Raw genomic sequence first — 144179 nt, 5'->3', positions numbered from 1 at the left:
TGAGTATCAGAATAGGGAAGAAAGGTGATTTAAGAGACAAATGTGGCATCTTTGTTGGTGTCAGGTGGGCTGGTATTTTGTAAACCACTGATCTACTGGGATTTTCATGCATAACCACCTCTAGGGTTTACAGAGAATGGTCCATAAAAGGGAAACTATCCAGTAAGCGGTAGTTCTCTGATCGAAAATGCCTTGTTGATGCCAGATGTCCAAGGAGAAAGGCCAGACTGGTTTGAGCTGATAGAAAGGCAACAATAGCTCAAGTGACCACTCATTACAACCGAGGTATGCAGAAAAGCATCTCTGAATGCACAACACATTTATAATCTGTAAATTATACTTAATAAAAATTGACCTCTAAGGAGATAAATGGAAGAAAATGAATCCATTATTTATCAATGATATGATTTTTGTTAATTTTGCAAGGTTTTAATTACAGTTTTCTTTCCATTCAAAAAATGATTTTATTTTATAATTTACCCCAAAAAACATTTTTTTAAAGATGAGAAATATTTCACCAAATACTAAATAAATGGTGTTTGAAGTTAAATATAAGAAATCCTCGCAAAAAATCTTTCCACTATAACACAAGAGAAAATATCCTTTTTTACCTTTTTCAGAGTTTACACACTAATGTCAGTGGAAGATGGATGTTACAAAGTCATGAATGAGTTATGGAAGATGCATGATGGTTTGAGTGGGATACCACATATATCCCATGGGTGAACAAGAACTAATAACTCCTCAGTTTTTATTACAGTAACAGCCAAGCTGTGACAGTTGAGGCGTGTAGAGAAACTACATTTTAGAGTCAAAATCCAGAAATAGGTGGCAGCTAAAAAGGTACATTTTCAGGAAGAGCTACAGAAGTATCTGTTAAAGATAAATAAAGTACAGTATAGATTCCTTGGTATGTAACTTATAATCTGTTAATAATAATGTCTTATAAAGTTTACATAAAAGAGTGGAATTTAGGGTTAGAGTAAAGCCTGAATTTACATAAATGTAACTATTTAAAATTGGTTTAGTTTATCAAATCTAATTTCTGTGTTTTTTTCTTTCAGTTTTAGCCTTCATACATTTTGAGCTAAATAAAAAATTGATTTATGATACAACTTACAGAAATTCCGTTTTAACCACTGTCAAAATACTTGCCATGAGATGAAATACACTTGTCCCAGTGCTTCTTCCATTCCAGTAAATATTTCCTGTACTCATCTATTATTACTGTGTCTAAAGTTTCCTACAATGTGTCTACTGGATTTCTAACACAGTAGCAAATGATCTTCCCTTTAGTCTCAATTTTAATTTTGGTAAAAAAATAAAGTCAGAAGGAGTGAGATCTGGTAAATATGGGAGATGTGAAGCAACCACTTCATTGTTTTTGGTTAACAACTCTTTGAACAATGCAGTGAGTGCAAGTTTTTTGAACAATTCCAGGAATGTGTGGGTCCACTCTTAATGTTATTTTCTTAAAATAAAATTTAAAAGAAGAACAATCTCCTGTACACTTGAAGATATCTGAAATACATTTTAAAATAACAGGATAATATGAAATCAATATGATCATGTCATTGTGAAAATATCTGAAGTACCCTTTAAGATAACTTAATGACATTTTGAAATATCTTGAAGTAACATCCAGAAAATTCTGGTATTTCTGAAATGCATTTCTAGATATCTTTAAAATGATAAAAGGTTTTGTTAAAAACATTGGAAATTCTACAGTGGGTCTTTGGAAACGTATTATTTCAGATAACATGTCACTCTATCAAGGCAAAATGGACTTGAACCACTGGAGATGCTTTATGTTAATATTTTCATTAATTGTGTTTTCAACATTTTAAATTAGTAGATGTATGCAACGCTGGAATCATCAGAAATCTTCAGGAGGAGTGATATTCATGCTTAACCATTTTTTTTTTTTGCATACAATAATTGAACTATTTGTTGACCACAGAACAGGTGAAGTAACCAAATGTTTCAAATTTATGAAAGCTCTATTTTAAATTTCTACTTTAAATGTTACAAATGTATTGCTTTGGCTGTTTTTAGTCAAACCTACCAGACCTTTCATGTGAATGATCTAAATAAACAAAATAAATAATGTAATTCAATAACCTCCAGCTTGTCACATCTTAAACTGAGTTTGAGAGATGCCAAAGCCTCAGAGGTAAACTAGAAGACTTTATTTCATACCATTACTGTAACTGTTTGCAAGTTCATTAACTTGAACATTTTTGAGATATTGACTACTCATTCACCCATGGAAAAAATGAAAATTATAGGAAGAGAAAAAGTCAATCTATAGGTGTATTACTTTTTTTGAAAAAGTCATTTATAAACTAGAACAAGAATAGTAGCCATCAACATTACACATAAATCATGACAGGAGATCTTAACACTTCTGTTGTTTTGGGTATAAAATTTAAATTTGATTTTGCCAAAACACAATAAAAGCTAATTAAATTCTGGGCTGTATTATTACTTGTTTTGTATAACTGAGCCAAATACAATGAAATTTTAAGCAATAAAATTGCAATGGATTCCTTGTTCACACACAAATAAATAATTTGAAAGTACATTAATTAATATATATGATTTCATGATAAACAGTTCAATAAAAAAATAAAGAATAAGTAATCAGGATAAGAATGACAAATAAAATCCCAGTGTTTAGGTAGTGTTTGACATCCCATTTATATAAACACAACCTTTTGTGAGCTTCTGTATAATTTGGATCACTCTGCATGTCCAGTACATAAACATCGATGTTAAATGGTTATCGGGTATAGCAAAGATCACTACTTACCTCAACATCCTCAATCCACACTGACAAAATTAAAGTGCTTTTTGCATGATCTCCAGTTAAACTCAAGAAAGTCAGCTCTGGTTACTAGATCACAGTCATTGCAAACGTTTCATTATTCACCGTAACCAACCTTTGAATCACTTTTTTAATTAACAGATTAGTTATTTAAATAGTGTTAGTAGGCCTATTAAGTTTGATCAGTGATTAACTGAAGGTTTTGTTAGTTACCACCTATTCATTAGATTACTGTTGATATTGTAATGATATTTCTTCATAAACAGGTACGACAGGCTTAATATTAAATTTCCAGAGCTGAGACATGAACCAGCTGTATACAGCAGATCTCATCTGACTTGATTACAATTTCGTATCAAAATCAGAGCTCTGTTTTGACATGTAAAACCTTTAATTAAAACAGTACAGTTTACCTTTCATTGTTCCTTGCCACATATTGAACTCTTTTTTTTTTCTTTTAGGCTACGTTCATGTATTATTATTATTATTTGTTTTCTATCTACTTTTACAGACAATATTATTTTACAAACATTTTTTTCTGGTTTTAACAGTATTTCCTGTAATAGAGCACTTCAGAAATTGTTGACTTAAAATGACCTACATTTAAACTAAATAACAACCAGTTTAAAGTCAGGTCTTTGATGAGAGCTACACTTATCAATATTTTGCAACACATTAAAACTTTAACAATAAGACTGAGTCATTTCATCAAATAAGTAATTTCATAATGTTTGTGAAATATTCAAAATAAAGGCATTGTGGTTAATAACATTACCGTATATTAAGAGCAGTGTCTTAAATGAGCTATTCTACTGAAAACACACACCAAGATAGCATACAGTATTTCCTTAGGTAAAATAATAAGATATTGTGCTGTGTATTATCTATAAATCATTCACAAGGTGATGAGCTGGGTTAAGAGAGTTTATTTCCACTTTTCTTAAAACCTTTTTGACATGATATATTAAAATAAAATTTAATTTAATTTTATCACTAGTTTACAGACCTCATATAGCACTCTCCAGATCCTAATCTTCATACTGTTCCACTTTAACTGTAAATTTTGATCAACTGCTCTTGATGTGTGATATTAAAACAGAAACTTGTACTTTATTTGTCTCTGGTTAAGTCTGTTTAAGGCAAATGCAAATTAGGTTTAGATTTGCCTATTAACATGTCTTTAAGATGTGTATAAAGTGAAACAAAGACAGTGTAAAAACTCCATATGCTGTACAGTGATCAAACTAGGATCAAATACTGCTCACCTGGGGCCTCATGTATAAACGGTGTGTACGCACAAAAATATTGCACACTTTGAGATGTATAAAAACTAGACTTGGCATAAAGCCATGCACATTTTCACGGCAGCCTCACCCCTTGCATATGCAAGTTTCTGCTTGGTTTTGCAATCTGGTGGCTCCCAGTGTCAAAGCAGTACTACTGTTTCTGTGTGGTTTCCCTTTTTTCAGATTCACATCAACGATGCAGAATTTATCAAATATATCAAAATTAATTGCATATCATTTACAAATTTAAGGCACTTGATTGTAATCATTCTGTAACAATATAATGGTGCACGCAATGATAAAACAATTCCAAATACCACAGCTGCTTTAGTGTTGTTACTCTCAGTGCATCACTCAAGAGTATTTTAACCTATTTTATCTGTGTGTGTACAGCAGCTCTGGAGAACATTTATAGAACATGCTGCCTCGGGAAAGCATCTGCATAAATTCCACTCAGCCATGCACACAGTCTATTTGTCTTCTCCCTTCCGGCAAACACTTCATAGCTTTTCCTGCATGGACCTCGAGGCTCAGAAACAGTTTCATCCCAAGAGCTACAAAAGCACTCGATCAGTCCATCAAGTGCAACCTGGTAGAACTGTTTGTACTTATAATTAAAGTTACCTTACTGTAAACTTGCATTACAACTGTAATATTGCACAACCTGAGCCACCTTATGAACCACTTGGACCATCTCCACTATATGTACGTATATATTGTACTTGTGCTTTCATACTATATATTTTTCATTGTTTTTTATCATATTATTATTAGTGTTATTATATAATTTTATAGGAAAATAAGTTTATGAAGGATTTGCAAATTGAATCTCATTGTACCATACAATGACAATAAAGCAGTTTGGTTCAGTTAAATAGAAGAGAGCATGTACTGTATTTACACGTGATGATGACTGGCTTCTAAGTTGATTTAGGTTTCCCAGAGCTATCCTCTTGGTGCTGTGTGCTGTTAGAATACTAGGATGTATACTTAATGTCACTTTTATGATGAAATGCATTAATGTATGTTTATTACATTTTACAGATAAACTGTTAACTTAATTTAAATAATATGCACTGTTAATAATTAAACATGTGGGGGCACAGTTACACAGTGGTAACGACGAGCTGCCACCTTGTCCAGGGATTGTTCCTGCCTCGTGCTGTATGCTTGCTGGGACTGGTGCGACCCTAGATTGATAGATGGATCGAATAATGATTCACACACATAGAATACGAGCATTTATGAGAAACTCTAGTAAATTAAACATTGATTTTCAGATGAAGTTTGTGATATTTTACTTTAATGACAAAATAAACTACGAGATTAAACTGGAAATTTCAAGATTCAATTCAACATTTCAAACTTTTTTTTCTGGACAGTGTGTCTGTTATTTTTTTCTTTTCTCTGTGCTCTGGCATACACTTCCATATGATACTCATACGGTGGGCTATGAGTTTTTATTTCTTTTACTTCTTTTATGTTTTGGGTACTGTGTGACTTTTTGAACTTGAACTTTTGAGTGTCATTCCATAAAGTTCCTTTTGTTGCTCATACCGCTGCCTAAGACACCAAAAAGTAGGTTTTTTTTGCCTCCATTTCACTGAGTAGGACCTCCCATTTGCTTTTGGTGAAATTATTCTTCTTTTTATGTGCTTTTGTTATTGTCTTATAAAAAACACTCAACTGGAAGGGCTATGTATATTGATATACATATTCAAATATGCAAAATTCATGGAGAAGTCAGGGTGGGGTGGCAGACGCGTGCACTTCTGTTACATTTCATGCTGACCGGGATTTACGGAGTGGAAGTGCATGGAAGTTGGCTTAAGCACAGTTTTGTGCATCTCAATTTTTTGGGCTTATACACATTTCCACTTTTGTCCATATGCCATGTATTAGTGTGACTTCTATGCACAACATTATACATGAGGCCCTAGAGCTTTACTACAGTGGTGTTTAATAGTTATGGCTCCATGCTACTCTAAGAAAGAATTAAGTACAAAGAATAATTGGTATTAGCAATATTGCCTCAACATGCTGGGTTCAAATCACATGCCCATCACAGCCGTTGTGGAGAATGGCATGCAAAAGAAAAATAGAAAAACCCAAACACATGTGTGCTACACAGCTTATTTGGGTGTGTACATAGGATTTGGGTTTCAGATCTACAAAATTTCCTTACCTGTGCAAACCTATTGTGGTACGCGGCTAGGGGTCAGACCTGGCCGGGACGCCTGGAAGGACGAGGTGGTGGCGTGTTCATCCTCCGGGCCACGAGGGGGCAACCGACCTGGACTAGAAGAGACCGTTGGGGCCTCTGGTCACCGCCAGGGGGTGCCCCGAGCCTCATGGAGCCCGGGACTATTTTAATGCTGCCACACCAATGGAGGATGATCCTTCCAGGGTCACCCGGAGTGTTTCTGGGTGCTCTCCTGACTCTTCCGCCACACCAGGAAGTGACGTCAGTCAGAGCACCTGGAACTCATCCGGGTGAGGATAAATGGGGCCGCCTCCCTCCTATCAATGAGCTGGAGTCGGGAGCAGGAGCAGGACGAAGCTCCTGGAGAGAGAGTAGAGGTGGCCCAGGGACAAGGCGAGAGAAGGCCCAGGAGAAGGGAGACTGGGGCTAAAGCACTGTGAGTTGTGCGGGACTGTGAATTGAATAGACTTGTGTTGTGTGGACAACAATAAAAAGAAATCTTTTGACAAAGATGTGGTCTCAGTCTGGTGGTGTCCGGGCAAGTCTCACATTATATACAGTAGTTGTGTATGTGTGTACGGTATCATTAATGTTTATTCACATACTGGCCCAGACACAGTTGTGAAAAACCTCCTGAAGATGAAAGTCCAAATAAATATAACTAGAGATTCTTTGGAAGTATGTATTTCCAGGCGAGAGGTTTTAAAATATTCATTCATGTTGGTAACAAAAGTTTAGCCAAGACATTATTGCAATATTCAGGATTGCTATAAAGGAAAATGAATTACACAAAGATTTCAAAGTCAGAGTCGACAGACATCAACATCAAACTATTTTTAAAAGTAATATGTTAAAAATTTAGATATACAACCAAATATGCTGTTTAAGTTTTAAATTTACAAATGAAAGTACTTGATATGATTGCTTGGAGTATGTATATCAATTGAAGCTTTTTGTATTTTTTTAAATGTAAAATTCCATCTTACTGCATTTTTCCTCATCATTTAAAGCATCATTTCCCACATTTATGAAGAATTATGTCCTAAACATAATGAAAGAAAGCATTACCCACATTAAAAGGTTGAATAAATTTACATATAATGCCCTTTGTCTGCTGTGTCTTCAGTTTCATCTGCAAGGCTACATACTGTATGACTATGAATCCATTTTTGTGCTAATGTAAAAAAATGTATTCTTTGTTAGAAATATAACAATCAAATTAATTTTTATTGTAAACTAAAAATAAAATGTTATTTGTTTAACGCCGTAATATAGTAGAACCAATTATATAATAGTATCTGCATGAATTATCAAAATGTTTATGGAGTTTAAAAAATATATTTAAATAAATAAATAAATATGGAGGATAAAAACTTAGTAAAATCTTAATGTCCTCATAAATATGACGAAGTACTGCATTCAGCAAACAGATGTAAGCATGATGAACATTTACTATCAAAAATGAATTAAATTAATAACTTGTGTACCAAAATTGTACAGCCAGGAAATGTCCAGTGCTCTACAAAGTAAACTCCACTTGTAGACAGACAAATGATGAAATGTTGTTTAATTAATCAGGCAATATGAGACTACTGATTGAACTATTGACCAGGTTAAATAGGAATGATGACTGTAGCTTCAAGTCAAAATGCATATAATGGTCAAGTGAAATTACTGTCCAGACAGATTACACTACTGGCTATTATGTATGGCTCAGAATAAATGAATATATTTTATTTGATTAATAAGCTATTAGACATTTACAAGAAACTATTCTATTGAGTTTTTACAAACTAGTTTTATTCATTTTACATACTGTAAAATTTAACACATAAAAGTTGTAAAAGATTACAAGATTTTTACCTTTAGATTAAATTTACAGAAATATTTATTTCAGAAAATAAAAATAAGTTTAGGAACATATTTTTCAGTCTGTATTTAGAAATCTGAGGGGACCTCTAAATGTCAAATCTTTAAAAAAATACTTTCCAAGACCATCTACAACTTTGTGTCGCACATCACAAATTACTTTGCAAGCTGGTGCTAAGGCATCCTACATTGCCTCTCAGATAATAGACTCGGGCAGAGTTACACTCATGATATTAGAATGTAATTTGAGAAGAGAAATGCCTATGACAGCATCAAGGCCAGGGCAAGCAGTGCAGTATTTAATATACATTGCTGCTCGCAGTCTCAGCTGTCAAGCCACATAGCAAATTGAAGCCTAGAATGAATAGCAAACTCAAGCAGAGAATGATGCATGATTGCAATGAGTTTTTTTCGTAAGTTTATTTTAGTATATTAAACAAATTAAGACTATCTAATCTGCACTTTCATTTTTATTATACTGTATAATCACGTGTTCTAAATGGGTGAACTATAACATAGCTCCACCCCTGATGTTTAGGACTGTGCTTCTGTATTAATACCTAATGACTAGCCTCACCAACAAAATTATTGTGAGTTCTCCAGACAGATTCAGAGATGGATGTTAATGTTCAATAAATTTAATGAAGATGTAATATGGTGAGGTTTGTCTTGCAGCGTAAACTGACTAGAGGCTCAATCTGGCTTTCATGATTGGTATAGCCAAAATCAAAGTATATTTTAAAACAATTTCTACCTGTCTCTCCCACCTTTTTACTAATCTTTAGACTAGATAATGAGAAGATATTCATATGGGTACATATGAGCTAATGTTGTTCTACAACACCAGTTTTATTACTGTTATAAAGGAATGGATTTAAAAAAAAATATTACGTAAGGAAAAAAGATCATGAAGTATTTTTAAGCATTTTTTCTACACCTCATTCATATTTTTAACAAATGAAAAAATTGTGTCTAGTCTGTGTTGAAGCATACTTGCTTTGTTGTATTAATTTATACATCAGGGCTTCATTACAGAAAAAGAAATGAGATAATCCTGGATCTCAGAATGAATTCCGACTTGCTATAGTGCATCTTCCCACCAGTGGAGTAGCCAGTTCTTCTAAAACTAGTTTTAGAACTAGTTTGATCTAGATTAATGCATGTTCATTACAAAATTTGCAAGCACTTATGAGTTGTGGACTGAACTGCCAATCACCCATGGACTACAAGTCTAAAAAACAGATGGAATGACTTTCATGCCAGCAGAGCAAAAGAGGCCGGTGGAAATGCATGAAGATTATTAGCATATCTTCAGAAAGGGGAGCAATACAGCAGCAGCTGCCAAGTAAAGGAAGATGATGTGGAGGAATATCACAGAAAGAGTCAATGCATAAAAGTGTTAATTAGTGAAATTTGTTTAAACTTTGTGTAGAAAATTGTTTCTGCAATATCAGTGTTAGTAAAAAAGACTAAGACCCATGACATTAAGTGTTCAGCATACATAGAGTTGTTCTAGTCAGTACTGTGAGAGATGTTGAACATTGTCCTGTCTGCACTGAGCCCAGAATTGTCCAGTAATTACATGCCAAAAGAAAGCAAAGGTTAATTACTTTCATGTATAAATTTGCAACAGAAAATTAATTTACTTTCATGTATAAATCTGCAACAGAAAATCCATAGTACCCACACTTTGAATAGTTACCCTGTTCAATCATGAATGCTGGCCTTAATATTTGTACTAATTATTTGTTTGGCATCTCATATTATTTTAAGAATGGATAAGAGGATACATTGATACTTGTACTGAGTATTTGATATACTTGCACTTTATTTGTAAAGCCATCACCAAAATGAGCTACAATACAATGTTGAAGTAATATTGTTCCCTTATACCATTACAAACTCCAAATCAAAACTGCATTACCAAGCATGTTATGTATAGGTATCCACTGAAGAGGGGAGCCTTCAGAGGCATTTTTTGAAAAGTGAGAGACTCCACTGAAGGGCTGAAGGTGGGCAGAATGTTCTATCAGCAAGGCTTATTATCAGTTATTATTACTCAAATATGTCACAGTTGTTTAAATTTGATTACCCTACCTGTGACTCTGTGGAATTCCTTTTTGTTGGTAGTTATTTATTTCTGTCTTGGGAAGACAGCCGGTCTGTGTGTGTGTGTGTCTGTGTGTTTATATGTGTGCAGACACTGCTTCAAAGTTAGGCATATTTTTTGTGATCGCTTTTCTGATATGTGTGGAATCTCCAGTGTTGTGATAAAAACACAGGAAATGTGCATAATTTGCATTGATGTCAGCTAGAAGCCATAATATGTGACAATGAATATATTTTGTTTTAGATGGTTGCTTAGATATATTAAAGCCTGAGACATAAAATGGTAACATTCATACAGAAAAACTTCTGGGCATGCCAGAATGCCTGACTGTTGTCTGATTATGTTTCTCTGGGCATCATTTTGTGAAGAACCTGTATTTTTTGTTGATTGTTAATACAGGAATGGGCATGACATTTTTAACATTTTATTGGATATTTCTCCTTCTTAAATAGTGCAGCTGAAATCAGGACATTCACTAACTTTGACCTTAAGAATGGATGCTCTTCTACTTAATTATTTCGACCTCAAAGCATTAATCCTTCATGTTAAACCTTCTATTTGCAGATTAGTTTCAGAGCAGGTTGCTTCAGTAACTGAGCTGGATTTTGGCAATCTTTCTTTCTGGAACAGACTAATCCTGAGCCTTTTCCAAATTAGCAGGATTAGCAAATTATCCGCATCTTTCCGCATAATTCTGGCTTAATCTGTTCCAGAAATGCAGGTTTGACTAAATCCTGGTTTCTGATATGGAATTAGCCTGATTTTCATGAACCCTAACTTGCTTTAACTGGATTTCCCACCAATCCTGCTTTCCTGGAACAGACCCTGGGTCTAACTGATCATAAATAACTGTGAATGTTCCTATAATTAACCAATTATTTTAACAGGTGAACACAGTCAACCTCAGTCCTGAACTGTAAATGAGAACATTCTTTAATATTGAACAACTGAGTGATGATGTTGTTAAAAATAATTGGTTATGACACAAGTGAAAACCAAAATCTGTCTAGATAAATATTGAAAATGCTCATATTACATATAAGGAATTTTAAAAATAAAATTTTAAAGTGTTTAAAATAATGCTAATCTGCATGGCTTTTAACAATTTCAAATAAATCCATTCATTTTCATAGACATCTTAATGAAATTATTTCGGAAAGAATAATTACATCTTCCTTCTCTAAGCATAATGTTCAGTTGCTCTATTTATGTCATTTTTAAAAGTTTAGTTAAAGGCTAAAAAATAGGCTTACTGGTGATTTATTAACTGTTGACAATAAAAAATTATTTTGCTGTTGTGTGTTCTGTTAAGGATTTTAAAATTATTATAATTGCATTTTTTATTTGTAGAATTTCTATAGAGAAATATGAATTTCTTACTACCTTGTTCTTGATATTCATTATCAATTTTAAATATCACTCCAAAGAATATGGAGAAATATGGAGAATATGGAGAAATGATATTAGATATCTTAAATAAAACAAACTTTGGGGGACACAAGATTTTACATGACTCAGGAAAATATAACATTTTGTCCTTGGTGTTTCATTTCTAAATGGTACATATTAAAAATCATCAGACACAGTAACGCGTGTATGAAACCCCTGTTGAACTGACTGCATTGGGTAAGGCATGGATGGTCATTTATCTATACACACGAAAAGTATGTCAATAATATGTAAAAAATAGGATATTTGTTGAAATTTAACTATTGCATAGTTAAGGAAAACAATGCTAGTTACAGTATTTGTTAGACAAGATAGAATTTTAATTAAGATCAATGCCAAGCTTGGCTAATGTTTAACACCACATGCAACCTAATCAGGCAGCCATTTTGTTCTATGCATTTTTTTATGTACCTCCTAACCAACATAACCATGAATGATACTTAAATTGTATAAATACATTTAAAAAATCTTAACTAAAGCGAAAATCAAAGCATTATAGCAATTGTGACACACACACATAAAACCATATGAATAAAAAATAAAAGACTGGACTGGCCAAATGTTCCATTCTAGCTTTATAAAGAAAACTAGAGGGGTGGGAATTCTCATACACAGAACAGTTCCATTTGTAGCATCAGATGTAGTGTCGGACCCTGAAGGGAGATATGTGATGGTCATGGGCAACTTATGTAACAGTAAAATGATTTTGATAATTGTTTATGCACCCAATGTTGATGATAAGGAATTCATGCAAAATCTATTTGCATCCATTCCCAATGTGAACACTCATAAAATTATAATGGCTGGGGACTAATTGTGTTTTAAATCCACTCTTAGATAGGACTCCTGTGACAGGGGGGACGGCATCTAATACTGCAAAGATAATTACACAGTTTTTGAATGATCATAACTTGTCAGACCCCTGGAGGTTTCTTAACCCAAACTCAAGAACATATTCGTTCTACTCACCAGTGCATTATAGCTACTCAAGAATTGATTATTTTTTTATAGATAATAATTTCCTGCCTACAATTAAATCATGCAAATATGACACAATTGTTATCTCTGACCATGCCCCTCTAGTCTTGGAGCTAAAATCATTAAGCCCCTGACACTCACCTCGTAGATGGCGTCTTAACCCTCTTTTATTGGAAGACGAGAACTGCACAGAATTTATATCCAAACAAATCAGCTTCTTCCTAGAGACAAACACGTCCACAGAGATTTCTGCAGGAACACTCTGGGAAACTCTAAAGGCCTTCTTAAGAGGACAAATTATTTCATATCTTTCCCACAGAAATAAATTAGAAACCAAGAAAGTGTCAGAGCTAAGAAATGAAATTACTAGAATAGATGAAGAACAAGCCAGGCGTCCAAGTGAAGCTCTTCACAGGAAAAGGCAGGCCCTACATACAGAACTTAACATCTTAACAACTAAAGAAACTGAACAACTTATTTATAAGTCTAGACAGCATTACTATGAACACGGAGAAAAAGCTAATAAGCTTTTAGCTCAACAAATTCATAAACAAGAAGTTCACAATGCAATACCAGTAATCACCAACAAGAATGGAGAAGAAATCATCGACCATAATAAAATAATGCACACATTTAGAGATTACTATAAGTCTTTATATTCCACTGAGCCCAAAGAAGACAACACACAATCTAATGCATTTCTGGATAATTCACAAATACCACAAATAAATGCTTTAAGTGCTGAGGAACTAGATAAACCTCTAACGCTAACAGAATTACTAGACACTATAAAGTCACTACAAAGCGGGAAATCATCAGGCCCTGATGGTTACCCCGTAGAGTTTTATAAGAAATTCTCCACTCAGCTAGCTCCACTCTTATTGGCAACATTTACAGAAGCTAGAGACAACCAAATACTACCTCAAACATTTCGACAAGCATTAATCACCGTCTTTCCTAAACAAAATAAGGACTTGTTACAATGTGCATCATATAGACCAATTTCACTCCTGAATAATGATGTTAAGATACTCTCAAAAATCCTAGCTAGAAGGATGGAGAAAGTGCTGCCCTCGGTAATATCACAAGATCAAACTGGATTTATTAAAGGCCGACAACTATCTTCAAATCTCCGACGCTTGTTTAATGTTATATATTCACCAGCAAAATCAAACACCCCAGAGATATTACTATCATTAGACGCAGAAAAGGCATTTGACATGATCGAATGGAATTACCTTTTCACTGCATTGGAGAAATTTGGGTTTGGCCCGAATATTTGTGCTTGGATCAAACTACTGTATACCAATCCAGAAGCTTCAGTTTGTATTAATAACATTTGCTCAGACTACTTTAAACTAGAACGTGGTACCAGACAAGGATGTCCCTTGTCGCCACTGTTGTTTGCAATCGCTATTGAACCACTGGCGGTTCACTGCCGAAATTCTTATCAGATAAAGGGGATTGTCAGAGAAGGACTGGAACAGAAAATTTCTCTATATGCAGATGATATCATCTTATATATATCAGACCCAGAAAACACTGTCCCCGCTGTTTTAACAGCACTAACAGAATTTCAAAAGATATCTGGTCTTAGAATTAATCTGAATAAAAGTATACTCTTTCCAGTGAATTCACAAGCATATAATATTAGATTAGACACCCTACTTTTTACCATAGCAGATCAGTTTAAATACCTAGGGGTAAATATCACAAGTAAACATAAAGCTCTTTATCAACAAAATTTTAGCGTCACTTGCATAGATGGTCAACCCTTCATCTCACTCTAGCCGGAAGAATTAACATTGTTAAGATGAATATCCTTCCTAAACTTCTCTTTTTATTTCAAAACATTTCAATATATATCAATAAATCGTTTTTTAAACAGTTAGATTCAATAATAACCTCATTCATTTGGAACTCAAAACACCCACGTATCCGAAGAGCGACCCTACAAAGACCTCAGGCAGAAGGTGGCATGGCTTTACCTAATTTTCAGTTTTATTACTGGGCAGCAAACATACAAGCCATAAAAACCTGGATACAAATAAATGCACATACACAGGCTTGGTCCACAATAGAAGTAAAATCCTGTAGTACTTCTTTATATTCCCTGCTCTGCTCTCCAATAAATGAAAGTTATCACAAATATACTAATAACCCAATTGTGCTTTACTCACTCAGAATATGGAACCAAATTAGGAAGCATTTTAAGATGGAAAATCTTTTATCAGTGGCACCTCTGCAAGAGAACCACCTCTTTCAACCTTCGCAAGTATATCCAGTTTTTAATACCTGGAAAAGTTTTGGGATTAAAATGCTCAGAGATCTTTATATAGACAACATATTTACATCTTTTGAACAATTACGTTCAAAATTTAACCTCCCAGCTACACATTTCTTTTACTATCTTCAAATTAGAAATTTTGTTAAACAGAAATTGCCCGATTTCCCCCACCTTGCACCCTCCACAATGCTGGAAAAAATACTGCTCAATTTCGAGGAAACAAACACTATTTCCGCAATATATAAAATCTTATTAGAGTCCCTCCCTTTCAAAGATCCAAGAGGATATTGGGAAGAAGATCTCTTAATCAATATATCAGAAAAGGAGTGGAAGGTAGCAAAGCAGAGAATTCACTCGAGTTCTATATGCGCAAAGCATAGAATTATTCAACTAAAAATTATATATCGAGCTCATCTGTCTCGCTTAAAACTGTCCAAAATGTTTCCAGGCCAGGATCCAACCTGCGAGCGCAGCAACCAAGCTCCTGCCTCACTGGGTCACATGTTTTGGGCCTGCACCAAACTAACATCATTTTGGACAAAAATTTTTAAGTGCCTCTCAGACAGCCTTGGTATCACAATCCCTCCTAACCCACTAACAGCTGTGTTTGGTGTCCTTCCAGATGGACTTGAATTGGAGAAGGACAAGCAAACAGTGATTGCATTCACTACACTTTTGGCACGCAGACTTATTTTGTTAAATTGGAAGAATCCTAATTCTTCTCTTATAAGTCAGTGGGAAACCGATGTTTTATATTATTTGAAATTGGAAAAAATCAAATTTTCAGTTAGAGGATCTGTACAACATTTTTTCAAAACATGGCAGGATTTAATCAATATTATTTTAGAATAAGAGAAATAACTATTATTGCATTTAACTCCCTTCTCCATCTCTTATTTACATAGATATTTACTTCTGCCTTTCTTTTGTTTAATGTTGCCTTATTAAAAAGCCTAAAGCAATTTTCCTTTAGCTAAGCTCTCCTTCTCAGGGGTGGGGTTTGATTAGTCTTCAAATTTGTTGGGTTATAAATTGATCTGTTTGTATGGAATGATTACAATGAAAATTAATAAAATAAAAATATTAAAAAAATAAATAAATAAATAAATGTCTAGTAAATTAAAAATGAAGAAAAATATAGTGCAGTATACTGTAACATTTAAGGACACATGGTAAAAAAAAGACCTTCAATAGAGTTCCCTGGACCGCAATGGTGAAGTTAATCTTGTACTGAAGGTAACTCACAGACATACTGGGGTGTAATGGAGAAGGGTGTAAGGCATTCTTTTTGATAGACAGCCACTTAAACAACACAATTCTCTCTTGTTCTACTTCCAGGAATGCAGGCTGCTCTTCAGAAAAGAGAATGAATAAATTGTTACGTTTGTTGGCTTTTCCTGTTAACATGCTTCTGCCCCGGCATATCTCTGTGTGAAAGAGCACATTTACATTACAACCACAAAGTGATACGACCAATTTAGTAATGTTCCTTCGATACTAAAGGACCCGAACCTACACAAAAATATAGTTGACTCTGGATCTTTTTGTTAAAAGCTTCTGAGTTTATAGACTGTGCTGTTCTCGACTGAGGTCAGAGGTGGTTGAGTGGAAGCCCTTTCATGTTTTTTATGTTGTGAGATTCTTAAGCTATAGGTTGTTTCATTCTCCGGGTTTGCCTTTCTTTTGCATTGTAATGAGGAAGAATATTTTTCCCACCACCAAAGTTATTTGGACCCTTTCATAGTGAAGCATAAAACTGAATATGTGCTTCGGAAATCCATATAATTTGTTGGCTCACATCTTGAACATCTTGGAGCAGATATCGTTGTGTAGTCTTCCCATCTCTCCGTTCACCTGGGCAGCAGTGAAGGACCATTTGTAAGGAGAACCTCAATATCTCTGGGAGTGTGTACAAAGGGTGAAACAAAGTGGGAGGTTGAGGTGCCCACAGCAATGGACTTCTTCCAACCCCTTGGATAATGTGAGGAATTGCCTCTCAATGTAGTAATTTAAAAGTACTTAGCTCCATTTTTGTTTGTTTGCATGCAGCGTCCTTATAATAAAAGTATTTAATAAATAATAAAAATAAAACTTTTGTTACTTACAGTTTTTTTTCTCAGGTGCCCAAGTGGAGAGGCTGTGGGTGTCGGGTTAAGAGTAGACGGGGTGGTGAATGTTTCCATGCGAAGGGCCCTAAGGTGGGGGCACATGCCTGCCGCCCATAATGTTGCATCCAGGCATTCATCTCATGAGGCAGCGGTGTTTGCAGGCTGCAGCGCTGTGGAGAAACAGACAGGCGCATGGCTGGAATTGGTTCTGGGCATAAGAGAAGGCTGTGGTGTGGAGTGTTGACAACGTAGGCATGCATGGTGCAGTTGGCACAGATAACATTTAGTCTAGGCACATGACTAGGTAGCGCAAGGGGTGTTAGATCTGGGTCAGGTGATGGTTGACCTGGTATAAAAGCCCGTCTTTACACCAGGAACAAAAGAGTTCAGTTCAGACCAGGAGAATGTGAATATGTGAGCTGCAGGGTGATGTATCGACATGGAATAGACTGGTATTCTGATTTGCCAGGACAAGTCAGCTTTACCCCCGAGTTTTTGGAAAGGGGGAGAAAGCAGGCTAAATATTTTACTGAAGAGCTTGTTATAAAGGGGGTTGATCCTTGTTTTTTTTTTTTTATTTTGATTTTGGAACATTTTTTTTGGTGTGTGCCATGTGTTGAATGAGGTTTTTGGAACATTCTTTTATTGTTTGTTTTTCGTCTTAATTCATCATTTCAGTGTCTGTGTGCATTTTTTTTATAACTTCTTTATTTTTTTTCCTGCAATAAATACACCTTTTTAGTTGTTACATCAGCTTTGTCTGCCTCCTTTAATGTCCCACCGACTCTTGGTCCTGATACTTCAGTCCCCAAGTTCCTGCTAAAGCCTAAGTTAGGGACTCTGAGATATGACAGACAGCAATAGTCATAACCAAGGATGTTATATATAACCAAGGCAAGCGTTACCAGTTCAAAAGTACATGGTACGTGTTTATTTAAACATTAGCAACAGTGTTCAGCAAGAACAGTGCTTTAAATCTTCATCAAAAAAATAGTGCACTGCTTGTTGCTCTTGCACACACCCACACTCATGAAGTCTAAGCTACACATTTACAGACAAAAATCTTGAAACTGCTCCAGTTTGTTAATAATGCCACACAACCCAGATACAGTTCATCACAAGGCATCACTGGGTCTGTAGTGTGGTTTGGTTGATTAAGATATGCTGTAGAACTAAATAGAAGATAGAGGCAAGCTGCTACTGCTTTCAATGACTGCTTATAGTCAGTCATTTTTCTGTATGACTTCATACATTACATACATAAATCAGTTGCCACATGTTTATATATATTTTATACTGTAAGCATTTCGACTCTCCTTGATCATCTTCATGAGCTATTTGGACACATTATCATTTGTTGTAATAGATCCCTTTTTGATATTTTGAAAACCTGTGATCCATGGTTTATTATGACAAAAACACTTTGCTCACTTAGTGGATATGGAGTTAATTAACACAGATGTTTATTTAATCTTTTAAATGGAGACAACAATGCAGCCTTAAAACATAATTTCATGGCCACATTAGCTTCTAGTGTACAATGTACCAATCTTCTTCCAAATCTGATTAATCCATGTAGCATTTTTTTACTTTCTAAGGCAGTAAAACTTACAGAATAATATATCAGACCTTGACAAAATATCCTTAAGTCTGATTATTTTGTTGACGTAAGTTTTATAATTGCAACTGTGAAAACATTTGTTAGTGCAAACATGAAACTTAAGCCTATTGTAAAAGAAGTGAATAAGTAAAGAATTAAATACATATGTTTGTGACATGGACTTGACTATATTGGCTGATGTACACTGTTGGTTTAAGAAGTATTTACTTCCTAAGCCTTGTGAATAGGACTAACTAATCTCCAGTATTCTGTTACTCAGAAACTATTATTTGACCCTTTGATTCTGTGTTGCCATCAATATTGTAGATAGATAGATAGATAGATAGATAGATAGATAGATAGATAGATAGATAGATAGATAGATAGATAGATAGATAGATAGATAGATAGATAGATACTTTATTAATCCCAAGGGGAAATTCACATACTCCAGCAGCAGCATAGTGATGCAAAAAACAATATTAAATTAAAGAGTGATAAAAATGCAGGTAAAAACAGACAATAGCTTTGAATAATGTTAATGTTTATCCCCCTTCGGTGGAATTGAAGAGTCGCATAGTTTGGGGGAAGAAAAATCTCCTCAGTCTGTCAGTGGAGCAGGAAAGTGACAGCAGTCTGTCGCTGAAGCTGCTCCTCTGTCTGGAGATGATACTGTTTAGTGGATTCATCATAATTGATATGAGCCTGCTTAGTGCCCGTCGCTCCACGACAGATGCCAAACTGTCCAGCTCCATGCCTACAATAGAGCCTGTCTTCCTCACCAGTTTGTCCAGGCGTGAGGCATCCTTCTTCTTAATGTTGCCTCCCCAGCACACCACTGCATAGAATAGGGTGCTCGCCACAACCGTCTGATAGAACATCTGCAACATCTTATTGCAGATGTTGAAGGACGCCAATCTTCTAAGGAAGTATAGCCGGCTCTGTCCTCTCTTGCACAGAGAATCAGTATTGGCAGTCCAGTCCAATTTATCATCCAGCTGCACCCCCAGGTATTTATAGGTCTGCACCCTCTGCACACAGTCACCTCTGACGATCTCGGGGTCCATGAGGGGTTTGGGCCTCCTAAAATCCACCACCAGCTCCTTGGTTTTGCTGGTGTTCAGGTGTAGGTGGTTTGAGTCACACCATTTAACAAAGTCCTTGATGAGGTTCCTATACTTCTCCTTCTGCCCACTCCTGATGAAGCCCATGATAGCAGTGTCATCAGCGAACTTTTGCATGTAGCAGGACTCCGAGTTGTATTGGAAGTCCGATGTATATAGGCCGAACAGGACCGGAGAAAGTACAGTCCCCTGCGGCACTCCTGTATTGCTGACCACAATGTCAGACCTGCAGTTCCCGAGACGCACATACTGAGGTCTGTTTGTAAGATAGTCCACGATCCATGCCACTAGGTATGAATCTACTCCCATTGTAATACATTGTAGTATTTACATTATCATGTTTGCACAGGTATTCAACAAAAGATGTATGTTGTTATTTTTATTTTTGTCGTATGTGACTGTAGGTGTGTGTGTTTAGATGGACCTCATGCAAATGAAGCCAGGTACCTCTGCAAACCTTGTTGCATTCTGGCCAACAGTATCATACTAAAGACAATCAGATGAGTTGCTTTACCAGTCATATTTTTATTTCAGTATTACATTTTTCTTTTTTAATTCTGGAGTTTCTATACAAACTTAATAGCATAAAATAATTTGCTCCTAAAATCTTCTGTTCTTCTGCTCTACAGAAGAACTGCCACATTCGGTAGAATTCTATATAGTTCTCCTTACAATATGCTCACCTGAAGCAAAGCTGATAGGCTTGACCTGTCCTGGGTAAATATCTGAAAGACAGAAACCCTAGTTGAGAAATTACCTTTTACTTTAGGGACAAGGGTGAGTGTGTGCGTGTGTCTGTGTGTGTGTGTGTGTGTGTGTGTGTGTGTGTGTGTGTGTGTGTGTGTGTGTGTTGGGGGGGGGGGGCGCTTATAAAGACTTATGGCTCTGCGGCAACACCAGTGCAGTATCATTTGACCCAGTAAAGGGATCCTGTGGGAGTAAAACCGCCACCCCCTCCATCACACCCAGAATTGGATTTAGCAGGTGTGAGAATGTTATGGTATATTATGTGACAGACACCAAAGCTAGCTATCATGTGACAGCTGTTTGTTGATATGATTGCTAGGTGATAGACCACTTTTACTTAATGTTTGAATGTACCAGATAAAAGAAGGAACATGAAAAAAGTCAGCGTGACTTGAGCCATCTCTTTCATGGTGTATGTTCTCCTGATTGATTTAGAAATACTGAACCTGGGATTGTTCCTTAAGTTTTATTTTTGGATTACTAAAAGGAATATCAGAGGAATAAAGTAAGGTTGGTAGATACATTAAAACAGAAACAGTTTAAACTGTTTGACTAATTGGTGCTAGGCCTCGATTTGTATAGTGGTGCAAGGAGGGGCGGGCTGAAGGCTTAATACTGAGCAGAAGAAGCAAAGGTCTGCAGAAAGAGAAACAAAATAGACAGCAGATGTGGAAGCAGTTTATAGTATTTGCGAGCTGAGCAAGTGAAATGGATGAACCAACCTCCTACCCGATAACAAGGAATAAAAGGCTATTAAAGAAGCAACATTAAACTTGTTATTTGTTTCCCTTGGTATTTTTTATTTCCCCTTGTTATCTCTAATTTGTATGTGTGTGTGGAATTGTGTAAAGTAAATTAACCTGTTTTCAAATATCTTGCTTCCTTGGCATTATTTGAAGAGTGGAGAGAAGCCAGTAGACACACTGATTTGAAAAAGAGTATGATGGGAGGCTACTGCCACTTCTTTCCTTCTCCTAAAAAGAAAAATGCAGTTGTACCTATATAGCAACTTAGGTGTCAGCATCTCTTTCTAAAATAGTTTAAATCAGTGTATTGTCCCTTAATTAAAAAGAAGGCGAATTAAACCTTTTGTATCGACTCATACTCTGGTTATTTTATTTTATGCATTTTATATGAACTGGCCATGGTACCTGTCAAAGACAGGTGACAGAATAATTAAAGAGTATTTGCTATCTCTTGGTCTATGTGTACATTCAATGTCTTTCCTCTGTATTCATGCAAGCCTCTCTTCACCAGTGCTTCCTTTTATTGAGTGTAAAGACTGCTTCTCAAACTCTGTCATTATTTTCAAGGCCTTTCTCTCTACCTGTGCGGTTTTATACTTTCGGTTTTTGAAGGCGACTCTCTTAGCGTGTGCCTTTACTCCTCCTTGTGTGTCTCACAATTGCACTTACTCTTTCTTTGCATCACCAAAGCTAAACTGATCAGTCACTCCAAGGCCAGTTGCCCTGAGGGACTATATACACAGACCCTAGTGTTTTATTATATAGTAAGTTCTTTACTTTGAATATTTTGAAAATTTGAAATATTAGGAAACTAGGGTGGTATAGGGGAGCATTTGCTTGATTTGTTGCCTCATAACTTTAGTTTGATTTACAGCGTACTCTCTGCAATGTTCAAGTCCGAAATGTTCTCCTAAGGGAGTTGGGATTACGGCAGGTATGGTTATAGGAAATGTACCAATGAGCAATAAGAACTTGGAATAGAGAATGTGAGAATAGAAGAAATTATTTACGCAGGAGTTGGAGTTAGTTATTGAATTATAAAGTGGGACCTAGTAGTCACTTTCTGCACAGAATTTGCACATTCTCCATGTGTTCATGGAGGTTTTCTAAGGACACTTAACTTTTCTAACACATTTGAAAAACATGTTGTCTAGGATAATTGATGAATCAGCACTGATTTCTGTCCTGCATTCAATAATGCAAGGCAGACTCCATTATCTGATGTCGTTCCAAACATAAATGACGAGATTGCTCAAATATTAAGAAACATAAAAGGTCAGAAGCACATATTGCCATTAAAATACTGATATAATTCTTTTAATACTTTATTTCCCAATTTATATTTCTGTATGTTGGTACATCATTTTTTTAGCTTGACATGGTTTCCTATACGCAATTCAAGACATTTCAATTAGCTCCTAGTACTAGCCATTGTTACAGGCTAAAAACCAGAAACTGCAGTTTCCTTTCACCAACACTTTTTGCCGATGTTCAGGGACATAATTTTACTGCATACAGTACAGCAGTGACACACAAGATCAATAAGACACAGCAAATAACAACTCACTGCCTCTTTATTACAAATGCAGAAGCAGTTATTTTATTCCTTTTTTCAGTTTTGCCTATTTTGCTACTTTCATTCTCACTCTTTTTAGCATTGTGTTACCTTATCAGATTAAAATGTTCATATGAATAAGCGGCTTTTTATAAATTTAGAATGGGAAGTTTACATTATTTACCTTGCAAGCTATTTTTAAAGCAGTTAAGCAGCTTGAAATAATATAGTTTATATCTCTAACTTAAAGAAAATGATCTCTGCATCATACTATTAATTCCATCAGTCATTTAAATTCCATATGCCAGATATATGTATTATTAAAGTTTCAGATTTGATGATGGCAGGTCTTTTTATTTTCTAAATTCTTTTAAATTATTCTTAGTTATTTATTTTTCAATGAAGTGGTACAGCCATTAGCACTACTGTCTCACATCTCCATAACTGTGGGCTTAAATCTCACCTATACAATTAATATGGTTATTGTGTGACCTCAAAATACTTCCCCCTAGTAAAAATTCTGCATGCCCACTCTAGCTGAGCAACCTAGCAGAAACCACTGGAGGGGAGCAGAAACTCATTATTTGTTAACATACCCCAGGTGATGTTTCCCATTTGTTTTTGGTTTTTTTTGGATACACAATGAGTATCAAAGTTAACTTTCAAATGCCTGTGGTTGCACACCTCTGTTCTTTATAATTAGCATGGTGATCCAGAAAGACCTCCGTTATTTACTCACACAAATACTTACTAGCAGTTTCTTTTTTCCTGTTGTTATATGCCCTGGACAGTTCTGCTTATTACAGGGTAGAATTTCCAAAGATACACCAGCAGAAGGATTTGGGAGTGACACAGTGATCAACCAGTTAAAAGTTCAACCTGGAAAAACAATGACTACACCCATGACACCACCCTTTTTACTAAAGAGTTTGCAGAGAGGTTTCAATTCATAGATCATGTGCAGAGTGTGCAGAGTTCTGTGAGACTAAAATATGGCACACATCTGTCCTTTTTAATAGCCGCCATCTTTTAGCGGTACCATTAACAGAGTCCTATTAAAGCATTATTCTGCCTTATACTAGAGGGATATTACATCTATTTTTAGAGGAACTAGAAAACAAAATGTAAATGAAAGCTGAACCTTATTCAGAAACCAAAAAAATCCATTCTAACTTTTGGCAGAACACAAATCCAAACCCCAAAATCGTCACCAAAATAACTATTGTTTTGACATAATCAGAATTCATAATGAAGTACAAGCCAATCTAACAGAGTTTTTGTGTTTTTGTGCCCATCATGGGTAACTCAGAAATCCAGACACAAAAATGGGACGCCATATCAACCAGCCCAAGAAATGACAGCATACATAAAGAAAACAAACAGTGAAGAGAGACATGAAAAAATATTAATGTCTAGTTAAAAAAATATGAAAAGTATTTAAAGAGCAGATATGATTTCTGCATGTTTCGAAACCCAGATAAGAAGGCAAAATGAATAAAAAACAAGCTATAATCTCACAGAAAAAAAGTATTAAAGATCTTGACTATAACAAGGCCCATCCCACTGGCATGTTCCTTGTGTTTGTTGTTTGTATTGTATTGTTTAATGTTTCTATTACTGTGTCAGGTTGGGAGAACAAAAATTTGACAATGATAATAGAAATAGTTTTAAGATTCTGGATTCGAGCAACCCAGAAATGTTCTCTTTCAATGTGGTTGTCAACAAAAGTCAACATAAAGGGTAGAAAGCTAAACATTGAGAAAAAGTTGCCTGCACTGGGTTATTAAAGACCATTAGATAAAATGAGATGTTTCCACATACAGCACAACATCAAATATCAAATATAAAAAGTTTGTTTTATGAAAAAATACAGACTACAGCCATGATACAAAATATCAGAAGGAAATTGTTTAAAAATGTTCTTTCCACCTTATGTACTCTTTCTTCCTTACTCAAATTTGGCTGCAGTATAAATTACAGAACAGTTAACTGAATCCTCCTATGGTATATCGAGATCCATTAGCTTCCTGTTTATACATTAGAATATTCTCTCTTCAGCTCTTGCCACCATCATTTGCAACATCCTTCACACAAGTAATGCAAAATGTAATAATAATAATTATAATAATAAATTGTAATTATATAGTATCTTTCCCATGTTCAAGGTGCTTATAATAATTATTTACATTTATATAGTACTTTTCTCACTTTTCAAAGCTCTCTCCATGAAGTAAAGAACTCGGACACAAACCCATGATCTCCTTACTGCAAGACAGCAGTGCTACCACAGCGCCACCAACTATAACATCTAAAAAAATAAACTAGTAAATTTAAGTGACTTTATTTTAAAACAAAATGAAACAGCTTGTTAGACTTGCAAAATTCATGTCATGTCACAAGTGCTGTATATACAGTGTTTTTATTTTAAAGAGTAAGAGTAAGAAGATGGAATTTAGCACACCACTTACTAAGTCTCATTTTCTTTAGCACCAACCCTATAAATTGTCTGTAGTTGAATGAATGAGTGTTAAATGAGGTATCATAGAAATTGCTTTCTTTTAAACAGTAGATTACTCAGTATGTCGAACATTCTTAATAAGGTAGAATAGGAATAGTACTAAAATGTTCCATTAACCTGCAAACAAATTTTTACAGTTGCTTAACTGAATGATCAGGATCTAGGATTATTACTATACTTCAGTCCTACTTCATTTATTTGGTTGCAAAAGACTGAGTGGCAATATTCAGAGAACAAGCATGGTTTAACCATTAATGCCATTAGCGATAAGCAGTGAAGATATTTTACAATACTGCAGAAAAGAAGTGATACAAATATTAGAAAATCTACACTTTAGTGAAATAGAAATAGTTTTTTCAACATTAATATTTCTATTTGTAGTATTTAGAAAAATTAGTACCGGAAACAGTTTAGTTTAGGAAATGCAAGAAAGCATCTATTACTCATTTATTATTATGTAACCAGACCTTAACAAACACTTCTTTGGATCTTCATAACACTTAGGAAGTATCAGTCAAGTTTATTCATCTCTGTAATGTGACCTACTAACAAAATTTCACTTTGGAATCGTCTGAGGTGGCTTAACTGAGACACATTTCTCTTGATATTACATATTTAGTATAAGACCAGTGAATCCTTCATATTAACAAATCATTTTACCATCATGTCTATAAGCCACACTGCACAGAGACAAATAACTGATTTACTTATGTTTAATAAGTGTTATGAAGACCAAAAGAAGCCTTTGCTAAGATCTTATAACATAAGAGTAAATGAGTAATAGATACATTTTTGCAGTACCTAAACTAAAGCTTTACCACTGCATCATAAGACCAAAGTCATGAGTGAAAATGCCAGTGTAGGGTTTTCCCTGGGCACTGCAGTTTTCCTTGTAAATTGGCTTGATGTGGGCATATGTGTGAGTGAATCAATGAACATTTGCATAATTCAGTCTTGATTCCTGCCTTGCTCTGCATGCTGCTATGATAACCATAGATTGAATTAGACAGGCTTTGACAATGTATAAATGGATGCAATATACTATATCCATGATTTATTGTGCTCTTCACCATAAGTTATTTATCCTTGCTGAAAATCCAAGATGTTGAAATCAAAGATCAATAAATATTATTTGGTGCAACAGATGTGATATGCACCATAACTGACAAAGGAGCACAGCAAACTGGGAGAGACTAAACATGAATGTCCCTGGACTGAGAAGAATCAATTGATATGGTATTGGTATTTCATTAATAAGCATGAACTTCAGCACAAAATTGTTGGGCTACAACACAATTTTAGTTATTTTTTAGAAAATCTTGCACACATTTGTTGTCTAGCTTCCTTTAAAGTATTAAAAAATTAATATATAAATCCCCAGTGTCCTTCACAGCATTACTGACTGGATTAAACACATACATTTTCTACCAGTTCGTTTATTTGTGTTTTAGTATCATTAAATTGGCTACCCATGTATGTAGAATTGATTTAAAAAATTTGATTTTAAATTGCTACTAATGATATATAAATCCATAAATATTTTTGCTCTTTCCTGTATGTTGGACTGCCTGTCCTGCTACACTCCAGGTTGTAACCTTGAATCTTCTAATAATGGTATGCCTATTATTGTTGTGAAGTGTTGTGGCAGCCATTTGCTGATATGCACCAAAAATCTTGAATACACTACCAATAGAGATAGTTTGGAACATTTTAAAAAACTAGTAAAAACCCACTTTTTAAATTTGTGCTAACTTACCTATATTATAGTTGATACTACAGATTTGGCATATTCTCCAGGGATTTGCAATCTTTATCATATCTTCTTTTCTCTGCTTTCTTTTCTGTTTCTCCTGTCCACCTGATCGAAGCACTGTGTAGCTACCTGTGATGCTCAAATGAAGGTGCCCCAGCTCTTCTAGAGACCCACTGTATGAAATCCTGTGAGACAACGCCAGGAAACAATAGGGAATGAGTTAAGTACATTTACTGTATATTAGGCAGAATGGCCAGTGGGAGCTGGGTGGTCTTTTGACCTTGGAACCCTTGCAGATTTTTGTTTTTTTCTCCAGCGTTTCTGACCTCTCAGTCATCTGACCTTATCATTGTACTCATCTGTTGAGACGTACAATATGATATTCTATATAAGGTTGCTACTTTTTTACAAATTATATATGTGTAAGCAGCAATTCACTTCTGACCACGTGGCTCACGTTGGCACCCTGCCTGGGATTGGTTCCTGCCTTGTGCCCTGTGTTGGCTGGGATTGGCTCCAGCAGACCCCCGTGACCCTGTGTTCGGATTCAGCGGGTTGGAAAATGGATGGATGGATGGATATGTATATTATGTGAGCTTGTATGGATTTATTTTTTGCTTATTCATTATTATTCTTACCTTAACTTAATTCATTTTTCTTATCTTGTAACTGTCTCCTTGACCTCTGGTAAAGCAATTTGAGCTCCATTCTTTGCATGGATACATGTTGTTGTTGAGGTTTGTACTTCACTAACAGTGGATGGAGAAAAGCATAAATCACAATTTAATGTTTTCAAAAAAAAATGTAGAAATACATCCAATAATTTCACTCACCAATAGATGAAAGGAAACTCCATTTCAGTAGAATAAGGCCTATACTCCTTATTCTTAAAAGTAAAAGGGCACTGATTACAACTTTTTATTTATTTTTTAAAACAATTGTAAATAACATTCTAGTCCATATAATTATCTTCCAGATTACAAGATGGATGTGCCCCTATGATGTCACCTTTGCAATCACTGGGCTTGCAGACACTGAGAGCTGCAAATCTATGTTTTCTTAGAAGTTCTTCAGCTTTCCTCTCTGGGTGTGTGATACCATACTAGTCATTTTGGCTACTTAAAACATATCTGAAAATACAGAAAGATTGTCACCTTTTCTTGGCTTATTCATAGAGCCAGACCCATCTTTGAGATTTTTTTCCAAGGTATTATTCTAATTTAGCTCTGTTGAATGTGCATTTTACTTTATTATTTACATCCTGAATTGTTCCTGATTCTTTTCATTACTTTTACCTTTTCATTAAACTTTTACCTGTTTGTTTTGTGCTAAGTAGCAGATAGCTGTGTAAGCAGCAATTCACTTCTGACCACGTGGCTCACAGTGGTTTGCTTTGCTCATGTAAGGAGAGTGTGCAAGTCATTGCAGTCTCTACAATAATGATGCCACATTAACTTAATTTTTCAGTCCATTGTTAGGGTTTTCTAGGGATTATATGCCATTTGTTGTTTTCTTTGTTGAGTCTACCCATCTTTATGTCTCTGCTAAACAAATAGGTAATCCAGCAGCAGGGTTTGTGACCACAGCTACTTTATTTTTAATGTTTCCATGCCTGCTGAATTTCAACATAGTTTGAAAAATGTTCATATTATTAGTCTCATTCATAATTGCTATTATTCTTTGTGTAGAACATCTATAAAAAGGACTGTAAAATGGATTCTGCACAGTTATCATGTTAAGAAAGATAATAAAGGGAAACTTTGAACTTTGCTCAGCCACGTATAGTGGGTGGTCACTATTTCAAAGTGTAGTGTCAGATATGTGAAATATGCTGAAGTTTTTAAGAGATGTCTTTGAACAAATTTCTTTTCTTAGTTATTTATCGAGATTTACATATTTACATATACATATACTGAAATTCAAAGTGGAAGTACAGTTTACAACAATAAAATGATTTAATTCCCATGTGACTGTTCTTAAAACATGTTTAAAATAAATAAAGTTACAGCAAACCATACCTGGTTATTAATAATATTAATTCGAAAGCTGAATTGAACCCCCTCCCCATACCTGTCTCTCTCACCTTTGATCAAACATACAAACTTTTAAGACATTTTAAACTAAATTTTGTTTCTTCATTTGTTCAAAATCAGCAAAACCTTGCACTGCAAAGTTAATAACACTGCTTACTCTGCATCCCAGCAGCTATTTCTGAGTAGATGCCATGTTCTTTGCTAGTGATACTTTTCTTTTTTAAGACAGTCTGAAGTAGTTAATCATCATTTCTTTTCTAGCAATACAATTCACCGTTTTAATGATTGAGCAAAATTAATGTGCCACAGGCAAATTACCACTCAAATAACTGGTGTTAATTCCAAGCTTGTTTTTCAATAAAGTAATCTCTGGACCAGTTGTATCATCATGAGAGGCATTGAGATGCACCGTGCGTATTAATGCATTAGCACATTCTTGTCAGACACTGCAGGATTGCTTTCTGGAGGCAGAGGTGACTGCGTCACAATGACTAAAGCAGTTCTTGCTAGGCTAGTTTTCTATATTTTAAAGACACCTTAGAATTCCTGTCTCAAACAAGAGCAGTATTGAATTAGCATAAGATCTTCAATGCCATAACTTAATAAAATACTCAGCTGTCTGATCAATAAACATATGTTTTTCTAGTAAATATAATTTCCCCAAAATTATAATTCTTTTCAGAAATCTGCAATGTACAGTTTATTAGTCATTGAGTATGCAGTAAATATTAGTAACATACCTTGAATCATGTTGCTGCTTTCAATGACAAAACAAAACAAAAAGGAAACTGATAAAACCAAAGACATCAGCTAAACAATTCAGGATCACTGCAGTGTCTGAAATGAATAGCAGGCCAACCTAAACCCTGGGATTACATCTCAGTGGGAATGTTCTGAGATATAAATTTTGAATTAGACAAGACGAAACCCTAGCAGTCAAGAATACAGCTTTAAACAATCTTATTGCTAAATATAATTGTATTTTTTATCTAAGCCCATGGCTTAAATGTTTCACTTTTAATAATTAGATACTGAGATTTGAGATTTTCTGCCATATGTATTATGGTATACTTTGGATTTTAAAGAGAAGTCTTACATAATACATGAGCCAAGAAACATTTTGATATCAAGAGCTAAAAAAATTATGTAAGAAAGATTTATTTTGAAAAGTCACATCATTGTAAATTCTGTCACAGGAGGGTGGGGGTCAGACCCAGCTGGGATGCCTGAAAGGACCGGGAGGTGGTCTATACATCCCCTGGGCCACAAGGGAGCAACCGCCCTGGATGTTGAGGGGACCACAGGGAAGGAGCAAGGAGGCTCAAGCCCACTGGGGCCCGTGGCCACTGCCAGGTGGTGCCCTGAGTGTCGTGGAGCCCGGGAGATCAACACTTCCATCACACCTGGGAGGGTGGAGGAAGGACCTTCCAGGGATGCCCAGAGTGCTTCCGGGTGCAAGGGCAGCACTTCTGCCACACCAGGAAGTGCTTCTGAAAGAGTGTCATCAGGCACCTGGAGCACATCCGGGTGGAAATAAAAGGGGCCGCCTCACTCCAATTAGGGAGCTAGAGTCGGGAGTGGGAGCCGGATAAGGCTCCCATGAGGACAGAAAAGGCGGCCCACGGACATTTGAGAGAAAGGCTCGTGTTAAGGGTGATTGGTGCAAGAGCACTGTTTGTTGGGCGGACTTTATTCAAAATAAACGTGTGTTTTATAAAGTGTTGGTGTCTGTCTGATGGTGTTCGGACCCGCGTTCACAATTCTTACTTGCCAGTATACGTGGTGATATCCATCCATCCATTATCCATACATCCATTATCCAACCCGATATATCCTAACTACAGGGTCACGGGGGTCTGCTGGAGCCAATCCCAGCCAACACAGGGCGCAAGGTAGGAAACAAACCCCGGGCAGGGCGCCAGCCCACCGCAGATGTGGTGATATGGTGTGAGTTAAATAAAGCTTACATATAAATATCGTGTTGTCCTACACAACTAAAGTTGTAGACTGGTGTTCAATTCTTACTGTATAATGATAATAAAATAATAATACATTTTATTTATATAGCACCTTTTCCATACTCAAGGGAGATATTGTATGTTCACAACTTCACAGGCACAATTCTTAGGTCCAAATTCAAGTTTATTGAACAAATACTAGATTTCCTTCTAGTAGTGTCATAAGCACAAAATAATTCTTTCTCTCTCCATTTTTTCTCCTCCACACTTTCCAGGCAAGCTTTGTATGTCCTTCACACACGACTCCAACTGACCTGGATGAGGTTGATCACCTTCTTTTATCTTGGACCTGGGAGTACTTTTGGTACTGGGGCATAGCCCATTGGAATTTCTTTGAGGTCAAAACTAAATCCCACAAAGCAGGGATTACTAATCCCAGCAGCTCCCCCGACAGACCCCACAGAATGCAACAGGGCTGCCCCACGGGAGTATAGGACCCATCATGCCCTGTGGGCGTCCCTGTGGAAATCTTAGCCCAGGGAAGCTGTCATCTAGCATATTGGGGTAGCCATTGGTCTAATTAGATCATCTCCCCTGTCCCTCAATTACACTGGCCTCCTGGGCAGGAATTAATTTTGCTCCATCCCTGCCAGGACACCAGCATATTTATTCAGAGGTTGCCACCTCCTGCCAAAGGCAGGGAATAACCTGCCTTTCTTCTTGGCCATTCAGTATGACAGCATCCCAGCCAGGTGATGAATCATTCACTATCCCAGTTGCGATGCCAGCCAATGCCTGCTGTCTATCACAATATAAATGACTGACTTAGTTAGGGATGAGTCACCCATAGTATGAGCTGGAACTCCATCATTCAAATGAGCCATTTCAAAAGCAGATGTGTGCTTGGAGGGTGTCTTCATGGCTCTCAGGATTCATGTAATTCTCCTCCAGAGAGACTAGAGGAGTTGTCACTTACATTCTCTTTCCTTTCACCTATAGACCTAATGGTCCAAGACAAAAAGAGCTATGAAGTAATTGTCTTATCAGGTCTGAAAGTCCTACCTCCTCTTCTCTGGGGCATATAACAGAACCAATGAACCCTGAAGTCTGTGCTCATTCAAGAATCTACATCTAGTGGGATCACTACATACCTCTAGAAGCGACTTTATTTCTTCATTGAAAAAGACCATTTTATTCTGTTATTTGACTAACTGTACTAATTTAGCTTGTTTAAATTTCTTTTTCAATAATTAGGCTTGCCTATCTAAATAGGGTTTTACCAGGCTGGTACACCCAAACCTTTAATTTGTCTCTGTGTGTTATCTATCTATCTATAAACACACAAACATATATAGCATTTTTTTAGTTCACCCAAAATATATATTCTACAACACTAGGTTTATTGGTAACATTAAAATTCCTTGGTAACTGTCGGTTGTGTTTGTAATTTTCCTAAAACACTCTGAAATCCCACCTAATGAAACAGGTACCTCAATTATTAAATCAAGGTAATTCAAGCATGATTACTGATTCAATTTTGAAAAAGTATTGTATTTACATAAAAGATGACCAAGTTTTCTCCAAGTTTGAGAAGCTGGAGACCTTAGATGGACTGAATCTGTATACTGAATGTTTAGCAATAGCTGTCAGTACTTAGTGTAGACATATTGAAATCTATTGCAGCTAGACTCGGAGGCTTATTATTCAAAGGAAATTCAACTTCTCTTTATCACTACCCCAACTTCAAAATTATTCCCTAAAGAAAAAAAATAAACCAAGAAAGATGATGTGATCACAAAATAAAAAAAGGATGTTTGTCTAAACTCACCTTTCACAGTGGCACTATGGAGAAAATAATGGGATATTGTTTTATATTATACAGTTTTTTTTAAATAATTTCCCAAAAGGGTGTTTTATTGTCAGAAATAAACAATTCAAGAAAAGTGAAGGCACAAGGAGAGTTTTTTTGTGCCAATAACACTGGAAGCTACATAAATTAAATTAAATTAAAAAGCCAGGTGATTGTAGTTAAAAAAGTCAATTTGCTAAATAAACACTACAAAACACCCAGGAGGCACAGTATTTTTTTTAATCTTTTTTTAGCAAAGCCACAAAAACCATTGAATTGCTATTGTCACTTGAAAGAAAGAAAGAAAAAAAGAAAGAGAACAAACAGGCCTTCAAAGATTCTGCCAAGGATTTTGCAGACAGCAATATTAGCACTGGTGGATGTTGACATGGACAATGAGAAACAAAAGAAAAAGGATAAAGGCTGTGGGGACAAAACACATCAGATATGGATGAACAGAGAAAAATATCGAATACAAAGCTGTTGGCCAACATGTGGAATGATGAAAACTGTAAGGTTCACCAAGTCTCATCATCTGTGGTTAATAATAAAGCGAGCAAACTTTGGGTGTACAGTTTGTAGTCAGGTAGGCCTCCCATGATTTCAAGAAAGTAATGGGCATAGACAGTGAAAAAGTGTTTGATGGGGACCCTGAATTCTTCTACCTCTGATGTTAAAACAACAGTGGTGTTTAAGGAAAGCGACTGAGAAACATTCTTAGACCAAGGCGCACACAGCTGCATGTAGCAATTTTGTGAAGGCTAAGGAGATCTGTTTAGAGTCTATTCAATTCTAAATGAGATACAAACAGGCTAAATAGAACAGAACAGCATATGTGTGTTGAGCAGGAAATCGATTGTCAGTAGTTAAAATATGAATATTCCAATACCACAACACATCACTTATGAAATGAAGAAAAAATCATTTATAATGATAGATACAGGAATTATTTGTCCAGAAATTATATTTTTTATATGTTACATACCCCATTTTGTAGTGAAAGACAAGAATACTTTTTATCTCATGTTTTTATGCAGAATGGAGATTTTCTTATACATTAGGCTTTAATGGAGTTTAATGCTGAACAACTTCTTCTTCTTCTTCTTTGGTCTGCTCCCGTTAGGGGTTGCCACAGCGGATCATCTTTTTTCATATCGTCCTGTCTTTTGCATCTTGCTCTGTTACACCCACCACCTACATGTCCTCTCTCACACCATAAACCTTCTCTTAGGCCTTCCTCTTTTCCTTTTTTCCTGGCAGCTCTATCCTTAGCATCCTATTCCAATATACCCAGGATCTCTCCTCTGCACATGTCCAAACCAATGTAATCTCGCTTCTCTGACTTTGTCTCCCAACCATCCAACTTGAGCTGACCCTCTAATGTACTCATTTCTAATCCTGTCTATCCTGTCAGAACTGAGTGACCAGTGCAAAAGGACAAAATGAATGCAAAGGTCAAAGCCAGAAAGAAAATAACAATCTTATCACTACGGCCTACTTGAATAAGGAGCTAACAACACTTGAGGTTCACACAGAAGTTTCATCCAATGAGGGATGGATAACACATAATGGGATTATTGCCATATTTATAATGTCATTTCCATAATATCACCCAAGTGATGATTGCAGTCATATGACCTGAAAACAACATTGTGTTAAGTAATTTAAGACAGAGTTAATTTTAAATTTGAAAACATAACTCTAAATATAAAATAAATATCAGAAAATGAATCCTCATTAACTCCAAACAGCAAAATGCATAAAATACATGCATAAAAATGCTTATTACTATAGTCCTGACCACATTTATTTTTGTTAGAGAAGAAGAAGCAATATTTCTGTTCTGAGGGTTCAATGATAACATGAAAAACTGATTTCTTTTCAGAACTAATGTACTGATAAAAAAGAAAAAAACAAAGAATGTTACCTTTTAAGGCAACAGCATATGGTTCACAAAAGCTCAGTCCTAGTGCAAACACAGAGGAAAGAGAAAGCTAATTAAAAGTGTTCAATAAAATATCTGCCCCTTTAAACCATGCGAGGTGACCTTTAATATTTGCTAAGATAATATGATTAAGGTATTGTCTCATTGTAAATTACAGTGATTATTGCAGAAAAAAAAGCTACTGTGCTAATGTCAACTGGATGTACAGAATATCCAAAGTAACATCTGAGAATGGAATACAAGAAGATACATGTTGTCAGTATGAACATCAATTGTTATGTTTCAGCCAGGGTTACATCTCTATTTCAGGTCTGTTTTCTGTTTTAATACATTTCTTGTTGTCTTTTAAATATTATTCTGTAACTATTACAGTTATTGTTTTTGTTTTCTTTTTTATGACTAAACATTTTTTTATTGTTAATTAACATGTTAATGAATTATTTTGCAATTTTGTGTTCTATTAGTATTATATGTATAATTTTTCTTTCTTTTCTACTCTTCCCCCTAAATGTGGACGCTAAATGGGGTGGGACCACTTAATGATGCATCTGGGGTACAGCCCTAGTATAATAAAATGAGAAGCTGTACTTTCACTGCTGCTTCAGCACTGGGAGTGATTTCTGACATTTTGGTTTGTACATTTATTCTTTATTTGATTTCCTGGTGTCACACACTTGTGTTTAGGAGACAGCTAAAGGGCTTAAATACATGTGATTCCATGCCAGACCAGGGGAGTGGTGAAGTGCACTAATTTTCCCTCTCGATCTTTTGCAGACCATTCTAGGGAAATCCCGCCTGGTTCTGGGGCAGCCACTGACGTCAATTCTGGTTCCGGTATTAATGACATCACTCCCGTACTGGCCTTTAAAGCTGCCATCTTGCTTCATGGAAATCAGTTCTGTTTTGGACTCTGTTGAATGAGCATGTCTCTGCTATTCGATCAGTTTTGTAGTAGTAAAAATGTAGTAGTCCTCGTCAACGGCCAACGCACCATTCAGCCCATGCCACAAGGACCCCACTTTGTGATAGAAAATGACTTATTATATCGGATCAGTGAGCACGAGGGGGGGTGCGGAAGTTGTTGCTGATCCCACGAACTTTCCGGCGGCAAGTTTGTGAATTAGCACATGCCCATCTCCTAGGAGGCCACTTGGGCACCGAAAAAACTTTAGAGCGTATTAAGCTCCGCTTCTATTGGCCGGGAATTAACGAGGAGGTTCGCCGTTTCTGTATTTCGTGCCCGGAATGTCAGCTGCGGCAAATTCCTAGGAGGGACCGTGCTCCTCTTGTTCCCCTTCCCTTAGTTGATGTTCCCTTTGAAAGGATAGGGGTCGACATAGTAGGACCCCTGGAACCCTCGGCCCAAGGTCATAAATATATATTAGTCCTCGTAGATTATGCGGCCCGATGTCCAGAAGCTGTTCCGTTGTGCTTAGCTAATTCTAAAGCCATCGCATGGGAACTAATGGGAGTCTTTGGCCGAGTTGGGGTCCCTAAAGAAGTCCTTACGGACCAAGGGACGCCGTTTACCTTGGAGACGTGCAAGGAAACGGCCAAGTTACTGAAAATAAAGCACTTGAGAACCGCGGTGTATCATCCTCAAACCGATGGTATAGTAGAGAGATTTAATCAGACTCTCAAACAGATGCTTCGCAAGGTGGTCAGCGGGGATGGGAGGAATTGGGATCAACTCCTCCCCCTTGTGCTCTTTGCCTACCGGGAAGTCCCTCAAGCCTCAACGGGGTTCTCACCCTTTGAATTATTATATGGACGACAGCCCCGGGGCATATTGGACATTTTAAAAGAAGGTTAGGAAGGAGAGGCTCTTCCCTCGACTAATATTTTGGAATATATCGCGCAGTTATGCGATAGATTTGAGAAAATTCGGCCCATATTAAAAAGTCACATGAAAGAGGCGCAAGCAGCACAGGCCCACTATTATGACCGTGGCATGACACTTCGGGAGTTCCAGCCGGGGGATCGAGTCATGGTATTGGTTCCCACCTCCCACTCTAAACTACTTGCCCACTGGCAAGGGCCATACGAAGTTAAAGAGAGAAAGAGACTTGTCGACTATTTGGTGAAACAACCCAATCGTCGACCGAGTGAGCGAATATATCACGTGAATCTGCTGAAACCGTGGAAGGAAAGGGACCCTGATCCCACCTCCGGCCAGCCCCGCTCCTTCTTTGCTCAAAGTAACACCCTTAACTTCGGGTCTAATTTGAATTACCGACAGAGGCGAGAGCTAGAAGCAGTTATCTCGTCCGTCCCAGAGGTGGTGGACGAAATCCCAGGAAGGACCTCTCTGGTTGCCCATGATATTGTGACTGAACCCGGGGTCATAGTCCGAGGACGACCCTATCGACTCCCCGAAGCAAAGAAAGCGGAAGTGGTACTGGAAATCAAGCACATGCTGGACCTAGGAGTAATAGAGGAGAGTCATAGTCCCTGGTCCAGCCCAATTGTCTTTGTTCCTAAGCCTGACGGGAGTTGGAGGTTTTGCAATGACTTCCGTCGGCTTAATCAGGTCTCACAATTTGATGCTTATCCAATGCCTCAAGTGGACGACCTCCTTGAAAGGCTTGGACAGGCACAGGCCACACTTGACATGACCAAAGGGTACTGGCAGGTTCCTTTAACGGACTTCAGTAAAGGGTAAAACAGCGTTTAGCACCCCTAGTGGGCACTGGCAGTATCGTGTTCTTCCATTCGGGTTACATGGGGCTCCTGCAACTTTCCAGCGTCTGGTGGACAAAGTGCTCCGTCCCCATAACACGTATAGTACTGCCTACCTGGATGACGTCGTCATCTATTCCAGCACCTGGAAGGAACACCTACAGCACGTCGGACCGGTATTGCGGACGCTGGGTGAAGCCGGTCTTCGAATCAATCCAAAGAAATGTATCTTTGGATTGGAGGAAGCCAAGTATTTGGGCTACCTGGTGGGTCATGGTACGGTGAAGCCGCAGTGCTCTAAAATAGAAGCCATTTTGACATGGCCCCGTCCGCGGACCAAGCGGCAGGTCCAGGCATTTCTCAGATTGGCGGGGTACTACCGCCGGTTTGTACCACGTTTTTTGGAGAGAGCCGTGCCCTTGACTAATTTAACAAAGAAGAGGGCTCCTAACACTGTGGTATGGACTGATATGACTGAGGCAGCCTTCAGTGACTTCGGCACCCATTTTAAAGGCGCCTGACTTTTCGCAGCCTTTTATCCTCCAGACGGACGCTTCGGACACAGGCCTAGGGGCAGTGCTGAGCCAAAGTGTCGATGGTGCTGAACACCCCGTCATGTTCCTGAGCCGGAAACTGTTGGATCGGGAAACCAGATATGCGGCAGTGGAGAGGGAGGCTCTTGCGATTAAGTGGGCGATTACACAGTTGAGGTACTACCTCTTGGGTCGGGAGTTTACACTAGTCACGGACCATGCACCTTTACGGTGGATGGCCCTGCACAAGGAGTCTAACCCACGAGTCACGAGGTGGTTCCTCGATCTGCAACATTATAAGTTTTCGCTCATTCATCGGAAGGGTTCTCTACACACCAATGTCGATGCTCTCTCCCGCGTTCACGACCTCTTGGTGCAGAAAGCCCCGGGCTAAGGGGGGGGGGGCCCTGGCCCTGTCACACATGTGTGTTTAGGAGACAGCTAAAGGGCTTAAATACATGTGATTCCACGCCAGACCAGGGGGTGGCGAAGTGCACTAATTTTCCCTCTCGATCTTTTGCAGACCATTCTAGGGAAATCCCACCCGGCTCTGGGGCAGCCACTGACGTCACTTCTGGTTCCAGTATTAATGACATCACTTCCGCTACTGGCCTTTAAAGCTGCCAACTTGCTTCATGGAAATCAGTTCTGTTTTGGACTCTGTTGAATGAGCATGTCTCTGCTATTCGATCAGTTTTGCAGCCGTAAACAATTATATGGGTGGCTGCCCCAAACCTTCTCGATGTCTTTTGGTCGTTTTTCTGACACTGGTTCTGACGTCTGGTATCATTAAAGGCACTTCTTCAGGTTTTGTGATTTTGGTTTTGTTAATTTTTTCACCCTATTTTTGCCCATTTTCCGATTTTGCCTTTTTGTGCTAATTTTTTCAATTCTTTAATTTTGTTTTTAAATATAACTTCACTTTGATTGTTTTGGAACCACAGAGATTTTCTCACTCCCTTATTCTGGACATTGTTTAACCTTTGATATTTAGGGAGCATTAGCCCAATTTTTGTGCCTGTGCAGGCTTGAGTTTAATTTTAGACCACATGGGATGAGGCTTATCCCATGGGCTCAGACCCAGCAAGTGGGCAGGTCTGGCATTTTGTTGTTTTCTGCAACAGCCAATAAACAGCATATGACTGTATGTTGGTTTCTTCCAGATTATCAGCTGGTTAACTGACTTGAACATTTCATTATTTCTCATGTCCCATTCTCTTCATATAAGCTTTTTCTTTTGTCTTACATTAAGAAGATGCTTGGAAAACAAAAAAATAAAACATAAAAAAATGGATTAAAATATTAAGAAGAACAGTAACAGTAAGGCAGGAGTACTTTTCACAAAGACATTTCCTGTGTTGTAGCTGATTGTCTCATTATGAAATGTTATGTCCTTTATCGTAAAACTGCATTGTTGGGAATTTTTATGGGATGAATCTTTGTTTTGTTTTTTTTTTAGAGGATTTTATAGACTTTTTTAGAAAACATATGAGTAGTTAAAAAAGTATATTGCACAGTGAAAAAATATTTCCACAACATATATGTAAAAAAGACAAATAAATGTAGCTGAACATCTTTGGCTGCATTTGGTTGACTTTTTCGGCACTTGCTCTTTAGGGATCATTTTGCACCAGCACTATATTCATGAGGTTAGAAGAAAATAGTTGCTACAATTAAAAGTGTTCACTAGAGAAGGAATTAAAATTCTATACCTTAGAGATTTCACAAAGATAAATGGCACTCTGTAACCTCACACTACATGCAATTCTGACTGATCACACAGGAGGCGAGGAAAGTTCTGGTAGGATCCAAAATTTGAAGTGCAGGAGTGAAATGTGTTACGTATTGCTAGAGGTGTAAAATATAATCTCATTCAGTGTGGTTTAGTTGGAAAAAATGCCGAAATCCAAACACTTAGGTAAGGACCAGCTTGTCTTTGTCTTAGGTGCGTCTATAAGAGATTCCCAAGTAGAACCCGGGTATCATCAATTGAAATATGATTCAGCTCTGTGCATTGTTCATTAGCAGTCTTTCTTTTCAGTTCTTTTTCTTCTATTCTAAGAACTTTGTGAAAATTGCCTTTTAAAAGATCCACTTAGCTTTAACTGTATACTGTATTGCAGCAATTGGCCTCAACATGCTATGTGTTGCTTTAATTGTAATTGAACTCTCCAATTTTCAGTGCTCTGTATATTTTGCTTTGTTTTCTCTATCCCTGCTGTGCAAAATAAGCACAATGAACCAAAAAGGCTCATTGCATCTTCAACATACTATGACAGTAACAGACTTAATCAATGCAAAGCTAAGTTTGTTAGGCCACAAAGGATTTTGTATTACTGTTTTCATAATATTTTTTGGATATTGTATTATCTTCTCTGTCTTTTGTTAACTGCTCTACATAAAATTCTGTCTAATCTGTTGGTTTCAAAATAAATAAAGTTGAAAACATAAACTGCTTATTCTTCTTTGGGGTAACAAGATATGCATATAATATTGGATAAAATAAAGTGAAATATTGTTTTATCTTCAAAAATAGTACTGTACACATTGACATAATATTACTCTGTTCAAATGATTTAAATGTTATCATATAAAAGGGAAAATATGTACATATTAATTATCTATTATCTTTATACTAGCCATGTGCGCCCAACTACGTTGCGCGTGTTAAAGTTGTCTGTGAAGGGCTCCCTGTTTAAGCGCGGCTGCCAGTCGTGAACTGGGCCCTTTGTCGCACAGCATTATGATTTTTTATAAGGGAAACAAAATTACAAAACAAAACCCTTTGGACATTGATTCGATAGGAACGGCCTACTCGGAATCACTGTCCGATTAGTAATTATGTGGTGGTGTAGGAGCATTTCTGCTTCTCTCCGTTCACAGTCCGTCTCGTTTTCACGACGCTGTTGTTTCCTCTCACGATCTCTTCTCAACCTTTCTCCAATCTCGCAGGTTGCTTTGTGGCAATCCAAAGAGTAAGGCAATATACACGGAGCAATGGTTATAAAAGGGGGACACATAGGGATCACTTCACTGACATGTGAGCAAGCCAGGGTACAACTGTGAGACGTGCAGCACTCGCCGGCTACAACGTAACAATAATAATTTCTGGAACGTGCTGTTACGTTGTCATTCATTTTACCCACTGTCTTTCATACATATGTTACGTAGGCACGTACCTTTTATCTTTGGCAATCTCATTCTCTAACCAGGCCTCAGGAGCTAACCAGCGTAACACTGTCCTCCACCTCTTTCGTTATTCTGGCACATTGTTGACATCCGTGAGTAACAACAACGTACTAAACTGGAAGGTGGTCTACGCATGTGTGGAATTCGTGGACAAACAAAGATCAAGATCCAAATGAAGATTATATATAAAGATTAGGTAATTTAAAGCATAACAATTTGTTTAGTTTGAATGTCTGTGTTTTGAGGTGTGACTGGAGTACTACAGTCTTCAGTAGTATAAACCTGGAGGAGATTCTTAATGCAATACCTATGTTTTAGCTGTCTCTCTACTGCCATCTAGTGCTTCTTCTTCTAATTCATTCGTGGACAAACAAAGATCAAGATCCAAATGAAGATTATATATATAGATTCCATGACTGCAGGTATTGATGAATTTTACAAATACAAAAAACTGGCTAAATTGTGCAATAGTGTTTAATTTTGGATGTAAATATTCCTTTCAGATAAGTAACTGAAAAAGAGAAATGCAAACTATTCAGGGTATGAAATGTCAGCTTTAGCCTATGTATTAAAAATACAGTTACCCTTTGATTTTTCTAAATATACTAGACTTTGAGTCTAAGGACTATGTATTATTTGCCTGTTGAGAAGAGATAGGTGTCATATCAAATCCTAATATGATGACATTAGGAGCTTAATTTAGGGTAGAGGGTCCTGCGCTTTGTTCAGTTATTCGTAATAAATTATTATCAGTTAATTTAGCTGCCATACCTGATGATCTTAGCCATTTTAAAATCTCCTGAGCAGCACCTTACCATCACTATCACTTTTAGCTGATTGACATCATCACAGATTTTAACACAATGCTATGCTGGCTGAAGACCTTCATAATTTACCATCATAGTTATATTATACACCATAAACATATTGTTGTTTTTAGAATGTACAGTGGAAGCTATGTGGCTAGAGGACATGGTTATAGAATATATTTGAGAGGAAAGGCTGGTATTTTAAGTTCCTTGATTGATTTCTATAATTTTGAAGAAATTTTTCAAAGACCTGATTGAAAGTATAGTTGTTGAAATAAGAGTATACTGATTTTATAATTTATTAGTTTGTTGGCTCTACATGATGGAGGACTAGCAGAACTCTACCATTCACTGAGAAGACTGCAGAGAAAATTACCTAATATTGAAAGACTTCTTCAAAATTGTCATTTTCATTAAAATGATTTCATTCCTGAAGATACATTTCTTTTATGCTCTTCTAGAAGTACCTTTTCATGTTGCATTTCCTGTAAAATATACAGCTTAATTTATATAATCTGTAATAATATTTATTTTTTCAGAAATATTTTGCTTCCTAGAACCCATGGGAAGACACATGCATTGGAAAACTGTTTTAGAAACTTGATATACACTGGGCAAATTAAAAATTAGATTTAGTCAAAATGGCTACATAATTCAATCATTTGCAAACTCAGTTTGAGTCCCACTATATCCATTTCATACTTGAAATTAGTAGCATTAATTCAGTTAGAGGGTGAATAGGTAATGGTAACATGTTATATCTAGTAACTGAAACATCAGGTCTTCAGCACCAGGTCAAATACAAATTAGACCAAGAACAGGTAGTTGTTCAGGAGACTTGGCACTCAGTAGCACATTTGTTCATAAAATATTGCATTTTTTTTTAAATGAAAAAGTAGCTGAAAGGTTTGTGTGTTTTTCTGACCTACTTTCACAGTGGTTTCCAAACAATTCCTTTTGCTTGTACAGGTTTTGCCTTGTGTTTTAAGCTTGTTATCCTATAGTACATGTTTGTTTTCTCATGTGGAACTGACTGGGGTTTAAACAACATTTTTATATTAGTTTTGTTCCTTTTTTGAATCCATTATTTATGCTAATATTGCTGGTCATTTAGTTTCTATCTGTGTATCTTCTTTTATGTTCTGTGTGTTTTGTGGGTGGTCCTTCAAGAGGCGGGGCCAACTGCCCATCACCCTCAGCTCTATAAAGCCTGAGGAAACACAGAGTCTCATGTTGTGTATTCTGAATGTGCTCATAGTGGTGAATTCTACTGTGATTTACTGGATTTTTGACCTAGTGCTATATTTTTTTGATTTCTCTTTTAAATTTCTATTGGGACTTTGTTTAGTTTGGCTTACTTATTTCGAAGGAGTTGCCTTCTGTTTTTTTGTGCTCTTCAGAGCTTCTGGCTGGATAGAGCCTTTTTTGAATAACAAATACTTTTTCACCTTAATAAAAGGAGAAGTGTCTGTGTGTCTGTCTGTGTTTCAGTCTGGTTGCTATGTCTCTGTCATTCCAAAAGATGGCACCTCACAATCATTTTTAATAATAAAATGCATTGTATTTGTCATTCCTATAGATGGTGCTTCGCAAATGTTAACACTTGTTTTAAGAATCCAAAACCAAATGTCATATAACAGAGACATATGCGTTGCTCTACAAACGTTAACACTTAAGCTTACATTGATTACTTAGATTTCAATCTGTCTTAGATGGATAGCAAAGTTAACTATTTATAAAGATAGTACATTGCCATTTGTATTTTTTAATGGTATTTCTTTATCTAATGGGCGTTTTGAACAATTATTGAGACAATCATGCTCGAGTCTTGTTTTTGGTTTGCTGTTTATCACCATTGTGTTTTTGTTTTCCTTCCACTCACTAGGAGCAAGCCAAATAGGCAGGTGCTTGCAGTGATCACACAGGTCAGGTGAGTAAAGAAAATTCTTGCAAGTTTGCCTTGGGACTATTTAGGTTCATTTTAGGTTAGCAGCAGCGAATCTTATTATACCTGCTGTTCTTTGAATCATATCCCTTTTGGGAGTGAATCCTAAACAATTCAAAGGCACTGATTATTTTTTGTTTGTTTTTTGTCTCTTGTATTGTGAAAATAGCCAGTATGTTGAGATTATAATTGGACTTAGAACTAAAATCATGTTCTCTACCCACTATATCTACAGGGTGGTCCAGATCTAATTATTCAATTATTGCTTTGCATTGCATTAAAAGTTGCAAGTTAGATATGGACCACCCTATATATTAGTAACTACAATAAAATAGTACAATACATATAAAACCTGTCTCTAAACATTAACTACAGTCTAATATTCTACTTTCTAAGCATTCATCACCTGTGGAAACAAAGCTATTTTGGCTACATACATAATTCCAAATTTATTTAGTGAAACTTAAGCTTATTAACACTGGCACCATTCCTCTAGCTGATCCAGTGCCATATGATTTCATCTTCTTCCATAAATAATAAAATATTATCCAAGAGAGCAATCTTGGAATGATTTCTATGATAAACTGCAAATCACTTCAAAAATGTTAGTAATTGTACATTTTTAGAGGTACATTAATTAAATATTAAAATGTAATCAAACATTTTGTAACACTAATTTACAGACCTATTGGGCCACAGTCTTAATTCATGGCTGATTTTAGCAAACACATTTAGCTATAAACTATGATAAAGCAATCTTGATGAGTGCTTTTTAAAATTCACTAAATGTGGAAACCTACATTTTTAGAAACAGTTTCTGTTCTTAATAAACTGTGCAGGATTTTTGCTTAATTGTAAAACATCAAAACAAACTTTCACAATCACAATTTACATCAAATCATAACTCATGGTTTTGATCATAAGAACATAATCCTCAGTACTCTAATACACTCTCAGATCACCTCCTAATTAGTTTGTTTTGACCCTGTCCTCACCATGGTTTAACATTACACAAGTTCTTAATTAAAAAGCTAAAAACTGGAGAAACAGGTAAACCTCACTTCTAAATTGATAAAATAAAAAAGAAGTTTGCGAGGAAAATGCTTTAGCTGTAAATCTTTCCTCAGGTACTAAACTAAAAACAATTGATTGGAGGGGAAGGAATGAGGGAACATAGAGATTAACGAAATAAAAGATCAAAATAGGCGTAAAACCAGCCAGTAGAAAAGATGAAGAGTTTGAAATGTTTGTCAAACCTATAAATTACCCTTTATTAGGCCTCTCTAAACACAGTTCAAAGTTAATAGCTGAAATTAGAAGCAAATCAAAGAAATCTGAACTGCCATGTAAAATCCCTTCCAGCATTTGTAACTGATTTGTTTATTTCAGCTAGCTAACTTGGAATAGTAGAAATGATACTGTGCCTTTCTTGTTTGTCTCTGTGGTTGATGAACAAAACAAAGCAGAAAGCAACACATATTATTTGTCTTCACAGATGACCAACTCCTATCTTTGGTGGCTGCGGTCCTTGTTGACTTTTATTTATAGTCTCCTGGCCCTTAGTCACCCAGGAGCTGGCACATTCTATTTGTCTCTTCAGCTGGCTTGTTCATGTAGGTGTCAGCTTCCTTCTGTGTCCTTTCTATTTCTCCTTGTAGGTAAAAATCATTGAATGTTTCTATGTGCTTTTCTGTATGTGCAATATGTGTAGTTAGTTGATTTACCTCACTTTTTTAAATTTCTTTTATGTACTGAAAGATGTCCTGTTTATGATGCAAAATTTGATCTTTTCACAAAATGTATTAATATGGATAAGGGATCGGAGCTGTAGAGATTTATGAGCAATCTGAAGGGAACAGAATCAGTTAGTTAGAAACCTACAAAAACTTCATCATTACATGTGAATTATTCACTCTATCAATATTACCTCTAAACTCTGTCTAGCTCTCCCGATTTGATCTTTCTTAGGCAACACTATCCAGTCCACCAGAGAACTTCTAAAGGAGGTTCTTCAGTTATAGAAACCAACTCACATAATTACCTAACGGATGTTACAGCTACAGTAAAATCACAATTTGTTTACAATAGAACCCTGATTATCCGGGGTAATGTGGACCAATGCTACCTTGGACAACTGAAATCCTACATTAAATAGATGGCTATGAAACCAAACAAATAAAACTTCTGAATTGTTTTTGCACTCACCTGTTTCCATTGCTTTTCTGGTTTTATCCACACTCACCAGCACTCTTTTTGAAACCCATTTTTCAATTGACTTTGCTGTGCGAGTATTTTCTTCCTGAATGTTTTATTCCCTTTAGGAAGACTATCATTTTGTGTATGTACATTTTTGTCTTTATTTTTCATTTTTGAGACTGGCAACATTCACTATAAGTAATATTCACTACTTTGATTGGGACATTTTTTGTGCACCTGTAAATAAACCCACTTTTTTTTATTTAATTAAACCATACGCCCTGTCTTGGCCTCTAAGATCGTCTGACCAGTTGTTACTGGTGATACCTCAGACAAGGATAAAGCATAGGAGCGATCGTGCATTTGCTGTGGCTGCTCCACAGCTGTGGAACAACCTGCCGCTACAGATTAGATCTGCATTTGAGAATTTTTAAAACCAGGGTGAAAACACACCTTTTCTCCCTGGCTTTTAATTCAAATTAAAAGGGTTGTTGGTTTGTATTTTATGCATTGGCTAGTCACTGTATTTCATACAAGATGATAGTAATTAAGGAATGTTACTTTAATATGTTTTATGTTATTTACTTATTATTATTATTATTAATAAATAATTGTACAGCACTTTGGTTAACACTTCGATGTTTTTCATATAAGTGCTTTATAAATAAACTTGACTTGTCTAAAATTGATCCTAACCCTTCTTTCATTCCCCTGCTGTGCTGATCATTCAATTGCATGTGCCTTTTATTTGGCTGATCCTCCTGTCATCAGCACTGTTCAGCCCGCCTTTCCACCCTTACCACTTCTACATTCAGAACAACACCATATTTTAACTCTGCCCTCACCATTTCCTTAAAAATGCCTTGTGACACAAAGTCCCACACACATCATCAACACCTAGGTCACTAGCTATATTTTTTAACTGTTTCACTCCAGTCCAACCATTTCATACCTACCAGTTTTACTTGTAAGGACACCACTTCCCTTTTTCGTTCATTGTGATTTTCAGGATGTAGACTTAATGAACTACAGAGATGTATAAACACAAAAATCCTAATTGAACAACATTGTAGGGCATGTGTACATGGTAAACACTGGCAATACACTAACAATAGCCGAGTGCAGCTGGGGAGAGGTGAGTTGCGCCCACATTCCCACAGTCATCTGCTCCACAACTGCTTAATCAGCACAGTTGGAGTTAAAAGTATAGTATTTACATGCTTGATATGAAATTCATGGCAAAGCTATTATGAAATTACAAGAAGAGTAGTGTATTACACTAACAGCTTCTCCGCGGATAATACGTAACATCGGTAAATACAGATAAATACTTTGAATGGATAAATGTAGGGAAATAATTTATTGTAAAATAAAGGGAAGTGGTAAGGCCACTACAGTTCTGTTTTCACCCATATAGCAGTGTAAAAGTGGGTCAAGTGAGTCAATAACCAAATAAATATTCCAAAAATGTACCAGTTACTTAAGTGACATAATTTTCACAGCTAGAATAGGTAACTAGTTACAATTGTCCTCCTTCTTGACAAAGGATCACCCAAAACAATACAGCCAACCCTGATCTCTGATACAAAAGACAATGAAAGTCAGATTTTACAGCTGGACAGTGACTGTTTTGTGTGTTTGTTATCATTTCTCATTTTTTTAGGTGTTCTCTCATATTTTTTATGGACCTACGATGATCCCTACATTGTGATTATGTTAGCCAGGTATTTTTTTAAAACAAAATGAGTCAGAAAATCTGAGGACATAAGTATCAAAAACACAACAAGTTAAAGACATTATATATGAAAAAGAGTCTCTAATTAAAGTGAAATAGCTTAGCACAAATATGACTTTCCTTTGAGTTCTATGTACCCTCTTAAATAATCACAACACTTTGATAATGTCAACGTCAGATCAAGTGCTACATGACAGGAGTCAATGCTAACAACATGTGGTAATGTCCAAATCAACACATAATACATAATAAAATCATAATAACAACGAAAATCATGCAACAACCAATAAAACGTATAAATAAATTTTCCCAAATGCACATTCATGGCAGTGACATCACAAGGGGTGAGGTCTGGCATTATGATGAGATCAGATTGTGAGCCCTTCAGATCTTTTTATAGAAGTCAGACTTTGTCATTCTAACTTCCAATTACTTAATTATTTGAAACAATTTTTTCCATTCGCACTTTTACAGATTTGTATATTTTCATTTTCTGCTTTCTTTACTTGTTACGACTGCAACCATTCAATTTTACTGTTCAGCACTGTGGTGTATTATCACTCATTTCGGTCCTGGCTAAGCAGGCGAGTGTCTATGCTAATGGCATTGGAGTCACACACGAACCAATCAATTCTGAGCACTAAGTAGTACTGCTGTTAGCTTCCAGTTTTCCAGGCTAATGAAAGGGTTTGCTAGAATTTTGTTTCTCCATTTTGTTTGTCTCTGCCACTACCAAACACCAGTCTATCGTGTGTCACGTTTTTATTTCTCGTATGTAGTAGTGGGTCATGCCACTGCACAATTAGTATAGGCCATAATTGAGACTGACTGAGTTCAATGAAGGATAATTCTGGTCAAAAATAAATAAATAAATAACACATTCCTCCGGGCACTCCGGTTTCCTCCCACAGTCCAAAGACATGCAGGTTAGGTGGATTGGCGGTCTAAATTGGCCCTAGTGTGTGCATGGTGTGGGGGTGTGTTTGTGTGTGTCCTGCGGTGGGTTGGCACCCTGCCCGGGATTGGTTCCTGCCTTGTGCCCTGTGTTGGCTGGGATTGGCTCCGGCAGACCCCCGTGACCCTGTGTTCGGATTCAGCGGGTTGGAAAATGGATGGATGGATAAATAACACATTGAAATTTGATGGTCCCCATGGGATCCTTTGTTTTTTTTTTTTGGTACTGCTGTTAATGTTAATGCAGCAGTTTTTGGCTGGGGTGGTGGATTGAGCATTGAGCATGGGTTTTTAGTTTATTGCAATACCTGTTCGAATGGCTTATGTTCCCCTTTTGTATTGAAATAAAAATTTGATAAAAAAACACAATGATATCTGAGCATAAACAATTGTGTCACAAAATAAATGATTTAGGTTACTTATTTCTTGGTGTATTTATTTAAATTTTTTTCTTCATTTTTTATTTCAGTGAAACTGCATACAACATGAAATGAAAACTGACATTTTCACCCATCATAGTTGAGGGGGTGGGCTCTAGCAACTACTGTGTTTTGATTAGTGAATTTTCTACAGAGTGCATGTAAGTCTTTGGCTATCAAGTGCTACATTTATAGGCAGACAATTTAGATGAAGACTGGGCTTCTTGAATTAATGTTGCTGCTTCATGCAGTAATTCACACCAACTGTTTTGGACAGGGTGGCACGGTGGCACAGTGTTAGTGCTGCTGCCGCGCAGTAAGGAGACCTGGGTTCACTTCCCAGATCCTCCCTGCATGGAGTTTGCATGTTCTCCCCGTGTCTGCATGGGTTTCCTCCCACAGTCCAAAGACATGCAAGTTAGGTGCATTGGCGATTCTTAATTGTCCCTAGTGTGTGCTTGGTGTGTGTATGCCCTGATATGGGCTGGCACCCTGCCCGGGGTTTGTTCCTGCCTTGCGCCCTGTGCTGGCTGTGATTGGCCCCAGCAGACCCCCGTGGTGGGATATAGCAGGTTGGACAATGACTGACTGACTGACTGTTTTGGTCACTAATACACACCACAGATGTGTGCAGACACAACTTTCAGCATGTTCTTTGTTTGCCTTGTAAATCCTCTAGGCATGTGCAAAGCTGCAAAAGAGTGAGTCCTCTCTACTGGTGATTCACCAATCAAAACGCAGTACTTCCTAGAGCCATCCTCGCAGATTTGATGGGTGAAAACAATCATTTTCATTTCAAGGTGCATTTCATGTTGCATGTCCTGTCACTGAAATAAAGAAATGAAAAATTTAATAAATACAAAAAGAAAAAGTCAACAAAAAGCATGAATATCGTAATATAATTAATTATTAATGCTCTCATATCATATTTATCTATTGTCACATTTAAAAATACATTTATTTACTTGTGTATTTGTTATTAATATTGTACAAAATACTCCTCCATAGATGTCAACAGTTAAAAATAATTGGAGTTTGCGTTTTTTAATTTTTTGGGATGTATCCATTAGCATAATGAATGCTACACCGAAACAGGCAAGAAGGTTTTTCTGACTACACATTCTGAAGACTGTAAATTGTACTTTGTAGCCAAATGGCTAACATGTTGGGACAATAAATCACATTGTTCCCAGTTTGATCTTTACCACTGATGACTTGTGACCTACAGCAAAGTGATTTCAGTGCAGTCCTCCATTATTACATATATGTAAATAATTAAACAAATTGCCGTGTTAATTTGTAAAGTAGGTCACTTTGGATTAAGGTGTCAGCTAAATGAATTGAAAGCAAATGGCCTGTGCTTTAAATGCTTTTTTATAGACAGAATGGTAAAAATGGATTTGCCAATTTAAAATGTAGATATCTATTTAATTCATATGACATGCTTATTAATTACATTAATATTGGCTATAAAAAAGCAACCTGTTCTTTCTGTGACTTCTGTTTATCTCTCCTTTTTTGTGTATACTTTTTCTTTCATCTTCATACTTAACTCAGCTATACAGTGGCTTTGTTAAGTGGCTTCAAATATGGTAAATCTGTTTACCTAGTTTACTTTTCTCATTCAGGGTCATAGGGAAGGTTTCGGCACAAGGAAGACAGGACATACCACTGTCCAGCCAAAGTTGATTCTAGTACTGCATCTGATAATGCCAATATGCTGTAAACTCTGCCAACCCTGCATTCGAAAAAGACAGTTTAGAAAATGAATTTAAAAAATTATTTTATTTATTCAATTATGCACAGACTGCTTCATTTTAAATTATACATATACATATACAACATCAAATGTGAGGGAAAAGCCTGCCTGGGTTTGAGAGGAGCAAAGCCAACTAGTAATCTTCTGCCTGTACCTCCAGCAAGGAAAATCTTGACCAATCCAATGTAATATAAATGCATCAAGTGCCACCTCCCCATCCACTTCTTCTGGTCCTTCTGCCACTAAATAATGAACATTAGCAACACCACTTGAACCACCGAGCAAGCCAGAGTTACATGTGTCAGGATGTGCCTGTATATTTATAACAGTCATATTAAACATGGTAGCCTGTGGTACCCTGATGTCTTCTTTGTTTTTAGTATTCAAGGTTTACATACGCAATCTTGTCATACAGTAGGATTTAACTGAGTCATACAGCCAAGGATGACAATAGACTGCTTTTGTATTACGGTCTTTTTAACAGAGCTAATTTCTGCCTTTTCTATCAGGGTGCTGTATTTGCTCTGTATTATTAATGCTATGCTGTAATAGAGTTAAATCCAAAAGCAGACATAAAACATTGTCATCTGACAGAGTTTTACGATAAAATGGTTTATTTTGTCATTTGCTGGTTTCAAAATGAATTAATGCTTTTCCTTGAAGTTTGACTGAAATATTAGTCTTTCAAAAAGGGTGTGTAGGTAAGATTTTGAAATGCTGTCAGTAGAAAACTGCTGACATGTTAGTCTCTTAGTTTTATAGTGCTTATTTTATTACGACAGTGTACATTTTTGCTGTATCAAAATTTGAAAAAGATGTGCTGCTTGGACATGTATCAAGACTTTCGATGAAGCCTCTGTAATATCTACTGTACTACCCCTATTGAAAAATAACATTAACATAAAGAGTAAGAAAAAAATACCACCAGAAAATACTATGATGTAAATTCTTTATTTTATACAGTTCAAAATACAGGGCCTATAAAAGTGTGCATACAATTTTTGTTTGATGAAAAATTGAAAATGCAAGTACAGACAATAAACATTTGAGCAACACTACACTGGAAAACAGACAGTTAAAATGAGAAACGTTCAAGCTAACAGCATATCTGAGTTTAACATTTTACAACAAGGACTGTTCTCTTTTGGTTTTGTTGTCTGTGTGTAGTATAGTGGTTTGTGTTGTGAATTTCACTGTTTTTTTACATTAACGTTTTAGCCACCTTCACTGCAACTAATAATGTAACTAGGGATCAGCTATTTTAGATGGCAGTGCCATTTGTGTATCATCCTACTGTAGCTTTGGAATAAACTCAAAAACACTGTCATTGTTTGTGTTTGAGTTTCTTTTGGTTAGGGGAAACTCATTCTTGATCAGTTTGGATACTGACCTCTGTGCACTTTCTAACCTAACACAGTTTCTCCCTCAGATTTTATTTTTGAAATTTTCTTGATATTTTCCATCTCAAAAGCAGCCTTTTATTCTGGCCACAACAGAAGATAAGATCTTGAGTGATCTAGAGATGAAAAGGGTTTTCTCTGAAATTGAACAACTCCTAGATGAACAAAAAGAACATACTTTTTTCCCAGTTTATTTTATGAATAGTGCTTTTTCAATGAGTTCTGGAGCAGGATGCTATAAAAAGATCTAAGGTAAATTTACAAATTACTAAACATAGAGTCTGCGGTGGGTTGGCACCCTGCCCGGGATTGGTTCCTGCCTTGTGCCCTGTGTTGGCTGGGATTGGCTCCAGCAGACCCCCGTGACCCTGTGTTCGGATTCAGCGGGTTGGAAAATGGATGGATGGATGGATAAACATAGAGTTGGTGCACATAAAAGACACAGATTTTTTAAATATACAGGAAAACAATGTAGCTTGAAACTGATTAAAATAGAGTAAATGGAAACCAACAATCCATCCATCCATCCATCCATCCATTGTCTCCCGCTTATCCGAGGTCGGGTCGCGGGGGCAGCAGCTTGAGCAGAGATGCCCAGACTTCCCTCTCCCCGGCCACTTCTTCTAGCTCTTCCGGGAGAATCCCAAGGCGTTCCCAGGCCAGTCGAGAGACATAGTCCCTCCAACGTGTCCTGGGTCTTCCCTGGGGCCTCCTCCCGGTTGGACGTGCCCGGAACACCTCACCAGGGAGGCGTCCAGGAGGCATCCTGATCAGATGCCCAAGCCACCTCATCTGACTCCTCTCGATGCGGAGGAGCAGCGGCTCTACTCTGAGCCCCTCCCGGATGACTGAGCTTCTCACCCTATCTTTAAGGGAAAGCCCAGACACCCTGCGGAGGAAACTCATTTCAGCCGCTTGTATTCGCGATCTCGTTCTTTCGGTCACTACCCATAGTTCATGACCATAGGTGAGGGTAGGAACATAGATTGACTGGTAAATTGAGAGCTTCGCCTTGCGGCTCAGCTCCTTTTTCACCACGACAGACCGATGCAGCGCCCGCATTACTGCGGATGCCGCACCGATCCGCCTGTCGATCTCACGCTCCATTCTTCCCTCACTCGTGAACAAGATCCCGAGATACTTGAACTCCTCCACTTGAGGCAGGATCTCGCTACCAACCCTGAGAGGGCACTCCACCCTTTTCCGGCTGAGGACCATGGTCTCGGATTTGGAGGTGCTGATTCTCATCCCAGCCGCTTCACACTCAGCTGCGAACCGATCCAGAGAGAGCTGAAGATCACGGCCTGATGAAGCAAACAGGACAACATCATCTGCAAAAAGCAGTGACCCAATCCTGAGCCCACCAAACCGGACCCCCTCAACGCCCTGGCTGCGCCTAGAAATTCTGTCCATAAAAGTTATGAACAGAATCGGTGACAAAGGGCAGCCCTGGCGGAGTCCAACTCTCACTGGAAACGGGTTCGACTTACTGCCGGCAATGCGGACCAAGCTCTGGCACCGATCGTACAGGGACCGAACAGCCCTTATCAGGGGGGCCGGTACCCCATACTCTCGGAGTACCCCCCACAGGATTCCCCGAGGGACACGGTCGAATGCCTTTTCCAAGTCCACAAAACACATGTAGACTGGTTGGGCAAACTCCCATGCACCCTCCAGGACCCTGCTAAGGGTATAGAGCTGGTCCACTGTTCCGCGACCAGGACGAAAACCACACTGTTCCTCCTGAATCCGAGGCTCGACTATCCGACGGACCCTCCTCTCCAGGACCCCTGAATAGACTTTTCCAGGGAGGCTGAGGAGTGTGATCCCTCTGTAGTTGGAACACACCCTCCGATCCCCCTTCTTAAAGAGGGGGATCACCACCCCGGTCTGCCAATCCAGAGGCACTGTCCCTGATGTCCATGCGATGTTGCAGAGGCGTGTCAACCAAGACAGTCCTACAACATCCAGAGCCTTGAGGAACTCCGGGCGTATCTCATCCACCCCCGGGGCCCTGCCACCAAGGAGTTTTTTGACCACCTCGGTGACCTCAGTCCCAGAGATGGGGGAGCCCACCTCTGAGTCCCCAGGCTCTGCTTCCTCATTGGAAGGCATGTTAATGGGATTGAGGAGGTCTTCGAAGTACTCCCCCCACCGACCCACAACGTCCCGAGTCGAGGTCAGCAGCGCACCATCCCCACCATATACAGTGTTGACACTGCACTGCTTCCCCTTCCTGAGACGCCGGATGGTGGACCAGAATCTCCTCGAAGCCGTCCGAAAGTCGTTCTCCATGGCCTCCCCAAACTCCTCCCACGCCCGAGTTTTTGCCTCAGCAACCACCAAAGCCGCATTCCGCTTGGCCTGCCGGTACCTATCAGCTGCCTCCAGGGTCCCACAGGACAAAAGGGTCCTGTAGGACTCCTTCTTCAGCTTGACGGCATCCTTCACCACCGGTGTCCACCAACGGGTTCGGGGATTGCCGCCACGACAGGCACCGACCACCTTACGGCCACAGCTCCGGTCAGCCGCCTCAACAATAGAGGCACGGAACATGGCCCATTCGGACTCAATGTCCCCCACCTCCCTCGGGACATGGTCGAAGTTCTGCCGGAGGTGGGAGTTGAAGCTACTTCTGACAGGGGGCTCTGCCAGACGTTCCCAGCAGACCCTCACAACACGTTTGGGCCTACCACGCCTGACCGGCATCCTCCCCCACCATCGAAGCCAACTCACCACCAGGTGGTGATCAGTTGACAGCTCCGCCCCTCTCTTCACCCGAGTGTCCAAGGCATGTGGCCGCAAGTCCGACGATACGACCACAAAGTCGATCATTGAACTGAGGCCTAGGGTGTCCTGGTGCCAAGTGCACATATGAACACCCCTATGCTTGAACATGGTGTTCGTTATGGACAATCCGTGACGAGCACAGAAGTCCAATAACAAAACACCGCTCGGGTTCAGATCGGGGGGGCCATTCCTCCCAATCACGCCCTTCCAGGTCTCACTGTCATTGCCCACGTGAGCATTGAAGTCTCCCAGCAGAACGAGGGAGTCCCCAGAAGGTATGCCCTCTAGCACCCCCTCCAGGGACTCCAAAAAGGGTGGGTACTCCGAACTGCTGTTCGGTGCATACGCACAAACAACAGTTAGGACCCGTCCCCCCACCAGAAGGCGAAGGGAGGCTACCCTCTCGTCCACCGGGGTAAACCCCAATGTACAGGCTCTAAGTCGGGGGGCAATAAGTATACCCACACCCGCTCGGCGCCTCTCACCGGGGGCAACTCCAGAGTGGTACAGAGTCCAGCCCCTCTCAAGGAGATTGGTTCCAGAGTCCAAGCTGTGCGTCGAGGTGAGTCCGACTATATCTAGCCGGAACCTCTCAACTTCGCGCACTAGCTCAGGCTCCTTCCCCTTCAGAGAGGTGACATTCCACGTCCCAAGAGCCAGCTTCTGTAGCCGAGGATCGGACCGCCAAGGTCCCCGCCTTCGGCCACCACCCAACTCACACTGCACCCGACCTCCTTGGCCCCTCCCATAGGTGGTGAGCCCATGGGAAGGGGGACCCACGTTGCCTCTTCGGGCTGTGCCCGGCCGAGCCCCATGGGTGCAGGCCCGGCCACCAGGCGCTCGCCATCGAGCCCCACCTCCAGGCCTGGCTCCAGAGTGGGGCCCCGGTGACCCGCGTCCGGGCAAGGGAAAACGGCGTCCAAAGTTTTCATTCATCATAGAAGTGGACAATGGAGGTGAGGAAAACAAAAACTCCAGTCAGCAGCATCCCTGAAGAAAATAAACCTCTAGGGGAGTCCATGGTCAACTGTAAGAGAGAAAGTCAAAAACAAAGTTAGACACAGTCCCTGTCCTAGAGAACTTGGTCAATTCGCTGCATACCCCTTCCTGGGCATTCTAAAGTAGATGAGATCAGCCTCATTCCAAAAAATGGTAATGGAATTTAATAAAGTTCAACATAAAATAGATAATTTATCTACCAGTGGTCACAGGAGTTTCTCAGGAGTGTGTAGCATTTCCCCACTAGAATGTTTTTCAAGGTATCCACCAAAATGTAGAAGCTGTATTAATCAGAGTCAGTTAATCTTTGATCAACAGCCTTGTAGTTATAACACAGACTGTTACTACAACTTGGATGGGGTAATAAGTCCTTTGGGAATTTTATACTGTTCATTAAAGTACATTCTGGGTTGGGAAGAATCCACTTCAGTGACCCTGTCTTTTTCACAATGGTCATAATGATAAACTGAATGGTGAACTGGCTAGCTATGAACTGGATGATTCCTTTTATGAAGTAATATTGTTATATCTTAAATTAGGTTAATTTCAGTTGTACTTTTTGGAATTTGATAAAATGAGTTAACTAAACAAAGGTAAACAAAAGGCATAAGGAAACTTCAAATCTTTTGGTCATCTCAAAGATAAATGACAAAACATTATAACCCTGAAAGATTCTTAAATGTAATCCAGAAGAAAAAGAGGATCTCATGTAGGAAATTGTGGCAGCCTATCAATGGACATTATCTTATCCTTCTTCTCTTACCTTCAATCCATCCAATTTTACAAATAATGTTTTAACTTGGGAACACAATCCCATTATTCCTGTATATCACAGGGGGGCCAAATATTTTTTTTGAAGGTAGATTCTCAATATTTTCGGAGGCTGTCTGAAAAGAGGTAAAAATATATGTTTTAGCATGAAATACTTCATACTCTTCATCAGTTCTTCCCAATCAAGGCATTGGCTAATCAGAAAGAATATGTTATTATCTTGAAGAGTATCTTTGTTGCTTTGTGGAACAAAATCAAACTAATTTGGTGAAATACTTACCTTTGGTAGGCTCCTATAGGGATCTCAAGACTACAGACTCAACAAGTTATTCCTCATTTGAGCTTGTGTGTGATCATAAACGTTTTTTTGTTTCATTTTCAGTTATTTCACCAGTTCCCAGCGTAACTCTAGAGCTTTTATAATAAATGGCAAGTCTTACAAAGGAACTTGTTAAAGGTGGTAACCAATGGAAAATGTCTTTCTGAAAAGAGAAGGTAAATTCCCACCTCATTTTAAAATGGGGCAGATGGTATGGCTTGCGACATAAGATACCTACCTGAGGTTTATGTCTTGAATCATTAGGAAAGCAGGTCCTTTGTCATACATCTTGACTCTTTCTGTACATTTTAAAATCTAATGTTCAATGCTTCTCTGCTTAAGTTAGTCCAATCTTTACCACTGTCTAAACAGGTTCCACCTCCACCACCACCACTGATTAGTGTGGATTGAGTTGTGGGATTTAAAATACAGATGATCATTGATTGCAGACAATGAGGTATAAGATTTAATTATCTTGTTCATTGGAAGTGTTATGGTTTGGAAGAAAGGTACCAGGCTCTAAAATTTGTGCTACACTTTTATGAGCATATCATAATTCTTATCTTACTGTTAAGGTGATGTGCTCATTGCTTACTCCTTAGCAGGGAAATTCTGTTGTGAATTTAATTATTTTTGTCATTTTATGTTTTTCACATATCATTTTTTGTTACTTTTTATTTTTAAAATCATTTATTTTTATTGCTTTTTCCACCATTTATATTAGTAGTTTTTGCTGTTCGTGGTGTTTTCTTGGGGCTGAGGCTATAATGTGTACCCATTTCTATGCAGGTTGCTATCATGAGTAAAAACAAGATCATGAATATCTGCATTATTTTAGCCGTTTACATGTTCAACCAATTTGCATTTCACACAAACACTAGGCCTTTTTCTTTTAGTTCTCAGTGTAAAATCAAGTGGATTCTTGTTACTTCTAATTGTATATTTAACAGGCATCTTTAGCCAAGTAGATTTATGAAAACTGGAATGCATACAGTAAAAGTGAGTGACTGGTAAAGCAATGTTGTCAGGGAAAATTAAGAACTCAATCATAAGTAAAATACAAGAGTTTTAGTCTTACTGTCAGTGCCATAATGAATAGTAAAACATTAACAGCCAACTGGTGAGAGCTGATAGGGTCTTACAATTGTGTAGATATTCAAAGGAGAACCAACATGTAGAACATTTAAGCAGTTCTGAAATTCCATTTGAAGAGATTTATCTTCAAGGTATTTTTGAAGGCTAGATCGATATGGATGGCAAGTGTTAATTGCTTCACACAAAATGGGGAAATGAAGTTGAAAACTGCACACATTTTTAGTTAGGATTAGGAAGATCAGTTACTGCTAGTAGGTAGGCCAAGGAATAACTTAGATTTCTTAGACAGACATAGAAACCACAGACCAGAAGCAGTGAGGAACAAAGTTATGTATGGATCTGTATGGTAGATCAGGAAAAGAGTTTTGAATTTTATCCTAGCTGCAGTGGAGATCTAGTGGAGAATACTAAGTAGAGAAGTATTTTAGTTGCAATGACTGAAACAATGGACTGTTTGAGCAGTAGCATTCTGGTAAAGAGGTCTGATAACAGTTGTTAATGGCTGAGTTGTTCTTGCACAGGTACACATTTTTATTGTATTCACAGGTCAACACAAACCAGATGTTTTTATTTGCTTTTAATTGAAATCCTTATTAAAAATAATAATACATGTTGTTTGTGTAGCACCTTTCCCATGCTCAAGTCCTGTTGGCTATGATATGCGCTACATGAAATAAACATTTCATATTGAATTCAGAGTACTAAGGGATGTTTAGACATTCTTTTAAGTTAAAGACTTCTGAGTTTTATTTAAATAACTGTAAATTAATTTGTCTCCTAATTCTTCTGTTTTGTTATAGCCTCTATTTTTCTTTTTCCTGATTACAAATACACTTTGCATTTTGTTAGATGTTTAATTTTTATATTTTAAGGTGTTGTTTAATAGGTTATATAATTAAAATGGTTTTGATGGGGTTCAGCACTAGGGAGGATTTTACATGTCAGTTCGAACTTGTTATGAACACTAGTTCTTTTAGTGTCCAATATTTGTGTTTCTACTGCAATTGCATCTCCTAATTTTACTTTAAAGGAGGTGAAACCTGATTATTTCAACAGGTTTTGCTTTCTCCTATGCCTTTTTCAGCACCACTGTTTTACTTAGATTACTATTTCTTACTTTGTCAGCTTCCTTCCACCCCTTTCATCCATCCTCTGTTTCCAACAATAGGATTAATGCTGGTTTGATGGAGTTTGAGAAGTAGCAATTCTCAATACACCCGTGACATCAATCTATGAAAAACAGTAGCAGGTTAGCGCATCATAACATACTTATGCCAACGTGTACTCTATGTCACCATATGTATCAGAGTGCTTTCTGATTTAGTTTGCTTAACAGAGAGCAAAGCACCATTCTACCTCTGAATTGCACTTGATCATTTAGTACCTGTCTACCTACTTTAGATAGCAATGTCTGCATTTGTAATGCTGTCACTAATTGAGCTATCAGTTACTGTATGTGGTGATGAAACACAAGTGTTGCTAATAAAGTATCTACTTAGTGCATGATAAATATAGAGCAACAGCCTGGAAATGGATGCATCATTTATGCTAAAATATGTTACAAAATTGTGATTTCCTAGCTAAATAAAATGATTTATTCCAAATTTATCACAATACTTTGATAAAAAAAAATCTGTTATGATTCACTTTAAAGTTTTGTTTCTCTTTAAATACATTTTTATACGGACTTCTGCAGATGATTAATAGAGGTTTTTAACTATATAGATTTCAGTACTGGTATTAAAAACTCTTTCTGATGGATATTTGATGTAGTTAACAATAATTTACGTTTTATTTAGATGCTGTCTTCTTTTTCCATGGGGGCTGCCATTTTTTGTACTGTTGTCAAGATGTGTTGGGACATGGTTTGGTGGTCATGTCACCATTTCAATGGTATAACGGCCATAATGTAAATACCTGCATCATTCTAGATATTTGGATAACCCTAAGAACCTTGTTGCTTTGCTAGTTTAATACAACTCTCAGTTTTTGATATTTTGTTCTGAATAATGACTTTGTTTTTGCCTTTCATTTTGTTTTGGTTGCCCAAGTAAAAGAATTCTCACTATTCTCTGCTGGTTCTGCCTTTTCCTTTGGCCTTGTTGCAGAACAGCAACACCTGTAATATAGATATACTATTAATACAGCATTCTCAATTGATCTGAGTTTATTAAACTTTCTAAATTTTACTAATATTAATATTTTGTAGATGCATAAAATCTGCAATAATAGCTGTCCACATTTCATAAAAATGAATCAAAATGTCTACTCCATCTTAAGCGGATTAGTGTAGTGTCTAAACTTTAAATTGCAATCAGTATTCATTTTAATGTACTTATAGTATTTTATTTCCATGTCAAATTTCAACATACTTTTTATAGTTCAGCATGATGCTTTGGCAGTTTGTGTAACAAAGATGAAAAAAAACATTTTACAGAAAATGATTTATTAAAGCAGCAGTTATGAATTCTTCTATGATTTGGAAATTAAGAATAATATAGCTGATTTGTATATACTGCAGTACTGTCCAAGGTAGATTACTTTTTTTACACATCAATTAAAAAAATCAATTTTTAACCATAAAAATCAAAACTATATATATAGTAACTAAGCTCTATAGCACTTAACCTTCTTCTTATTATTGGCAAAACACAATATGAAAATGCAGTATGAGCAAAGAGACCGCATTCAAAAAGTAAGTCAATCAATCTACTGTAAGTCTCATTACTGTATGTCATGCACTGTATTACTGTGAACATTAAAGAAATAAATGGAAAGTTTTGTCTTAAAGAATTTGCATACTCTAAGCATAGGTGGATTTGATTTCCATGAGTTTCTGTTATTCCTTGTTATTCCTTGAACTTAAATGTTCTTCCAAGACCGTTATTTACCTTTAACCTATCAGATTTAAGTTAGCCCAAGGATCAACAGAAACCCAGAAGAATCAGATCCACCACAAAAGGTAGTAATAAATAATGTTCAAAAACTACCAAAAACCTAAGACTTGAAATTCTAGCATTCAGGTAAGTATGTACAGGAGATATTCTTAAATGTTCAGGTAATGGATCTTTTCTGAAGTCTCATCAAGCTCAACAGGAACGCAGTGCATTCTGGGGAAGATGTAGCACAAGGCAGTCTTTTTTTTATACTTTTCATTTATTTAGCATTGAATCTCAGACAATTAATGTTGAACTGTTTGATGACAATCTCTGAAAAATTTTCCTCTGCTGTGAGCAGCTACAAAAAATAATGTCAACATTCTCTGTTATTGGTGTGTGTTTGATCATTTTTGGGCAAGAAGGGGGGGGAGGGGGCTGATTCTATCGAAAAAAGAAATTTTTCAGAAGAGACCCCCCCATTTATCTCAGATGCTTTTAAAAACTGCCAAAGAGTTTTTTATCTCTCTCTTGCTGTATCTTTGATTTTGCTTGAGAACACATAATCTGCAAGAAAATAATCCACCTGGGAACAGAATGGTAATCACCATCTTACTGCTACTAGCTGGACTGAATAGAGAGTAGTTAAGACATCCAGGTTATAAGATTCTTTTCAACACTAAATATTTGCTGTTAATGATTTTAATACAAGTAAATATAATTTTCAAGTAAAAGCTTAAAAATCGATGTCTTTTTCTGATTGCTACTAGTGAGCAGAGAAGTGGTTAAACTGGGCTGAAGTAAAATTCAGAATAGTAAAGACAGTCGCAGTCAGCCAGCAGAAAATCACAGAGGTACCTAGGGTTGAATAGGTGGGGTAAAATACAGATAGTGATACACATAAGAGGTTGTAGGTAACAGGTGCATAGCTAGTTTTGACATTTCTTCCTGCCGCCAATTAAGAAAAGAATGTAAAAGGTTTTGTACCTTTTGTGTTAGGTGATCAAACAGCACACATTTATTTTATTTAGACCTCATACTTTGATCTTTTCTAATTAACTTGATTTTATTTATGTTATTAATTGTACAATCGAACATTTATCATTTAACTACACACCGGTTATGTTTGGAGGAAGAAAATACAGATTTTCATATGGTCTTTTAAAACTTATACACAGAGTCATCAGAGTATTAAATGAATCAAATGATCTTCTTGATTAACTGATGCGGTTAAAATTTATCTGTGAAGAAAAATATACAAGATATTAGCCTTCATACAGGAAGAGACGTATTGGTAAAGTTCTCACTGTGATTAAATAAATGTTAAAAGAGTCCTTACATGCATGTGGTTATCAGCTTTGAACCCAGCTGCCTTTTTCTTTTCCTCCCCCTGAGATTTACAGTTTACTGCATGATAGGATGTCCCTCACTAGATTAGTGCTCAATGGAGCAGTGCTTAACAACCCAAGGGGATGTTCATTACATCTTAACTTATCTCACTGCTCCAGTGGTATAATTGACCACAAGGTGTTTCAGTATTATGATACACTCTTCCATTTCTAATTTGTGACGGGTTTCACTAAAGAGACATCTGATAAGCTTTAACTAATAAATGTCAAGTCAGATGAACCAAATTGTGTCAATGTGACACTGACTATTCAGTTCATAGCAGTGGCTTGTCAAGTTCCTGCCAAACCTGTTTGCTGTACACTATGCAGCCTGCTTGATTACAAAATAGTTACTGCCAAAAGGTGGAAAAAGCAGTATTGTAGTGAATCTGATAGATGTAAACAAGTAGAACATGCACAGCATTATAAACTCTTTTAATAAAAGAACAACAGAATTGAACACTCGATAGTGAATTAGTGTAAAACAAATTTCTTTTCATAGCAAAATTAAGGCCCTGACCAATAACATTAAAATGAAAACTGAAAATGTCTCATCTGACCAAAACTATTTAATTAATAAACATCTCAGGCAAGGTCGGCACCGTGGCACAGTGGGTAGCACTGCTGCCTCGTGGTTAAGAGACCTGGGTTCACTTTCCGGGTCCTCCCTGCGTAGAGTTTGCATGTTCTCCCTGTGCCTGCGTGAGTTTCCTCCGGGTACTCCGATTTCCTCCCACAGTCCAAAGACATGCAGGTTAGGTGCATTGGCGATTCTAAATTGTCCCTAGTGTGTGCTTGGTGTGTGTGTGTGTGTGCCCTGTGGTGGGCTGGCGCCCTGCCCGGGGTTTGTTTCCTGTCTTGCGCCCTGTGTTGGTTGGGATTGGCTCCAGCAGACCCCCATGACCCTGTAGTTAGGGTATAGCAGGTTGGATAATGGATGGATAGACATCTCAGGCACTTTAGCATTTTCTTATAATAATACAGTGTTTAAATAATGTATGACATCTGATAACGTGATTATTACCAGAACACCTTGTAATTCTAGTGATGAGACAATCACAATAATTACATACCAAAAAAGCAAAATTCATTGATGTTACACTAGTCCTATATTGAGAAACATAGAAGGAATGGATAAAAAAGGGACAACACAAAGAACAAAAATGGTAAATGAAGAAAATATTCTACCTTTTTCTGAATGCCAAAATAGTTGCCAATCTCAATTTGTCTGATGGGGTGCCTCATTTACTATAATACCTCATTATTACAAAAAAACTCTCATTCTTCTCTTTTTCACAACCCTGCCCTCACTTTCTGGCACCAGGGAATCTACCCCAGCTCACCTCCTGACTCTAGACTCAATTAAACTCCCCAGAAATCACTTCTACATCCCAAAATAGAATGTAATGCCACAGTGCATAAATGGCAAAAACACAGAGGAATGAGATGCAGAGTGTAAATCATAAGCCAAAAAAATCAAGAAGGGGTCACAAAATTAAAAAGTACATAGCAACAACCATCATAAAGCTAACTAACAACTGAAAATCAAATAAACAGGTATTACTCCTAACTTTTTGAAGTGATTTGAAATGCAGACAAAACAAAAATGTTTTTTTAAATGAATCAGAAACATTGGAGATAGCGTGCCATCATCCTTAACGGCAGTGGTTCAATGACATCACAAATCGTAATGTCCATAATCCATGAGGTAGTAATGGAACATTGTCATTAAAAATAATATGGACCATTACAAAACACACAAAATGGTTGCTCCCCCTATTTGAAAACAATAATAAAATGTAATAAAAATATTATATTAGTTACTCTTAATAATTTTAGTGGAGACTGTGGGGACTGAATTGCCAGGAGTGCAGATTCATTAAATTGGTCACCAACATTGCTAAACCCTGTGCAGTGCCAAAGATGAAAAACATAAGGCCTGCCTCCAGAATATAACAGTGCCGAAAGTAACATAGGATTCAGAGTGAGGCACAACAAATACCTTGGAGGGAGTGAGTCTAGATATTGCTGGATTCAGTTAATAACTGAAGGTAGACAGAGAATAGGCAAATCCAGACCAGAAAATGAGCAACAGCTCAATGGTAGAATTACAGACATTTTCACATTGATCCAGTGAGCTAAAAAAATGAGTGTTGCATGTTTAAAGTTGGCCCTCCTACTGTTCCATAGATCAACTTAGAAATGAGAAGTCTGACTTCTGACCATAAGTTAGAAGAGGTGGAGTTGCACCATGGAATTCAAAAACTCAGCATGAAGGGCAACATTAATTTTAACAATGACCATTCATAATAGAGAAAATGATTAGATGAGAGTTGAAGAAGAAACAATGACTCTGATATATGTAATTTTATGAATTTTCGTAAATGGGCCTGTAGGCAAAAATTATTAATTGTCTGTAGAGAGGTTTGGTCCAGGTGTTTGTGTTTCCAGATGGGTTTTACAAAGTCCTGAAAAGGTCTTCAATACAAAGTATTTAAGGAATAATGATACCTAGGTAAAGCAGGATATCATCTGCCTAGAAAGTGATACCATGACAGGTATTGTGACTAAATGGGGGTGTCAACAGTTGACATATACAGATTACTACCACCAACAGTTCAAGGGATTGATGTGTAGGATGAAATGGATCAGAGTGACATTATGCACATTAGGGGAGCTTATATGTGAAAGCGATATGGTAGAAGATGATGGTGGGAAAACACCAATAGGGTAGATACATATGGAGACAGGAGGGAAACAGAGTGCCAAGGACAGTATTAGAAATGGAGTGGAGGTAAACAAAGAGGCAGACTGGGAGGACTTGGTTGGAGAAGGATAAGCACTGTGATGACTTTGGATAAAGTAAAATCCAGATAGAAATAATAATAAAAAGAAACTCTAATTTGTTAGCCTGTTCACAGAAGAAAATATTCTTAAATCTTTCAAGGCAGGTGTTGATACAAGTCAATATCAAGAGGTAGAAGACAAAATACTAAGTTAACCTTAATTGGCTAAAGCTTTCCCATGCAGAAGTGTGTTTGTGTCATGAAAAGTCAGAAATACAAAGTGGTGTAGCTTTTGTTTGTAAATTGCATATCTATATATGGTGTGATTCATCTACTTAAGATATAAATATCCAAAGTGATAGCATTCACTATAGTTATTTGTATATTTCATATTACCCAATGAATATTTCATTGCTTAGCAAACATTTGGGCATTACCTGTACCCTTGATTACCATGGAATTTTTTGCACACAGCTCTGAATGACATCTGCTTAAGTTTGGTTCTTGACATCAAGAGCTTAACTTTGACAGCTGGATGCAACTTGACAGTTGGCTTGAAAGAGCTTGACTCACTACACTGAGTACCTCATTATGATTACGACTACCTGGTCATGTCCATTCTTCAAATCCTTAACTACCAGGTGTGATCGAAAAAGAAAGTCACAAATACAAAATAAAGATTTGGGGACCATCCCCGTATATTGTCGTGCAGACAATATTGAAAAATGCAGTGATTCAAAGTCCTGAAAGTACAATGAACAACATTACTGAAACAAAATGGTGGTTTTATAGAACAAAAAACAGGTGACAGGAAATGGTTGGCAAAATGGTGATGTGGCAACAGGAACCGGAAGTGACGTTATTTTGAGGAGCCGGAAGTGAGGTGGTTTGTAGGTGCCGGAAGTGACGTCATCAATATTGGCTGGAAGTGACGTCATTGCGGCCATTTTGAAAACCCGGAAGTTGCGGGATTAATTCTCTTCTTGTTTCCTGTTGGCAAAAGAGAGTTCAGAAAAGTACCACGTGACATCCCTTTATCTCGCGATGTTTTACTCACCTTTAGGCTCTTTGACTGCCTCCTAATCGTACATGTGTGACATGACCCCCCCCTCAGCCCAGACCCCTCGGGTCGGGCGACCTGCACCGCGAGGTCGTGGACACGAGAGAGAGCATCTGCGTTGGCTTGCAAGGAACCCCTACGATAAATAACACTAAAACGATAAGGTTGTAAATCCAAAAACCACCTAGTGATGCGCGGGTTAGACTCACGATGAAGAGACATCCACTGCAAAGCGGCATGATCCGTCACCAGAGTAAACTCGCGTCCCAGTAGGTAGTATCGTAGAGACGTGATAGCCCACTTGATCGCCAAGGCTTCTCGCTCCACCGCAGCATACTTGGTCTCTCGTTCCAACAATTTCCGGCTGAGGTACATAACGGGGTGTTCAGCACCGTCGACACATTGGCTCAGCACGGCACCCAATCCTGTGGCCGATGCGTCGGTCTGGAGAATAAAAGGAATAGAAAAATCAGGAGATTTCAACACCGGTGCTGACGTAAGGGCCAATTTCAGGTCACTGAATGCTTTGTCCACCGCATCATCCCATACCACTTTTAAAGGCGCTCGTTTCTTCGTTAAATTCGATAAGGTCGCAGCAATTTCAGAGAAGTGCGGTACAAAATGGTGATAGTAACCCGCCAGCCCTAAAAATGCTTGAACCTGCCTCTTATTCATCGGACGGGGCCAATTCAAGATGGCATCAAGTTTATTACATTGTGGTTTAACAGTGCCCCCACCCACCACGTAGCCTAAATATTTGGCTTCCTTCAATCCGAAGAAACATTTCTTCGGGTTAATACGAAGCCCGGCTGATGCTAGTGTGGAGAGGACTGCTTTAACCTGCAATACATGATCCTTCCATGTGCCGGAATAAATGACAATGTCATCCAAGTAGGCGGCACTGTAGGAATTATGGGGCCGAAGCAGTGTATCCACCAGACGTTGAAAAGTAGCTGGTGCCCCGTGCAAACCAAAAGGAAGCACCTTATATTGCCAATGTCCACTGGGCGTACTAAAAGCGTTTTTTTCTTTAGCGGAGTCCATTAAGGGAACTTGCCAATACCCTTTAGTTATGTCAAGAGTAGTTAGGAATCGAGCGTTCCCTAACCGATCAAGTAAATCATCCACTCGCGGCATGGGATACGCATCGAATTTAGAGACCTGATTTAGTCGTTGGAAGTCGTTGCAAAACCTCCATGAGCCATCAGGTTTAGAAACTAGGACAATTGGACTAGACCAAGGGCTATAACTGTCTTCAATAACCCCTAGTTCCAGCATTTGTCTAATTTCCAGCTCTACTTCCGCTTTCTTTGCCTCCGGGAGCCTATAAGGTCTCTCTCTGACAATCACTCCCGGGTCCATAATGATGTCATGAACAATCAACGCAGTACGTCCGGGTGTCTCGTCCACAACTTTAGGGACAGACAAGATAGCCCGTTCGAGGTCTTGTCGTTGTTCAGATGTCAAATCAGGACCAAAATTCAGATGTGCACATGACATGAAAAGAGAACTAGGTTGTCCGGAGGAGGGATCAACGTCCCTGTCCTTCCACGGTTTCAGTAGATTTATATGATACACTGTTTCACTCGGTCAACGATTAGGTTGTTTAACCAAATAATCGACGAGTCCTTTTCGTTCCTTTATTTCATAAGGACCTTGCCAGTGTGCCAACAATTTTGAATGGGAGGTTGGGATGAGCACCATTACATGATTACCCGGGACAAACTCCCGAATGGTGGTGTTTCTATTATAATAACGAGACTGCGCTGCTTGTGCTTTTTCTAAATTGTCTTTTAGAATAGGTCTAATTTTCTCAAGTCTATCGCGTAATTGCGCGATATATTCGAGAATATTTGAAGTAGGGAGGACCTTCTCTTCCCATCCTCCTTTTAACATATCCAAAAGCCCTCGGGGTTGTCTTCCATACAATAACTCAAAAGGAGAGAAACCTGTAGAGGTCTGTGGGACTTCCCGGTATGCAAACAAAACGAGGGGAAGCAACTGATCCCAGTTTCTTCCATCCTCGCTAACTACCTTACGTAACATCTGTTTTAATGTTTGATTAAAACGTTCCACCAACCCGTTAGTTTGGGGATGATAGATTGACGTTTTCAGATGTTTTATACGGAGTAATTTAGCAATTTCCCTGAATGTCTCAGAAGTGAAAGGAGTCCCTTGGTCTGTTAAAACCTCTTTGGGGATCCCAACACGAGCGAATATCCCTACTAACTTCCGTGCGATGGTTTTTGTATTAGCTGAGCGCAAAGGAACAGCTTCTGGAAAGCGAGTGGCATAATCAACTAATACTAAAATATATTTAAATCCTTTTAACGAGGGTTCTAATGGTCCTACGAGGTCTATTCCGACTCTTTCAAATGGGATATCAATAAGGGGAAGGGGAACGAGAGGAGCTTGAGTCCGTCTGGGAATCTGGCGAAGTTGACATTCCGGACAGGAAGCACAAAATCGCCTGACCTCCTCATTAATTCCCGGCCAATAAAATCGGAGCATTATCCTCTCTAAAGTTTTATCGAAGCCCAAATGGGCTCCCAGAAGGTGAGCATGTGCTAATTCACACACTTTTCGCCGAAAAGTGCGTGGGATTAACAATGTTGCTCGCACTTCACCCCCGTGTTCTGCCACTCGGTATAACAAATCATTTTTAACAACAAAGAACGGCGTGGGTGGCATGGGATTCAGAGTTGTATAACCCTCGGTGGACACTGTAGCATTCCTAGAAAACTTTAAGGAATCATTGTTCCACTGTTCTCTTTTAAAGGATGAGGGTGTTAGAAGGAATTGGGACGTTAACGCTTGTATTGGGTCTTGCGCGACCTCCATGGGAGGGGCTACTGCCTCCACGTCCTCCACGTTAACTTTATTAGCTCCCGTAGAGGACGATGGGACATCGATTTCTTCGCACTGGGTGCTAGTATCCGCCCATGCTACTGAGGGACATGATGTGGAGGCAGTCGGATCAGTTTGTTCCATCATTAAGCCTAAATATTTGTTTGGTACAGTTACATTTGTACCGCTAATAATTTCATTCCAGTCCCTACCAAGTATAACTAGAAACGGAGGATCCGGTAACACAGCCATGGCCATACATGTTAGATTTCCATTTACTGTCACAATACATCTGGCTGTTTTATAATACCGGATATCTCCGTGAATACATTTTAGACTGGTTTTTATTTTAGTCCACTGTTGCGGTAAAACGAAACGGGTAGCAACAATAGAAATGTTACTCCCGGAATCAAACATTGCCCTTACCTTTCTGCCATTTATAATAACTGCACCTGTATAGGGGAGAGACAAAGGGTTACTCACGGTGGCACATTACCTTTCCCCCCTTACCAACGAACAATCCATCGGTTCAAAGGAGCAGCTAGGAGACAGATGTCCAACCTCCCCACACTTGAAACAGCGGGGAAGATTGGCTGGTCTGTCTCTTCTACGGACGGCAGGTTCGGGAGCTTGTCGGGGGGGCTCAGGAGCTGCCCCACGTGCCTGTTGGGTTCGGCGAGAGAACCGTTCTGATCGTCCCGATTTGCAAGCCGCCCAATGACGCTCCGCGATTTTTATAAGAGAGTCCATGTCCTCGTAAGTGTGTTTCCGGACTTGCTGGGCTATGTGTTCGGAGAGGGCATGAACAAAGGTCTCACACGCTAGAATTTCGGCCATCTTATGAGAGTCATTGACGTCGGGCCGTAGCCAACAACAGACCTTTCCCCAGGCTTCAAAGCCCTGGGTTCTCAGTGGCCTCTCAGGGTCAAATCGCCACTCCCTCCACTCTCTTGCCTGCTGCTCTGGAGATACGCCGTAGCATTTAAAGACCTCTATTTTGAGAGCGTCATAATCAGCAGCCTGTTCCTCAGTTAAATCATAATAGGCCCTCTGCGCCGTTCCTTTCAGGTAGGGAGCCAGTTGGTATGCCCACTCCGACCTCGGCAATGCGTTCCGCTTAGCGGTACGCTCGAAGATCAAAAAATACGTTTCGATGTCATCAGATTCAGTAAGAGTAGTCAAAGCAATGGGTGGTGACCGAGCGACCTTCGTCCGTATCCTAGCTGCCGAACGAGCCTCCGATTCTGCCAACTGAGTCCTGGTCTCCCCCATCTGAATTTTCAGGGTCTGTAAATCTCCCATGATCGTGGAGAGAACGGTATTCAGGTCTTGTTCTTCTGACATCTTGAACAATTAATCCTGCCGACTACGCCAATTGTGATCGAAAAAGAAAGTCACAAATACAAAATAAAGATTTGGGGACCGTCCCCGTATATTGTCGTGCAGACAATATTGAAAAATGCAGTGATTCAAAGTCCTGAAAGTACAATGAATAACCTTACTGAAACAAAATGGTAGTTTTATAGAACAAAAAACAGGTGACAGGCAATGGTTGGCAAAATGGTGATGTGGCAACAGGAACCGGAAGTGACGTTATTTTGAGGAGCCGGAAGTGAGGTGGTTTGCGGGTGCCGGAAGTGACGTCATCAATATTGGCCGGAAGTGACGTCATCGCGGCCATTTTGAAAACCCAGAAGTTGCGGGATTAATTCTCTTCTTGTTTCCTGTTGGCAAAAGAGAGTTCAGGTAAGTACCACGTGACATCCCTTTACCTCGCGATGTTTTACTCACCTTTAGGCTCCTAATAGTACATGTGTGACACAGGACAAATGTTAAAAGAAGTAACAAGATATCTAAAAGATGGATTTTAAAGAAAATTCACAAGCATCTTTTCTCTATGACATATTAACATCTTTACTGGTGTACCTTGTTTTTAAGACTGTTAATCTTCAAATAACAAACTAACTTTTACTAGTTATGGAAAGTGCTTGAAATGCCATGATTTGGGCCAAACTATACTTGCTAATATTAAAAAAAGAAACATCATGTTTAAAAACAACTAATGCAAGTGTGCTATAGATGAATTATAACTAAATTAATTTACCAGTGTTTAACAAATACCTGTAATCATCAACTAAAAAAGATAAAGAAAACAAAAACAGGTTTCTTAAACCTTTTTTCTCTTGTATTCTGACCTATGCAGCTTTCGTAAGCATTAAAGTTCAATTTCTTCTTCAAAATTAGTGCAACACTTTGAGTAAAATGACAGTTTATTATCTCAATGATCACATTACATTTGTTGTACTAGGAAATTATTTACCTAACATATGTCTTCAATCCCAGTCTTGATTTTTGGAAAACAACTGACCTCTACTTGAGCATTTATCCAATCTCCCATAAGAAAGTGGCAGATTCCATTTCTGTTCATACATTGAATGATCTTGTATTCTATCTTATTGACAATTGTTGCTTGATAAATTATACTTTTGTTAGTTTGTGTATTATCGTAGCATTTCCCTCTACTTACCCTTTACCTGTTTACTTCAAGGTTAAGTGTACTCGTCAAGTTCGTTACTGGTTTGGTCTACTGTTGCAGTTTAAGATTAACACACACATACATACAGTAGCTATATGCATACACACAGAAACTCAACAGTGCCTCATGAATGACACACACATAGTTGGTTAACCTCTAGCACTTTAAACCACACAAGTGCCTTAGGAATAACACAGCTTGTCATTCTCTCAGCACTTCGAGAGACTTACTTATTATTGGCATGAACAACATATGATGTTTTAATGATATCTCAGACCTAAATATTACTTTTGGTTTACAAGAATACATTTAAACATACAAAGGCTCAGCACTCTTGACTATAGGCCATCTATCAGCCAAGAATGCCTTACTTTACATACTGTTCCCTACAATGGGGTGTAGCTCTCACCCACAGCCTTAATAAACCTCGCAGCACAGAGGTAATGGCAAATCTCAGCAGCACCAGGTACTCAAAGAAATCTACCTTATTACTTCAATTAATCTAGACCAGGGGTCTCCAACACGTTGCTCGCGAGCTACTGGTAGCTTGCAACCCCTTTCCAAGTAGCTCGCCAAAGGGTTAATGAATCCTACATAAATCTGAAAACTTGATTAGTCAAATTAGGGGTGGGCGATCTTTCCAAAAAAACATATCACGATCCTTTAACACAAAATCACGATCTACAATCTGAATTGCAATGTATCTTTTCAATGTGGCATACTCTTAAAAGAGTATCTGGACTCATCAAGACCTAAGTAACACTTTATTTTAAATATCAAATAAAGTTGAATTCAATTGTTCTCTCGTTCGCTAGCTAAGCGGAGTTAAGGAACATGCCCCGAAGCTGGCGAGTGAGTGAGGAAGACCCCTCCCTTCAGCCCGTTGCGTGGATCTCAAATTTGCGCAAATAAATCTGTACCGCAAGCGAACTATGATACATAGCCAAATGAGAGAAGTCGCAAAATCAACTGGAATGTTCAATTACACGGATCTAAATCCATTAAGTAGTTCTCTTGTAAAAAGCGGACAGACATACAGACAGACAGACATTGGATTTTATATATTATATATTAGTAAACCTTCAAAATAATGTGCAGTTAAAGTCTCAACAGCATTCTCAGCATTTCTGGAGCTTAGTAGAGCCAGATAACTATTAGAATCTTCACCAAGCAGCTCTGAAAATGTCTGCTTTGTTTTGGGTCTACATACCTCTGTGAATCTGCCTTTTCTGACATGAATGTCATGAAATCAAACTTCAGAACAAGACTGACAGATGAACATTTCAATGACTCCATAAGAGTGAACCTAAGTGGCTACACTCCACCATACACCTCTCTTGTTGACTCTATGCAGTGCCTGTCATCTGACTAACTTCAAAATGCAACTGGACTTGTGAAGTGAAACAGTGACATGTAACAAAATGACAAATGAATAAGTAATATCTGTGTATTTGTAATTGCATTGTTTTGTTTTGACAGCATTCATGTTTTAATTCAATATTGTGAGATACACTAGAAAATGCATACAGACATACAAAATGCACTTGCAGGTGAATTAAATATTTTTTGTGATGTTCTAATGCAAAATGTGAGTTGTGGACACAAACATTTTATAAATGTTCAGGCAAAACAAGCTTATTGAGTTTGTTTGGGTTGAAATCAGCTTTGAGAATAAACGTGAGTATCTCTCGGCCATTTTCATTTTGTAAAAGTAGCTCTCAGAAGATTAAATGTTGGAGACCTCTGCTCTAGACATTAAGACAAAGCATATGAAGTTAAAAGAAGCATGGTATTTATTACAGGAATAATAATAATACCAGTAGAACAAAGAATAATAGAAAATAGGACTGATAGTAAAGTCTGGATATATATAGTCTTTAGAAAAAGCTTACGAAAAGTTAAAGATGACAAGGATGAATGTCGCATGCGGCTTGTGATCTAGCACTCGTAGTTATTCATTAGATGCTTTTCTGACTATCAGATGGAAACGGCTTCACGTTGAAGTCACTCTGTTCTCTTCTGATGTCTTCTTCCCTTCTTCCTCCCTCCTTCCTTACTATATCGCTCCTCAGACGAGGCATATTTATTCTAAAATTCTACCGGGGGGGTTTTGCAAGATGTGATTGTTAGATATTCTGATTGGCTGGCTGTCAATCTGATGAATGAATTCACTGTCCGTTTTCCCAAACAATAAAACTTTTTTGATGTTGCCTGAGGTGTCGCTATGTCTTCCTTTGCCAGGCTGTAAAATAATTAGATGTCCATCCTTTCTCAGGTTATGAAGTAATTGATAGCCTGAGCCACCAACATGTCTTCCTTTCTTTGTTGGAACAGCTGTTTTAAAAGTGAGATATAACTGAGAAGAAGACATGCTTTTATTTGTCCTGAATGCAGTTCATCTGTTGTCTTGTCTTGAACAAAATATAATGGAAATATAAACCAAAATGTACAGATTTTGTACCCCACAACAGTTTGTAATGAAGCCTTGTGATGTGCTATATAAGGGGCATGATTTTCAAGTACCGTACAATCCCCATTTAAGTAAAACATTATTAGTTTAACTTTTTGTGCTATAATTCCAGATACTTAAATAAAAAAAAATATATAACTATTACATAAATATATTTCTCATTTTTTTCACTATATTTTATATATAATAAAAGCAGGATTTGAAACAAACGACATTATTACTATTAATTAAAGTAGGATTTATTAAATGTAATTAACCTATTTTGTCTTACCAGGGATCAGTCTTCATCCCATACAGGAACAACTTCATAATAGAAAGGGGAAGGTAATGAGGTGCCCATTTAAACAACTACCATTTAAATGAGTTAGAAATGGTTTGAGCTTTCAGGATTATAGTATAACATGTTTTGATGTATCCACTTGTGGAGACGGTCTTGTGCAGTGCAGTGGGGGCTGAGTGAGATAGAGACCTCAGCTGACATCCTGAAGATGTGCAATGCATTGCATTGCTTACAGCCTGCCCCTGCTGAAACAGCTAGTGCAGTTCTCCTTTAACTTACGCTTTAGGGAAGCAGCTGCTGAGGGCCCTTGTAATCTAGATGTTGCAAGTTGGGCATGTTGTTAGGTTGCCTCCACATTACCTCCCATGGGGGATGTACCAGGCATGGAATACTGAAAGAAGACCTCAGGCAGACCAAGACAAACTGGAGGAATTATGTCTTACTGTCTCCCTGTCTTGACTGGCCTTAGGGTATCTATGAATTCTTCAGGCTGAGCTGGAAAAAACTGCTCAGAATAGAATGGCACCTTGACATATTGCTTCAGCAGGATAAGCAGAGTAAAACTAAAGTAAATATTTAAATTATAAAGTATATTTGTTAAGATTTCTAGTGTGTATCAATATAATCTTAAATTGCTCATTTTCCTTAGATTACAGTACATAGGTATGCATGTTAGAGAATGAGCTTCACAATCTGTGAGACATATTTTTGACTTAATGTTTCCCTCTTTATACTGATGAAGTAATTCTGAAGGGCGAACAACACTTCTGTGAAAAAACTATAACATTTTTGCACAGTATACATAAACCTTTTGTGTTCTTCATAATGGAAAAATCATAATTTTTTCAAGCTTTTATTATACACTGTAGTATCATTTATAATAAACATGATTGAAAAGCGCTTTATAGGGCACTTCCTTTAAGACTTCATTATAAGAATTATTAAGCCATTACTACACACAATTTCCTAAATCCACTTCTGGATGCTTTATTGTAACATTTTAATAAGTCATTTTCCTAAACTGGTAGTTTAAAATTTCTCAGTTTAAAAAATTTTCCAGTAGTTCAGTGGAACCAGAAATATTATACAGTAATGTTACAATGGCAAGTTAAGGCTTTAGCAGTAAATCTAGATAAAGCCAAGGAGTTCCATACATGCTTGAAAGGTACCAAAGAACTAAAATAATATTAGAATTTCTTGGTAACTGCTTCTGAATTAGACGTAGATTACTGAACCATAGCTGATTTGATAAGACTGGAAAAAACACCAGAATTGTTAAACTTTTTAGAAATAGTTATTTAAATTTTTAGGTGGTGGAGGTAATGGAAATTTTCGTTTTATAGATGCACAGGCCAAATATATCTGTTTTCATACATTTTCAAAGAAAAATGTAATGTTATAATCAGATTTCAAGTGGCTTTCCAAGTGTCATAGCTTTTCAGCTAGACTTAGGCAGTTTTATTTTGGAACCATGAGCTTATATTTTCATGGTCCCCAAGATGACCGTGGGACTAATTGAGCTGGTTTGTGGTTATACAAGAAAACAGCGGCACATGCTGGCATTGTTACAATTTTGGTAATAACAGAAAGGAAGACCATGAGCCCCAAAAATAACGACAATAGTTCAAATGATTTATTGACTAATTACTCAATGCAACATCTGTCAATGGTGGTCAATAGTACATAATTAAACAAACAGGCCAAGAAAAGAAAATACAGTAAAGGCCAAACAATACAAAGCCAAGAATTCCAAACCATCCATCCATCCATTTTCCAACCTGCTGAATCCGAACACAGGGTCACGGGGGTCTGCTGGAGCCAATCCCAGCCAACACAGGGCACAAGGCAGGAACCAATCCCGGGCAGGGTGCCAACCCACCACAGAATTCCAAACCAACCTTTCTAATAAAGTCCAAATTTTTGGTTAAGTGAGAAAGGGTGAGCTACTGACAAAGAGATCAAACTCAATGCCCAAGTGGTTAGCCTAGGGCCTGCAAAACTCATAAAAAGGGGTTCAGGATGGAGCCTTGTTGATTGTCTACCTGCGTAACTGGGAGACTCCATTTCCCTTGATCTCAGCATCAGCAGGGAAAGACAAGAAGCAAAGAAAAACAAGAGGAAGATAATTACAAAACAAGGAACAAAGAAGACAATCAATGAAAACTAATCAGACAGAGAAAAATGAACCCAAATAATCTATTCACGAAAATAACGAAAAAGTGAACAGAAAAACTAATAGAGCCCCAGCCAAATCATGACAGACATGACAGAATACAATCAAAGGTAATTGGCAAACAAGGTGCAAAAATAATAATAATTCTTTGCATTTATGTAGTGTTTTTCTCACTACTCAAAGCACTTTACATAATGAATGGGGAGCCACTTCAGCCACTATTAATGTGCAGCATCTACCTGGATGATGTAACGGCAACCATTATTGCGCCAGTACGCTCAGCACACATTAGCTGTTAGGTGGAGAAGGGGTAAGAGATAGTTAACCAGTAAGAGACAGGGGATGATTAGGTGGCCAGAATAACTAGGCGTGGTGGGCAATTTATCTAGGACATCAGGATACACCCTACTCTTTCTGAAGGATGCCAGGGATCTTTTATGATTACAAAGAGTCAGGACCTCAATTTTACGTCTCATCTAAAGGATGGCACCATTTTTTTTTACAGTGTCCCTGTCACTACACTGGGGCATAGTGTCTAGCATTCAGACTGCAGGGAAATTTCTCCCTGCTGGCCTCACCAAAACCTCTTCCAGCAACAACCAACCCAAGCTTTTCCTGGTTGTTCTCCCCTCCAACTACTTGCCAGGCCCAAATATGCTTAGCTTCAGGTGTATTACCTATTCTGAAGGCATGTGGTGCTGGTTAATTAAATAGAACATATCATTATTAAATTTCTTTGTCCATTTATTGAACTTACTTAATACAATTTATTATTTTTTGGGAAGGTCAAGCCAAACCTGAGTAACAGGACCCAATAAAAGTAACCTACACTTACTGGGTCATACTAGATCAATGTATAGTCATCAATTAACTTAATGGGCAAATCACTGGAATAGTCGAGGAAAATGCAGACTATTGAGACAAAACACTGGGAGAATATGCAGGGCCTTTTGACAGAGTGACCAGGCTGAAATGTAATCCCAGTCTCTTGGAGCTGGGCTAATAGTTAATCCTCAAATACTTAATTAAATTTGTAATGCATGCTGTTTGTTGACAAACTAGATTGTGGCTAGCATATGTTTAATTTCCACTATCTATATTTTATATTATAATGTAAAATTATTTTAATATTCTCATAAGTGTTGCATTGTGAAGGAAATGTACATATTCTCTGAAAAATAGTTATTTTAATCATTCCTGTGACTAGCAAGATATTTAAGTGCAGGGTTGACTTAAAACATAAGACTTTGAAAGCATAGGACAGCATGACAGTCACAAGCTCTCATCCATTTTAGTGAAGACAGGAAAATCTGTACTTTCTTTGTGTTCTGAGTGCTGGACTTCACCTGACTGAGGGTGGGCTGTGTTTGTAAAGGTCAAAATAGCAATCTGGAGAAGTAGGTAGGAGCTGAAAAGCAAAGCTCAAACATCCCAACAGGGAGTGGTTTTTGCTTCACAGCTTTGCCCAAATTTGATCTTAAAAGTTAATCCAATTAAAAATATCGGTATTTACCCACTAAATACTCTTATTAGATACAAAATATTAAATGACATTTAATTTACTTTATCTGTTTTGTCCTTCCCATCCTATTTGTAGCTGAAACATTCTAGCCTGGTTATTACAGTATATAAAAATGTCCTTCGACAAGCTACTGTCTCTCCTGTTTATGTTTTACTGTTTTCTTTCTCCAAATTTTTTTCTCTTCTCGTTCAGCCTAAAATCCTACATATTGTTTCAGATTGCAACTACTTTAGGGCAAAATGCATGTATAGAAATCCAGTTAAGTAAATATAGATAAAGAATATAAAAAAGTCAAGCCTACAGGCTTTCTGAAAGCACAAATCACACTGAGTTATTGATAACCATTTATTCTCCTGGCTTGCTAAAGGGACAATGCCAAGGAAACAAATGTCCCTTGTTAGAAAGTGTAAAGTCACAGTGATCATCTCCTACCCTAATTCTAACTACTCTTCTTATTTTTGTATTCAGTATAATTTTTTGGAGAATTTTTACAAGACTGGTATGACTGATAGTGTATCTCAGAACGTACATGTATGCAAACAAAAGAACAAGAAAACTTTACTCATGTAAATAAGAAGTAACCATTTCACACAGGAGTTCTATTAGCAGCATACAATAACCCCCACTCCTCCATCCTGTTTGTTTGGACACGTAATGTGAATGAAAATAACAAAACATGACTGTGGTGAATGTTATAATTGGTTGTTTTATTAATCTGCTTTTGCATGATTGTTTGTATTGTGTTTATTTTAATGCTTTTTTGTACAGCACTTTGGCACAACCTCTGTTGTTTTAAATGTGCTTTTTATAAATAAAATAATTTAATCTAATCTAATCTAATCTAATCTGTTTATTGCGATTGAATAAAGGATTGTCAATTGTCTTAAGGAAAGCAGTGTAGAATAAAAATCACACCCCTTCTAAAATAAGCCTTTTTACTTTCCTTCCTTATTTGCAAAAAAGATACAAAACTTTTTTTTTCACTGACGGGAATATACATAAAAGACAGTGATAAAACTACCTATAAATTGTTAATTATTTAAGTTATAAAATTTTTCGGAAGATGATATAAAAAAATAGGCATGTGACTTAGAAACTCCCACTACATTTAGCTCTTTTTAATAATTACACAGAGCAGCCTGTTTCAAAAAGGTGTCATTCACAAGAGTTTCTTAAAAAAATTATTAAAATGATTAAATAATAATCCACCAATGCATTTTCTGAAATTTTCAGGCTACTGTATGCTAGCAGCAATAAGTCTAAATTGGACAGGATAAAATGAAGTCAATCAGAGGGCACGCTGACACAAAACCTCTACACGTGAGGTATATTATTTACTGCAGTAAAAACCAGAGTACCAAAAGCAAAAGTGACATGAATGAGAAGAACATGCAAACTACGCAGGGGCAGCAACACAGCAAGGAACTGAACTGGGTTTAGAGTATTGTGTGAGGGAAGCTCTACCCACTGCAGCACCAGGCCTCCTTTCTAAATAAACATTTTTGCTTAAAAATATATAGTCACTTAGGTAAATTTTTTCTTCTGAAAATTCTACAAATTAGTACTCATCAGTTATATTAAGTGTGTTTTGACAATGGATGAATATCTCTGACTAATAAACTGAAAATGTGATATTATGCAGTATATTTCATAAAATGGAACTTGCATTGATATTTTTTTTAATTGTTAAATTGTTTTTAAATTGTTTTAATGGTTGGCCAATCAGAATATATTCCTCATTTTCAAAATATGTAATCTAATATAATTTATAATCAAATGTTGCAATATAATCAGCAATAACCTGACAATAATTTAAAATAAAATAGAATAACTTGCTGATTTTACAGATGTTATTAAGTATTGTTTTGAATGACATTAAGGTGTGTGTGGAAAATATATTTAAAAGAGAATTGTATTTACCTGTTTGTTCTGCAATGCATTGTAAAATACTGTATTTCTCTTCTGAAAATTAATAAAGGTATACTGTAAAAGAATAGAAGTTTTGCGATTTCTCCATTATACAAGAAAAGCTGGCAGTCACAGGAAATTATTTGTGCAAGAATATGTCATATTGATTTGTGCAAAGAAAGTTCTTCTGGATGATGAGAGACTTTGGATGTGCATTATGCTGCATTTCAGAGAAGGATATTGCCACTTTAAGGTAAAAATCAATTTTTTTTCAGCTCCCTCCACTTTCTCTTTCTCTTTTCAATGTGATATGTTTTACAAGGAATCAGTGCAACACTGCTGTCTATTACTCTGCAGTCAACAAACACTTACCATACATAGTCGGGGTCCTTGTGCTGCTGAATTTGTAGCACGCAGGCACCACAGTAAGACAGGACACCTCTTTATTTGGACCTGCTAAAAATAGTCTGAGTCTCTGCTTATCAGTGGTGGTGGAGAGCTTGGGGGCTCACTTTCAGGACCTTGCAGGTCTGTGTAGTCAATGGGCAGAGACGGGAATTTCAACTCCAGGGCACTGACAACTCTACGATCTACAGTTGACAGGCTATTTTTTGCCATGGTTGACTAAATAAGGTAAGGGGATCAGCATGGGGGTGGGGATGGGATGTGCGAAGGATTTCTATCAGGGGATTGCATGCTTTAGATGTTTCCAGTGGTATATAAGCAAGAGAACCGTAGCCCTGCTTTTTTCATTACTGTTTAAAGTTTTACAATTGAAAAAAAATAACAATAATAAAACCTGTAGACACATACCCCTACTGCACGGAGAACATTTTTTTTTTCCTGGTTGATTCTTTTACTTTTGATTGACCTTTATCTTGATCTATCCTCTAAGAAAAGTGGGTGGACAATAACACAAGGTAGAGAAAAGCTGTTTGTATGGGGGTCACAGAACAAAGATTCACCAAAGCAGAGGAAATCCTTCTTCAAGGTGTGTGGAGCTGCCCAAGTAAAAGAAAGCGTGCACTTATCTCAGCACAGTCCTTCAAAACAATATATCTTTTTTTTCCGCATGTTACTTATGTGCTGTTTAATCTTCTTTCTTTAATGATTTCAGTATTTAAAATCCACCAGCAAAGATGCTTGCCTCAATTTTTCCCTTTTTTATTTCCCTGGTGTGGACTAATAATTCCATTTTTAAAGGTTGTAGGGGCCTTTCCATTTTTATGCCTCTTTTTCCCTCCTGCATAAGAGATTGGCTATAGGAGATGCCTTCCGGCTGCTGCATGAAGCGCATTACTACCTTGTGATGCCGTGACCCTCCTCTTTGCATCCCTAACTCTCAAAAGCTGATTCAGCTTTCAGCTGGTGCTCTGGTGACTGTATTATTGCTGCAACTGGATTCTCTCTTAACTGGTATGTCTTTCAATCTCTCTCTCTCTCTCTCTCTCTCTCTCTCTCTTCCTCTCTCTCTCTCTCTCCTTTTCTCCTTCTCTCTTATTTTTCTATCTCCGGAGCTAGTCATGCTTAATTTTGACACTTTACAAGGAGGGGAAGAAGGAGGGGATTGGAAACCAGGTGCCCTGCCTTTGAAACTTGCAGAAAGGAAAGGCAGCCGGGCTGTTTGGTAGGCTGTACCGCACTGTTCTATACTGTTGTGTGTGTGTGTGTGTGTGTGTGTGTGTGTGTGTGTGTGTGTGTGTGTGAGTGAGTGGCGTATATGAAGCATTTTTTTCTGTTTCTGTGTACTTTGCCATGTAATTATAATAGGATTTTCTTTATGTCTAATTTCAGAATGGAGTTGCATGTGTGTGCTTGAGGTTTTTGTTCTTCTCTGACACACACTCTGCATTTTAAAAAAGAAAAAAAAAAAACTGCAGAGCTAGCAGTCCAGAGGAATGATCTACATTGAAATGTTAGACCTTTGACATGCGATCACTTTGCAAGGTTAAAAAGCCTTTTAATGTCCAGTGCTGCTGCTTCTCTCTGGTTAATGGCAGCTGACTAAATAATGAGGCAAAAAAATATATAAATAAAACACATCTAGCAGTAAGCCTTTGTAGAAATTGATAGCCAGGCTGAATAGAGTTATAAAGTTTTGAAGTAACAATGCGCTCAGCTTTTTACAGCTTGCGATGATACTGAATTTTAAAGTTTAAAGGGTTTTCTTCCTTGTATTACTTTATATGCAATTTTTTTTGCTATATTATCAATTTTGCCATAAACTGATATGCCTAAAATTATAAAAGTTATACAGTGTACCAAGATTTATCCAATCACTGGTAATTTTACACAATGTACTAACTTAATGTGGTATGTGAAAAGTATATGCATATAGCACATGTTAGTTGTTTTCTGTAAAATGTTTGCTTTTAGAATTTATTTCTCTGGCAAACAGGAAGGATAATTTTAATGCAAGGCAAGCCTCAAAGAATTACTCAGCTGGTGCAAGTGGAGTAATGTGTAAGATGTAACTCGTGTTTTATATTATGAAAGTTTGAATACCACAGGCATGACCTACCTATAGAGTTACAATATGAATACATTAGATACTAAGTAGAAAAGAATGCCTTCTGAAGGTTTGTGGGAGGAATGGGCAAGGAGACAGAATGAGAGGGCTGGGGGCTGGCTGTTCAGAACATATGCTGTCCTTTGTCACCTTAATTCCCCAGCAGACAAGTTCGCTAAGATTAGCTTAGGCAGTCTCCCTATTTTCTCCTGAGCCCAGCAAGGCCCCCTCCCTCCAATATTACAGATGTCAAGTGCATGATTTATTTAGATTTTTATGTTGATATTTCAGCTGCACTGGAAGACTATGCATTATGGGTGAATAGCGCACAAATTATAGCAGTGTTTAGTGATTTTTTTTCAGCTGGTCTGTTTAGAAGTGTGTATAGACTTGAGAATCAGATGCTCTTTAAATCTTAAAATGCTTAAATCACAAGTCTAAGTAAGTAGTGGAGCAGAGAGTATTTAATTGCTTTAAAGCTTTGTTGGTACTGAGAAGGTACACCCATTAGGTGAAAGAATTATGCCAAAATGACTGTGATGAACATCAGAAGAAGAGCTTTCTGCTAGAGAAAGAAGTATATTCACTTAAGTGCTTCAAGTACTTGTATTTAATACATTATTATTTGTGTTTGGTTTTCATTTTAGCATTCAATCCTTCAGAAATTTAGGCAAATTACAGAATTCTGCTAAAGTAAAACATAGTAAAAATGCTTTCAAATAATAGTGTATTATAACTGATAAATTATTAGTTTTGGCTGAAATCCAAAAAGAAGGTCACCCTGAACAGGATTCTCCAGTTGTTGAGCTCCTATGTTATGTATTTTAATGCTATCCCTTGAAACTGCACTTGAACAAGAATAAATGCTTTGGATGTCTATCTCGATAATGTTCCTTATAATTTATATTTCTTCAATTAAAAATGTAAGAATTTATACGCATATGTTAAAATGGGGTAGGTATATCTTAATCTTAACTGAAAAAAGGGCAATTCACAAATTAAAAAAAACACAACTAAATCTCTAATAAAACTATTTTAAATAGAGATTGTTAACTTCTAAATAGGATACATTTACCTTTCATTTAAATGTGTCTACTTCTTTCAAGTTTAGTAAGTAAGGTTTAAGATAATTAATTTAACACATGAAAGAAGGTATAATTCATTAATGCCAACAGCCACCATCCTGTATTTGCCTGTAAATTGGTATTGATCATTTAACTGAGGTGGGGGGGGGGGCTAGACATGCAGCAGTCAAGCTATAACATACTGTAGGTGAGAGGAAAAGTGAAGCGTACCATTACAGCAGTGCTGAATGAGCATTTAGTGCCCTTAGTGACCTAGTGTTGTGCCTGATGCCTAAATCCTACCCATAATAGCGTCCTATTCAGTACAATCATCATTTTCTGCAATGCCACCCAAACCACATTGTTATAAGAGCTTTAAAGCTCACAGACAGAATGGAAAGAGAAGAGCTGTAGACACAGAAAGACAGAGTGAGAGAGTGAGAGAGAGTGAGGGGGGGAGAGAGAGAAAGCGAAGGGGCTGGGGGGGAGAAAAGGGAAAGGGAGAAATCCAAGAAAGAAACAGGGATTGTGAATGAGAAAGTGACAGAAGCTGTAGCAAGGCGAATGCAGGGGCAGGAGGAGAAGATCCAGGTGGAAATGAATTATCATGATGCTCACACAATGGGCCTGATCCATTCATCAGTAGGCATTTCCAAATTGCTCAAGGAACCCAAGAAGTCGACTGATGTTATAGAATCTGCTGTGGACTACATTTAACTGCAATTTTGAGACAAGGAGAAATGGGCTTAATATTTTTTGTTTCTTTTTTGGAAGAGCTGAGGGTTTTCAGAGTCTGGACTTATTTAAACAGGTAGGCGCAACTCTTGTACACCATGACTACTCTTTGAGTGGTTTCCTTATCAAAATCTTATTTTGTGGAACATTTTTACTTATATTGTGTAGATTCTGTGTGACATTTAAATTCAAAAAAGGAAAATGTGCAAAACATTTTTTAGAAACTGCAGAATTGGGGTATCTTAAGGACCGTAAATTCTGTAACACCTAATTTGGATTAATCTGAGTTGAGCTGTCTGGAAAAAAGACTTTTACGGTACCTTAAACAATGGTGAAAATAAATAGCCAGTGCAGTTTTGTAATTGTTATAATGTGAACATTAGATTGTTCCATCTGATTTAAGTACATCTCCAATAATTATGCGAGTATTGGATTAAATTTAAAACCTCAATAATTAAGCAAAGAGTCAGAAGTAATTGCTGGAATGCTAAATATAGATTAATCAATGAGGTACTGTATAAAGGGAGGGGGGTTTGGGGGGATAAGGTAAATTGCTGGCTTTGACTGATCTGTAACACTCTAGTGGCTGAAAGTCTGAATCAGCACTTATTTTTCACTATGATTATATGCGCATATTGAAACTACCTGCTTGGGAGACATACTTCTTTATATGCCCATATTAACATGGCCATCTATGGAATGTAAAGAAGTGTGTATTTCTGGTTGGTAATCTTCACCACAGACAGAGGGGCCATGCTTTACAAGTAGCTTTTTTGCAGGCTTAGCTGTCTCTACTAAAGTACTTAGTAGCTTGTATGCAAGATACAATTATGGGCTCTCATAGTTCTAATACCTTATCCAGAAATTGTCATTGATGTCTTAACGTATGCAGTGCCAACTCACCTAAAAGTTTTATGAGAGTTCTCTTTCAACGTTTTAATAACAAAATGGCAGTATTTTCTTGTGAATACTATGTCAGCAGATGTTCTTGACATCCACATGTATGCTTGGTTCACCTGACAGCTCACAATCTGCATACCTCTGCTTGTGTCACTGGTACCCTAATTGTGTCCAATTATATCGATTTTATGATGCAATCCCTTCAGCATGGTTATGACCAAACATAAAACAAAAGTCTGCTAGAATCTTTGATACCACAACCAGAAGGAAAATTTATGTCATGTCCCTGTGTTCTGTGGAATACTAGTACACAGAGTCTAGTAGATGACACAATCTGATTATGCAAACTTTCCTGTAATCACAGTGAAAAATAATTAGTGAACTATATCAGCCTTGTGGTAAATCTTTGGTAATAACTTGGCTTACCACAATCATGATTTGATAGTCTGCTGCAGTAGACTGATTGAGGGACACATCCTAAGCATTCTATTATCTTTGTAATATTTCTGTATATTTCAAAAATGTCCACTAAATGTGAACATGATAGACATGGTAGATATTGTATGTTTTCTTTTTCTAACAGTATTTCTGTATTACATAATTCCTTCATACAGATATACTTACTGTAACAGTAAGTTGACTGCATCACTGTATGTGTGGTCGACACTGAAAACAATTTTTAAAAAATTACTAAAATAAACTAGGTTAATAGCTTTACTGCTTGTCTTTGAATAATAACATTTTCTTTTAGTATAAAATGTTTATTAAGAGGCTCAAAATATTGACCAACAATGTAAATGTAAAGACCCCTGTTTCTTTGTGCAAAGAAATTATATTTTATAGTTATTTTGACACAGATATGTCTTTTGTGGGTATTTTATTTACTTCTCCTGTGCACAGCCAAACATTAAGCAATATGTATATTTTAAAACCAATATCTACAGAGTAGTCTGATTCTTCTACTTTACTTCTAAAAGTGGGCCTGTCAGTGTGACTGGGGAGCCAATTGATGTTCTTGTTCTAGTGTGTGTATTGTTCTGTCACTTTGCCTGTGTCAGCAGGTGGAAGTGCTCATCAGAACATTAAATATTCAATAATGCTGACTGCGGCATTGGCTTTGAAAGCCAATGCCACAAGACAAAAATCTCGGTGGGTCTATTTTGTGTCTACCATGGTGTGGCTAACTAGTATATAAAGCATAAAAGTGAGGGGCCTCTCTTTCCTCCACTTAGAATGACATGACAGTTTATATCAATTGATTCTTGGTGGTATTCCATCAGGTGGTCAAAACTTTCAGATCAGATGATGCTCATAAAATGTAAAAGTTACTAGTGCAGCACCATTAGTTTATTGAATAATATTTCCAATGTGCATCAGAGTTTTTGTTATTCTTATCAAAGGTATTTTGCAAGTTAATAGATATTCCAACAATACAGTCTTTGCAGATTCAGAGAAAACCCCATTTAATGGTTAGCAAAATGTATCTGAGGAAGTGCACATGACTTAATATGGAATATGCAGTTCCTAGAAAACTATACAGCACATCTGCATCCAAAGCACTTCACATAAACCCACAGATTTACACTTAACCACACAGTGCAGCAGAAGCAGGATTCAAAATTACTCTTTGGGATTCACAGCTCTTTAGTTACTAGATTTACCTGTATGTATATCTGCATATAGTAAAATGTGTACTGATGAATTAAAACATTGTTTGAAAATAATTTTACAGATTCTGTAGATTAATACATATTAGTGTTAACTACACATAGCCAGAAATGACACAGTGGATAAGTATTATTATTCCGATACTGTCTGATTTTGATTTACAATACAGCAACATTCACAGTATACAATCAAGAAAATGCAACCACAGTTTAACCTAATGGTGACATTGGAAAGTCTCAAAAGGGCTGCTATAAAAAAGCCCTCAAATCAGTATCTCCTTCTTTACATCTAATGTATAGTTGCAAGAAAAAGATTCACATTTTCTGTGGGTGTGAAGCAGCAGATAATATCAAAAAGGATGATAGATTATTTCTTTTATGGAATTTTTTTTCATGCTTTTTATTGACAAAATTGTTTGATCAAATTAGATACATTTTAATAAAACATTAGCAATAATTTTCCAACATTTGTTTTCTAATTTCCATGTATTTAACCTTAAATAGTTGCCAATATGCTGTATCATTAATAAGCTCACTGGAAACTAAATACTATAAATTTAAAATAACCAATTTTGAAAGAAGTATTTTTAACCAAAAATTTAAAAATTGTTGTTTTATCTTTTCCAGGATTTAAAAAAAAAATTTAGTATAAATCTAAATATCCAATGCACTTAAAGCACTGACAAAACTGTTATTTGCTGTTCAATACGAGCATATATTTAAAGAGCTTTATTTTCTTTTTATGGTACTCTTTTCAAAAGCATTAAAATTGAATGCATATTGGCAGCTGAATAATATAACTAAATTGTTGCACTAGAAAAACTTTCAGTCATAGATTAAACAGAAATTCCATAACCGCAGATGCCGACATAAACATGTTAAGGAGAATTGATGTTAGTCTAAAATGTTTTCTCTGCAGGGTGAGCTCCTGCCTTTATCTAAATTAGATACATTTTAAATGGAAAATGGATGAGAAAAATGTTCTCATCGTTTACTTTTTATTAATAGGCTGGTTTACCTGAAATACGGTATCTGTAATTGCAGTACTTGCTATAACAGTAAATGTAGTTTTTGTAAAGCATCTGAATATTAAGTTTTGTTTGGGTATTTCAAGTATATATTAATTATGTAAAATATTCAATTTTTGAAGAATACACTTCTGGTTAGATAATGATTTTGTCTATATCCTTATTTTAATGAATTAATCTTTTCTCTATATGGTAAGTTTTTCTTTACATTTTAAACAAAGGAAATAATAGCCCTTTATTACTACAGCAACTTGATGTACTTCTGTTACTTGTTATAATAGTAAGATATATCAGTTAGATTTCTTTTTTGTAGAATTCTGAATGTAGTGAGAAGTCAAGCAAAATGACACCTTTTATTGGCAAACTAGAAAGATTACAAGCTTTCAAGGCAACTCAGTAATCAGAATTCTGAAAAATTTCAGCCAGTGCTACTGAGATAAAATAATACTGAAAAAACAGGACATTCCCTGATTTAGACATTTTTGCACTTTTAAATGCACAATTAATCCCAGTGTACATTTTAATGTTATTGAAGAGTAATTTAAACTGATATGAATAAACAGTGCTACTCAAGAAATCAAAATGCATCCTACTTAAGGCCTTTAACAGTTAGATATTATCACCAAACACTAACCAGGCACAGCCTTTTAAAGTATACGTACTGTAGTTTATAGAGCACATGTCATACAATCAGACAAAAACACAGCTGGTATATTGATATCCTTTTCCAGTTTTTTCAAAAATGGTAAATGATTGTTGTAACTTATCCCAGCAGTTCATATCTGAATGTACTGAACAACATCTGTTTGGTTAGTGGTACATCTTTGCAGCAGAAATCAAAATGATACAGACAGTTCTGAACATTACCATGATTAATTACAGATATGATTTAAAATAAACACTATGGGGTTTTCCAGATTACTTACTAACACAAAACAAGTAATAAAATAATCTATAAAATATAATCCATTAGCTACAGCTTTATACATTTACTACAATGTTATCGTTGAAGAAACTACACTGATGCAGTCACCTCCATTTAAAATATATTAGTATAGTCTTTTACTGTAAAAATATAGCAAGAAACATACCAATGTTTCATTTTAACACTGTCCTGCGTGGTGCTTATACTTTGAAGTTTGAGGCACAATTCAGAATAAAGTGAGCACCTCCAGTAGAACCTCCTAATTCCCTAGATATTGTACTAACTTAATATGCGTATCACATGTAGTGCCATTACTTTGACCTATAATTTTAAAGTACTGAATTCATTTTAGATAAAAGTATAGTATTTTGAAGTTTATGTCAGACATTATAACTGTATAAACCTTAATTATGCATGCATTATAAAAATAGCAAAAAAGTCCATCATTGTCAAGTTAGTTGCAATTGTTTATTACTTAACATAAAATAACAGTCTTAAAATCACTTCATCCAATTTATTTTTTGTACTTATTCCATGAAATATGATCACAAAAGAAATGTGAAGGGAAAATGCACTAAAAGCAGGTGTTTCTCAGATTTTTAAAAAGAAACTCGAAAATAAATATGAAGTAAGGTAAGGGAGGAGGACTGGCTAGGTGGAGATGGTAGTCAACTGCTTTCGCTTATCAAAAATTATTTAAAGAATATATGGTAATAGTACACTAGTTATTGGTCTGATTCTGCAGAAGTGTTAACTTTTTTTTATAAACTACAGGCCATTTTATTATATTTTTTATTAATGTTACTTTAAAAGGCTATGGAGAAACATGTTCAAAATTGCATTTATTTGCTAACATAAGTTCACAGAATTTCTACGATATTATTTGATTGTTGCAGATTTGCATTCATTTGTTGGGTAAAAGCTAACAAATCCTACTGTAAAAATTGTGCTGAGGTTTCAAACAAAAGCATTTTTCTTTCTGTCAATTAAGGCATGTATATTTGTCTGTATTACGGTTTTATTCATTATTGAGTAGTTGACTTTCTGACAAATATCTTTTTTTATTTATTTTTATTTTTTTTAACTTTAAACCCTGAAACTAACTCATTATTATAATTTTCACATATCCCCATTCAATTGATGGGATTGGAACATGCTTGTCTTTTAGTTCAACAACAACTTAAACCCTTCTGATTAAATTACATTTTTAGCCACAAAGTATATTCAGTGAAGTTGCCAAAGTGTAACATTTAATTCAGGCTGTTCAAGGTAGGAGCACCTAACACTGTATCTAAGTAACTGGGGCGTGAAGCATGGGATCTCAGGCTCCAGTTCCATGACTGGTTCATTGTTTGACTGACCCTAATCAAGAGACCTCAGTCATTTTTGCTTCTATTACAACACAACAGAAATATCCCCATTGTTCTTCTGTTCATGTAATATGCTCAAAGGTAATATTTACAGCATGGACAGTAGTTTGCATACCTTAAAATACACCAAGTGTTGTACTTATGAAACTATTGCTTAAAAAGGCAAATTGAAAACAGCAATGCTGAAGTCAATATACCCCTATGACCCTCTTATGTTAACTGACTATTAAAAGTAAGGGAAAAAACTGACCATGCAAAATTAATTTGCTTGCACTGCAGTAATTGATAAGTTTTTCTTCCACGTATCTTCAAGTGCCGCAATGTTACAAAACAGATTCATTAGTCAATCGTTATTTTAGTCTAACATTACTTTAGTCTTATTTAGGGCATTAGGAAGTAATTCAATAAAAGCAATCCAGTTTTAAAATCCAATATGTTCATTTGGGACTTACTGCAGTGGGAACTTTTGCTAACTGAGAGAAGTAAAGAAAAAAATAAGACATCTGTGTAAATTTACTAAGAAGGAGTTATTTTCACAGTTACAACAATTTTCTAGATGAATCAGCATTATAAAACATACTATCTCCAAAAATTATGTCCACATTTTTATTGCTTTGATGTCAGATTGCACAGGAATATGATTAATATTTTTAAGTGACTACCTTTTTATTTAACCAAATCATGTAATATCAGAGTTTGACTCTTCTTGATTTGAACTCATTAAAAATAAATCTAGGCCCAAACACATTTGTTTATTAAAAATGACTTGGATAACTTGCTTTAAACTACTCAACAGGCATTCTGGCTGCTGTTTAGTTGCATGCTCATGTGAGATTAATATGAGATCTCCATTTTACGTTTAATAAAGTGGATTGCTGAATCATTAGAACTTTTAGGTCATTCCTTAATTTTGTATGTAGATTAAAAAGTAAGTTAAATGTCATTCCTCTTGCAGTCAAACATTTAAAAGAATTACGTTGAATAGTGGCATTATGTTACTATATGCTTCTAAACTAGAAATATTTGTCACAGCTAGCTAAAAACTTTCTGACAAGTTTAGTGCTATGAAGGGAACATTGTATCAATGTTTTTTTTTGATATTTTTTGCTAATTGAAAATTATTTGTAAAACAGAATCAGGATTCTAGTAAAGCTTGATCTATTACAGTAGCTTTTTAATGTTCATTCTTGCTTGTGTTTCACCAGCTTATATACCAGCTGTATTATATTTTGCCTCTGTCATCTCATTGCCTAGGTGCTGTGCCCTAATGGCTGTGTGAGTAAAGCAATATCCTTTCATATACCCTCTTATGTGAAACCTATAAATTTATGCTACGTCTATTCTTTTCATGACCCAGCAGGCTAGTAAATTTTAGTGTCTAAAAAAAGTGATGGGAGTGGCTAATTTTCTGCTCTCATCAGGAACTGTGAAGCGTTTTATTGCACGAGTATTTAAAAGCACAGTCCTGCCCAAGTAAGTGCATTAAGGAAAGGGCGCATCAGCAATCTCATTTGAAGCTGTCGTCCAAATAAGAAAAATGTTGTCTTGAAGAGTAAACCTCTATTAAGCATGATTAGATTGACCCATAGGACAGATATTTTAGCTATTGTGGTACTGCTAGTCAATGAAAAGTCGCAATTCTGCTTTGGCTGCGAAATATTTGCAATTTTTCTTTTAAACGCTTTGTATTAACTGGATTAAAATGCTGGTGCAATAGAAATCTGTATAGATTAAAACAATAGAAAAGAGCTAAATATTTTCAACAGTAAGGTATCTTCTGCTATGATTTGTTGCAGAATTTCAGCAAAAGTGCCTAAAAAGCAAAAATACATTATGGTGGTGTTACAGAAAGCTTTGCTTTGTCGCTGTTTTAGCATAAATTGAAAGTGTGTTACCTGAATCAGCCAATCAAAAGGGGAAGGGTGCTGACTCAGGATCGAGACTATGCACGTCTGATTGCAGGAAAAAAAAAAAAATCTTTGTACTGCACTGCAGTATTTTTCCCCTGAGCTGACACTGGTCAAAGCTGGGGCAGAGGTGAGCCAGTAGTGTGCGCCCCCAAAAAAAACATTTTTACACTTTTTTGTTTGCCATCCTCCTCAATTTCAGTCACTTTAACATGGAGAATTAAATATGTGCTGACCTACAGAGAAAGACATTATTAAAGTTAAAGTTGGATCAAGGTTCAATGCTTCATTTTGCCTAGCCAGAATAACCACATTACTGTCATAGATACAATATATAATGATGAATACTGTAAAAGTGAAAATAGCTTGTCAAAAGCAGCATGAAAAATAAAGATACAATCACTGTTACCTAAAACTGTACAGATCACCTTAGATGTTAAGTTGTGTCGACCTACTATTCCAGCTGTCTCTTGATATTTTAATAATTGCAATTTTGTTCTGGTTTTCTAACACCAGAACATATTTTCTTGGTCCAGTTTTGTCCTTTTAACAATTAACAAACTCTTGAAGCTTCATATGGTAATAATTTTAGTTCTGCAATGCACCTAATTTAGGCGCCATTCCAAGCCCTATATGGTTTGAAACATGCTTGTCATTGTCTCCACAATTTATATAATAGTCATGTGCTGCATTGTATTTTTCCAGTTTGTATGAGGTGATTTTTTTTTTTGCTGATTTTCTTACTGTAATATATGGCAAATAGTGCATGAAAAGCTAACCACCATGTGTACTGGTCAATAAGAAAAGATTTATATTCAAGGAGAGTGCATCTGATTGATTTAATTGGAAAATATTAAGTTTCGTTAGAAATCATTTTATTGGTTTCGGTAATATTTGTTCTCAGTTGACTATTAAGACTAATGCCTGGCCCGGACTGCAACATCACAGCACTAACTAAAAGCTCTCAAAGATCTGGGTGGACCGAGCTAAAGTTAGGTCACTATACTGATGCAGCCCAGAGCTGATCATCAGACGCGCAAGTGCAAGTACGGAATCACACCCGATCTTGACTTGATGCGATCACCAACTATATTCCAATTGTAGCAAAAGAAAAGCAAAATTTGCAATGATGAAATCATCATGTACACCAGATCCAAAAGTCAGGTCATGTATTTTAACTTTGTTTTGTTGAGTAACCTTTGTGAAAGGACAAAGTCATTGCTTCTAATTAATATGCTTTAATTTAGAAGATTCTGAACAGCATTGTGAGATGTCAGGTGTGTAAGGAACTCACATACAGTGATCAGTCAGTTCCCATATCGTACTTCCCAACCCAACACCCAATTAAAGTAATTCCTGTCTTATCCAGCAATGACCAGGCAGTGGAAAAAAAGGAAGGTCACTTCAGAAGGAGCATACCTGCACTCCGTGATTTGTAAGGTACAACTTTGCGCTTAACACGGCACCCATGGCCTTAGGATATGGCTTACCTCTTGCAAGTCCACAAATGAATTATAATTATACAAATAATGTGTTTCAATTGTTTGTCTCATATTTAGTCCTGAATTTCAAAATGACGGACACTTGTGATATTTGATCTGGTGAAATAATTTTTTTTTGTGATAAGCAGTAACTATCCTTCCAAAAGAGTTTACTATTTAGTTCTAGCATTTTATTTTAGTACACTGTGACCATGTTGAAAAGTCATATTTTTTATTTAGTGATAAGCAACCATAATACAAGCAGTATTTCTATTGCTGCATATTGTTCAAGGACACTTTTAAAAATAACAGTGCCTGAGTGGTTCTTCAGAGCAGTGTCATAGGGGAACCATATTTGGTTCCCAAAAGACCCATCCACATGAAGAGTCCAGAAAGAATATTTATTTATTTAGATCCATAACAGGCTCCATACAGTAAATAACCATGAATAGATGGTGACATATTTGTGAAATATCAAAAGGTCCTGATTTTAAAAGACTGCATACAATGACAAGCCCAGGATTTCTTTATCTGTTAGTGTCCTGCTAGGCAGCCTAAAGATTTCAGATTTTTTTCTACATATTATGAAGTTTTTCAAAGCACAAAGAATCTACTTCACTTGCAGAGAAACCTCCTCAAAATGAAATGGTGTTCTGTCAAGCAATAGTTCTCCAAGGAACCCAGTTAAGAACTATAAAATGTTATTAAAGAACCATTATTTTTAAGAGTGGAGGGCTAAAAATGAAAGCTCAGAAATGTACATTAATTGCATTGCTCCATGGCACCTATGTAAGATAATCCATTTTACTCAGAATTTGGCTGCAAAGTCAAGAATGAAGTGCCCAAGCTTTACATGTTGCATACTACACCAAAAAGTGTTGCAGTTTTTATTATTTTTGTGCAATATTATTATTTTTTAAAATCTTCCTTCATTGTTGTTTAGAACTCAGAATTTGAAAATGCTTTTTAATGTTTACACTTACCAGCATGGGCGGCAAAGTGGCACAGTGGTAGTGCTGCTGCCTCGCAGTAAGGAGACCTGGGTTTGCTTCCCGGGTCCTCCCTGCATGGAGTTTGCATGTTCTCCCCGTGTCTGCGTGGGTTTCCTCCCACAGTCCAAAACATGCAGGTTAGGTGCATTGGTGATCCTAAATTGTCCCTGGTGTGTGGGGGTGTGTGCCCTGCGGTTGGCTGGCGTCCTTCCCGGGATTTGTCCCTGCCTTGCACCTTGTGTTGGCTGGGATTGGCTCCAGCAGACCTCCGTGACCCTGTGTTAGGATATAGCGGGTTAGAAAATGACTGACTTGCCAGTATGCATTTAGTTTAGGTTACATGTGTGGCTCTTGTGTGTGAACACACAAAGCCTCCTCTTATTCTAAATTTTAAATGGCAGAAACCTAACCAGCCCATTTTGAGGTAGCTAAAGACCAGATCCCGTTACCCTGTGTTAGGACATAGCAGGTTGGATCATGACTGACTGACTGACTAAAGACCAGAACAGCAAATGTAGAACTGGTGTTGATGAGATACATGTTTCTATCCTTCTAGTAGTAAAAGAAGTTTGACATTGTGTTCTTAAAATGTTTGTTTAGAAAATTATTTAAAAGAAAAGAAAGGATTGATAACAAAACCCAGAAGGATTACTTTTATTGAAGTCAATAACCTTTCAATAAAATAGAACATTATTCAGAATAAGTTGCCATATTATTATAGATAATAAAAGTCATCATTGTTTTTATCTATTGCATATGCAATATCAACTGGTATCACTTATTGTAATAAACCTAGTTTTTAATTAGATATTGTATATGGCAGAAAGTTATTTAATAAATGTTGCTATTTTATTTATTTGGAATGAAATTGTAAATGTAATGTGATAAAAATAAAACATTGCTATTTGCAGTTTTCAAAAGTATAAGATATTTTACAGTACATAAAAAGAATGTAAGGTTTTTAAACAGTCCCTATTTAGCTGACCCAGAGAACACGATTTACAGTTTCTCCATAGTTTGAAGGATAGCTGTGGCCATGTACAGTATTGTTCACTACTGTGCCCAAATAAAGCAAATGACTACATAGTGTCCCACTGACTAAAAAAGCAAATGGTAATAAATTGTTTCTAGGGAGATGAGAAGGGCAGAGATGTCGATTAAGACTCAGGTCTGAGTTTTCCTTAGAACAGCTGCCATTTATAGCTGTCATTCTCAGCTGCTGTTGTGGCTGAAAATTACATTTAAAAATGTTAGCTATTATGACCCATGGTTAAGTCTGCGTATCCTTTAACCTTAATAAAGTGGAATATAACGAGCTGTCCACAATGTGGTAGAAGTAAATTAAGCAGATTTACAATGGAAGGACCTGTGAAATCTCTCTAATCTTAGCCTGGTACTTCATGAGATTTTTTTTTTTTCACATATAGGTTTTGTTTTTTCATATAGATGTCCGGACTATTTCTTTATTAATTTTTGCTATTCTCTTATACCTTATTATACTATTGCATTGAAGGCAGGAAACAACCCTTAACAGAACCAATCACATTATAGGGTCATTCATACACATACCCACACTCACACTCATGCAGGACCAATTTGAAATTTTCATCAACCTAACGCCACATCATTGGAGATATAAGGAAAAAAACATCTAAACACTAGGAGAACATGCAAACTCTGCATAGAGAATGACCAGGCACATGGTCGGAATCTAGGATTCTGGATCTATGAGGCAGCAGTGCTACCCACTGAGCCACACTATATTACTGCAACAAAAATGGTAGAAGTATACATCAAATAATTTGCAAAACTGAGTGTGAAACAATGCAAAAAGTACAGTTTATATCTGAAAGTAGTTACCGTATAAAGTTGCAGATAAGTTCTCCCACGGATAAGTTGGGACTTGATTTTACCGTATAGTTTCCAGTATTTTCTAATGTTGGTTGTATAAGTCGAATGCAGAAAACTCACGCTATTGGTCCAAGAAATTATGATATGCTAACACCCACCTGAGAGAGTAACCATGGAGCACACTGCATTTTTTTTTCTATGTATTGTGCCTACATGACCACACAGTAATACCCAAATTATTCCGAAGCAACATTTGCACTGATTTGTGTATTTTGTATCTCACACCCTCATACACCTTTATTGTAAAAGCATCCTCTTATCTACAATGGAGTGTTCGATCAGAAGAAAATATGAAGCTGGCTTTAAATTAAACGTTGTTGAAGGAGCGAAAGTAATTGGTAACTGCACTGCTGCAAAAAAATTCGATGTGTCTGAGAAACTGATGTGAGATTGGAGGAGGCAAGAAGATGTAAAAAAAAATAATTAAGTGTTGCATTTCTGAACAGGCATATAAGTCGGGGTCTGATTTTATGATCCATATTTTGGGTTTCAAGACCCGACTTATACATGAGTATATACGGTATTCATCCTAAGATACACCAAGACTTCTCAAGAAGCTTTGTATTTTATTTGATGTTGACAACACTACTGTAGAGATTTATTAATTGAACTTTAAAAGTATATTATTTTCAAACTTTTTGCATTAACAGCAATTACTTTTCCCTCAGGAATGTGCCAACAAGATCCTTCAATAAGAAAATTCTCAAAAGTTAGCAGCAAATTTTTTTTTTCCACTTCTAAACTACTGTACATGCTGTTATTTTAGAATGCTTAGTAACTGCACTTTGATGCAAATGAAACTTAATTTCTCAATATTTGGATTTCTAATAATGAAAGTTGGATGGAAAACACAGAATGGATAACTGGCTAACCTGTGGGAAATGTTTAAGTAATTTAAAGTAAGTAAGTAAAATGTTTCTTGATTAAACCTGTAAAATTTGAAGCTGAATATGTAACATAACTAGAAAATCATAAAATTAAAATAAGCAATGAGCTGAATATGTGCTGTAGTTAGAGAGTTATAATATTGACATGTGCAAACATTTAAGGCAAATACAACACCTATTACTTAGCAAAAATGAGTGTGTAAAAGTGTATTTTTACTCTAGTTGCTGTTAGAGTAGAGATTATTGAATACAATGACGAAATACACAGAGTGGCCACTTTATTACGGAGTGTGAGGAGAAAAATGGCATGACAGGGTAAAGTGTTGGGGTTGGGGTCTAAATGACAGCTCTATTTAATAGTGACAACTCCACTTGTAAAGAAAAAAAAATAGTAAAAATGAAACGTTTACTGATTTTTTTAATGATCTTAAACTTAACATCTATGTGGCTAGTGTGGCCCTGACAATCACAGTCTGTTGAAAGAACACTGACTTCCAGTTACATTGTTTCCTTCATAGCAGAGTGACAGGAATTGCTGATATTTCCATGGAGAAGTTGAAGGGACATCACTGATGTTTAGATTGGTCCTACTCTACTCTTAGGCTAGAAGAGAATGTGAAGTTAGCAGCTGTGTCTCACCCTCATTTGTCCCCACAGTTTATGTTGTGAGTTGAGCCGTCCACCCGGTCCTGCAGCACACGTGTAGCTGAGAATGACAGTTTGAATGTGTTTATTACTTCTTTGCCCTCAGGGCATCTAGAATTTGTCAGGACTTATCAGGTTGTCAAAGGTTCTTTCAGTACAAGGATACTGTACCAAGTCAATACAAGGGTATCCAATCATTGTTCTAAATTGATTAGTAGTGTTGTTTACTTTGACCAACTCACCTCCTCTTGTCACACAGATACCTGATTAAATTGAGAACAGGCTGTCTTATTAAGATGAATTAACTCTTATGCTCCTGAACCCATTGAAGAACTTGTGGCATAAAACATTTTTCTGCTGAAAAAGCCCCTGCCATAGATAAGTGCACTGGCATGAACAGATGTCCCTGATGAGCAATGATGTTCAGATATCCTGCATAACTGTTTTGGCTAAATAACTACCTCATTCCACTTATGGCACTCTAGTTTGTTGCGTTCTAATTTCCCTTTCCTACCACTGTAGCATTTAACTGATATTTATTTCAGTGTAGACTCTTGGGTGTTCTGCAGAAGTTGTGTTAACCTTCCATCAGTTACAAGAACGCTGTTTGTGTGAATGTTTTTTTGGAGAAGAACCATTCTCAGTAAGCCTGTGACACTTTCATATATGAAACAAAGGTTGGGTAGTTTAGTGTTCTTGATCTCTTCAAGCCACTGTATTTGCCAATCACTTACCTGCCATGTTCAAAGTCACTTAATCACTTGGTTTTGCTCATTCTTACTGTGAGTTGCAGTTTTAATCTGCTGGTACCTGCATATCTGCTTTAGATATTAATGTCACTCATTTGGTAATGTCAGAGACTGGCTAAACCACATTCCTAGTTTCGTCAAGACTCTACAAAGAGACTGATCTGCAAAGCCCTGACATCCTTCCTCGATTAGCTCACAGTAGGTGACCTAGCCCAGCCTCCTGCACTCCTCTGTCAACTCCTGGTACTTGTTACGCTTCCGCTCTTGAGTTTCTTCCATGCATTCTTCCCAGGGTACTGTGAGTTCCACCATGATCACCTGTTTGATAGAACTGGCAAAGATGACCATGTCTGCACACAGTGTTGTTGAGGTGATGTACTCTGGAAAGCACAGCTGCTTGCCCAGATTAACTCTCAGCTGCCAATCAGCTGCTTAGGCAAAGAGGCTTATCAGTCTTGGCTCTGGGGTGTATTTCTCTCCGGCCTTAACAAATGACTTTCAGTAATAAAACAGACTTAAAAGTAAATAATCACTTTGCCTATTTTAGCTTTAGCACAAATGTGTCACTGCGTAGGAATTGTTACTGCATGTTCACACCTCTTTTGCTGTATAGTTTAGCCATGCTTAATGTCAAGTAGGGACTGTACAAATAAAAAAATCTTTTTGATAGATCAGGCAAGAAAAACTGATGTGAACTTATGAGTAGGGAAATTCAAATAGTGTTCAAAAACATACCATGTGACATTCAACCTCTTTATGAATGATAGTAATAATCTATACAACAGTACTTTTTTTATTATTATTTTTGCACTGAACATCTAATAAATGTGTTTGAAGAAGATATTGGACAAGTAGACATAAACAATAGGCTACGCATTGTCAAGTTTTATTACATAAGAACTGTAATCATTTCATATACCTTAAACAAATGCCATGAGCTCAAATATTGTTAATGCTTATCATTTGACAAAGCACTAAAATAAATAGCCAATACAGCACAAGATAGGTTGTGATTATGTTTGTCAGATACCATACATTCACACAAAAACATAAGAAAACCTTTGTATATTTTAAAGAAATCAAGAAAGTTCAGAAGTTAACTGTGTAAAAGAATGACCATAATGGAAGAGAGTAAAATCTGATTCTCCACCAGAATGTCTGTAACTTGATTCACATTAAAATATGAAGCTGACTCAAATATGTAGTTTGAAATGTTGTTTGGTAAACACTGGCAAATAAAGCTGCCTTGTTTAATGACACCATACAAAGTACATAATCTGATCTCTGTCTCCTTATTGAAACCTGGCCAAGTAAATCTGGCACTGTTGCCTTAGTTGAGATGGAATTGAATGGATTTTTGTTCCATTACAAATTAAGAAATATTGGTGGAGAAGTTTAAGAAATAAGTTGTGATAAATTGTTTATTAATTCTAAATATTTAGTTGAGTTCACATTCTTTGAGGTGCTAATATAACATATTTCAACAGAATCTAGCATAAGTATATTACTCTTTTATAGACAACCTGGGACTTATTCATTGTTTGTGACTAAATGTGTCAGCTTTTTAATTTCAGTATTCACACTGCTGTGAAAATGGGCACATCTATACTTTTTAATAGGGTGTCAAAGATGAGACAAGAGCCATAAAAAGATTTGGGGAAGCCACCCATATAATTTTCCTGGCTGCAAAAATAGAAATTTTGTACAACAGATGTGTACTGGTTTGAATCCAAAATAGAACTGACTGGTGAGGTTGAGATGGTGGGTTTTTAAAGTGCGACAGAGGAAGGAGTGTCTTCTGTACTGGAAGTGATGTCATCAGGCTCGTGACCAGAAGGGGCATCGTTTGTATCAGAAGTGATGTTATCGGACTCATGACCAGAAGAGAGCGTCTTCTGTACTGGAAGTGACGTCGTGGAGCTCTTGACCAGAAGTGACGTCATGGGGACCAGGCGGAATTTCCCGTAATGGGTCTGTAGGGGAAAAAGAGAAAGGATCAGTGCACCTCGCCACCCCCTGGTCTGTCATGTAATTACCTTCCTTCGAGCCTGTTAGCTGCCTCCCATACACATGTGTGTGACAAGGGCCAATTCATTAGCCCAACATACATTGAGTATAATGATTACATGTGTTGTTGAGATTCCAGTTTTAAGTATTGGTCCACTCACGTCATGCCATATCGTTACTTAATTATGTTTTTCTTTTTTCCCACCCTCACCAATACAAAAACAGATTAAAGCAACAACAGTACAACAACAATCCATTTTTTTAACCTGCTTATTGAGGGCTGGGTCATAGGAAAGCTGTAGTCTATCAAAGCAAGCAGTGAGTGCAAGGCTGGAACAATCTCTGGACAGGGCGCTGGTTCATCATAGGGTGAACATACACACACAAAAACAAATTTAACAATTGTTCATCTAACCTGCATATCTTTTGACTGTTCAGAGGAAATGATTGTGGACACTGGGAGAACACGCAAACCCTGGCCTCCTTGTTGCAAAGCAGCAGTGCTACAACTGCGGTACCATGATGCCCCAACGTGAAACATCTAGATTGCAATTCTGCATCAAAATTTACAGATATTATGAGAAACTTAATCTAAATTCTTTAGAGAAATATGGATAATTTCACATGTACCTTTGATATGTACTCCCACTCAATTTAAAGGGTGTCAAAGCAAAAAGAAACTCAACTTCTTTCAGTGAGATTGCCCATGCTTATAAATTAGAATTATGAAAAAGACTCTTTTTCTAGAACATTATATACTATTCCAGACTATTAGAAGAAAACAGAAATAACCATTGTCTATTTCTTGCTAACTTGACAAATGAAAAATCTGAACTGTCATGTAAAATCCATAAAAAAATAGCAGCACAGATTATATGAACTCTTTTAATGATAAAATTAATACAATCGCAGATTTTACAACCAACTTGCAAAGTTAGTGCCAAACCCTATCTGTTCTTGTGCACTCCATTAGTAATTTAAATTTTATAATGGAATAAGAAATCGTATCTTTAATTTCTAATATGAAACCTACTAGCTATCCCTTATAGCCAGTCCCATGAACTAGCGAAAACCTCAATCACTGTCCTGACACATTTTCTATTGCAATAAAACTGTCATTTATAACAGTTATAAAGTTATTAAGGGAACAAGAATTAGACCAAAATACACTTAATAATTATAGGCCTGTTTCAGATTTACCTTTCTTGGTAAAATACCCAAAAAAAAACCAATTCCCCTGTAGCACTGGTCTGACCTTGCTCATTACAACTTACTTGAGAAGTTTCAGTCTGACTTTTGCACCAGTCGCAGTATGGAAACAGCAATAACTGAACAACATTCTTCTAATGAAGAAAATGCTACAGTTGTTATGTTGTTAGATTTAAGTGTAGTCTTTTACATTTTTGACATTTCTGTTTTGTACCAAAAGTTTAAAGATTCTGATGGGCTCTCAGGCACTGTCCTTATATGGTTTAGTTAATTCTTATCATAATATGCATGTACAGAATTTTATTGATAAGTACCCTGTCATTACATTCTGAAGCTAGATATGGTGTCCCTTAGGTCTCGGTGCTTAGACTGTTACTATTTTCAGTTTGTTGTACATGCTGCCTCTAAAATTTATAGGTAGAAAATATAATATCTGCTTGCACTCATGTACAGATGATATTCAGCTAAATGTTTCCTTCCTCATACTCTTACTTGTCTCAGTGAGTTCGAAGAACAGGTAAATATGAGGGACATTTAAAAAGTTTCTGCACTTTTATATTTTTGTTGGAAGCGGTGAAGGCGGGAGGAGTGGTAATTAGGCTTTAAAAAGTTGGTAAGACACTGGGACAATTGCATTGCTAATGAATATATCATGTAAACACACATTACAACACTATCTAAAATTAAAAATAGAGGAACATTTGCTAAGTATGGACAATATAGAGAAGTTAATTCATCCTTTTATTTTTAATAGATCTATTAATCAAAGGCCATTCAGATTGTAGTATTTGTTTTCAGTTGCTTTCAGTTATTTTAAAATGCTACGATCATTGACAGAACTAGGAGATAAAGTCACCTATCTGCTTAACTCTTTACACTGGCTTCCAATTAGGTTTCAAAACCCTTCTTGTTCTATATAGAGTTTTAAATGGATTTATCTGAACTTATCAATACATACGGTTTATGCTGGAGGATAAGTTACAATCCCAAGATTCTACTACCACAATAACTGTGCCAAGTCAAGCTGTTAGCTACAGGCCCTCAAAGGTCTGGGATTATTGTATAAGAGGAGCCCCACCAGTCTCAGCTCTTATATGCTGTCTGAAGAAGACATACTACTTTAGTCTGGTACTCTTTGATTTAATATGCTGATTAGCTGTTCATTTTAGGTTAGATTAGATTAGATAAACAATTTTAATCCCTAGGGGAAATTTAGATGTTTACAGAAGCAAAAACATAAAAAACAAGAATACAGCAAATCAATCAATAAATTAATCAATAAATACATATACATAAATGCATATTGTGTAGAAATTTCAGAATTAAACTAAGAGTGTCGGGCTGAAACACGGAATTGCCTGATAGCAGTTGTCCAAAAAAGATCTTCAGAGACTTTGATTAGCACACCATGCTGGAATAAACCTGTGGCTAAAAGAGCTCTAACAGAGTGTCTCCTGAAGGGGATAGAGGGGATTTTTCATGATGGCATCCAGTTTTGCCACCATCCTGTTTTCCACAGCAGCTTCAGGTATATCTAAGGTTAGCCCTGAAACGGAACAGGCTTTCCTTATAAGTTTGTTCAGGCATTGCACATCTTTGGAGCACAGGTTGCTTCCTCAGGAGACCACAGTGTAGAGCAACACATTAGCTGCTATGGACTAATAGAACATTTTCAGCAGCTTGCTGCATTCATCGAAAGACCTAAGTCTTCTTAGCAAGCACAATGTGTTCTGATTCTTCTTGTACAATGCCACTGTTTGTTGTTCATGTGTACCCCCAGGTACTTGTAGTGCTGCACCACTTCCATGTCCTCCCCTGAAAGGTGACTTGTCCACAACCAGCTCTTTTGTCTTGCTGATGCTGAGTTGCAGGTAGTTCTCACTGTATCACAATACAAAGTTCTTCACATTGTAAGACTGATAGTCATTTGCTCAGAAATACAAGCATGACACTCATCACGAACTATTACTGACCCTCTTTTATTTGTGTGTTTGGTTTTTCACTGTGGCACTTGAAGTCACTGTTATATTGGTAGGCTGCTACTCCTGCCTGTGAGAAGAAACACCAGAGATATTAAGAACCTTAAAATTTCAAAATAAAAGGATTTAATCTTCTTATTAAACAGCCTAGTGCATACCTATTATCATAATTTGATGTTTGTTTGTTTTTTTTTGCTTGCAACATTGGTCTTTTCACTGAAACCATACACCTAAAATAAGATTTTGAAGATTCATTTTCAACATTTATTTTTATTTGTCGGTATTTTTTGAGATGTTAAAAATGAATCCACAATGTCATTTTATTTTTTCCATTGGAGCTGCCATTTTGTGCTCGGGTTGCTAAGATGTGAGTTGCAGTTGGTAGGCCAAGTCCCCCAAAAGCCACATCAAATGACATTAGCATTACAAGTGCAATGCTAATTAAGATGGCAATGAACTGGGCTGTTTTTCCAAGATTCGGATGTACTCAAACATTACATCAACACTTTTTTTGTTGTTTTTGAAAGTTGTGTTTCACAAAATACTGCTCCATTTTCTGACAATGATTTAATATAAATGTTTTTATTTTCTCTGGAATATTGCTAACTGAAATTTTTGTTTTCTTGTACTATGTTGTCAACTGGCCATATTTCAATTAGAATGTTAATGGATTTGTATCATCACAACTCATTTATGTTAATCAAACTCAAATTGCTCTCTATTGCTGTTTGTTCACTCATATTAGTGTGTTCATAAATGTTAATCCTTTATGGTTTAATTATTTTTGTCATTGCATTATAATCGGAAATTTGTGTAATCACTCTTAGAAGACCGCTATAAAGAAGAACCAATTACATGTCAGTAGAGTAAATATACACACTATAGAAATGCAACATTTTTATTTAAAAAGCACAGGCCTTTAAAAGAACAAAGATTATATAGAATTAAAAGATAGTATATCTAAACTTATATCTAAAAATACCATTTTCATCATGCAGTGAAAAACAGATATTAAGAGTGAGCTTCAGTTTAGAACTAAATAATCATGGGTGCCACAGTGTAGGAAAGATATGCAAGTTTATGTGCTAAATTTTAAAATAGACACGTAGTTATAAGACAGCCTACCAAAAAATTCAAATTTATAGAGAGAACGCCATTGTTGTACTTGTGGTATCAACAGAAAAATATAAATAGCCATTGACCACCAAGTATATTAAAATTAACTTTTATATTTTCCATGTGTTCCACCCATTCATTTTTAACCTGCTCATTCCTTTAGGTTTGTGTGTAGCTTGAGTCCACCATGGAAGAATGCAATATTACACTATATTACCAGCTCACTCACGCTCTCTGATAGATTACAAATTTAAAGAAGAAGTACTAATACAGTATGTCTATTCAAGGAAAAGAAGAATCACACAAAAACAATAAGCAAGGAATAACATAAAACTTTGGCAGTAAGTCAACAAATACGGTTTAGCAGATCAAGACACATTACAGTTGTTTCCTGTTGACATGCACCGGCACCATAACCATCCTTTTCAGGGACACAACCTTAAGTCAGAGGTGGTGAAAGAACCAGTAATATTGGATTTTACAGTCCTATGTATAAGCCCTTCACCAATATCTACTTGTTACATGTGTAAGTGAAGAAGTAAAGATGAAGTCCAATAGATTTAAGTCAAGAAAAAAGATAATTTCTTTGTAATTAGAATTATTTTTTCGATATTATTCAATAGCATTACTGTAATTTACTTTTTCTATTAGTTTTACTGCCCTGCTTCCTCTTTATGAAGTTAAATTCAACTTTTTATAGGAGCTCCTTATGCGATGTGGAGTGATTCTCTTTTTTGCCACTTGTTCCATTTAACTGACACAAATGTACAGTCAGAGAAGAGTGTCACAGAAAAAAGAATACAAAATAAACCTTGCATCTACTGTTAACACATGCATTTAATGAATCAATTTACTGGAAAATTGTTCATTCCCTGAGTGTCTGCAGGAACATTCTGAAATAAACAGCTGCAAATAATTAGAGAGTAACTGGTAGTGCCACAAACATTTACAGAATGTGGTAACAGGGCCAAATCTACCATTCTGATCGACTAGGAAATTGCCTAGGGCAGCAAAATTTGAGAGGGAGTGCCATTTATTAAATAATTTAGACACTGGCTTGTGAACACTCAGACTCAATACAACTGTCCAACTTCCATTAATGCTATTATATTGTTGTTTTTTTTTATTATTATTATTTTCTCATCATTAAACTGCTGAAGACCTAAAAAAACCCTTCATGGGTAATCTTCAAAATACCAGGAGGCACTGCACTCAGCTTCACAAAAGCTCTCTTAACACTAAACAGCCTTGTTTTTTTATATTCTTCAGGTATAAGTTCATATTTTTACTTTTAGTTTAGTACTGTTTCTACTTCAGAAAGTTTGTTCTTTATATTATTTCCCATTCTTACTGGATTTATAGAGATACATATATATATTTTTTCTGTTTCTTCCTTCATTTTGCAAAAACAGTGCATTGCCATTACATGTGATTTTAGACGGGTCATTTACATGCCAGTTATGAATCCTGACAATTTTCAGTCACACAAGATGACTAACAAAAATATTCCTAAGGCTAAACTTTTGCCTAATCAATGATCAGCATACACTTTATAACCTTGGCACTTGAATTGCATATTAACCTATGTATACCTGTTTTATATTATTATCATTATGTATACTCTGTTTGTATTAAAGAGAATGATTTTTGAAATCACTGAAATTTATAGAAAAACCCTATCACACAATCAGTGTGGTTTATACTGTTCTTATAAGGATATACTGTTTATGGTTCATATTATTCTCGGCAATCTTATCAATAGTAAAATAGCCCAAACAATTCATTTAAAAGAAATTGATTCTACGTTCTAAAAGATACTATAAAGTTAAGAAGACAGCAGTTTTGAATCTTGAATGATTTTTATTTTTAGAATTGTAAAGAACTTTATTTAAACATTATTATTATTATTTACTGTTTAAAACTAGTATTTAATGCATTTGTGTTTACACATTTCATAAATAATATATATTCAGTTGAACCATGATAAGTGAAATTTACATTCAAGCTGGATGTATTCAAGTTTACATTGTAGTAAACTGCTAGTTTTCTTTGGGATAATTTGCCAAGAATTGTGAAATTCATTAAATATATAGATATTATCCACATTAAATGCATATGTGAATATATAAACCAGTCCATGATCCATTTAAAATGACAGATTTTAAACAAAATACATGAAAGACTTTATCAAAGAGCAAAAAAGCAATAATTCGACATTTATGAAACTCTTACGTCATAGAAGGGGTCATATGATTGGTCAGGGTGTGGGGTGCCATTTACGACTTTGCCTAGAGCAGACAAAATGCTACAGTCAGCCTTGCTAACATATCATTTTGCCACTTAAGTGGAGGAAGACTGCACCACATTAAAGTTTAATTAAAGTTTAAAACCTGTCCATTTTCTTAATACACTATATCAAATACATTGTCAAGGGAAGATGGAACAGCAAGAAGTGCAAAGTAGGAATCAACGTTAGATAGGATGACAGTCCATTGCGGGTACACGGAAGTACAAGCCTTAAGTGTTTCAATTGTATACTGTTTAAAGACCTCTTTGTAGCTATTCGCTCTTCACTCAGCATCTTTAACATCTTTTTTTTTTTAAGTCACCTTTTGTGTTGTTGTCTGGAACACATTAGGTGCTGTCCACATTTTTATACATTTTTAAATTATTACTTTTTTTGGTATTTTCACCATTGTTTTTGTGACTTCTTTGTACTACCATTTTATGTGGTGTTTTAGAGTAATGCTGGGTAAAGTTCTAAATGTGAATTCTTTATCATTAATGAGAATGGCAGTTTTTGACAGCTAATGTCTTGAGCCTAAAATCTTTTACACAAATGTTGTATATGAAATTGAAATTTAAATGAAGAAACTATAAGCACTGATAGAGTGGAGGATGTGATGGACCTGTGTTAATAAAATGTAACATTTTACAAGCATCTTTATCTTGGAGGAATTCTAAAAAACCTCAGTTTACTTTTTGTTTTTAAACAACTATATTAGGTAAGCATATTAAATACCCAAAACAACAAGTAAATGTGTCTTTTCTGTAAAAACCTTGTAGTACTAGGGTGTTGTACCGCGTTAACCAATATGAATGTAGTGAGAAGTCAAGTAAAATGACACCTTTTATTGGATAACTAAAAAGATTACAATATACAAGCTTTCGAGGCAACATCTTGCCTGAAGAAGGGGCCTGAGTTGCCTCGAAACCTTGCATATTGTAATCTTTTTAGTTAGTCAATAGAAGGTGTAATTTTACTTGACTTCTCACTATTGTAAAAACCTGAACTTATTTTTATGTGATAGTTTTGTTTGTTTTAGAATTATAATATGTATACCTTTATAGGTATAAAAGCCTGTTAGCTAAATTAGGCAAATTAGCTTAAACTACAATGTAGTCTGAATCTAGAGCTGTCATGGCTAAAACTCACAGTGCTAGCTGGAATTACCTATGGACCCATGTGATCTCCGTCTCAGTATACACTAACAGTAAATAATGAACATATATGAAAATATTCTTTGGCAAAAATAGTTTCTCTGAAGCTGGAGTGCTGTTTTTAAGTTTTATTTTTGGGCTATTGGAGATGAATGAAATGCATCATGTAATTTAGGAGATAGGCCATTTTATGACTGTGCCTCCATTTAATGTTTATAAAGGTTCATTTGGGCCCCACATTACACATTTGTTGATTGAAGTATAATACTGACATAATTATAGTAAACAGTCTCCATGCATACCTGAACCATCCAAGTACTTATAAGTTTAAATCACTTAAAATACCTGTTTGCACATTTCAGCACATGCTCTTGCCAATTCAAGGCTCATCTGGGCTGAAGAGTATTCCATCATTTGGTGCAAGGTATGGCAGTTCATTACAGGGTACACTCAAAGTCAAAGCGAACTTTATTGTCATCTTAGCCATATACAAGTATACAGATAGACGAAATTGCGAAGCTCAGGGTCCACAGTGTAACAACATGACGTGCAAATAATAAATTAAAAATAGAATTAAAATTTAAATTTAAAATTTAAACACAAACAAGACAAGACATTGTGCAAAGACAAGACAAAGAAGTAGCAGCAATATTGATGTGTAAGATATGTAATATAATAAATAAATAATAGATATAGATGATAAATGATCAGTATATGATAATAGTTGTTTAAGACATGTGTAAACAATGACAGGTCAGAATGTTTCACAGCAGAAGGAAAGCAAGAGTGTCAAAATACTTAATGGTCAGTATGAGATTTTCAGTTCTTTTTCTACCTGCACACTCGTCTTTGCAGGGCAGTGGCTCACATGTATAAAAGTTCTGTTTTTAGAGGTGGCTGAGGCAGTGTGGACTCATGCACTAACCTCACTTACACTGGACCAGTTTAGAGTTGCCCAATTAGCCTCATGGATATGAATTTTATTTATATATAAATACAGGTATATAGATTTTAGCCTTATAAGCACTGGTAAAACTAAACAAGTTTTAATATTCAACAAAATATTCATGGATACTAACACAGATGTTATAATATTCACAAAATTTTTCTATGCCACTGAAGATGTCATATTTTTTTCTTGCTTGTGTAACCTTTTTTGAAACTCACATGGCATCTCTTGCCACTGGCATAGTTCTTCAGATTGGGGAACAGGTGATTGTCACAGGAGGCCAGGGTAATTGTCACATGAAGAGTTTGGCAATCTCTTTGAAGTTTCGCAAAGAGCTTTTACCAGTGCTTATAGTGCCAGTTCTGGTGGCCTTATGAAGCATATATTCAAGATAGAGTACAGTCACCATACCAAAAAAATTGTACACATGATCTTGGTAGCCCTTGCTTGGACCTTGACTTTTTCAGCGTTACAGAATTGCTACTTCCATTGTTTCAACTGTTGTTTGGACTCTAAGTGATCATATCTAACTTTTATCCCAAGTTATAAAATGATGCTTACATTTTTTCCATCCAAATTATTCAGCTTGAGATTCTCAATATACAAAGTGCACAGATCTTGCTCACATTTATAATTGATGTATGGATTTAATTGGTGTAACTAATCCTTATCATTTCTGCTATGTCACACACATTTACTCTTTGATTCTTCATTATGATTCACTCCATGGCTGCAACATTTTCTTTTCTTGTTGATGGCAAATTCTGGCTAGATCTTGGGTCATCTTTGAGAGATGCCCTTCCATTTTGGAAATCTACTATACGTCTCTTCACTGTGGCATATGTTGGGGAGTGGTTCTTGTAATCTTCGAATAGTAGGATTTTGGCTGGCTGTGGTTTTCATCATCTGTATTAAGCTCTGAGAAAAGAAGCATTGAATATAATCCACAAATGCTAGAAACTTCTAATTTAGATATTTTAGGACACACGTGGTGATGTTTCACCACTTACACAATCAGTACTGTAGAGTAACGTTTTGCATTTTTTGATAACTTCTCATAAACCAACTTGTTTATATGTATATCTTTATTCGGTTTCCACATACTGCAGTGATTCTCTTTTTGATGATCTTCCACAGGGAAGTAGTAGCAGGTTCAAACAACATTTGGAAGCTTGAGACTTGATGTTTATCAATTGTCATGACTATGCAACCTTTTAGATGGTTCTACTACTCTGACTTCCCATGACTTCAGGAATAATTTAAAATATCCTATATTTGGCACACAAAGCCCTGAAATAAGCTCAGAACACAATCATTTAGTCATTCATCTATTCTCTAACACAACTGAAACATTTGTCAAACTGCCTGACCTTTAACATTTATTCTGTTATAATGCACTATTCTTGGCAAATACATTTACTGCTTACTGAAACCGCATCTAGTGCGGTTAAATTTTAGAGATCTTCTTCTATACTGTATTTTGAAATCAAGGGTGCTTTTCTAGCGATAGCTTCTCTATCTTTGAATTACTTCTATTTCTATTATTATATACATTAAAGACTCTTAAAATTATCTTTTCAAATTACAAGCTAAACTTAAAATTAAAAAGTAAAACAGTGAACTGATTTAAATCTTATGTGTTGCATAATTAAAACACTGTTTAATTTCCTTGTTTTATTTGTATTTGTATTTAACTAAATAACTAGATGCAACTTAATTGATGTCATTCAAATACAGTAACATATTCAGAAAAAATATATAATATAAATAATCTGAAATATTTGGGATAAATTAGTAAATAAAGTGATCACAGGCCTTCCAATCAAAAATATGCAATGAATACAAAATGCGGTGGTCTCGGATTCCTGCTCATTATATTAAAGGCAATTTATTTTATCTTTTCCCATAATAAGATAAATATAAGAGCAGAACTTACTGCATAATATTTAACCTCTGTGAAATCTTGACCTGTTATTTAATATTTATTCTTTTTTCTTTTTATTATTTTTATCCACATAATTAAAGAATGTTGTGCTACATCTCAGGCTTGTCTACTCTGTAATAAGACACAAAAATCCATTTTGTTGTTTTGCAGAGGACAGCAAAAACAGGCTTGCTAGCTTCTGTTTCCCACTCTGCGTTCATTTAGTCTGCTTGAAATTGAATTTATATCTGAGGATGGGGCCCATCAATTTGTTATGTTCTTTGATGACAAGTTTATTAAAATTTTTAACGTAAAGGTATTTATGCATTATCAGAGAAAGAAACAGGAATCCTTTCTTGGTTGCTGCTGTTGTTTGTATTCTTTTATAAAGGTAAATGAAGAAATAGTGGGCCCTTAGAGTAAACAAAATTGAGAACACTCTTTTCTGATAGGTTTGCATTTTTGCTGATATTTTACTTTGAAATTACATTTTCTATGGTAATATGAAAAATGATATAAACAGTCATAAATAATGTACACTGTACGAGCATGGTGTATTATACAATGCTGTGGCATGGTGAAACTGTGTGTTGCACGTTTGTTATCACTTGCTTATTATTGTTAGGTGCATATTATAAACTACTGTATATCAATAACACAGATTTTTCTTTTGCCAAAACTACCAATTTACTCTAAATATTAAATTACACTCTAAGGGAATAGTATTGAGTCCATTTTAATTAGTGTATAAAAAGTACTCATCAAGGATTCTTGAATACCTTTATCAAAGTAAATGCAGTATTATTTATATATTTCTAATCACTTTTAACTTCTCAACAACTTTTACATTTTTTAATTTTTACATATTTCTTTTACAAAATATTTCTCTCATGAGAAGAAAGCATGTTTACGTCTCAAATGTGGAGGGTCTAAGACACAAGAAGTTATCCCCAACATACTTCCCAAATCTTCCTCACCTTAATAATGTGGTCTGCCTACCAGTTGAGAAATCTTCAATCCAACTCCATATTAAATGTCAAAAAGCTACCACAGGTGAAGCAATGTAGATCACTTTGAGATCTGGAGGAGTCTAAAGGACTCATTGACCTGTATCCCTCATGTCCTTTATCCTGGATAACAGGGTGCAATATGTGAAACAATGTAGCTCCCTTGGGGAACTGGACAACTATTAAAAGTACCCATTGTCCAGCCTGTATATAATCAACGTCAAGTGATGCTGGTTTTCTTCATCTCCTGTTGTGGATCACATATCCACACGTGGAATCCTGCAACTGACCAGGCCACCTTCCATGGTAAACTTCATAAGTTAAAAACAAGATAGTACATTATTAATTCTGTAGTTTATAGTGTTTATGACATAATGTGATCCTGCTTTGGCTCACTGCAAAGTGCCTTTGCTCTTGTGACTTTCATTTTTTGTTCTCTTTAGTTAATAGATTGCATATATATCATATACATTCAGATGAAGCCTTAGTTTCATTTTAGTAGTCACCTAGGCACATTCTTTTTGAAAATTATGTTTGAGCTTTACTACCAAAATAGTTACAGTTTTATTTTTGAAATGTGTGCAAATAATTTTGTTTCATGGATTACATTCATATCTCAGACTTTGTTATTTATACTGCAGTCGTTTAATTCAAATATGGCCATATTTAAGGCAAAATGCAAAAACAAATGACTGCACATACAATTTGAGTAATTCGAAAATACAAAGCAATAGAGAACAAAATGTACAATAGAGCAGACATATTGTCTCAGCAGTAATATCGGAGCCCACATTTTTTTAGAGTGCATTATGATCAAGAATTTATTACATATGCCAGGCATTATCATTCTGTTTACATTATGGTTAAACAAAGCATCAAGCAAATATGTTTATAAATGTGTTTATTAATCATCAATCTTTTTCTATTTTATTAGATGGAAACATTAGGCTGTTCTTAGGCAGTCTTCAAATTAGCATGCATATTTGCATTTTTCATGTTCAGTATTAGATAGATAGATACATATTGTATATAACTCAAACAGCTGTAGCTATACGGTTTTCACATCTGAACACTGTATATAGTAAATGTCATCCTTATCTATTCCTAAAATATGTAAATATATAAATCAAAAGGAGAGTACAGGTATTTCAATAAAGATACATTTAGTTTTGCAGGAAACTAGTCAGCTATTTGTGTATATGGTTTAGTGATGAGTTGAAGGGTAAAAGTAATGTGAATTAATGGTCTATCATTATTCTGCAGAGGCCTTAATGCTACCAAAATGCAAAACATTATTTTTTGCCCTGCAGGAAAAAGACTTTCACTCATCATGAGTGCATTCTCTTCAGACACATACAGTATGCATGCATACTCTTGCTCATAATCTGTCATTCACACACCTTTAAACTTATAAAATTAAGCTAATTTATTCGTGATACTACTATAATATGCAGAACTACAGTACATTAAAATATCTTTTCAAAGTATGTAAAACATGGCATTACTTTAAAAAATACAGAAATTTGTAAAATCTCAGCTTATTGCCAGAACAAATGTTTTTATTTTCATTAAGATAACAAGAAAAAAAATCAATATTCTTTATTGTTGTTTTTTTTGGACTGGGTTTTTCAAATGACAAATTACCCATGCACTTAATCTGGAAATGATTTGCTTATTTAAATGTGAATGGATTGCATTGGTATGCCTAGGGATAGGATCTTGAGTAAAGAATTATTGCTCATTCTAATGTCTATGTTGTTGTTTTTTTTTTCATTTTCAGATACAATTACTATAAGAAGAGAATGTTGAATGTTGGAATGAAGTGGACGGAGAGAGTGAGGTCAATGTAAGTTAATTTCTGGTGTGTGTTGGATCATCCTGCTTCATTAGCAATATTGACAAGGCCATGATAAATTCTTTGTTTTTAGAAGCCTGTCTTCTGCAATCATTTATTAGAGGAGCCTATTAGCTGATCGGAAAAGCTTGCATTATAATTCATTGAGATAGACTTATGGACAAAAGCATGGTGACAGCTAAGTCCCGACTCCTACTATGTTTATCCAGTGCCATTCTATTTGCTTTGCCTTTTTAAATGACCATATGCACAGATGAAAACTGATTTGTTACTTAATAAAGACAACTGAAGCAAACAATGTGAAATGCAAGAGAAAAAGCTATATTTCCACAAATATTTTAACTTCCTTTAAAAGAACAGCTCAGTTCATTGTCAAGAGGGGATTATTATTATATTGAACTGATCAATTTTAGTTTGATTCCAATTCATATTTGTCTGTCATAGTGTATTAATGTGTTATGACTAATTTTGCTAATTTATTAATTTCTTATTTCCATTTTTGGACATTCAACAAGCTACCCACTAATGAAAATGTTTAAGTAGACAGTATTATTCCTAAGCAAACAAATAATCTAATAAATTTTCATTTCCAACGATATGCTAAAATGACAGGCAATATTAACTCCATTTTTGAACAGCTTCCTTCAGGTCCATGCAGTTCACAATACATTTTTATATAGAGGTTTTAGAATAATTTTACCTACTAAACCTCATAACTGGCTGAGTTGTAAATCTTAACTCCCCTAATCAGCTTTCTGTGCCATAAAAAATGTAAATAAGCAAGGAAAGATGCAACAAAAATTACCAGATGATGAAGACAATCATTTGGAATAGCTAAGAAGATTACCCAGTACACAAAAAACATTTAGCAAATAAAGGACAAAAACTTTTAAAAGGTTAGACCATAGATTTCTGCTTCCTCACACTGCTGTAATTTCATATTGCTGCCCATAATTGTTTTTTGTGGTTTTGTTAACCTGTAATATGAAACGTAACATTGTGGTGTTTCATCACAGCAATGCTGCCTATGACTGACCTCAGTCTTTTATATACACATATTTTTTCTTTTATTGAATTTATTAAAAGCATGTAACGTTCTATACAATCAAGTCAAACTTAACAAGACTAAATTTAATTTAGAGAGGAAGGCCAACAGCTGGAGTAAAACTTTGCGAGAAGTAAAGAGGGAAAGAAGTTCTTCTCCCCAAAATGTTATTGATTAGATTTTGCCAAGGTTTTAAAAAAAGTTTTGAACAGATCCTCTAAGTGAGAATATGATTTTTTCCAATTTCAAATAATATATAACATCAGTTACCCACTGACTTAAAAGAGGTGTTTGTCCTTCTCCTTATATACACATTTATAGATAGATAGATAGATAGATAGATAGATAGATAGATAGATAGATAGATAGATAGATAGATAGATAGATAGATAGATAGATAGATAGATAGATAGATAGATAGATAGATAGATAGATAGATAGATACTTTATTAATCCCAAGGGGAAATTCACATACTCCAGCAGCAGCATACTGATACAAAAACAATATTAAATTAAAGAGTAATAAAAATGCAGGTATAACAGACAATAACTTTGAATAATGTTAACGTTTACCCCCCTGGGTGGAATTGAAGAGTCGCATAGTTTGGGGGAGGAACGATCTCCTCAGTCTGTCAGTGGAGCAGGACAGTGACAGCAGTCTGTCGCTGAAGCTGCTCCTCTGTCTGGAGATGATACTGTTTAGTGGATGCATTGGATTCTCCATAATTGATAGGAGCCTTTTGAGCGCCAGTCGCTCTGCCACGGATGTCAAACTGTTCAGCTCCGTGTCTACAATAGAGCCTGCTTTCCTCACCAGTTTGTCCAGGCGTGAGGCGTCCTTCTTCTTAATACTGCCTCCCCAGCACACCACGGTGTAGAAGAGGGCACTCGCCACAACCGTCTGATAGAACATCTGCAGCATCTTATTGCAGATGTTGAAGGACGCCAGTCTTCTAAGGAAGTATAACCGGCACTGTCCTCTCTTGCACAGAGAATCAGTATTGGCAGTCCAGTCCAATTTATCATCCAGCTGCACTCCCAGGTATTTATAGGTCTGTACCCTCTGCACACAGTCACCTCTGATGATCACGGGGTCCAGGAGGGGCCTGGGCCTCCTAAAATCCACCACCAGCTCCTTGGTTTTGCTGGTATTCAAGTGTAGGCGGTTTGAGTTGCAGCATTTAACAAAGTCCTTGATGAGGTTCCTATACTCCTCCTCCTGCCCACTCCTGATGCAGCCCATGATAGCAGTGTTGTCAGTGAACTTTTGCACATGGCAGGACTCCAAGTTATATTGGAAGTCCGATGTATATAGGCTGAACAGGACTGGAGAAAGTTAAATTGGTAAGGGCATAGTTTCAAATTACCATATACAATACCAGGCCCAGCGTGGGGTGAGATGACAAAACAATTGCCATAGATGGTACTTGAATTAGGGTGGTATTTGCATACAATGTTTTCTTTTTAATATTACAGAATAACTTCATTTTTTATATTATTAAGCATAAACTTTAAGGCTTATATACACTTCCAGTGCCTTTTATATATATATTCAAATTTTGCAATAATGCAGTTCACACTATCCAACTGCACTTGTGAGCTCTTGAGAATGAAAACCACACACACACATTGCAAAGCTACAGGTTGGTGCATGATATTGGTGTTCATCATTTTCAGATATCATATTGTTTACATATTGATTTGTCATTTTATAAAAATTTCTTAATTGCTGGAATATTATTAAGGTGTCAGTCACATGAAGAATGTCTGTTAAATGTCTCTTAAGTTTGCAAAGCTTGTGTTTCTTTCAAAAGGGCAAGCAGGCACCTTTTAGATTACAGGACAGAGTCTGAAAATGCTACGGTTTTTTTATTAAGTGCATGGGACAAGCAAAACAGCCAAGTTTAATCGTGCATAAATTACAATTTTTTTTTTTTTAATCAAACAAAAAAAGTGAAAAATACATACTTTTTATTGTTTTTAATTCCTATTGGTGTGCTTGTTTTAAAGCTAATGATCTTTCATTTTTCACAATTTTTCCCAAAATACATATTTATTATTTTGTCCCTTGTTCCAAGAATGTACTATTTCGTGGGACTATTGTATTATGAAGCCTGTATCACAAATTATACTCTATATGGATTAAGTGTATCATCTTATATCTAATAAGGATAAAAGTGGGTGTGTCAAAATGTGCCTTGCCTCAGGCAGCCTGCCCTGCACAGTACATCAAAATTGTAATATATCAAAGCTGTACTATCTGAAACCAAAACCTGCTGCTCTGAAACAGATATTGACATTTAACACTTGCCTGATTTGTTTATTTCACTTAGTTTATTGAGCCATCATGTATTCCTAAAGTGCTTTCTGTTAACACGTTTGTAGTTATATTATAATGAGGTTAACTGTTAGTTCTCTTTGAAGGCCTGTAGCCTTAGTATAATTTTCAACAGGACAACATTCAATAGTGGCTCCCTGCCTGCCTTAACTGACATCTGTAAAGTTATAAAAAATAACTTGTCATATTTACAATAGTTTGTTCTTTTTTTTAACCCTCTTACACTCTTCTTAAGGTATGCAGCTACCTATTATGTTTTCACTTTGTAAAGCATATAACATTCCCAACTACCAAGTGTCTGAGAATATGGCTTTACTTAACCAATGTAATAACATTACCATTACTTTCCCATATGCTTTTAATTACTCAGTACACCAAACTGTTATAAATTTTTTATTTTTTATTTTTTACCATGGTCATGGAGCAAATTAACTTATTAAAAGAGTAGTCCACATGGATTTTGTTTTCAGGCTTCTGTGGTATGTACATCAAACATGAGCTTTGCTGACACAAAAGATAAGCCACCTCCATACCGTTACAAGTTCAGTTTGGTTTGATGAGTGATTACTGCACCCTCTGGTAGAAGGAACACTCCCCGACAGCACATACATCACCCGGCTCCAGGATGAACTAGGAATGTATTGCAGTTTGCCTTCAGCACACTTGATTGTTACTTTTTTCCAGCATGCATATCAAAGACAAATCGTTCAAAAATTTTTATAACCTTTGTTGCTGTTTGATTTGATGGAAGGATGCTGCTTTCCACAGTTAGGAAAGCAGTCACTTTTGTATTTTTGCAGAGGTTGTGCTCAGAGATGCTTAGAAATGAAATTATATCAACATTTTGCAATTAATCTTCCAATATGTAACTGCCAGATTGAATTCTTCAGATCATACTTCACCATAAGTGCTCTGCTGCACAATAATATTCAAAATCGAACCAAGTCAAAAAGGAAACAAGAAGGCAAAAGCTCTTCATACTGCAATGTCTGTTTTCATGTTTTGTTTAACACTGTCACAATTATTTTGCTCTGAATTTTCAATGGTCAGAGTACCCTTTCATTATTTTCTGTCATCCAAAAAAAATTATTGGTAACCTCATAACTGAAGTGTTGCTCTTACCAGCAACCTTCATATCATGCATGCCTTTTAATTTAAAAGATTCACGATGTTTCAAGTAGATTGGATACTGAAATTGAGAATACAGAAGATTTTCTTATAGTATAGTCACACATTCAATTAAGTCATTGTATGTTACAGAGCACAAATTACTATAAATTTTAACTGCATTTTCTGCAGTACTTTATTTTTATAATTTCAGCTCCATCAAAGTAAAACTCCAGATTGTTGAACATTACTAAAAAGTAAATTTGTTTGCCACTTGAGAAACTCAGAAGCGTGCAACGCATGAATATATTATGCATCTATCATAAACTACTGTATAAACATATAATCATATACTGTATTATATAAACACACTGAGGAAAAATATTTTTAAATTATACCATTCAGATAGTGTAGAACTGTCATGTCACAGTTCAAGAGGACTAGTTATGAATGCAGGCCCTGCCACTGTCAATGCAGCATTCTTCCAGTGTCCACTGCATGGGTTATTTTAGATTGCTTGTTGACTTTAAGCATTTACACCATGTGGTTTGCACCCTGCATCCATGCAGGGTTAGTTACTGTTTTGTGACTGTTGCCAGTGTTGATTTTGGTTCCCAGTGACCTTTAAATTGGATTAAGCTGGTCCAGTAAATCGATAGATGGATAAAATATAAAAAATATATATTTTAAATACATTTAAATGTTTTCAAGTAAATGCAGGGCATATATGACAGTGAATTATGCTGTCACTAATTTAGGTCTCTCTGGGTAAAATACTAATTCACCATTCTAATTTTTAATGGTATATATAACAATTCTACAGCCCAAAAACCTATACATTAAGTATACCGTACGCTGAATAAATAAAGGTCAAGACTGAATGACAGAACATTCTTTAGTTCACTTTTTGAACTTGCTTGTTACATTACAGTATCATGAGAAGATGGAGCCGTCCTGCAGCACAGGGAGCAAGACAGGATCCAGATCTGAATGAGATACCGGCCTATTTCAGGAAACACTCCCACATATACCCGCACTCACTCAGTGTAGAAATGTTAGTTAGCCTAATATTCATGTCTTTATGATATAGAAGGAAATGGGAATACCCAGAGAAAACCTATTTAGAAATGGGGTCAGCATGCAAATTCTAGACAAGAGAGTTATGGGCTAGAATTCAAACTCAAGTCTCTGGAAAGCTGTGAGACACTGGTGCTGAGACCCTATGCAAAAGAAATAGATAAAAAAAAAATTTAAATGAGTAAAGCATAGAAAGAAATCAGTCTCTCATTCTTAGCAGTAAAATATATAGAAATTAAATCCACTCATCATTTATGTTACTGAAGCTTTCTGCCTACTTCTTGAATTCTGACTTTTATGTTAACTTTTGATTTAATTTATGTGGCATCATAAAAAATAGTATATGAGTGTGTATATGTGTACAGTATATAATATAATATAATATAATATAATATAATATAATATAATATAATATGCTACAGTGGTTGTCCATTTGTCTGTCCAGGATTTTAAATCACCTGTGGCTCGCAAACCGTTTGAACTATTGACCTGAAATTTGGTACTCATATACTACATGATGCTTACTATCCGTTTTAGGGGTGATGATAGACCTCCAAGGTTATTCCTCTTTTTATTTTTATTTTACTTTATTGTAGAATCAATTCCTGACAGCAGCCGTGCAACGCATGCGTACGGGCGCCGTTCTTATCCTTACCACCTTCACTGTCACTTCCCCTACCTCTTCATATCTTAAATCATTCTTGAGGCAGATTGAAGACTTAAGTGCCTGCTTACGTGAAAAATTAAGGAAAACATACAAAGTAATTGCAACACATACACTGACTTAATCAGTTTTAACGCGAAAAGATGCCGATGATAGAAGCAGCCTGCTAGAGTGGAGAAAAGAAGAGCTGTTCAGGAAACAGCAAGCATATCAACCTCTGAAAAAATGAATGCTAAACGTACACAGAAAGATTATGAAAACTATGAATGCTGAAGTCAAGTGTATTCACTGTACATTATTGTGTAGTGCGTCATTACTGGTATAATATAATATAATATAATATAATATAATATAATATAATATAATATAATATAATATAATATAATTCATATTACTAAACGAGAATGGTAAACCGGATATGGACGCAGGGACCTGCCCGTGGACGCAAAAGACATAGTGCACAGGCGCCACACAAAGCCCCCCCTCCAATGAGAATGGTAAACCAGATATGCCCATAGCACACAAAAAAAAGGAGTCAAACGCAGGCGCCACACAAAGCCCATAGCACACAAAAAAGAGGAATCACACCCACGCACCAGAGTGAAACGGGACAGACTACGGAGTACACACACTAACATAAATAAGAAATGAGACACAAAGCCCCCCTCTACAGGAAAAGCCACCCTCCACTAACAGAAATAAGAAATGAGGCAACGCATAAGAAATTATGCAACGTGCCCATAGCACACAAAAAAAAGGAGTCAGACGCAGGGGCTACACAAAGCCCCAGAGTGAAACGGGACAGACTACGGAGTACACACACTAACATAAATAAGAAATGAGACACAAAGCCCCCCCTCCACTAACAGAAATAAGAAATGAGACAACGCGCCCATAGCACACAAAAAAGAGGTGTCAGACGCAGGCGCCACACAAAGCCCATAGCACACAAAAAGGAGGAGTCACACACACGACCCAGAGTGAAACGGGACAGACTACGGAGTCCACATGGTGTCACCCATCAAGCCCGAGATTACAGCGCCCAAACCCAGTGTAAAACGGGACAGAATACGGAGTCGAGAAAGGTTCACAAATCAAACCCGACATAATACGCCACACCAGAGTAAAACGGGACAGACTACGGAGTCCAGAAAGGGTCATAAATCAATTGGAGTACGGAAAGCACCAGACAGTATGCAAACACACTACACATGCATGATCCCGCACCTCTAATAACCCGCAAGCAAAAACACGATATAGTACAGAAACCCCACAAATACGGACTCCACAACATATTTGAATCACATTACAGTGATACAATATTTACAGTGCAACCACACAAGACACAGGCACAACACCTGATGGGCAATAAGAATAAACGAACACTCCGTATTAAAGGTTCGTCATCCTCACACGTGAAGACTATATAGCATAAACTTAATCATCACATTACAGTCATACATTTTTAACAATTCAACCACAGAAAACGCTACGTATTAACAATAAGTGCAATCCATTATCCATGTTACTAACGCTAAACAAGGAAGAACTAATGTAGTTGCGCTCACGCCTCCAAAACAATAGACCAGATACCACTGTTAACGCAACAGGCTATATTATGTCCAAAGAATATTGATGTGGATCACATAATTAACCAAGTCATTGCATTACTGCCTGGAGAAAGCCGCCTCTTTCTAAGTACTGACAAAATTGATTCTGCAGACGACATTGAACATCTTAATTTCCCTTTACAATATCTGAACACTATTAACCCAGCCGGATTGCCACAACACAATCTTAACCTTAAAATCGGAACAATTGTCGTGCTATTAAAAAACGTTAATACTAAACACGGTTTATGCAACGGTACACGTTTAGTCATCAACACCATGTCAAACAATGTTATTGAAGCAAAAATACTTACAGGATCACATACTGACAATACTGTTTTAATTCCTAGAATTCACCTTACAAGTTCTGCCCTTGAATTGCCATTTACACTTGGGCGATGCCAATTTCCCAGTAAACCTGCATTTGCCATGACAATCAACAAATCCCAAGCACAGACCATAGACAAAGTTGGTATATACCTCTCTGAGCGCGTATTTGGACATGGACAACTTTATGTAGCCTTCTCATGAGTTCGGCGTTCATCTGACATTAAACTTAAAGTTATAAATACTCCAATACCAAGAAAAAATCATTCAAGGACAACAAACCATCTTTACTACAAATATTGTATATAAAGAGATATTCCAATAAATCTTTGTGATTTGACATACAATGCGTTCTTTACTTCCTATCCACCGTCTGAAACTGCGGAGGCAAAACAGGCACGGGTTCAAACCGAACGAGCTCAACTGATGGATATACGCCTACAATGCGCATCTCAAACCGCAGAAGCAGGGCAAGCACGGGTTCAAAACAACGTAAGCTCCTACAACGCGCGTCTGAAACTACGGCTGACCAGCGGGCACGGGTTCAAAACACCGGGGGTAGGTGAACGAAGCGAGCAGGGGGCGGAGCCCCCTTGTATAATATAATATAATATAATATAATATAATATAATATAATATAATATAATATAATATAATATATGTGAGATGTGTGAAAACATACAGTATGCCTATGTGACAAATGCACAATGTATGCATGTCTTTTGCATTACTTTTTCAGGTTTCCAACTGTTTTAAATTATTCTGACAAAGTTTCATTTTATTTTTATTCATCCTGTCTTTTGTCACATGGCCACAATTTTTGCTTTTTATTACATAACAAGTAATGACAATATAATTATGGCAGCAGTTCTGTCATTCAGCATCCCTCGTTTGGATAAAATGATCAAAACTTTAGCGTAGTTAGTGAGCTGCATTTGTTTAAAATTACCAAAGATCTGCAGTTTTTAGCTTGCTTATTAGGACAGTTCAGACAATAGTGTGACATGTTTTCAAATATATTGACAATCCTAATATCTTCTTTTTAAAAGTTTTGTAAAAATTCAAAGCAAAACAGTTCAAACAAAAAATAGAGAAAACTGATATTACAAAGAAAAGTTCTTGTTTAAGGACAGTTCAGACAGAACAGGCTTATTTATCTTGTTTCATTTCTGTCTAAATTTGTTCATACTGCATATTGCATGTAGAACAGTCAGAAAACTGTATGCCGATATCCTATTTATAAACGTGTCTAACAGTCTATGCTAGCAGTGAGAATATTTCCTAACTGGCTTAATTAACACTCAGTTTTACAGATATAACTAAGAAAGTTCTATTTCAAGTTAACTTACGGGGGGTAAAAGACTATATATCATGTTCTAAGTAACTATGATAAACTGGTATTCAATTGAGATTAGATGTGAATTTAACATTAACTTTATAAGATTGGCTCTTACAGTTAGATTCTTATAAAATGGGCCAAGTTTTAGGTTTTTATTTTCTGTTTTGAACTCTGTTTTCTATGTCCTCAACTTCTGATTTTCCGGTTTTCCCTCATGTCTTGTTTTCTCATTTTCTCTTTCTATTCCAATTCTGATCTTGTCTGCCCCCATTACCCCATCGGTCTCATGTTTGCATCCACCCCATTCACTCCTACAGTCACCCAAAACAGGAATTTTACAAGTAGCCAAAACCTAGGACAATGTCCCCTATCCCAAAGCATGATCTTCTTGCCTTCCTAATACACATTATAAAAATGATAATAAGAATAGCTTAAAAGAAAAAGGGTAACTAATCACAAAGTAGTAAAAAGAATATTATGTTGATCAGTTTCTATTCAGAAGTTTAAACATTGAAGCCCAGAAACTCAATGGAAAACACACCCAACACACAGCAGTTCACTATAACTGGGATGGCCAAAGCATCCCAGGCCTCCTTACACAGCTTAGACACAGGAATTCTAAACACAACAAAATTTTGGTTTCAAGTCAAAGAATCACAGAGATTACTTAAGAGATCTCTCATTCCAACACAGGAACAATCTGAGATTAAACTTTTGGTTACAAAGAAAGAATGCAATTGTGGTGTGAGAACGTCCATTTTCATAACCTTCTTATTCAGGGCAGGGTCATGGGGCAGCTGGATCCTACCCTATTAATTATGGGACAGAAGGCAGAAATAACACCTGGATGGGGCGCCAGTCCATCACAGGTTCAACACACACTTCAAGGGCCAATTTAGCAACAGCAATTCATTTATACTACAGGTCCTTGGAATATGGGGGGAAACTGGAGCAAACTCACATAACGACATGCAAACTATACACAGGGAGCGCTCAGGGGGTGAACCCTAGGCTGATTATTACAATATGACTGTGCCACCCATTTATGGTATATAAATCTATTTTTATTGTGTGTGGTTATTTACAAATTCTAATCCTTACATTTTTCAGTCAGGATCATTTTATGCATCCACTCAGGCCACATCTCTCCCAGTTTTATTCTGCTACCCACACTATTGCCCTTCTGTATGTCCCTCACACATACATTGAATACTGTCTCCTAGCAGCCCCTCATTTCCCACAATAGCTTATGCAGGACCATTTTTTCTCCTAGAATGGCTTCCTTTCTCCAGGTGGTCCTGCCCTGTGGCATTCTAGTAGTGCCCTTGCCATTGGCAACCATCTAACAGCCAGACACCCCATCAAAATGGTAATACCTTCAGTTCATTATTTGTCATTCTAATGTAGTATCTGTATTGAAATGCTCCATCATTTCAAGCCAGCTCAGTACAGGTCAGGGTTGCAAGGGCAAAAGCCTATCCCTGTAGCACTGAGAGTAAGACAGGAACGATTCCTGAATAAAGTGACATTCAAGTGTCATTACTGTTAATACTGCTGCTCTTATTAAGATCTAAAAAAAATTCTAAAGCTTCTTATCTCCCTACTTTTTTTTTTCTTCTAAAATGTTTTAATTTTTTGCTATGGTTGAATGCACTAACTATGATTTTTAATTCAAGTTGGAGTACCCACCATAAAAGATCTTTAAAGCAGATATTTTTAAATTTGATTTTACCATTAAAGCAATATTCTCCTTCATATTAACTAATGCAGTATACAGCTGTAAATCTTCTTTTCCTAATTCATGTTCTTTTATTATGTTCTGCCTGATACACTGTGAAAAGGCAAGAGAGTTAGAACCATTTCAACAAACTTGGAAGCTTATCCAGAATAGGCTACTTTTTTAATCTTTCTTACCTTCTAGCCCATTTTTGCAGAGGATTTGTAGTCAGAACAATATTTCTATCTCTGCTTTCCATTGACAATATGAATTTGTAACCCTTTAATTCATATTGTTTTCAGGAAGACGGCACGGTGGCGCAGTGGTAGCGCTTCTGCCTTGCAGTAGAGAGACCTGGGTTTGCTTCCCGGGTCCTCCCTGCGTGGAATTTGCATGTTCTCCCCATGTTTGCGTGGGTTTCCTCTGGGTGCTCCGGTTTCAGTCCACAGACATGCAGGTTAGGTGGGTTGGCGTTTCTAAATTGTCCCTGGTGTGTGTGTGTGTGTGTGTCCTGTGGTGGGTTGGCGCCCTGTGTTGGCTGGGATTGGCTCCAGCAGACCCCTGTGTTTGGATTCAGTGGGTTAGAAAATGGATGGATGGATGTTTTCAGGAAACACACACAAATACATTTACATGTATTTGCTTAGCAGACAGTTTTATCCAAAGTGACTTACAAAAGAAGTCAACAAAATTGAGAAACATCACTCTGGGGGACTCTTTGGGAAACAAGTGTAACCAGGCAAGGTTACAAAACTGGTCATTACAAGTCAACACCTCAGAACAAACAATTACAATTCCTAGGTTACAAAATCTAACAGCTAATATCAATCAGACAGAATTTCACCAAACACTTCTTAAACACTTTGAGGGAGTCAGCAGTTTAAATGGAGATGGGCAGCTCCTTCCATCAGCTTGGATGAATAATAATAATAATAATTCATTACATTTATATAGCGCTTTTCTTAGTACTCAAAGCACTATCCACACAGGGAGGAACTGGGAAGCGAACCCACAATCTTCCACAGTCTCTTACTGCAAAGCAGCAGCAGCACTACCACTGCGCCACCTGTGAGGTGAACACAGAGTCTGGAATGAGATTTTCTGCCATGCAAATATAGCTTCACCAGATGCCTTTCACCAGCAGACCTGAGTGGTCAAGAAGGAGCATAAGGCCTCACAAGTGTCTCCATATATATAGATGTTGACCCATTAATAATAGATACAGCCCCTACCTTCTGGAATCATTGGCAATGTCATGAACCTTTTCTGAAACCACTACACACACACACGCACACACACACACACACACACACACACACACACATATATATATATATATATATATATATATATATATGATATGTATATTGTGGAAACGCTAGTGCCTCTTTAAACCCAACAGACAGACATACAGGACAAAGTTTAAAAGCACCAAGAAGAAGATTTTTATTGCCTTTCTTCTTGAACAGTGCCCTTCAAGCACCTCAGCAACCAATAAATATTTGAATAATTAAGCTCAATATTCTTATCTTTCTGCTCTATCTCCTCCACACCTCCCAGCAAGCTTTGTCCATCTCCACCCGACTCTGGCTCACTTGCTGGGTCTTCTGCAGTCCTTTATATATGGTCCAACCCAGAGGTGCTTCTGCTCTTCTGCCCACGTGACTTGCCAGCACTTCTGGGTTAGATAGAGAAATGAAGTTTTCCGTCAACCTGGAAGTAGTTCTGGGCTTCCCTCCCCATGACTTGGTAGTACTTCCGGGCTATGTAGAAAGTAGAAGTCCCCAGGTCCTCCTGCAGTGTCTCCTGGCGGCACCCATGGTACCCAGCAGGGCTGTGAAGCTGAACTCCTGATCCCATGGTGCCCTGCAGGAATCCGGGGCACTGCTATGCTGCAGGGAGATAGCCATCTAGCATCTTGGGGGAGGCAGTGTCCCAGAGCAGCTGCCAGCCGTCCATCACAATATATATACTGTATATATGTATATATATATATATATATATATATATATATATATATATATATATATATATATATATATATATATATATATATATATATATATATATATATATATATATATATATGTATATATATAGGGGCGGCACGGTGGCGCAGTGGGTAGCGCTGCTGCCTCGCAGTTGGGAGATCTGGGGACCTGGGTTCGCTTCCCGGGTCCTCCCTGCGTGGAGTTTGCATGTTCTCCCCGTGTCTGTGTGGGTTTCCTCCGGGCGCTCCGGTTTCCTCCCACAGTCCAAAGACATGCAGGTTAGGTGGATTGGCAATTCTAAATTGGCCCTAGTGTGTGCTTGGTGTGTGGGTGTGTTTGTGTGTGTCCTGCGGTGGGTTGGCACCTTGCCCGGGATTGTTTCCTGCCTTGTGCCCTGTGTTGGCTGGGATTGGCTCCAGCAGACCCCCGTGACCCTGTGTTCGGATTCAGCAGGTTGGGAGATGGATGGATGGATGTATATATATATATATAAATATATATATATATATATATTGTAGCAGTAGAGGTATTTATCCACCTCTTGAACCCTCAGGTACCACTCCAAACACCAGGTAAAAGCACAAGACTTCTTTATTTTACAATAATTACGTGCACAAAGCACCCTCCACTCCACACTAGTCATATAAATATCAATCACTAATCAAACGCAATTCCTCCACTCCCAGACACTTCGCCACCCTACCTCCCAGTTCAGCTCATTGTACTGGGCTTTCCCAGAGTCCTTTATACTCCCTGACCCGGAGGTGTTCCTGTTCCATTACCCACAAGTCCTTATTCCTTCCGGGTCAGGGTAGAAGTCCTTTTCTTCAACCTGGAAGTACGTCATCTCTCCTGTTCACGTGACCAGGACGTACTTCCAGGTTATAGGGCACATATGAGTCCACGGGCCTCCCAACAGCGACTTCCAGTGGTCCCCAAGGTATCCAGCAGGGCTGTGTATAAAAACTACATAGTCCATGAGGCCCTGCTGGAATTCGGGGCACGTCCATGCTGTCGGGAGAGTTCCTCCTGGCAGTCTGGGGGTGAGGGCCGGAATATGAAGCCGGCAATCCATCATCCATCCATCCATCCATTTTCCAACCCGCTGAATCTGAACACAGGGTCACGGGGGTCTGCTGGAGCCAATCCCAGCCAACACAGGGCACAAGGCAGGAACCAATCCCCGGGCAGGGTGCCAACCCACCGCAGCAATCCATCACAATATATATATATATATATATATATATATATATATATATATATATATATATATATATATATATATATACGATCAACAAGTATATAAAAGTTCAGTTTGTTTGATGCAGGCTGTTTGTCACAGATCTGTTTTCAACTCCCATAGGTTATGTGCAAGTTGCAGATGCTCATTCCCTGACAAGTCTTATGCATATGAAATTACCAGGTGCAGAAGCAAACAGGCTAAAACCAATTGTCAGTGCTGCCAATGGTGACAGTGGCACACAGGTGACAGTTGACAGGATTTGTTGACAACACCAGGGAAGAGGAGAGTGAATTCAGTCAGCTAATTCCAGTAACTGAGACACAACTGTCACATGCAATGGCAACATGGGTAATAGCAGCTTCCAGTGACAGCAGTTATGGTGGCATGGAGACTATGGTTTGGTCATGTGTGCTAATGGTACAAATAATAATAATAATAATAATAATGCATTTTATTTATAAGCAACTTTGTTGAACACTCAAGAACACTACAGAAATAAGCTAACAACTCAAAAATATAAATAGATGCAAGACAATCAAAACTGAAAAACGATGAATAAGATAGTCAAATTGCAATTAAAAAAAATAGAACATGAAAGCATAATTAAAAAGCATTAGTTTTCAAAGCAGCAATTGTACAAGCCTGTCAATATGAAGAGGTAGGGAGTTCTGTAACCTGTGAGCAGCAGTACCAAAAGCTCAAACTCTTAGTCACTAGCATTTAGTATGGGGGACAACAAGTAATTTTACACTGGATGACCTTAAATTGTGACCGGCTGTGTAATATTGTAGCATGCATGAAATATTGATAGGGATATTGCCAGGAAGTGCTTTATATGTTAGCAAAAGAATCTTGTAAGAGAGCTGATATTTTAAGTGAAGCAGTTATTATATGTTTCCAGGATCTGGTATGTGCTAAAATTCAGGATGCAGAATTCTGCACATGCTGTACAGGAGCTTGAAAGATAATGATGGACATTAGCATTGGCGTAAGCCAGTGTATACATAAAGAACATTTATGGATTCTTCCTTTATACTGGTGCCTCCTTTATTCCAAGAAAATGAAATGTAATTCAAGTAGGAGGAACCAATGATACCAAAGTCCACTGGTAATATTTCACACATTTCTACTTTTCAATTGTTTCAGGACTGCCTGCCCATTCAGCATAGAGCTAGCTATAATAAAATATATGAAGTACACTCACAAACATAATACATTTTTTAACTTGTGCAGCAAAGGTAACAACTGAAAGAATTATATTTATAATACATTTACAAATATTTGCATTTTCAGTAGTTACCTATCTATTGTCATTTTCAGGTTAAAACACCTTTTCCTGCTACCTTATTTGCAACCTAATAATGACAGTTAATTTTAGGAGGGTAAGATGCACACAACACGGAAGGCTGCACGCCTGCAGTTACCTCTGTGTCAGGTTCACTAGCGTGCTTACTAGTCACAGTTTAAATAACAAGAGCACCTGGAAAAGCAGAAAAAAACGTGAAGATGATGACAATGAAAATCTTACAGCCAAGTTAAAGACAATAAGTTCCATCTATGTAACATGCACAAATTAATTAACAGACACCTGAAGAAGAAGACTACTTTCATCTTTTTTTCTTCCTCTTTTTTTCTTAAATACTTTACAACATCAAAATAATGTTTATATTTTTCTTTGCAGATGCACACTGGCACAGCCCTTGACTAACATAACTTGATAATCCCTACTAAATTACAATAATAATTTATTAAACCTAATTTTGCAAATTCTGGTTTGACACTAAAATATAGACACTTGAAAATAACAGATTAATTAAGGCAGGAGTGCAATTAAAAACAAAAGTTAGTTGGAATGAACGCTTGTAGCCACTGGGGGCCCCAAGAACTAAGCTTGAGCACCACTGCTATACTGGATGTATATTAGTGAAAAAATGCAGATTCCCAAAAGTGATAACATTTGTTCTCATTCTAAAATTCAAGACATATGTGTACGAAAGGAATAAAATAAATGTAAGTCATAATTTTGGGCTATCTGAGAATAAATGAATAGTGCCTGTTTTTGTTTTCTGTTGTTACTACACTTTTATATTTACTTGGGTTTAGTTCAGTTATTATGAGGATAGATTGCCTTTATGTTAACAAACTGGAGCTATAAAGTTGTGTAATAGATTATTGATTTATTTTTTATAAAAATTACATTAGGAAGATTTATCTTCTGTGTCGTTTGGGGCTCCTAGAATAGATCAATACATTTTTAACACTTCAGATGTACATCAAAGTGGAAAGATAAATGTTTATTTACCATTAAACAACAAGAACTATTCCAGAAGTATAGTGGTGTAACTTAAACCATTCCAACAAATGTCACATCCAAGGTAGAATTACACCTTTGAATGCTTCTTTTACTGTCAAAAATATAGCCAATTTGTAATCTCCAAAAACCATCAGGAAGCCCCACATTGAATCTGTTAAACCAATGCTGCTGTTGTTGCAGTTGTACTAACAAACCCATGATACTGAAATATGAACTTTTTACAGAATTTCTGGATAGTACCACAGATGCCAGATGAGGCTCTTGACAGGGCTCATGCACACGATAAGTTTTATCAGAATCAGAATCACTTTTATTTGCCAGTACTTAATTTACAGGAATTTGACTTGGTAGATGTGGAGCTCCTTATGACATAGCACAACATAAAAAAATAACATGAACAGCATAAGTTAAAAAGAAAAAAAGCTTTATACAAAGTTGTAGAATAGTACAATTATAAAGGAGATGTACAAATGTTGATGTGCAAGTGAAAGTGAGTGTGTAGTGTGCATGCACATGTACACACACTTACGTGTATACATACTGCATATACACACACCTTATTACAGAATACGTATTAGCAAAGAAGACAGTCTAATTTACAGGTTTGAGAGGTCTATGGCTCTGGGAAAGAAACGATTGAGGTGTCTGTTAGTTTTAGTTGACCTGAAATGTTTACCAGAGGTAAGTTTTTGGAACAAGTGATGAGCTGGGCGAGATGAGTCTGTGGTGATCCTTTTGACATGGCTAGTGACACGAGATGTATGCAGGTCTGCAACAGATGGAAGAGCGCAGCCAATTATTTCTCAGCAGACCTTATAACATGCTGTAATTTATTTTTGGAGGGAACTGTTGCTGAACCAAACGAGAGAATAACAGAAAATATGATTACACTTTCAATTATGGCTTTGTAAAACTGAGCTAGGATTTGCTGGGAAATATTTAATTTCCTTAGTTGGTGTAAAAAATACAACTGCTGAGCCTTCTTAGTAATGAAAGTGGTGTTAATGTCCCAGCTGAGAGTCTTTGTGATAGTTTACCGAAAAATATGAAGGATTCCACCATATTGACTGAAGAATCATTAATTTGTAATCGGAAAGATTGTGACTGCTGTTTGCAAGAGTCAGTGACTATTTCCACTGCCTTGGCAGTATTGAGGACCTGGTTATTGGTAGCACACCAAGACATAAGACGAGTCACCTACTTTCTGTAAGCTGTTTTGCTACCATTAGTAATCAGTCCAATAATAGTGGTGTCATCAGCAAACTTAATGATTTTTACTGGAGGATTAGTGGACCCATGGCATACAATGAATAAAAGTAGCGAGAAAGTACGCAGCCTTGAGGGGCACCTGTGTGGAGGCAGTCTAAGAGGTGGGAGCCCTACAAATGTATTGTTTCCAGTTTGTCAGAAAACTGTAACTCCATTTACAGATAGAAGGACTCAGTTTAGTCTGTAGAAGTTTAGACAACAACAGTTCAAGGACAATAGTGTTAAAAGCTGAACTGAAGTTAGAAAACAGTATTCTGGCGTAAGTTCCTTTACAGTCCAGATCCTCCAGCACAAAGTGAAGGCCCATTTTGATGGCATCGTCCACAGATCTATTTGCTCGATACAAAAACTGAAGAGGGTCAAGACCAGTAGCAGTAACAGACTTCAGAAGGGCTAGAACAAGCCATTCAAATATTTTCATTAGAGCAATTTTAAGTCCATTCTTGCATGACATGATTGTGATTAGATGGTTTTTAATTAAGACGGTCTAAAAAAAAGAACACAAATTAAGACAGGGTTAAAAATTATCCTTTAGTTGCAGAATATATACTTTCGGGACAAGGAAAATGACTTGGCTTTTCATGATGACTTCAAACAGACATCAACCTTTATAGAGTAGGACCTAATCACAATCATAGTATCAGAGCAAAAATAAGAAAAGCGGTTGTTCTTGATGGAGAGTACAACTTTGTGGAGCAATCTTACCATTATGCTAAATATCTGCAATGCCCACTAAGAAAAATAACTTTAACATCCATCCATCCATTTTCCAACCTGCTGAATCCAAACACAGGGTCACGGGGGTCTGCTGGAGCCAATCCAACTTTAATATTGATTTAATAAATAGATATTTGACAGACATGTAAAAACTAAATTTATTTCAAAGCTCCACAATACCATAGCAAAACATTTTAGGCTCACATTCGTTGGTCTCAAGGGATTAAAGCCATCTAAAATACACTAACTGAGACATTAATGAAATATATGATAATTGGTATATAATTGTCATTACAGATAATAAAATCTAGAAATAGATTAGAGGAGATAATGCTATGGACAGTCCTAGAGGGCTGGTGACATGTTCAGAGCTGATTGGTGCCCTTTGAATTCTAAGCAGTGTTATATTTAGTAAAACTTTATAAACTGAGATAACTGTGGCTATATGTACATTCCTCTCTGAAGATGAATACACTGGAGAACTGTCACTGGATATTTGGAAACATCATAATCTTTAAGAAATGCTGAAAAACAAAACCTATAAAAGATTCTTTATAAGGCAGCATTTTAACACACAAGCATTATTGACATTTTAGAGCATTCACAATAACTTTCAATGTTGAATGATTTAATTTAAAGAGATGCTTATTACCAACATCTTCCACCTCAATTCCAATATTTTTATTATAGAAAATCGCTTACTTTTTTTCACTAGTATAAATATTTGCTTTTTTATCAGTAATTCAACTGAATGATAAAAGTAAATAATTCATAAACACTTGAAGTACTATCAGACTCATTGGAAAGTTGAAAATGTGATGTGTTGTGAGTGAAACAGGCAGCAACCTTGTGTCTTTAAGTCCGTAAGTCACTGATTCTTAACTCAGTTGAGGATGTACTGTGAGGCTTGGCTGTTCAAAAAATGTTATGGATTTCCTTCACCGTTTCAAAAAATTAATGGGTTATAAAGATTTATTACTGCAGTGATGCCATTTTCAATTAGATTACTCCTGTTACTACTAAACTAATACCTGTATATAGTATTAATTAATAGTCTTTTTTCATATGTGTGTACAAAATATATTCCACAGTATGTCAAGAATGAAGAATGTATAACATTCATCATTTTAACCAAAAATAATAAAATCATCATAAAATTTGTTTTTTAAATGTCAATGGTCCTGAACTAAGGTTTAAACGCAAGTGGCATATAATGTGGAGAAGGTAATAGATCTTTAAGTGTTTAATATATTTTTGGTTTAATCATATTTGATATAATACATTTGTGTAAACAGGTACACCAGGACGTTGTATAAAAATACGTTAATATGATTAACACTCTCTTAAGCTTATGAGAATATTTGCCAATCTTGAATATCATCTATAGTGCTGCATATGATTGTGCCTTGTGGAAGAGAGTTCTGATGTAGAATAGGTCCACTCATCATCATATACTTTTCCACAATGTGTGAATATTTCACACTACATTGCTGTTCTCGTTATTGAGATCCAAGTCTAGATGTAAAAAAAATCATAAGAAAGCAAGGATTGATTTATATACAGCGATTGCTGCTATGTGCAGACATTTAGGAACAGTATATAGAACAATGTCTAACATTTACGAATGTAACAAAAAAAGATGTTTTTATTTTCTATATATACAAAAGAACATTGTTCTTTTGCAATGCCTAGCTTAATTTCCTAGTTATGCCTTATAATATTATTTCATTGAAAGTTTGTATTCAAGCATTTGGAAAAAGCATTGCTGTTATATTGATCTGCGATTTGTCATACACTGTATGTAGTGACAGAATTAAACCTTAAGTATATACCAACTAAAATATTGAATGCAAATAAATATAGAAAACACCATTTTTTATATGTAACAAACTACTTAATCCTAAAAACTATGCAAAGAGTAAGTTAAGTGACATTAAGAGGTTTGGAGGGTGGAATCAGTAATAGGAATAGAATGGGCGGTCTTATTCTTCATAGTATCTCAAAATTATCACTCCACCCCGTCTCTGATAAACCCCTTTGATTTTTAGGGATCACTAAAATCCTTAAATTTAACTAAGTAAAAAATGGTAGAACATTTATAAATGCTTGTTGGTAAATGTTCATGTATAAATCTCTTCACTACTGAATGTATTAAAATATCTGCAATATCATCATGACCTTTTTTTGACAGTCACTGAGCTAAGACAGTTATATTTTCTTTATCATGTTTCTTTTTTTGTTCATCATTATCTCCAATCAAAAGTCAATTGTGCCACATGTACAAACCTAAATGAAAATGTTTGAAAAATGACACCTTCAACCAAATTCAGAAGCAGCTGTTCATGTGTTGTCATGCCTGAAGTACGTGTTTGATGTGTATTTGTATTCAATGCTGACAAAAAAGTTCCTGTAGAAGCAATGTGATTCCAGTTAGGAAGGTATTGTGTTCCTGGAATTTTAACACCAGATATAAATGAAACTATAATGATGCATACCTGTGATGAGAAAATCTCCAAAACATCAGTCAGTATGAGTTTAAACGTTTAGCACATACATTTTATTGCACATAACAGATTCTTATTTTTAATAAGTATTAGGCAGAATGATATTTTCCCACTGTCTACCAGTAATTTATCACTGGCACTGTACAAATCCAAAAAGTATGCAGTTTGTATGAATTTGTTTTTACAGAATTCAAATTATAGAAGCTTCATGATTGTTTCACTATATATATATATATATATATATATATATATATATATATATATATATATATATATATATATATATATATATATATATATATATATATATGTATATATATATATATATAGATTGTGATGAATACATTTTATATAATCAACATGTAAATTAACACATACCTAGTTAGTGAGTGATATATTTTTATTTTACCTTATATGTTATAGTTTTTTTTAGTAGATGGAATTTATTACATGCAAATATTCCATATAATTTAATCATCTCTGTTGACCTTCTATTTGAATGCTGCACAGAAAAAACAGTGTTAAAATTAATTATTATTTTCCTTTATGAAAGATTTTGAAAACTGGCATTTTGCTGTTTATAAATCCATAATGCAGTACTGAATTATAGAGACACTTAATGACTTTTTATATCAAAAACATAATTGCAAGAAACACATTACTGTCAATATTGAAGTGGTGAAAAAATATTTAGTGTACATTTATGTCATCATTCTGCACTGTTTTTAGTTGACGGTAAATATTCAACTAGACAGAAGTAAATGTGAATGTCTTGCTAACATTTTTATAAATAGACCTTAAAAATGATAGAAAACTAACCAGTCAGGATGAAAAAATAGGGATCATTGATTATTTGGTTACCTTGGTCAAATGTATTATATGAAAATAATTTTTTAAAAAGTGAAAAGCTATTATTGTAAAATCAACTAAAAACATTAGAAAACATAAAGAAAATGCATCTTAAACTCCAGACAGACACTTCAGACTACTGAGCTAAGACACTTCTTCCATTCCTACAGGCACCCAGGCCATTTACCTGAAAATGGTGAATCCTCCTCAAATCCAGGTTCTGCTGCTACATTTGCTACCAGTTCAGGCAGAGTCTCAGCTCTCTGGAAGACATGAAGAAAATCTACCTCTGACTTTGTGTAAGTATCCTTTACAGAGAAACAAGTCTCTTTTTCAGAAATAAAAAAAATCTTTCACTGGATGCAGCATTTGTCAGCTGATGCAACTATTCTAGCCACTACTGCTACTGCCTGATGTTAGAAAATGGCCGTGTGGACATGTTCAGCAGAAACATATTCAAAAGCAAATTAAAGATCCAGTGTTTATGACAGATGTGAAAGTTACTATGTTAAATTTAGCAATTAGTATCATCATTTCCTCTCACTATATATCCACAGTACATTTACTAAAATAATAAAAGATATTCATTTTTCAGAAGCCACTTATTTCATTACAGATACAAGGGAGGAACCAAGTCCAACACAAACATCCATTCTCGTTCATACAGGGCCAATTTAATGTTGCCAGTCAACCAATCCTGAACATCTTTGGAATGTGTGTGTGTATTATGTGCATTTGTACTGTGCTTGATTGGCACCCTTTCCAGAGTTTGTTCCTGCCTTGTACCCTGTGCTAGTTAGCATATGCTTCTGCAAACCCCATGACTCTGGTCTGGATTAAGTGGGTTAGAAAATGACATGACTGTGATAAGAGGTCCATGGTGAAGTTACGATTTTTAAATAAATAATCCAATCCCAGAGCGTGCACGCTCCAAACTAGTTCCGGTGTTTGAATGCCCTCAGAGATTAATTGGGGTGCTTGGTTGATCATGCATTCATGTGAAAATGTGATTGGGTCAGTCAGGTGCCTCATTCACACCTTGGAGTAGGTGAAGGAGAGCCTCTGCACCCAATCAGGGCTATACAGGGAGGCTGCATGGCAGAGAGTTTGGTCAAAGAGAGATCAGATCAGAACAAAGGAACACCACACAGCTTGAGATAGAGGAGGAGGAGGCAGAGTGGTCAGTGGCCTCATGGTGGAGTGAATGGACAGTGGTCCATAAAGTGGATCGTTACCCACCAATTTAAATGGAGGTGTTAGTATAATGGTGGTGGAGTCCTCCTTAGGGATCTGAGCGACAGAAAGACAGCTGACATAGAGTGGTCTGGTAGACGCCGATTGAGGCAGCCAAGACAGGGCTTGGCAAAGAGGACCGCAGCTGCTGGTGTCTCCACTGGCTGAGCAAGCCATGGGATGAGCTAGGAAGACAAAAGGAAGTTGCGCTGGGCTCAGTCAAAGAATGGGGGAAAGATCAAGTCCCAATGACCGTGTTTTATGCTGGTTTTATCTCTGAATTATTTGTTTTTTAACTCAAGGCCTGTTCATTTGGACTTTATTGATTATTTATTTATTGACTATTTATTTATTGAAGGCTATCTTGCACTGCACTTTAGAACACTTTAGCACTAACCCATGGATGACTGTGTGTGTCCTTACTTGCCCGGTTCATCTTGGTTTATAACTATCGACAGTTCCCAGTTCAGGAGGCTCCTAGGAGCAACCAGGGAGCATGGAGCCAACCCTGACTGTCAAAAGAACAACTACTATAAAGTACTTATGTTCATTTAATAGTCCAATTAATGTTTTCAGGGTTACCAAATGTGCCCAACCACAAATGGCCATAATTCCATATCTTGAATATGTTTGCACAGCATATCCTCAATTACATATATCTATGAAATGAAACACTGCAGACAATAACAATAATAATTAGAATGCATTAAAGCAACAATAAACAGTTCCACAAATATAAAATATATGTTAATAAATTTACAAATATGTTGTAACTATGTTTTTTCTTGGTCTAACTGTAAATTTCAAACTACACAATATTCATTCAGCAAATTTGTTATACATTGTAAAATGTGTACTTATAGTAATTGATATTATATTTTAATACATGCTACTAAGAACAACTCAGAATAAAATATTACCATTAATCAAATGCATGTACAGAAATCACAAGTTTCAGGCTACAAATGATTAAATTCTATCCTATAAAGATCAACACACAACACTTATGTACATGTATTTTCTTACCAATTTCAACAAACTGAAAATGTCCTTTTTATTGGGTTAATGCTCCGTATTCCAACTAAATGTATTAGCAGTGATAGTTCCTATATATAGTACCATGAAGTGAAAATGGCCTAGCCATTTACAGGACAGAATACACAGACCACAGATTGCATATAATATACAAACAATACTGATTTATCATCTTAGACAAAACCTAATATAATCTGCAGCTCTCACTAAAGAACAAGTACAGCGAAGCTTGGGGAAGATGAACAAAAAATATCCTTTTTATTGAAAATACTCACTGGTTTAGGTATATCTTTATAAGTAATTTGGTGTAATATAGCAGAACTTATCTTTCATCCTTGCAGCATTGCCCCTTCTCAAATTATGCTCATACACAGCTTTCTTCTCTTTAACGAAAATGTACACTTCTAAGGCTGTATTCTTCCTCAGCCCACTAAGTAGAATGTGTCACTTAATATTTCTCCCCCTGTAGCTTGTCAAGTTCCTATATACAAGGGTTTTTCCAAAATTCAGGGTGACATGCAAAAAATAACCTTGAATAGAATGCCGGTCCATTGCAAGATACACTCATACACACACTCACACTGACTCGAAGTTGTTCCAATTATAGATGCAAAATATTCTGACAAGCACGTCTTGGGGATGTGAGATTGAAAAAAAACAAACTATAGAAATCTTAGGCGAACAAGATAAAAATATGCAGTCTCCACACAGACTTGATGAGGCCAAGAACTTAAACTCAGATTCCTGGAGCTGTGAAGTATCAGTGATAATCACAACACTTCCATGCACTAATTTAGCTCTGAGGCCAACTGCTCTAATATAATCACAAAATGAATATACAGTATATTCTAAAAGAAATGTTAACACTTAGCTGTAGTTTTCTGATGATGCTACACTTTGTAATGGTAGAGCGCAAAATACTGTAGTGTGGTAGATAATACTGAAGAACGAGCAGCAAGCTGTTGGTCCTAATTTGTTTGCGGAGGAAAGGAAGATTTTTTTCAATGTACCGGTAGTTTACGTGCAATTATTCTTAATATAAAAGTTAAACAGATAACTTGTCATTCTGCAATTTTACTTATCACACCAAAACACAGCTCCTATTGGTAAATAACAATAGGGGGGAAACAATAGCCCTGCATCCACATTGTAGTCTGAAGAGTTGTTAAACAATGAAAGAATACAACTACTGTACATTGCCTTCACTTTGCAGATAGAGGGGTTGTTAATCATGTACTCCAAAGCTGCATGGAAAGTCCTCTTGTGTGTATACTTTGATAATGTGTTGGCATTTAATACCACCAATGAGTCAAAGTTGTTACGTGGCACTAAAAGTTTAACCCATTATATTCACAACTAGTACTGTTTGATGAGCAATATCATATGCCCACTTTTGTCTGAAAAAGTATTAAAGGTCACCAACCTACTTTAAAGCTCCCTCAACTGAAATCATATTTCCATGACACTAGAACTATTATAATTTGCCGCCACTTCTGCTCAGACTGTACTTATCTTCAGTTGTTGAGGACATTAATTACCTGGGGTAATTACAATGTGCATCAAGGAAAATTATCCAACATACTGCTTTAACCTTGAACCAATCTGAAGTCACAAATTAAATAAAAAATAAATGGATGGATAGATGGATGGATATAAATAACACAGAAAAGTCCAAAAACAAATAACTGAATGTAATGTAAAAAGAAGGCAATTAGTTTTCAAAGATCTTAAATCAAAGATTCTTTTTGTGTGTGAAAGCCTTTTTTTGTGTGGAATAATATAACCTATTTTTGTGGAGCACAAGAGATTCTTTTATTCCAGTGATTATGCACATTTTTGAATATGCAGACTCCAGGGAAATGTAGCCCCCATTTTCTTCTAAATATTCAATGAATGAATTGATGTTGTCTTTATTCATTTACATTAATTGGTTCTTGCATTGTTCAGCCCTCAAAATGGATGGCACTGGCTTAAGAAGTCTTATCTGACCAATGGGTTAATGATAGCCATGGCACGTAAAACCTGCAGTAAAAATTAATTCTGGCTGGCAGATCATTAATAAATGAATAGTCTTATTTTTTACACAGAAAATGTGTATTTCACAGCATATTTATTCAACACTTCTGTTCATTTAACTGTTTCTTTTACTGGAGTTTAAAGTGATTATGTAATATTTTTATATTGTTAAAAAGATTGACCTTACTTATCTTCCAGGCAGAACTTTGTTTTCTACTGCCCTACTGTCTGGAAAGCAATAAATGCTTTGCTAAAGCTGGTAAAATGGAACCAAATCAACTGTTCAATGGATTTGGTCCCCTTCAACCAGCTGTAGCTGTGCATTGATCACCCGCATCCCTAATACTTGGGAAGTTGGAAGGATAAAAGACTGCTTGCTACTTGCCGACAAGCCAGGAGGCTGAAGACAAACAGCCTGCAAGATGATGTCGATAAGGAAATTATGACGCCTGGCACCTATAGATCCATCATCTATCGTCTAAACTGGTGGGCTGAACCTGAATCGTTATATGGTTCCAGTCAATGCTAGGTAACTGATGGTACTAATCTTAATCTCTCTGCTGTATTGATTTGCACTGTAATTTAGCAATCTGTATTCTGAAAGGGGTAGCTCTGAATTGCTCAACTCTCCCTCCACCCCCTCTCTTCATTTAGCCCTTTTTGCTTGAGGTAAGCTTTTCAATGCACTCCTTGAATAAATAAACTAATTCATTTTCTGAATTTTTAAGTACAAGTCAAATCAATAAAATGTAATTCAATTCATAAACTACTGAAGTCAGCTCTGTCTTTTTTTGTTGTGATCTGACACTAGAAAGTAGGATGGTGTCTGACAACACCTGAATCCAAAACATTTTCATTATTGGTATTGTTATTATTGCATAACTTTACATATGTATACTGTGTTTTTATTTTTAATTCTGAACTTCTTCCCCATCTCCCTGAAACACATAACAAACAGCTTGAAATATACCACACTGCATTAATGGTAAATGTCTTTTATGCAAATGTAATTAGTGTAAAAATCATTCTAGACCACTATAAAGGAATTACTGTATGAACGGCAGGTTATCGTACCGTTTTGAAACAATAATATTTGTCTGAACAGACATACACTTAAAGATCTGAACTATATTATCTGGAGAAGGTGTTTAATAATAAACAATAAAGTGAAATGCATTTTTAATGTTACTTTTCTTTTCTGTTTTTATTAAATTTAATATTATTTGCTTACAACAAAGGTCATTATAGACCAGTCTAAAAATAGATACAACTATTTTTTATTTTTTTAATTGCTGTATAGCACTTTTGGGAAACTCGTGCTTTTCTGAACATTCTATGCTTCATGTTTTTGTATAAATTTATAGATCTTTTACTCCAGTTGCATTAAAAATTTACACACTCATGTTGCACTTGTGGAAGAATCCACTGTAGACAGAATTGTTGATGAGCTGACAGCAGACTGATGCTGAGTGAATGTTGTTTAATATTATTAATGTGGATCTGATGTTAGGCTACCATTCAGCTAGTATTAACCATAAAGGGACCAATGTGTGGAAACATTTCAGTAGCCAGAATATATGTTACTGCACTCTTTATAAAATTATTATTTTCATACTGCTTAAGGTTTAAGATGATGAATATACAGCATCATTAAACTAATTTACAATGATCATAAAAAAGAAAGCAGAAATATACTTCTCCAGTTGCTGCCTTGATGAAATTATATACAAGATAACTGCTTCTTTTGCATTCAGTTCATATTAAGAGAAAGAATCTCAAATACCAATTGCCAGATGCTTTCATATTTTATTTGAGAGATAATTATTAAATAATGTTGAGCTACATTTAATTGGTTAAAAATAGATTACTGTCATTTGCATATAATTAAAACTCACTTTATATTTTAAAAGCAGGCAGTACACCCAGAAAAAGGTGATATTATAATTTAAAACACACTCCACTTGCTTCTGGTACTTTCTGACTTATTAATTAGAAGCTCTATTAAAATCTCTCATTAATTAACAGTTTAAAAATCCAGCTGCATAAAGAACAATCCAGCTAAAACATGTGTTTGAATGAATTTAAATTCAATTAATTTCAGTTAAATTCCCAATAGCATGCAAAGCATCTACAGCATTTAAAAGACGTGGCTGATTTATTCATACTTTTAAAAAAGATACCAATAAAAAATGTTATTCACTGTTACACAATTGCAGGTGTGTTCATTTCATTCATGTCTGTATCTAAGGAAAGGAGTCTCAAAGGTCTAATTTTAATTTTTATTTTCTGATGTATTTATGTACTACAAATATGAGGTTGCTGCAGCAGTTCATATCAAATAACCATTTCAGGGAGAATACATTGCATCAGGATTCGCATCACTTACAATTGTAACTAGTGAATGTGCATTCAAGATACATGCTAAGTTGTGTACACTGGGTGGGCATTTTATTAGACATAATGCTCACCTCACTAAGTTGCTTAGTGACTAATATCATCATTAGTGGGAGCATCAAAGCAGGTAGGACCTTCTGAATTTGTTATGTGTGTGTATCTTTCAGAGGGAGAGCTGGCAAGTCTAAAGATTTACATCACTCTGAATGCAGCAACTTAGTGGTGTTCCTACAGTGCAGATTGAGTGGGTCAAGAACAGCAGCAGTTCCTGGATTTTCTGTATGGTGATCGCATGTGTATAATGAATGGGCATCCACTCAATAAACATCTGTTCAGTGGTGGTCTTGTCGTTAATGGAAAGGATAGAAAGGAGCAACATAAGTCGAGCACAATAACTATACTATAAATATAATTAACAGCTGAACGTAATAGATGTAGAAGTGTCCAAGTGTATGATAGCAAAGTTCAGAACTTAAGTGCAACACCCTTGAGGTTTATCTTGGAATTTCTTTTCTTTATCAAATCTTTGACCACAATTCATGGCATGTATCTTCTGTTACCATAGTAGTGTGACCTATAACTGGACTAGAAGAGTTTTTTGACATGTAGTTTCCATTCCTGTAGCACCTGTAGTGATTTTGTTATCCCCAATTGCATTTTAAAAAAGTCAGTGAGTTCAGATAATAAAAATACTAGCTGAAATTGAAAAGACAATATGTGTATATAACTAACTAAATGCTTTTCATATAC

The 144179-nt window shown here is 36.5% G+C and overlaps 1 long non-coding RNA gene across 3 annotated transcripts; it reads left to right on the top strand.

Annotated features, from left to right (window-relative positions):
* The first annotated feature begins 80877 nt into the window (after window positions 1-80877).
* LOC114658543 (uncharacterized) lies at window positions 80878-141801 on the top strand. Of its 3 annotated transcripts, XR_007936153.1 has the most exons (5): window positions 80878-81016; window positions 81905-82010; window positions 114566-114631; window positions 136922-137050; window positions 141234-141801. It is a non-coding gene; the product is annotated as an uncharacterized LOC114658543 (long non-coding RNA). The 3 variants fall into 3 exon arrangements; XR_003717402.2 differs by lacking the exon at window positions 81905-82010 and having other exon boundaries at window positions 80882-81016; XR_007936152.1 differs by lacking the exons at window positions 80878-81016; window positions 81905-82010 and adding an exon at window positions 81189-81799.
* The last annotated feature ends 2378 nt before the right edge of the window (window positions 141802-144179 follow it).

This window comes from Erpetoichthys calabaricus, chromosome 10 (assembly GCF_900747795.2).
Source record: "Erpetoichthys calabaricus chromosome 10, fErpCal1.3, whole genome shotgun sequence".
NCBI classification, from domain to species: domain Eukaryota; kingdom Metazoa; phylum Chordata; class Cladistia; order Polypteriformes; family Polypteridae; genus Erpetoichthys; species Erpetoichthys calabaricus.
This window is presented reverse-complemented; position numbering and strand designations above follow the sequence as displayed.